This window comes from Dendrobates tinctorius, unplaced genomic scaffold (assembly GCF_039654945.1).
Source record: "Dendrobates tinctorius isolate UK_male_01 unplaced genomic scaffold, ASM3965494v1 ptg000062l, whole genome shotgun sequence".
NCBI classification, from domain to species: domain Eukaryota; kingdom Metazoa; phylum Chordata; class Amphibia; order Anura; family Dendrobatidae; genus Dendrobates; species Dendrobates tinctorius.
In genome coordinates, this window is record NW_027361730.1 from 26,446,408 (window position 1) to 26,590,586 (window position 144,179).

The 144,179-nt window shown below is 45.2% G+C and overlaps 2 protein-coding genes across 7 annotated transcripts; one reads left to right on the top strand and one right to left on the bottom strand.

The window, feature by feature from the left end:
• Window positions 1-20,678: 20,678 nt before the first annotated feature.
• Window positions 20,679-32,826, top strand: SENP8 (SUMO peptidase family member, NEDD8 specific). 4 transcript variants are annotated; one of them, XM_073579434.1, is made up of 3 exons: window positions 29,937-30,039; window positions 30,633-30,770; window positions 31,869-32,826. In XM_073579434.1, the coding sequence occupies exon 3, from the start codon at window positions 31,870-31,872 to the stop codon at window positions 32,512-32,514; it is 645 nt and encodes a 214-aa protein (XP_073435535.1). In that variant the 5' UTR covers window positions 29,937-30,039; window positions 30,633-30,770; window position 31,869; the 3' UTR covers window positions 32,515-32,826. The 4 variants fall into 4 exon arrangements, with proteins under 4 accessions (XP_073435533.1, XP_073435534.1, XP_073435535.1 ...); XM_073579432.1 differs by lacking the exons at window positions 29,937-30,039; window positions 30,633-30,770 and adding an exon at window positions 20,679-20,814; XM_073579433.1 differs by lacking the exon at window positions 30,633-30,770 and having other exon boundaries at window positions 29,918-30,039.
• An 11,822-nt stretch (window positions 32,827-44,648) lies between these two features.
• Window positions 44,649-95,161, bottom strand: PKM (pyruvate kinase M1/2). 3 transcript variants are annotated; one of them, XM_073579436.1, is made up of 11 exons: window positions 95,026-95,161; window positions 84,338-84,500; window positions 84,031-84,122; window positions 83,150-83,281; window positions 76,816-77,002; window positions 73,202-73,472; window positions 72,726-72,876; window positions 72,485-72,637; window positions 62,849-63,015; window positions 47,016-47,197; window positions 44,649-45,150 (listed from the first exon to the last, which is right to left on the bottom strand). In XM_073579436.1, the coding sequence occupies exons 2-11, from the start codon at window positions 84,492-84,494 to the stop codon at window positions 45,044-45,046; spliced, it is 1,599 nt and encodes a 532-aa protein (XP_073435537.1). In that variant the 5' UTR covers window positions 84,495-84,500; window positions 95,026-95,161; the 3' UTR covers window positions 44,649-45,043. The 3 variants fall into 3 exon arrangements, with proteins under 3 accessions (XP_073435537.1, XP_073435539.1, XP_073435538.1); XM_073579438.1 differs by lacking the exon at window positions 62,849-63,015 and adding an exon at window positions 63,283-63,449; XM_073579437.1 differs by lacking the exon at window positions 95,026-95,161 and adding an exon at window positions 90,624-90,729.
• Between the last annotated feature and the right edge of the window lie 49,018 nt (window positions 95,162-144,179).

Consider the following 144,179-nt stretch of genomic DNA (forward strand, 5'->3'; position numbering starts at 1 on the left):
TCAAGCAACACTTCAACTAAAGTGGTTCCATTTTGAGAAGTGAAAGACGAATAGAATCATTTAGTCACATCACATATATAGCTAAGAATATTATTTCCTCTAGTACTTTTAAGGCCTGTTTCACACTTCCGTTTTTGTGTCCGCCAAACGGATCCGTTTCCGTTTTTTTGACGGAAACGGATGCTAACGGATCCGTTTTTTAAAACCCGGATCCGTTTTTTTGACGGATCCGCGGTAACCGCTATGGGACAAAAACGGATCCTGCAAAAAAATTGGCGGATCCGTTTTTTAACGGAAACCAACGGATTTTGACGGATTTGAAAAAACGGAAGTGTGAAACAGGCCTAAGCCAATCACAATTCTCCATCTTCTCCATTGTGATTCTGTGGAAATCGCACTGCACTCAGATGTTATCCCACTGCAGTCGGTGTTTTCCACAAACCCAGAGACTTGAATGGGTGAGTGGCATCCGATTTCATAGTAAAATCACGATTTCCTTCACAGATTCTGGCAGTGAAAAAAATGGGTCATCAGCACTGCCCCATTGAATAACACTGGTCCCAGTGCTATCCGATAAAAAGAATAAAATAAATTGATGTATATGGCGGTGTGATCAAGCGCTTAGCGAGTGTGCAAATTAATTTAGAAAAATATAATATTCTTATTATTACTTTTTGCATTTTGAATCATTTTACTTTCTGCTTTAATTTTTAACACAAAGTTGGAACGGGAACATGTAACATTGTAGATGCGGTCCAGTCAGCATGGTATAAAGCAGGTGCGGCCGAGTAGATCGATATGGAATTTTGTGTGGAGAGATACAGCCTAAGGCTGGGGTCAAACATGCGAGAAACTCGCACGAGTCTCGCATGTCAATACCCGGCACCGCCGCTGGTACAGGAGCGTGCGGCTGCACGTATTTCTATGTAGCCGCACGCTCCAGTATTGAGTGCCAGTGGCAGTGCCGGGTATTGACTTGCGAGACTCGTGCGAGTTTCTCGCATGTCTGACCCTGGCCTGACTTTTCCCTGAGCAGTGGGCATTTCTACTTAGTGACTGATATCTATGCTATGCAAATATTAGTGTGAATAATCTGATAAAAGTAAGAAAGCAAAAATACAGGATTTGTGATTTCTTCTAGGTGGTTATTAGACTCCGTAGACAGCTTCTGTTTTGAAGGAAACTTTAACATCTTCTACACCACTGTCCCTTGTAGGTAGAACTTGGTCATTTTGTCAGATGCTGTAAAAAAAAAAAACTTCTCAAAGCCTGGAACACAGTAACAAAAGCATGCGAGGAATGCACTTTGCTTTAAAATAATACAGATTGTGGTCTATTTTAGGTGAAGAAGTGAAGCAGCATTCAGGGGGAAGCCAGGGTTGAGAAACCATTATTTGTCGGGTTTAATATTACAAATATCTACAAATTGTGGATGATTATTTTAGTAGAATTCAATTTTATTTGGCTTCAACTGAAGCAATTCACAAACAGGAGAAGCAGTAAACTAAAAGCAACTAAAAAAAAAATACTGACCGTTTAAATATAAGACGGGAGTCTGACCCTTCTTGTATGGATGTGCATAGATGTTCAGGAAAGGGACACCATGCAAAGTGTTGTCTTTCTCAAGTGGACCAACCACAATGACAACAATGTAGATAAAGCTCTGTTCACACTGTTGTTTTCCTTATGTTTTTTTTTTGGTCTAACATTTTTCCATACATGTGGTTTAAAGATTTTTTTTCTCATTTGAATACTCAAGTAATTTTTGCATGATACATGATATTTTTTCCACCGATCTCGGCAAAATAAAAAGTAAGGAAAATGTCTGTTTTCCCATTGTTTGTTTTTTTTGAAGAACACAGGACTACTAAACTACATTTAATAATGTTTTCCCAATTATGTAAAAAATCGTAGTTACTTACCGATAACGGTATTTCTCTGATCTCATGACGGCACCACGGAGAGAGAGGGATCCGCCCTCAGGGACAGGAAACCTACAGATGAAAAAGGCGGTACCTCTCTTCCACATCAGTTGGTTTACAGAGCATTACACAGAACTTTCAGCTGCAACTCAAATGGTTATAAAAAATCCAAAATTAATCAAATTAAGCTTAATAGAGGCACCGCGTGGCTAAGTACTAAAGCGAATTAACTCACTCTAATGTGCACACCTGTGTGTGAAAGGGAGGGGATGTACGGGTGCTGTCATGGGATCAGAGAAATACCGTTATCGGTAAGTAACTACGATTTTCTCTTTCCCCCATGACGACACCACGGAGAGAATTACAAAGATTATACATCCAGGGAGGGACCACCGCCTCCAGAACCCTTTTCCCAAAGGTGAGATCTGAAGAGGAGGTCAAGTCTAGACGGTAATGTTTGAAAAATGTAGAGGGGGAGACCAAATGGCAGCTCTACATATCTCATCTATTGAAGCGCCGGCTTTCTCTGCCCAGGATGATGCCACTGCCCTGGTTGAGTGGGCCCTTATGTCCTCCGGGATGGCTGCCCCGCAAGAGAAGTAGGATAGGGTGATGGCCTCTCTTATCCACCTCGCCAGTGTGGCCTTCGATGCTTTTTGTCCTTTCCGTGGACCCTGAAAGCAGACAAACAGAGCCCTGTCCTTCCTAAACTCCCTTGTGGTTGTCAAGTATTGGACCAGGAACCTTTTTACGTCTAACGTGTGTAGTACCTCCTCTGTTTTTTTTTTGGGATTCGGACAGAAGGAGGGTAAGGAGATCTCCTGGGTCCTATGAAACTGTGGCGGAACTTTGGGGAGATAGGCGGGGTCGGTTCTAAGAATTACCCTATCCTCCAGTACTTGCGTGAAGGGTGAGTGGGCAGATAAAGCTTGCATATCACTAATGCGGCGGGCAGAAGTCAAGGCTACGAGCAGGGAGGTCTTAAGGCAGGGGTGGGGAACCTTTTTTCTGCCGAGGGCCATTTGGAATTTTATAATAGCATTTGGGGGCCATATAAAATTATTAATAATGATAAGCGAGTATACTCGCTCAGGTTTTCCCAAGCATGCCCGGGTGTCCTCCGAGTATTTTGGCCTGCTCGAAGATTTAGTTTATGTCGACAGTGCAGCCGTCTCCCCAATGCACCCGCTTCCTATGTGCAGCCATCTCCTCGGTGCACCCGTTTCCCCAGGGCAGCCATCTCCTCAGTGCATCAATCTCCTCAGTGCCCCCGTTTCCCCAGCGCAGCCATCTCCTCAGTGCACCCGTTTCGCCAGCGCAGCCATCTCCTCAGAGCACCCGTATCCCCAGTGCACCCACTTCCCCAGTGTAGCCATCTCCTCAGGGCACCCATCTCCTCAGTGCACCCATCTCCCTAGTGCAGCCATCTCCTCAGTGCACCCATTTGCCCAGTGCAGCCATCTCCTCAGTGCAGCCGTTTCTCCAGTGCAGCCATCTTCTCAGTGCACCCTATTCCCCAATGCAGCCATCTCCTCAGGGCACCCATTTCCCCAGTGCACTCGTCTCCTCAGTGCACCCGCTTCCCCAGTGTAGCCATCTCCCCAGTGCAGCCATTTCCTCAGGGCACCCATCTCTTCAGTGCACCCATCTCCCTAGTACAGCCATCTCCTCAGTGCTCACGTTTGCTCAGTGCAGCCATCTCCTCAGTGCAACCGTTTCTCCAGTGCAGCCATCTCCTCAGTGCACCCATCTCCTCAGTGCACCCGCTTCCCCAGTGTAGCCATTTCCTCAGGGCACCCATCTCCCTAGTGCAGCCATCTCCTCAGTGCACTCATCTCCCTAGTACAGCCATCTCCCTAGTACAGCCATCTCCTCAGTGCACCCGTTTGCCCAGTGCAGCCATCTCCTCAGTGCACCCGTCTCTCCAGTGCAGCCATCTCCTCAGTGCACCCGTTTCTCCAGTGCAGCCATCTCCTCAGTGCACCCGTCTCCTCAGTGCACCCGTTTCCCCAGTGTAGCCATCTCCTCAGTCCACCCGTTTCCCCAGTGCACCCGCTTCCCCAGTGTAGCCATTTCCTCAGGGCACCCATCTCCCCAGTGCACCCATCTCCCTAGTGCAGCCATCTCCTCAGTGCACTCATCTCCCTAGTACAGCCATCTCCTCAGTGCACCCGTTTGCCCAGTGCAGCCATCTCCTCAGTGCACCCGTTTCTCCAGTGCAGCCATTTCAGTGCACCCGTTTCCTCAGTGCACCTGTCTCCTCAGTGCACCCGTTTCCCCAGTGTAGCCATCTCCTCAGTGCACCCGTTTCCCCAGTGCACCCGCTTCCCCAGTGTAGCCATCTCCTCAGGGCACCCGTTTCCCCAGGGCACCCATCTCCTCAGTGCACCCATCTCCCTAGTGCAGCCATCTCCTCAGTGCACCCGTTTGCCCAGTGCAGCCATCTCCTCAGTGCACCCATCGTCCCAGTGCAGGCTCCGCTCATCCCCCCCAGAGGCTCATTCTACACCCCCCCAAGCGCCCATTGCCACCCTGCCGCCACTCATTCTCCCCCCCACCGCCGCCGCTCTTTCTTCTCCCCCTGGCTCACCTGTGGCTTGGTCCGACTCCGGTCCGTTCCCTGCTGTTGCTTCTTCCTGTTTGTGTGGGAGAGCACGGTCACATGGTAACTCTCATTAGGTTCATGAATATGGGCGCCACACCTATGAGAGGGGAGTTGCGTCCATATTCATGATCTTAATGAGCGGTACCACGTGAACGGGCACTAACACAGGAAGAGCAGGACCATCAGAGCTGCAGTGCAGGCACGGCTGAAGGAGGTGAGTATGATGGGGGGGGGGCAAATGGGGCCCTGTTGAGCACAATACAAAATGGGGAAAATGGCTGTGGGCCACACAGGATGATATGGCGGGCCGTATATGGCCTGCGGGCTGGACGTTCCCCACCACTGTCTTAAGGGATAGAATTTTTAATGGAGACTCCTCTATGGGTTCGAAAGGAGGAGATTTGGTTAGTGCATTTAGCACTAGGTTTAGATCCCAGGAGGGGGTGGTGTAGAAGGATCGGCCTGGATCTACTTGAGGCTCTAATGAATCTCGTCATCCAACGATTTTTGGCTAAGTCATGGTTATACAAAACTCCCAAGGCCGCCACCTGTACTTTCAAGGTGCTGGTAGCTAAGGCTGGTTTCACATTTGCGTTTTTTAGCGCTGGAAAAAAACGCTAACCTGCGCATGCGTTTTTTCCCCTATATTTAACATGGGTGCGCATACCTGCGCGCTTGTAAGCGCATGTATGCGATTTTCATGCGCTGCGTTTTTTTGGGGTGTGCGATTGGATTTTCCAGACGCATCATGTTGCATTTTTTGGCCCTGCAAAAAAGCGCATGCGCACATATGCGCACGTTTTGCGCTAAAAATGGCCATTATAGCCTATGGATGCGCATATGTGCGCACTGGCATGCTCATGTAAGCGTTTTTTTGCATATGCGTTTTTTTTTTTAACCATGGAATTTAGGGGTTTGAGTTAGAGTTAGGGTTAGTTAAGGGGGTTTAGGGTTAGGGTTAGGGTCAGGGTTAGGGTTGGGTTTTGGGTCAGGGTTAGGGTTTAGTATGGTTTGGTTAAGGGTTAGGGTCAGGGTTAGGGTCAGGATTAGGGTTAAGTATGGTTTTGTTAAGGGTTAGGGTCAGGGTTAGGGTTAGGGTTAGGGTCAGGGTTAGGGTTAGGGTCAGGGTTAGGGTTAAGTATGGTTTTGTTAAGGATTAGGGTCAGGGTTAGGGTCAGGATTAGGGTTAAGTATGGTTTGGTTAAGGGTTAGGGTCAGGGTTAGGGTTAGGGTTAGGGTTAGGGTTAGGGTTAGGGTCAGGGTTAGGGTTAGGGTCAGGGTTAAGTATGGTTTTGTTAAGGATTAGGGTCAGGGTTAGGGTCAGGATTAGGGTTAAGTATGGTTTTGTTAAGGGTTAGGGTCAGGGTTAGGGTTAGGGTCAGGGTTAGGGTCAGGGTTAGGGTTAAGTATGGTTTTGTTAAGGATTAGGGTCAGGGTTAGGGTCAGGATTAGGGTTAAGTATGGTTTGGTTAAGGGTTAGGGTCAGGGTTAGGGTTAGGGTTAGGGTTAGGGTCAAGGTTAGGGTTAGGGTCAGGGTTAGGGTTAAGTATGGTTTTGTTAAGGATTAGGGTCAGGGTTAGGGTCAGGATTAGGGTTAAGTATGGTTTGGTTAAGGGTTAGGGTCAGGGTTAGGGTTAGGGTCAGGGTTAGGGTCAGGGTTAGGGTTAGGGTTAGGGTCAGGGTTAGGGTTAAGTATGGTTTTGTTAAGGGTTAGGGTCAGGGTTAGGGTTAGGGTCAGGGTTAGGGTTAGGGTTAGGGTTAGGGTCAGGGTTAGGGTCAGGGTTAGGGTTAGGGTTAGGGTCAGGGTTAGGGTTAGGGTTAGGGTTAGTTAGGGTTTAGGGTTTGGGTTAGGGTTAAGTATGATTTGGTTAAGGGTTAGGGTCAGGGTTAGGGTTAGGGTCAGGGTTAGGGTTAGTAAAGTCATGGTTTGGGTAGTGTGAGGGGCCACCTAAAAATGTTGGAAAAAAACGCAAACGCGGTAAAAACGCGCTAAAAACGCATACAAACGCATAAAAACGCTGCGTTTTTTTCATGCATGCTCATAAAAATGCTTGAAAAAAACGCAGCAGTTGTATGCTTATGTATGCGTTTTTTCAATGCGTTTTTTTGCGGGAAAAACGCGCTGCAAAAAAAAGCAAGTGTGAAACTAGCCTTACCCCTGTTCCAACCCCTTCTGTAGGAATTCCAGAATTCTGTCTATTGGGATTTCTCCTGTTGGGACAGAACCTGATACTATCAAATTTTTTCCGTACCTTCCCATATGACTTAGTGGTTACTGGCTTTCTACTTTGTAGTAGAGTGGATACCAAATTTGATGAGAAGTCCCTATTACTTAGGAGTTCCCTCTCAAAAGCCAAGCTGTCATGTGCAAGTTTTTTATGTGGGGGTGATACAATGGTCCCAGGGATAGAAGGTCTGGAGTGTTTGGTAGAACCCAGGGGTCTGTAACAGACATCCTTAGCCAGGAGAACCATATTCTCCGAGGCCAGAAGGGGGCTATCACAATTACCAATGCTTTGTCCCACCGTATTTTCCTCAGTACTAAGGGGATGAGAGATATTGGTGGGAAAGCGTAAGCCAGATGATAATTCCAGGGTATCGTGAAGGCGTCTAGAGCCACTGGGCCCCCTCGGGGATCGATCGAGCAGAAGGTTTCCAACTTCCGATTCTGACTGTTCGCAAATAAGTCTATTTCTGGCCGGCCCCAGCGTTTCACAATCTGGTTGAAGACTAACTGGCTTAGTTCTCACTCCCCTTGTTTTAGGCGTGTTCGGCTTAGAAAGTCCGCTGTTCGGTTTTCCGAACCTTTTATGTGGAGGGCTGTCAGAGATTCTAGATTGTGTTCTGCTAGGTCAAAGATGGATTTTGTTACCTCCATCAGTGCCCGAGACCTGGTGTCCCCCTGGTGGTTTAGGTATGCTACCACTACCTGGTTGTCTGAGAAGACCCTTGTGTGTTGGGAGGGAAGAGAATCCAGAAAATGAACGAGAGCTAGTTTTACCGCCAGCAACTCCTTCATGTTTGAGGAGGCTGATTCACTCCACTGAGTCCAGGGACCTTGCGCCTCCTGATTGCCTAGATGTGCACCCCACCCCCAGGGACTTGAGTATGTGGTTAAGATTTTTGCCGTTGGTAACACCCAAGGAACCCCCTTGGTTAAATTGACTGGGTCTGCCCACCATGCTAAGGAATGTATTGTTTCTGGTGAGATGTCTAATTGCATGTCTAAATTCCCGTGTAGGGAAACGCCTGCATCTAATATTTCCCACTGTAGGTCCCGAGTGTGGCTTTGTGCGCACTGTACCACCGGCATGCAGGCTGTCATTGATCCCAATAGAGACATTGCTTTTCTCATGGTGGTGACCGGGGAAGCTGTCATTTGTGACACCATCTGTGCCATTTTTTGGATCTTCGTCTGCGGAAGATAACAATTCTGTTTGGCTGAGTCTAGTGTTATCCCCAAGTACTCCTGACTTGGTACAAGTCTGGATTTGGGTAAATCCATCCTAGGCTCGCTAGAGATCTCATGACCATGTCCAATTGTTGTTTGCAGTGGTGAAAGGAGGCACCTACTACTAAGAGGTCATCCAGGTATGGGACTATCAGGATGTTTTGCTCTCTTATGTGGGCCATTACTTCTGACATTATCTTTGTAAATACCCTTGGAGCAATAGCTAGCCCGAAGGGGAGAGCTCTGAACTGATAATGTTTTATCTCCCCCTGGATTGTCACCTCTACTCTGAGGTACTTCCTGTGAATGGGTACATGGTAATATGCGTCTCTCATGTCTAATACAGTCATGAAGCATGATGGGGAAAGCATTTTTACACAAGATTTTATTGTCTCTATTTTGAACCACTGAATTTCCAGGAACTTATTCAGCCTTTTTAGATTTATGATCGTCCTGTACATTCCGTCTGGCTTACTGCGCAGGAAGAGAGGGTAGTAGAAGCCTTTGCCTCTGTCCTGGTAGGGGACTTCTTGTAATACGTCCTTCTCCCTTAGATTCGCGATTTCTTGTTGAAGAGCCAGCTACTCGTGTGGTGTCTTTTGGGGCATTATCACAAAAGAATTGTTTGGGAGGGTATTGAATTTTAGTCTTAGACCTTCTTTTATTATACTCAATATCCACGAACTCGCGGATATTTTTTCCCAGGCCTGGAGAAAGTAGAACAATCTTCCCCTGGCCCGGGTAGCACCTTCATTGTGGCTTTTTGTTGTCGGGGGGTTTGTTAAACATAAAGCCTTTGTTTTTATTTCTTTTATCCGCCCATCCTTCTTAGTTCCCTTTTGGGGGTCTTCGTCGCATAAATCCTCTGTTCCGAAAAGGCCGTTTGTATGACTGACTAGGGAAACCGGGAAAGGACTTTTTCTTGTCCCCTGCCTTGTCCAAGATGTCGTCTAGCGTTGAGCCAAATAAAAATTCGCCCTCACATGGAATTGAGCACAATTTGGCTTTAGTCTGCAAGTCTCCTGGCCAGCATTTTAGCCATAAGGCGCGTCTCGCGGTATTTGAGAAGGAGGCTGCTCTGGCTGCCAACCTAGTCGAGGAAAGCTGCTGCTCCTTTCATTATAGAAACTGATCTTTGCATTGTTTCTCTTGAGACTTTTTCTTTTATTTGGGAATCTAAATTATCCAACCAGACCATTAGGGCGCGTGCTGTGCACGTGGCTGCTATGGCTGGCTTTAGTCCACCTCCTGCCGCATCCCAAGCATTTTTTTAAAAAATTTCTGCTTTTTTATCCATTGGGTCCTTCAGGGTGCCCATGTCTTCGACAAGGCAGGGCAAATTTTTTAGAAGCTTTTGCAACAGCTACAGTTGTGGCCAAAAGTATTGACACCCCTGCAATTTTGTCAGATAATACTCAGTTTCTTCCTGAAAATGACTGCAATCACAAATTCTTTGGTATTATTATCTTCATTTAATTTGTCTTAAATGAAAAAACACAAAAGAGAATGAAGCAAAACATTGATCATTTCACACAAAACTCCAAAAATGGGCCAGACAAAAGTATTGGCACCCTCAGCCTAATACTTGCTTGCACAACCTTTAGCCAAAATAACTGTGACCAACCGCTTCCGGTAACCATCAATGAGTTTCTTACAATGCTCTGCTGGAATTTTAGACCATTCTTATTTGGCAAACTGCTCCAGGTCCCTGATATTAGAAGGGTGCCTTCTCCAAACTGCCATTTTTAGATCTCTCCACATGTGTTCTATGGGATTCAGGTCTGGACTCATTGCTGGCCACCTTAGAAGTCTCCAGTGCTTTCTCTCAAACCATTTTCTAGTGCTTTTTGAAGTGTGTTTTGGGTCATTGTCGTGCTGGAAGACCCATGACCTCTGAGGGAGACCCAGCTTTCTCACACTGTGCCCTACATTATGCTGCAAAATTTGTTGGTAGTCTTCAGACTTCATAATGCCATGCACACGGTCAAGCAGTCCAGTGCCAGAGGCAGCAAAGCAACCCCAAAACATCAGGGAACCTCCGCCATGTTTGACTGTAGGGACGTGTTCATTTCTTTGAATGCCTCTTTTTTTCTCCTGTAAACTCTATGTTGATGCCTTTGCCCAAAAAGCTCTACTTTTGTCTCATCTGACCAGAAAACATTCTTCCAAAACGTTTTAGGCTTTTTCAGGTAAGTTTTGGCAAACTCCAGCATGGCTTTTTTATGTCTCGGGGTAAGAAGTGGGGTCTTCCTGGGTCTCCTACCATACAGTCCCTTTTCATTCAGACGCCGACGGATAGTACGGGTTGACACTGTTGTACCCTCGGACTGCAGGGCAGCTTGAACTTGTTTGGATGTTAGTCGAGGTTCTTTATCCAACATCCGCACAATCTTGCGTTGAAATCTCTTGTCAATTTTTCTTTTCCGTCCACATCTAGGGAGGTTAGCCACAGTGCCATGGGCTTTAAACTTCTTGATGACACTGCGCAAGGAAGACACAGGAACATTCAGGTCTTTGGAGATGGACTTGTAGCCTTGAGATTGCTCATGCTTCCTCACAATTTGGTTTCTCAAGTCCTCAGACAGTTCTTTGGTCTTCTTTCTTTTCTCCATGCTCAATGTGGTACACACAAGGACACAGGACAGAGGTTGAGTCAACTTTAATCCATGTCAACTGGCTGCAAGTGTGATTTAGTTATTGCCAACACCTGTTAGGTGCCACAGGTAAGTTACAGGTGCTGTTAATTACACAAATTAGAGAAGCATCACATGATTTTTCAACAGTGCCAATGCTTTTGTCCACCCTCTTTTTTATGTTTGGTGTGGAATTATATCCAATTTGGCTTTAGGACAATTCTTTTTGTGTTTTTTCGTTTAAGACAAATTAAATGAAGATAATAATAACAAAGAATTTGTGTTTGCAATAATTTTCAGGAAGAAACTGAGTATTATCTGACAAAATTGCAGGGGTGTCAATACTTTTGGCCACAACTGTACTTCTAGTTTAGGTGCTTTACTCCATAGGGAGCAGGCCGGATCGTCAAAGGGGCATTTTCTCTTGGGTGTTAGGAGGACTTTCTTGTCTGGCATTTTCCATTCTCGTTTAATTAAGGAGTGGATTTTCTCATTTATTGGAAAAGCCCTCCGTTTTTTTTGTTCTAGTCCACTGAACATTAAATCTTGGGCCGTTTTCTTAGGGCGCTTGTCTACCAACCCCATAGTTGTCCTTACGGCTTTTACCAGGGCGTCTGTCTCTTCAATAGGGAAGCAGCTGCGTCCCCCTTCTGAGGATGATGAGGAGGACGGGGAGGATGACGAATTACTTGAGTCAGATAGTTCATTTTCTGACTCGCTAATACTGGACTCTGGAGACCTATGCCTGGATCTACGTTTTTTCTTTGAGGTTCTAACGCCCTTAAGGGCGTCTTCAACCTGGGTCCTTATCAGTGTTTTGAGGTCTGAAGCAAACCTCAGGGATTCCTCCTGGATTGTCTGTTCTATGCACGCCACACAGAGCTTTCTCTCCCACGTAGGGGGTAGCTCCTCCGTGCATATAGCGCAAACCGTGCGTTTGGGTTTGGCTGTGCATTTACTCCCCTGAAAGAAATTAATAACCGCACATTAGCGAGTGGACTTTCACGGAGATCACTCACCCTCCTTGTGGAACGAGAGATACCGTCTCGGGCGTAGGGATTATTTCCACCGCTGGATCCACTTCTGGCTGTGCCACCATGGTGGAGCTTTGGCTGCGCTGCGATCCTGAATGACCGCTGCTGCTGCGCTGTTGGGAAGAGGTGCTCTGGCATTGTGAATGCTGGCGCTGCTCTTGCGTTTGCCGCTACCCCTGCCTTGGGGCCTGCCACCGCGTCTCCTTCTGTGGCTTGTCACCCATGGCGATTCCTCTGCCCCTTTAGTGGGGTTTAAATATGGGCTTTTTTTTTTTTTTTTTTCATGGAACGCAGCGCCGCGTCATTACCTTTACCCAGTGGTGCACTGCGCCGCCGCCGGAAGTGGCCGCCCGCGCATGCGCACTGCGAATTTACCCAGCAGTGCCCTGCGCCTCACCTTTCTCAAGGGAGATGTGATTGCACGCGTGCCGATGCTGGCATCCTGCACCCTCCCCCAGCTCCTGCAGAGGCCCTGTATCCTGCGGTTCCCGGTGGCCGCCGCCACCCTCCACTGACCGCTCCGAGGCCCAGCGCTTGGTGGGAGGCTCCTTTTTAGTGACCGCCGCCACTACACCTGAAGGAGGCCCACATCTTTTTGTTTTGGATAGGCAGACTTGGTCTTCTCCTCGTCTTCACTGCCTCTCCCCACTCACCCTCAAGGTCCGCCGACCCCGGTGGTGGTGCTTCGGGGGAAGCAAGAAAATGACCCCGACCCAGCTGAGGCAGGGAGCCCCACTGCCTGTTACCGCACTGGTTTGGCCCCTGGCATCCCACGTCGATCTGCAGGTACGTGCTGTAGGTTCCCCATCAGGGACAGGAAACCAACTGATGTGGGAAAGAGATACCGCCTTTTTCATCTGTAGGTTATTCCTCCCCCTGAGCTCTGCACTCCACCCCCCAGTGTCTCAGCTGGTAGACGATGAGACCTGCTGCCTTACCGTGGCTTCCAGGCACACATAACTTGGCCATTTTATGCTCTAAACTTTCTCAATTTTTCATACTTCTAATGCAGCAATGCAATTAACTTTTCATTTTTGCATGTTATGGCGCTACAGAGTGCTTACTTTTTTTGTTTGAATGTACATGAGTTGGTGACTCTAGGTTAAGCACCTGTTCACACTATGCTTATGCTTGGATGTGACGGTCAGTTTTTGAAATTTGTATTCATTTACCTTCTGACTGAGCACTCCGCCTGTTAGCCGCAGGCGTTTTTAATCAAAGCAGAGATATAAACTTCAGTCTAAACAGAGGATTTTTCATAGGTTCCCATTCAGATGGAGACTTTAGTCGTAGTGAGGATTGGCATAGCTAGGATCCTGGAAAACGAGAAATGCCTTACCGTGGCTTCCAGGCACACATAACTTGGCCATTTTATGCGCTAAACTTTCTCAATTTTTCATACTTCTAATGCAGCAATGCAATTAGTTTTTCATATTTGCATGTTATCGCGCTACAGTGTGCTTCCTTTTTTGTTTGTATGCTGGAGGAGGGGGCGCAGGATGTGATCGAAGCCCAGGTCCCACATGAAGCCGGTTGCTTCTTTGCTGGACTGGGTGGGCCCCTAAGCACTCTGGGGCCTCATTGCAGCTGCGACCCCTGCTACCTCGGTAGATATGCCCCTGACTGCAAACCAGCAGCTCTCAGGAGGAATAAAGTTCATCTTTGCCCGGGTACTGGACTTTCAGTATGGTGCCTGGACACCTTTCCAACACCATTAACATACAGATTAGCTCTATATATCTTCAGGCAACCCATAGTGTTATTCAACATGACAGGTTCCCTATTATCAACATAATCTATTATGGTAAGGTGCCATAGAGATAAGAAGTGAAGAGAGACAAAAAAGTGTAATTAAAAGGATATCTTTATTAAATAACAAGGTTAAAAAGCATTAAAAAGACAGGGCAGTGCCTCCAGCCTCTGGACAATACGCTGACAGACACAGCAAACCTTCTTGCCACAGCTCGCATTGATGTGCCATCCTGGATGAACTGAACTACCTGAGCCACTTGTGTGGGTTGAAGAGTCCGTCTCATGCTACCACGAGTGTGAAAGCACAACCAACATTCAAAAGTAACCAAAACATCAGCCAGAAAGCATTAGTATTGAGATGTGGTCTGTGGTCCCCACCTGCAGAACCACTCCTTTATTGAGGATGTCTTGATAATTGCCAATAATTTCCATCTGTTGTCTATTCCATTTGCACAACAGCATAATGAAATTGATTGTCAATCAGTGTTGCTTCCTAAGTGGCACAGTTTGATTTCACAGAAGTTTGATTTACTTGGAGTTATATTCTGTTGTTTAAGTGTTCCCTTTATTTTTTTTGAGCAGTGTATATCAATTACAAGCACCCCACTTTCTTCTAGTTTCATCTCTTTGGGCTTTGTCTCTCCCCTCCCCCCTTTTTTTTAGGCTGCATTAAATATTGCTTTTGTAAAACTCAGCAATAATAAGCCACAATTTGACATTGGCTGAGCTCCTATATTGCTAGTCTTTTTTTTAAGGAAATAGGAGTTTCTATATAGTCAAGGTTCATTCACCTTTTTTGGGGCCTGTAATATACTTCACGTTGCAGTTTACTTATTTATTAATTGCTGTTGGTCAATTTCCTCTTTTATTGGAGGCACCTTTTGCCCTGTCTTTTTAGTGCTTTTTAACCTTGTTATTTAAAGGGATCCTGTCAACCCCCAGGGCCTTTTTAAGTAAAAGAGCCATCTTCAGCAGCACTAAAGGCCCCGTCACACTAAGTGATATCGCTAGCAATATCGCTATGTGTGATACTTACCTCCGACCGGCTCCCCCACTGATTATCGCTGATCGCGCGAAAACGTCCTGGGCCGTTTCTCACCATCAGCTTCCTGTGGCGCCGACGAGCGACGCGTGGACGCGGGCGGGAGGACGTCTTCATCGCCTGGTCTGACAGGTAAGTAGCGACCGCCGACATGTCGCTGGTGAGATCTGCCTGTTTGGCAGCTCACTAGCGACCACTTAGCGATGCACCAGCGATCCTGACCGGGTCATATCATTTGTCGGGATCGCTGGTGCATCGCTAAGTGTGACGGGGCCTTTAGGCTGCATTCTGTGAAGGTGGCTCATATGTTTCTTATCCATAGGAACGCTAAAATAAAGACTTTTATAAATTCCCCACCATACTGTTGTGAATTCCCTTGCTCAGACTTTTACTAGTGAGATCTGTTTATTTGGGTTTATTGTCTGACTTGTTTGGGACATTTGGGGGTGTGCCTTGTTTTTTTTAAATGTTTTTATTGTGTGTTTTTGTCTTCTAATAAAATTGATATGTATTGATCACATACCTCATTGTCTTGGGTATGCGCTCTATATGCTGGGGTCTTTTTTCTCCTTTTGATCATTTGTCTCTGCCTATGCAGTGTGCAGCACCCCTTGCTTATTTTCTAATTTATATATTTTTTTGCCCTTTGGTGGTGCTCCCTACCCCTTCTTCTTCACATTCCCTACCAGTGATATAGAAGAGTTAATGGTTTGCTTTTATATCCCTTTTAAATTGCCTTTAACACTTCAAATGCCTTTTGCCTATTACTGCTATGCGTTATTCTTATGTAGACTATTAGTCTCTGTCTTCAAGGAAACGATACTTGTTATCATATTTGTTCTCAACAACATGTTTTGGGTACATTGTAAGCAAGGTACGACCCTGAGGTGATGGTGGGGGCCAAATGAGCTCCATAGAGTCACATATTGTTGTAAATGGTATAAAAACATTCCTTGTATTTCATTATGTCAGATAAAGTGATTTGACCACGGCTTGTGTGTTGAAGTCTCTTTCTCTCCAAGCGCTTGCAACAGAAGGTCGAAACCCGGTAATTCAGACTCACTGGTGATCTGGCACAGCTGACGCTTGGTCAGAACAAAAGCAGCTACGACACAAGTGTGCTGCTCTAGCGGGGGTGAGGTCGTGTGGCCTCAGGTTTTTTGTATATCAGATGTGTTGGATTTTTTTAGGGTTTTGTGCGTGATTGCAGACAGTATCTTTTCTGTCCTGTGTAGACAGCTTGGGCCCCACAGTTTGCTCTGTCTGTTCTCTGCCTGTGTCTCATCTTGTCTCACTGACAATATATGTTAGGGGGCTCTCTATTTCTTTGGGGATCTGCTCCGGGGCAGTTTAGATTTCAGCTCTCTGGCTTTAGACTTACTTAGTTCTCCGGCTGTGACGAAGCGTCTAGGGCATTGTAGGAACGCTCCACGGCTACTGCTAGTTGTGTTGATAGGATCAGGGGACTGCAATCCGCTTAGTTACCAACCGCTCTGGTTTTCTGGTGGCTTAGCCTGTTCCTGCCCTCCTCCTCGGTGACCTATTCATAACATCATACCTTCTTTGTGCCAGGGAGGTATGTTTTCTCCGTGTCAACTGTCTCGCAGCCGTCCATCATCTCCCTCTTGCCTCTGTGCACCGCCTCTTCTGCTCCTCGCTACATGCCCGGCGCCTGCGCTCTGCAAGCATTTCTCGGGCATGTGCCGTGTGCGCTGCCCAGGAACTTACATCATGTCATGATATCGTGCCTGCGTGGAGCGGAGGCCACAGATCCCGCCCTGCAGTGTTATGATATATTCACACTGCAGGGCTGGGAATCTGGCGCATGCGCAGTGAGGATCTCTATGCCTGTCCCCAAAATGAACAAAAACTCAAAATGAACTGTTCCAAATTATTAGGCACAGTAGAAGTTCTAAACATTTGATATGTTTTAAAGTGAAAATGCTCATTTGTGGAATTTGCAGCATTAGGAGGTCACATTCACAGAACAAAAAAGCTATTTAACACCAAAACATCCTAACAGGCCATATTACATGTTATCTAAGAAAGGTTCCTATGTTATCACCTTCACAATTCTTGCATCCATTGAACTTGGGAGTTTTTGGAGAGTTCTGCTTGTATTTCTTTGCATGAAGTCAGAATAGCCTCCCAGAGTTGCTGTTTTGATGTGAACTGCCTCCCACCCTCATCGATCTTTTGCTTGATAATACTCCAAAGGTTCTCTATAGGGTTGGGGGTCAGGGGAAGATGGTGGCCACACCATGAGTTTATCTCCTTTTATGCCCATAGCAGCCAATGACTCAGAGGTATTCCTTGCAGCATGAGATGGTTCATTGTCATGCATGAGGATGATTTTGCTCCTGAAGACAAGTTTCTGCTTTTTATACCATGGAAGAAAGTTGTCAGTCAGAAACTCTATATACTTTGCAGAGGTCATTTTCACACCTTCAGGAACCTTAATGGGCCCTACCAGCTGTTTCCCCATGATTCCGGCCCAAAACATGACTCCTCCACCTCCTTGCTGACGTCGCAGCCTTCTTGGGACATGGTGGCCATCCACTACTCCATCCACCTAAACCACCCAGGGTTGCTCGACACTTATCAGTAGACAAGACTGTTTGAAAATTAGCCTTCAGGCATGTCTGGGCCCACGGCAACCGTTTTTACTTGTCAGTACTGTTTAGGGTTGACCGAATCGTAGGTTTATGCTTAACAGCAAGCCTTTGAAGGATCCTACATCTTGAGGTTTGAGGGACTCCAGAGGCACCAGCAGCATCAAATATGTTTGCTGGTTTGTAATGGCTTTTTAGCAGCTGCTCTCTTAATCCGATGAACTTGCCTAACAGAAACCTTCCTCATTCTGCCTTTATCAGTACGAACACGTCTGTGCTCAGAATCAGCCACAAATCTATTAACAGTAGGATGATCACGCTTAAGTTTTCGGGAAACATCAAATGTTTTCATCCCTTGATCAAAGCATTGCACTATTTGATGCTTTTCGGCAGCAGAGAGATCCTTTTTCTTTCCCATGTTACTTGAAAACTCTGGCCTGCTTAATAGTGTGGAACATCCAGTTTTCCTTTTATTGGGCTCACATGGCAAACTAATTATCACAGGTATCTGAGATTGATGTCAGTGATCCAAAAGAACCTTGAGACACAATACCATCAATGGGTTTCATTGAAAAAAAACAAAACAAAAAAACCGCTGTGACACTTAAAACCAATTTGCATAATAATTTGGAACATGGTGCATACAAGAAGAAGGGATTTACTGTGAATACATAACTGGAATGTGAGAAGGCATCGGAATAAGTAACAGAAAAATCAATAAAGTTTGTATTTGTCCCATTGTTTAATCCACTGTTCTTTCTTTAATGTATGACCTCCCTCTGCAGGAAAGAAATGGTAAAGGCACAAGCTACAATTCACACAGCACATCATGCTTTGCCACTGCTAGACTGCAACATAATGTATCCAAATAGTTGAGCCTAATTAAATGGCACTTCTATGCAAAACAACATCCAACAAGACAGAGGAAGTTTAGCCATAAAATAAATAGCCTTTATTACTGCATAATAGCACAAATATAAAAAACACTTTAAAAAGAGATGCATATCCAATACTGACTTACAAGGTAAATATGTAAATCTACTGCCATAAGGCAGATAACCACCATAGAGGAGCATACAATGTGAAAATACAAACTATTATAACAGTAAAGTGACTGTAAAGAAATAAATTCCTCAATGGAGTTATCTATGACTACTCTGCATATATAGCCTGCATGGCTGTAGGATTACAATATAATGTAGCAACAAATCGCAAAAAAAAAATCTAAATTAGTTTTTTTGCAACATTCCCATTGTTGTAACTTGTGGGTTGAAACCCAACTCCATTCACTTACACTATGCCATGTAAGAACGGCATAACGTGAGCGGACACTCTGCAACCATAGTCACCATTTTAGATGAATTTTTTCTTGTTGTGTGCTAGGTTTCTATGCAGCTGTATTGGCAGAGCTAAGGGTACGTTCCCACGGTCAGTAAACGTTGCTGGTTTGACGCTGTGTACATCCGCAGCGTCCAGCTGTTACAGCATAGTAGATGGTATTTCAAGACATCCCATGCCCACTATGCGTGCACCGAGGCTCACCTGTGGAGAAGGACATGGTGAGTCTTTCCAGACCGCAGCATATCAATTTACCGTGCAGAGACACGAGCCTCCACAAGATAAATATCACCCGTACAATGTATTGGAGGCGGTGATTCCACACGGCTCAATGAACACATGCAGAATCACCTGCGTTCAATAGCCGGTAGGATGCAGCGGACATGTGCTGCGTCCAAAGAGCTGCCAATTATTGACTGTGTGCACCCGGCCTACAAGAAAACTGGCACCTGGTTTTTGCTACCTAATCTGAGGACAGCATCATTTACAGACAGAGACCCCAATTCCAGCAATGTGTCACTTACTGGGCTGCTTGCTTTAGTTTTGATAAATCAGCAAAAGATCATCATTACAGGACAAGTAAACCTGCAGCCGAGTAGTCTGCCATATGTATGGATTCTGTATGACCCCACCATTGATAGGCAGAAAGCTGTCAATGTACCGTGTACACAGAAAGTGGCCAATCGGTGGTATGAGTGAGGTTATACTGAGCTCAACATTCAGATAACAGTGACTGTACAAAAATGACAGCAAGAAGCCCAGATAGTGACATCACTGGAATTAGGATTTCTTCCCCCACATCGATACAGGAAAGATGTATATCTTTGTACCGTGTTAGCCAGTGGATAGAAAAATATTCAGGATTGAGAGTCCTCAGTAGTTGATACCTTTTAATGGCTAACTGAAAAGATGGTAATACATTGCAAGCTTTCGAGACTACTCAGGTCTCTTCATCAGGCTAGACTAATACAAAATCTGAAGTCACATATTTATGCACAATACAGCCTAGAAAAAATGCAATAGATAAGACAAGTGACGTGAAGCAGAACTATCAATATGGGAGAGGGAGAAACATAAATATAAACATTGGACCAGTTCATAGATAAGGAGTCTGGATGTTTTATGGTCCTCTGATTGGGGTCTAGTTCTGTGTTGCCCCGCAAGGTTTTAAAAGGAAATTCCTTAATTGATGTAAAAAGACATAAATCCATGCGACACATTCATTCCAGCACTGAGAGTGTCAAAGTTCGTCATAAATTTGTACTCCCTGTGACCTGAGTAGTCACGAAAGCTTGCAATGTATTACCATCTTTTCCGTTAGCCATTAAAAGGTATCAACTACTGAGGACTCTCAATCCTGAATATTTTTCCCCCACATCATGTTGCTTTCAGATTGTCAACAAGTTTCTGCTTCCCTGATTCCCTTTAAGGTCTGCTATACAAGTCAGCTAGTTTTCTCCTTCACGGCTCGAAGGTCAATTTATAGTTTATAAAGCTGGTTCTGCCTGCTGTTCTGGTGGCCTCTGCCTCAAGTCGCCTAGTTCCTGGTCCTTGTAATTCTTCACCTAGCCCCATTCCTACTTAGACACTTGGATGCTACACATGGTACAAACACTGGTTTTGATCTGCTGCGCAAGTCAGATATATCCCTGCTTATTTATAGAGCATCTGTCACCAGGTTTTTGGTACCCCACTCAAAGTAGGGGCAGAGACCATGATTCTAGTGCTGCAAAACCCACTGGAGCTGCTTGTTGGTAGTTTTAATAAAATACTGATTAATCTGCTGCTACAGATCTGCTCTGTCCTCTCAGTGAGGAGCTCCTGCTATACAGCCCTCACTAGTCACCAAATAGCCGCACGTCTCATCCACTCTGCCCCTGCTGCAACCACGTACAGGCGATCGCAGCAGGGACAGCCATCCATAGCCACCCTCTATTTCCTCCTTCTCTGGCTCTATGATGAAGTCAGGGCTGTCAAAGAAGCGGTGGGACAGGGGGGGGGGAAGGGGGATAGAAACACACAAATAATACTGAAACACGACCCACATAATAACCTGTCTGGTCTGACAATAATCCGTCCAGGTGAGGGGACTGTAGTGTTAATTATATAATATCCCACAGAATTACTAATCCAGGCCAGTATACTGCCGTGCTGCGTCTCTGGACAGTATATACACGCTGGCACACATGGATTTCTGACACGTCATCTGTTCGTCTCACATTACAAAGAAAGCAGATTGGACTTCTCAAACATGGCTGCCACAAGACAGTCTCTAGTGTCCTCAGCGCTAGCTCATGACGTCATCGCTAAGCGCCCTCTGTCCGAGGGGAAGTGAGTTGCGTGTCTTCCTTATATCATTAACTCTTTCACTGCTGGAAAGAATCTCTGTAGTGGAGCATGCTTCTGACGTCTTCCGTGCAATGCAGTGAGTAAAGCTGGGCCGGGGACCGTGGTGTAAAACGGAGAGTTTGTGTATGTTACACACTCAGGTCACACAGCGCCCGTGCCCCACACACCACATACACAGGTCACACAGCGCCCGTGCCCCACACACCACATACACAGGTCACACAGCGCCCGTGCCCCACACACTCAGGTCACACAGGTCGCGCAGCGCCCGTGCCCCACACACACAGGTCACACAGCACCCGTGCCCCACACACCACATACACAGGTCACACAGCGCCCGTGCCCCACACACCACATACACAGGTCACACAGCGCCCGTGCCCCACACACCACATACACAGGTCACACAGCGCCCGTGCCCCACACACACAGGTCGCGCAGCGCCCGTGCCCCACACACCACATACACAGGTCACACAGCGCCCGTGCCCCACACACCACATACACAGGTCACAAAGCGCCCGTGCCCCACACACCACATACACAGGTCACACAGCGCCCGTGCCCCACACACTCAGGTCACACAGGTCGCGCAGCGCCCGTGCCCCACACACTCAGGTCACACAGCACCCGTGCCCCACACACCACACACTCAGGTCACACAGCGCCCGTGCCCCACACACCACATACACAGGTCACACAGCGCCCGTGCCCCACACACCACATACACAGGTCACACAGCGCCCGTGCCCCACACACCACATACACAGGTCACACAGCGCCCGTGCCCCACACACCACACACACAGGTCGCGCAGCGCCCGTGCCCCACACACCACACACACAGGTCGCGCAGCGCCCGTGCCCCACACACCACACACACAGGTCGCGCAGCGCCCGTGCCCCACACACCACATACACAGGTCACACGGCGCCCGTGCCCCACACACCACACACTCAGGTCACACAGCGCCCATGCCCCACACACCACATACACAGGTCACACAGCGCCCGTGCCCCACACACCACATACACAGGTCACACAGCGCCCGTGCCCCACACACCACATACACAGGTCACACACACCACATACACAGGTCACACAGCGCCCGTGCCCCACACACCACATACACAGGTCACACACACCACATACACAGGTCACACAGCGCCCGTGCCCCACACACACAGGTCACACAGCACCCGTGCCCCACACACCACATACACAGGTCACACAGCGCCCGTGCCCCACACACCACATACACAGGTCACACAGCGCCCGTGCCCCACACACCACATACACAGGTCACACAGCGCCCGTGCCCCACACACACAGGTCGCGCAGCGCCCGTGCCCCACACACCACATACACAGGTCACACAGCGCCCGTGCCCCACACACCACATACACAGGTCACAAAGCGCCCGTGCCCCACACACCACATACACAGGTCACACAGCGCCCGTGCCCCACACACTCAGGTCACACAGGTCGCGCAGCGCCCGTGCCCCACACACACAGGTCACACAGCACCCGTGCCCCACACACCACACACTCAGGTCACACAGCGCCCGTGCCCCACACACCACATACACAGGTCACACAGCGCCCGTGCCCCACACACCACATACACAGGTCACACAGCGCCCGTGCCCCACACACCACATACACAGGTCACACAGCGCCCGTGCCCCACACACCACACACACAGGTCGCGCAGCGCCCGTGCCCCACACACCACACACACAGGTCGCGCAGCGCCCGTGCCCCACACACCACATACACAGGTCGCGCAGCGCCCGTGCCCCACACACCACATACACAGGTCACACGGCGCCCGTGCCCCACACACCACACACTCAGGTCACACAGCGCCCATGCCCCACACACCACATACACAGGTCACACAGCGCCCGTGCCCCACACACCACATACACAGGTCACACAGCGCCCGTGCCCCACACACCACATACACAGGTCACACACACCACATACACAGGTCACACAGCGCCCGTGCCCCACACACCACATACACAGGTCACACACACCACATACACAGGTCACACAGCGCCCGTGCCCCACACACACAGGTCGCGCAGCGCCCGTGCCCCACACACACAGGTCACGCGGCGCCCGTGCCCCACACACAGGTCGCGCAGCGCCCGTGCCCCACACACCACACACTCAGGTCACACAGCGCCCGTGCCCCACACACCACATACACAGGTCACACAGCGCCTGTGCCCCACACACAGGTCGCGCAGCGCCCGTGCCCCACACACCACATACACAGGTCACACAGCGCCCGTGCCCCACACACCACATACACAGGTCACACAGCGCCCGTGCCCCACACACCACATACACAGGCCACACAGCGCCCGTGCCCCACACACCACATACACAGGTCACACAGCGCCCGTGCCCCACACACTCAGGTCACACAGGTCACGCGGCGCCCGTGCCTCACACACACAGGTCGCGCAGCGCCCGTGCCCCACACACCACACACTCAGGTCACACAGCGCCCGTGCCCCACACACCACATACACAGGTCACACGGCGCCCGTGCCCCACACACCACATACACAGGTCACACGGCGCCCGTGCCCCACACAGGTCGCGCAGCGCCCGTGCCCCACACACACAGGTCACACAGCACCCGTGCCCCACACACCACACACTCAGGTCACACAGCGCCCGTGCCCCACCTACCACATACACAGGTCACACAGCGCCCGTGCCCCACACACACAGGTCGCGCAGCGCCCGTGCCCCACACACCACATACACAGGTCACACGGCGCCCGTGCCCCACACACCACACACTCAGGTCACACAGCGCCCGTGCCCCACACACCACATACACAGGTCACACAGCGCCCGTGCCCCACACACACAGGTCGCGCAGCGCCCGTGCCCCACACACCACATACACAGGTCACACGGCGCCCGTGCCCCACACACCACACACTCAGGTCACACGGCGCCCGTGCCCCACACACCACATACACAGGTCACACAGCGCCCGTGCCCCACACACTCAGGTCACACAGGTCACGCGGCGCCCGTGCCCCACACACACCATACACAGGTCACACGGCGCCCGTGCCCCACACACACCACACACTCAGGTCACACAGGTCACGCGGCGCCCGTGCCCCACACACCACATACACAGGTCACACAGCGCCCGTGCCCCACACACTCAGGTCACACAGGTCACACAGCGCCCGTGCCCCACACACCACATACACAGGTCACACGGCGCCCGTGCCCCACACACACCACACACTCAGGTCACACAGGTCACGCGGCGCCCGTGCCCCACACACACAGGTCACGCAGCGCCCGTGCCCCACACACCACATACACAGGTCACACGGCGCCCGTGCCCCACACACCACATACACAGGTCACACTGCGCCCGTGCCCCACACACCACATACACAGGTCACACGGCGCCCGTGCCCCACATACCACACACTCAGGTCACACAGCGCCCGTGCCCCACACACCACACACTCAGGTCACACAGGTCACGCGGCGCCCGTGCCCCACACACACAGGTCGCGCAGCGCCCGTGCCCCACACACCACATACAGCAGTCACACAGCACCCGTGCCCCACACACACAGGTCACACAGCGCCCGTGCCCCACACACACAGGTCACACAGCGCCCGTGCCCCACACACCACACACACAGGTCACACGGCGCCCGTGCCCCACACACACAGGTCACACAGCGCCCGTGCCCCACACACTCAGGTCACACAGCGCCCGTGCCCCACACACCACATACACAGGTCACACGGCGCCCGTGCCCCACACACACCACACACTCAGGTCACACAGGTCACGCGGCGCCCGTGCCCCACACACACAGGTCACGCAGCGCCCGTGCCCCACACACCACATACACAGGTCACACGGCGCCCGTGCCCCACACACCACATACACAGGTCACACTGCGCCCGTGCCCCACACACCACATACACAGGTCACACGGCGCCCGTGCCCCACATACACAGGTCACACGGCGCCCGTGCCCCACACACCACACACTCAGGTCACACAGCGCCCGTGCCCCACACACCACACACTCAGGTCACACAGCGCCCGTGCCCCACACACCACACACTCAGGTCACACAGGTCACGCGGCGCCCGTGCCCCACACACACAGGTCGCGCAGCGCCCGTGCCCCACACACCACATACAGCAGTCACACAGCACCCGTGCCCCCATACACAGGTCACGGTATGTGTCCCATACGCTGGATGGAATCTTGAGTGAGAAGCCATTTTCAGCAAGTCTGCTTTGTAGCTAAGAAAAAAAAAAAAAAAAGAAATAATGAGGCTCCTGAATGCTGGACGCCTTCTGTTTCTGATTTACAGTATAATGAAATCCAATATGTCTCTTCTCATCCAGATCTCCTGACCCTGTGTTAGCCCCATTAATAAGCCACAGCTATTTTGGGCTGTAAAGGGATTAGGTCACCCGCATAATCACTTATACTTGGTATGTAGAGGCCCAAGTCCTTTTATATATACCTGTAGTATTAATAGTTTAGCTGCCTTAACAATCTTTAATTTATTGGGGTAGATTCAGTGCACCCTCGACGAGGCAAAGCACCCCATGCACCGTTACACTTGCTGAGCACTGTCATACTTTGATTGGCAGTGCTGAAGCGAATGCTGCCTAAACTCGATGGCTCTGCACCATCACACGGACACTACAACGGCGCTCACAGTGTCAGTTCCAGCCGCTCCGCACTGTACCGCCGACAGGAGCCAGCATTGTGAGCCAACAGCAGCAATGAGCGCAGCTGCAGTGTACGTGCAGAGCTGCTGATGGTGTGTTGTTAATCAAGATATGACAGAACTTAATATACAAATTGAGGGGGTGTAACAGCGAACTAGACCCTTGGCCACAGAAATATATATAATATATATGTGATTTTTATAGACACCAAGTCCCCTACATACCTGCATAAGTGGTGTAGTTAAAGGGGTTGGCTGCTACCTTTTTGTTGATGGTTTATCCCCAGTATAGCCCATCAATATTTGATTGGTAGGGGTGTGGCATCGGCCAGAAGTTCTGGGATGTTTCCGGAACTCAGCAGCTCTGTTATTTCTGTAGTGGCAGTGGGCCGTGTACTATAGGTTCACCCCCATTCTCAAATGGATAGGAGATGGCTCACATCGAGGTCTGGAAAAACCGCTCCAGTGCCATGAGATTAACAAATTAAACCTCCTGTTGTACCCATTAGGCCAGGGTCACACTAACTGACGCAAAATACGGTCCGTAGTTTACATGCGTAATACGGATGAATGACCCTTAAATAGTTATCCGTATGTCATCCGTAAGCAAGGTGTGGTTGCGTATTTTGCGCATGTCTGCATCCGTATGTAATCCGTATGGCGAGATTTTCTCGCCGCCTTGCAAAATGGACATATAATGGAGCCCTATGACAGGGTTTATAACAGAAACGAAATAGATATAGACACATAGAATACAGTGTATATATATATATACACACACACGTCATTGAGACACATATATATATATATTTCACAGAGTTCTTCATAGCAGAATAGCCGCTAATTCAATTGCCGGCTTCTATCAAATCAATCTCCAACCCAACATGAAATGACACATGGTTTACATTCAGTCAAGCATTTCATTTCATGTTTTTTTATATGTCCCTGACTAATAATTAGATGAGGGTTTGTGTGCAAAATTTGGGAGTTGTAGTTGTTATTTTAAGGGGTTAATTCGTTGTTAAAAAATGTGTGGGCTTCCCATTGCCCTGTAGCGGTGGCGAATGGGTTTATCTAACAAAGGGTTAATGTCACCTTACAATCGAATGTACAATCGAAAGGCTTGTTATTTTGGATATATTTTGAATATCAATAAATGTAATTTTTTGTAATTACTTTTGGTATATTGTGCTTTTTTGGTTACCTTCTCTTGAAGTAGAAAACATAGGAGACCAATTTGATTTCTAAAAAATGCAACAAGGTGCGTTTGGCACACGTCGGCGCAGCGCAAAAAGGGCGCATGTGCCAGCAAAAGCATAGCAGCGCACGGCCAGCATACCCAACGCTAAATATAGGGTACGCTGATCGCATGCAGCGTCATGCGACCATAGGAGGAGGGGGCATGGCCAGGAGCAGAGCTTAGCAGCGGCCGAACGCTGCACCTGGTAACGCAAGTCTGAAAGTAGCCTTAAAAGTGCAGCACTGTGCGCCAACCACTGCTGCTGCGACAGCGCCCACGCTGCAAGGCTGAGTCCCCATTACTCCAGGCCACGACAGCGCACCAGGTGGACCAAGCTAGAAAACTCACCTTCCCCAAGCTCTCAGAACATGAACTGAAAGCAGAATTAGAGAGAACCCTTCTTGCAGTCTCCTGCTAATTATCATCGCCTGTGCCAAATGAGAGGAGTGCTGGGCCAAGCTCCTTTCATTTGGTGTTGTGTGCCGGCCATTGTTTCGGTGTGGCCTGGTGTCGTGGGGACTCAACATTTCAGCATGGGTGCTGTGAGACACCAGGTCACCCGTCCTATTAGTGCAGTAGTGGAAGTTGGTACATGGCACCACACCTTTAACCCCTTAATGACCAGGACTAATTTTTCAATTCTGACCACTTTATGTGGCAATAACATTGGAATATCTCAGCAAAGTGCAGTGAATCTGAGATTATTTTTTTTCGTGACACATTAAAATTTCTAGTAAAGGTAAATTTAGGTCGATATGTTTTGCGTTTATTTATGCAAAAATCAGAAATTTGCCAAATTTCTACAAAATTTCAACTTTCAGACATTGAGTGATTATCCCTTTAGTTTAAATAGTCATACCACACACAAACATTAATAAATAACATTTGCCTCATGGCTGCCTTACATCAGCACCATTTGTAAAAATGTTATATTGTTTGGATGTTTGAAGCTTTAAAAATGTAGCAGTAATTTTTCCTTTTTTTTTTTTCAAGGAAACTTACAAAACTTGTTTTTTTTGAGGGACCTGTTCAGTTTTGAAGCGACTTTGGGGGTCCTATGTATAGAAAGCATATTCCATGTTAATGCATGACACGAAATAAGGCTGGTTTCACATTCGCGCTTTTTAAGCGCACGCACGGCCGGGGGTAGCTCCGCCCCCGAGCCGGCTCTCTGCCCGGCGTGCCCGCCCCTTCCTTGTAGCGCCGCCTCCTAGCGCACAGCGGCGCCTGCGATCGGCGCACCCTATCTTTAGCATAGGGTGCGCAGATTGTGCGCTAGTTGCGCTTTGACCTGCGCTGCGCACTTTTAACGGTGCGCCGTGCGCGCCAAAATCAAACTTTTCGGATTTTGGTGCGCACGGCGCACCGTCAAAAGTGCGCAGCGCAGGTCAAAGCGCAACTAGCGCACGGCCTGCGCACGATCTGCGCACCCTATGCTAAAGATAGGGTGCGCCGATCGCAGGCGCCGTTGTGCGCTAGGAGGCGGCGCTACAAGGAAGGGGCGGGCACGCCGGGCAGAGAGCCGGATCGGGGGCGGAGCTACCCCCGGCCGTGCGTGCGCTGAAAAAGCGCGAATGTGAAACCAGCCTAAAATGTTATTTTTACCACCTCAATGTTGATAGCTTCTGAACAAGTCTCAGTATCCAGTAGACTAAGGCTATGTTCACACGTTGTGTTTTTGCAGCGGGTTTTTTTTAAATGCAAATTTTAAACCGCGTTTCATAGTCCCAGCAAAGTCTGAGATTTCAGAAATCTCATGCACACAGCTTTCTTTTTTTCCCTGTTTTGTGAAAGACGCGTTTTTGCACAATGCAGCATGTCACTTCTTTCAGCATTTTTTGAAGCGTTTTCCACCCATTGAAAGCAATGGAAAGTGCAAAAAATGCTGAAAAAAAAACGTAGGTAACATGTTTTGCTGCGTTTTTAGTGCCAAAACTTGAATCAGATTTTTTGTATGCCCTATACGTTATCAACATGACAAGAGACAAATGTACCCTGAAAAAAACGCAGCAAAACTTGCATTTTGTGAGCAGCTTAAACGCAGCTTAAACTTGGCTTAAAGGGAATCTGTCACCCCTTTGTTGAGATATTATATAATGATATCATTCAATTGTGTGTCACATAAGGATTCTCTTAGTACTTTTGCTTCCCCCTGACCCCGCACCTTTCATGCATAAATACCTTTTTTATATCGGTTCAGATGTATGTAAACTGCCGCTGTCCGGTCCGCTGGGCGGGGCTTATTCACCTGCTCCTCCCTCTCCCTGTCTTGCTCTATGCATTCACAACTAGTGAACATAGGCTAAGGCCGTTATTTGGCCATGAATTGCCATGGCAACCATTGGGACCACACAATCATGATCTCAGGGTGCCGATGGGGTTAAAGAGGGAGCCCCCATATTCTGTTAACCATCGAGCTGCTATGGTCACTGTTGATAGCAGCATCTAAGCAGTTAAATGGCCGTGGTTGGTGCAAACACTGATCGTGACTGATGCTGCATTTTCAACTGTTTGGGGGGGGGGGGGGGGGAACGCTATTCTCTTTTATATCAGGTCAGTATTAAGCCGTATTGGTACTAAGGGGTTAAGGCTATAAATATATAGGGACCCACTGAGAGGTCCTCTGTGAGGAGGTAGTGGGCTGCCTGATCACAATGATACACTAAGGCTGTGTGCCCACGATGCGTTTAAGGGTTTCCGCGGCGTTTTTTAACGCGCGATTCTGCCGCGGAAACGCTTAAAAAATGCATCCAATGGATTTCTAATACAAAACGCACATGTTGTGCCAATGGTGCGTTTTTTACCGCTGCGGAAACGCTTAGCGGTAAAAAACGCAGCATGTTCATTAATTTTGCGGAATCGCCCGCGATTCCGCATAGCATCCATTATATTGGCACAAACGCATGGAAAAACGCATGCGAAAACGCTTGACAATCGCGTCAAAAACGCGTGTCAAAAATCGCATGCGTTTTTCATTTCAAGGGCATGCGTTTCTGCTCAGGAAAAAATCGCGTCAAAAACGCGACGTGGGCACATAGCTATAGAATCTGATGTTCAGTTTTGTAAATTGTCTCCCTGCATTAGATCAATGTATGATTTTTGGATGTGCGGTCCATGGCTTTTTCTACAGCTTTGGCATATGTTGTAGAAAAAGACATGGACTGCATATCCAAAATTCTGTCCCCTTTTTTAAACTTGGACCAGCACTTGTTACATTTGGCCCAGGCGTATAATTAGCAGGAGACTCCACGAGGGGTTCCGCCTAGTTTTGCTCTCAGTTCACAACCTGAGAGCTTGTGGAAGGTGAGTTCTCTAGTTCCTTTCACTTGGTGTTACTGTGGCCTGGGGTCATGGGGACTGTGAGACACCAGGTCATCTTCTTTCCTGGTGCACCTCGAAGCCTATACAATACAAAGTTAGAGACCCACTGAGAGGTTTGCTGTGAAGTCAGTGGGCTTCATACAATCTGATCAGCATACTGTACTGGAATACTGTTCGTTTTCTGTTTGTTTTTGTTTAAATCCCCAATCCAGTCTGCAGATCCAAAATACGCTGTGGTCAAGTCCTATGGGCATCGCTGGTCTTGATCCGGGGCCTCCTTTTTGTGATTGTCATACTCCTTTTCTGCTTTCTGTAGATGATCTTTCTCCTATGTCAACCACACAGTGTCCTCCATCTCTCTCCGATATCCAAGAAGTAATAGGTGGCACTAGGGTTCTAGTCCTCTTCTTCTCTGAAGAGACCATTTCCATCTCTCTCCTGCGCAGTCATACTTCTGTCTGCTGAGGGCAGAGCAAAGTATTGTAGTGCGCTTGCTTTTCTTCTGGGTCATCTGTGCTCTTTGCCTCTTCCTGGCACATGCACACTATAGTACTTTGTTCTGCTCTCCTGTGCAGGAGCGCGATGGATTACGCTGTGTGGATGACGTAGGATGTGTTATCCACACAAAACAGGGAAGGAGGATGGTGATTGCAAGAAGAGCAGAGGTGCCGAATCAAGACCAATGACGCCTATCGGACTGGAGCATGCCGTAGGTGAGTGTAATAAAAGGTCTTTTTAGGGATCTGTAGACTGGATTAGGAAAATTTTTTTCAGCATTCCAGAATGCTATTTAAAAAACAAACAAAAAAAAAAAACCCCTAATAGTGGTGGCCATTCTTTTTATTGGAAAAACCTGGCGACAGGTTCCCTTTAAACCAGGGCTGTGGAGTCGGTAAGCCAAACCTGCGACTCCGACTCCTCAATTTCCCTTACACCGACTCCACGACTCCGACTCCCACACATATTGCTTATATTTAAGTGAAAAATTTATTGTAGTACAATGTGAACCTCAGACATTTAATCATTTTTATGATCCAATAATCAAGATATTTAGATAGAACAGAATATATATTGGTGTACTACCCGGTTTTCATTCTTTTTGGTACAGATACGAGATGGATAAATGGATAGAGCAGATTTCTAATCTGCTTTTGCTATTGAAAACATTCTCTATGAGCTCAAAAACCTTTCAGGTGATGCAGTTTTTTAAAAAGATGATCAGCTTTTGCAGCTGAAAAACGTATCCTCAAAAAATACAGGAAAAACACTGTGTGTGAATGTAGCCTTAGATCAGGAATATAACAGCCATTTATAGGACATTTCATAACTTTCCCAAACTCCTATGAAAAAAATATTCAGCACATTCTGCACTGAGCTACTGTACCCAATTTATTATATATTTTAGGAGTCTGAGTCGGTCCATTTTATACCGACTCCAACTCCGACTCCACCAAAATGAGCACCGACTCCACAGCCCTGCTTTAAACTAAGAGCCTCATATTCAAATCTGTAAATTTTTGCCTTGCAGCATTAGATCAATGTATGATTTTTGGATGTGCAGTCCATGTGTTTTTGTTTTTTTTATTCAGCATGGCATAAGTGTTAAAATATTTGATAAACTCTTTTCTTTCTGCCTCCCTATTGCACGTGGCTTTGCTGTGTTCTTCTACATGTTGATTTTAAAACCTTTTTATATATAACCTTTTGTATTTAATGTGACGTACTTACAGTTGTCCATTCCTACAGTACTGGTTATTCTTTGATCAGTGTCCAAAATGTTTAATATATATGTTCTTATCATGTTTCTTCAGAATGGACCGGGTGGTGCTGAGTTTTGGAGATTCTCTTCTGCGTTCTTCAGATGTCACGCTTCTGGACGCCCCTAACTGGTTGAATGACAACCTCATTGGTTTTACTTTTGAATTCCTCGCATCAACTTTAGCCCCATCAACCGCTGAGAAAATCGCCCTCCTCAGTCCCGAGGTGAGCCAGTTTATAAAATGTTGTGGCAAGGATGCCCCGGACTTTTTACACCCTCTAGCGCTACCAGAAAAAGACCTAATTTTGCTGCCTGTTAATGATAATGCTGGAACCCAAGCTGGGGGAACACACTGGAGCCTTCTTGCCTATTTCGGTGGGGTCCGTGAATTCCTTCATTATGACTCTGCACCAGGGACCAATACCTCACACGCCCAACTAATGGCTAGGAACCTAACCAGCATGCTTGGTGGTAATCCACGATACCAGGAAGAGGAGGCCCCATCCCAGCACAACAGCTATGATTGTGGCATGTATGTGGTATGTGTGGCACAAGCTCTGTGTGAGCAGTATTTCCGGGGGTGCAACAATCTGGATCTGCAAAACATAACGCCTCAGTATGTCACACAGATGCGCTCGGAGTGGAAAGAAATCATCAGGGGACTGAGTAGTCAGTCCAAAGCTACTTCTGGACATTGAGAAGGTTGATGTGGGACATGTGCAATGTCCATTGCTCGGGTTGTAAGCGGTATTGGTGACACACTGCTCTTTGTTATCAGATCACTACTCATTTCAGCGTTTTATTGACAAGTTGGTCTAGATTACCTGTTTGCTTTAGGTATAATATACAGTAAGTGATGCCTTCCTGGTATCTTAATGTGAAAAAAGTTGGTTAAATGCAAGAATACATATGCTAATGGCTGAGTTCACCGTTTGTGGTCTTGCCTTTCCTGCTATTTATGAATGATACGTGTATTATAAACAAATCATTATTAAATATTTACATGGAAACTGTTGCAGCATGACCTTTATTTATCATTAATATACAAATATCAGGCATGTTCACACTGCAGATATGCTGCCAGTTATTCACATAGAAAATCTACAGAATATTACAATGTATCGTATATAAATGAACTTTTAAAATTTCATTTGCACATTTCTAAAATCCACACGACTTTTTTTTTTTTTTTTTTTATAGCTTGTAGTGAATAAATGTCTTCACAAATGAGTCGGAAGTGGAGAAAGAAGTATATTTCCCTGATAGGATAAGACACTTTATAATATCTTGCACACTTAATTTATGAAGAGAAAAATAGTTTTGTTACTATTTAAGAGGGTTTGAGCCATACTTACAAAGTTGGTATTATTTCAGCTGGCGACAGAACACATGCAGGCACAGTGACTTGAACATATTTTTTTCGAGCACGCCACACCCGAGCATGTTCGTATAGCGCCTTAGGCTGGTTTCACATTAGCGTTTTTTAGCACAGCACATCGTGCGCGTCCATGTGCCCCTATGTTTAACATGGCGGGCGCATGGTCTGCGTTTGCACGCGTTCATATGCGTTTCCGTGCACGTTTTTTGTAGTGTGCGCCTAGGCGCACCCAATGCAACCTGTTGCATTTTTGGGTCCGTCGGCGTAAAAAAAACCCGCATGCGCATGCAATGCGCCAAAATAACACATTACAGTCTGTGGGAACGCAGGCGTGCGCATGGACATGCACACGCCTGCGTTTGAAATCGCATGCGTTTTAAGAGTTAACATGGCTAGAAACTGGTTAAAACACAAACGCATGCAAAACACATGATGCATTTTTTGCATGCGTTTCTATTGTGCACGAACGCAGCGCTAAAAAACGCTAATGTGAAAGTAGCCTAAGGCTGTGTGCCCACGTAGCGATTTTTAAGCGTTTTTGCCGTGATTTTCGGCGCGAAAACGTTTAAAAATCGTGTACAGAACACCCCCCATGCATTCCTATGGCATTCCGCACATGCTGTGCTAATGCTGCGCTTTTTTCTGCGGCGGAATCGCATCGCGGAAAAAATCGCAGCATGCTCATTCTTTTGTGTGGAATCGCAAAGAATTGCCGCGATTCCGCACCCATAGGAATGCATGAGAACCACTTACTTCCCGCATGTGGCTATGCCCACCATGCGGGAAGTTAAGCGTCTCATGTGCGGTTGGTACCCACAGTGTGGAGGAGAGGAGACTGTCCTGCAGCCCCTGGGTACCATACCCCTGTAAAAAAAAGAATAGAAAATAAAAAATCGGGGTATATTTACCTTCCGGTGTCCCGCGCTGCATTCCCGGGCCTCAGCGTTCCCAGTAATGCCTTGCGGCACGGTCCAGTGATGACGTGGTCTCGCGAGATCGCTATAGCAACGCGAGACTACGTCATCACAGGTCTCGCAAGGCATTACTGGGAACGCTGAGGCCCGGGAATGCAGCGCGGGACGCCGGAAGGTAAATATACACCGATTTTTTTTTTTTTTTTTTTTTTTTTTTTATTTATTTTTTTTAAGCATTCTATCTTTTACTATTGATGCCACATAGGCGGCCTCAATAGTAAAAACCTGGTCACACACTGTTTGACGAGTGTGACCAACCTGTCAATCACTTTCCAAGCGATGCTTCAAATCGCTTGGAAAGTGCTTGAATATCGCCCACGAAAATCGGGGAAAAATCGCGATCATAATCGCGCGGAAAAAAATCGCGCGATTTCTGGGAAGGAGTCCGGTTTTTGGTGTGCGTTTTAACACGCAACGTGGACACATAGCCTTAAGGTACTGTCACACTTAGCGATGTACCAGTGATCCCGACCAGCGATATGACGCGGTCAGGATCGCTGGTACATCGCTAAGTGGTCGCTAGTGAGCTGCCACACAGGCACATCTCACCAGCGACATCGCTGGGGACGGGGGTCGTTACTTACCTGTCACACTAGGCGATCCTGCGTCCTCCCACCCGACTCGTCTCTCCACAGGAAGCTGACGACGAGAAACAGTCCTGAACGTTCTCGCGCGATCAGCGATAAGCAGCGGGGGAGCGGGTTGTAGGTAAGTATCAGACACAGCGATATCGCTAGCAATATCGCTATAACGTCACAAATTATAGCAATATTGCTAGCGATATCACTTAGTGTGACAGTACCTTTACGCTCATCACTGATTATCATCAGTAAAGTTCCCACAAGGTGGCAGTGTTACACAAGGAGACATATCTCTCCAAGTAATATGTTGGTCAAAAGAAACTACAAGGAGCTATTAAAGGAATCTGTCTGCAGGTTTTGCTATGTAATATGACGGCAGCATTAGGCAGGGAAAGAGACGATGATTGCTGAAATTTATTACTAAACTAGTATTTCCATCTCCAAGAGCCGATCCCAAAATGTAGTAGGTGTAGTAGTAATATTTGCAAATACGGCCACTGATATAGTGGCTGTTGGTGGTCGTAACTATGGCTACCTGCAGGTTTCTTGGGTGGAATCTTCTGTGAAGGTGAGCTGACTTATGCCCTTTTTTGCATGGATACCTAGCTCCTGCAATTGGAGGTATTTGTTATTATTATTCCTACTCCATATTGGGATAGGATCTTGGAGATGGGAATACCCCTTTTAAGTTTACTGGGTGCAGTAGTTTCCTCTGCTGCAGAGCTCAGTTGTTGAGCTGTGTATAACCCGCCAACACCACAGCTCTCTGTGGACATTGTTTAGTAACAGAGCTGCTAATCAGTGGTGGGATGTGGTTGGATTAGAAGGCATGATGCCAGTTATATTGTAAAGATGATCTCCTGTTAATAAAACACTGGTTGTGTTAAAATGACCCAGTAAGTGACACATCACTGTAATCTGGATCTTTTCCATTACTACATCGTTGTGATCTCAGATTACATGGCGTAAATCTGCTGATGGTTGCCCTTTATATGTCTGCAATTTGTTCTATGTAACGTATAAATAAATGGCTTGGATTAGATTTTGTAGAAATAAGTCAGATTGTGTTGGCGAGCAGAATATGAATGAGAATATACGTCTCAAATCCAGCAACATTTCTGAGCTGACAAACACCAGGTACGCCAGTTTCTTCCCATTATCAAAACAGAACAATGATGTGACATCTTAACAGCTGCAATAAACAAAAAAGTTACACTCTGTAGGGCTAAAGCATGTCAATATGAAATATGACTAGCAATACTGCTTCTGGATAATAGAAAAAAACAGACGTAATTCTGAGGCCACCTTACCGTTGGCTGCTGGGCATGCATGAATTGGCCAAATTATGTGCTAAGCGTCTCAGTTGTTTCCTATTATCCAGAAGCAATATTGTTATTCATATTGACATGCTTTAGCACTACAGAGTGCAACTTTTTTTTGTTTGTTAGAGATGGCTGCTCCTAGTATGCACCTGTTCACACTAGGTGCCAGTCAGTGTTCTGTCATTCGTCTTAACTGCTGCAATTGACTGGGCGTCTTAGGCTGAGTTCACACGTGGCGTTTTTTTTTGCGTTTCCGCGGCAGTTTTAACCGCGCGATTTTGCCGCGAAAACGCGAAAAATAAGCATCCCATGCATTCCTATGGGATTCCGCAATGCTGCGGTTTTTACCACAGCGGAATCGCTTTGCGGTAAACGCAGCATGCTCATTATTTTGCGGAATCGCGGCGATCCCGCACCCATAGGAATGCATTGTTCCGCTTATTTCCCGCATGTGGCTGTGCACACCATGCGGAAAGTAAGCAGAACAATTGCGGATGATACCCACGGTCCGGAGGAGAGGAGACTGACCTCCGAGCTCTGGGCACCATATCCCTGTAAAAAATAGAATTTAAAATAAAAAATATTGTTATTCTTTACCCTCCGACGTCCCGCGCAGCCTTCCCGCCTCTCTCCACGCTCCCGTTCCCAGTAGTCATTTGCCAAAATGCCCGCGATGGCGTCCGATCTCGCGGGATCGCGAAGTCTCGCGGTAATTCGCGCGACATCATCGCAAATTACCGCGAGACGTCGCGTTCCCGCGAGAACTGACGTCATCGCGGGCATTTTCGCAAAGGACTACTGGGAACGGATGCGCGGGACGTCGGAGGGTAAGAATAACACTATTTTTTTTTATTTTTTTTTACATTCTATCTTTTACTACTGATGCCGCATAAGCAGCCTCAGTAGTAAAAAGTTGGTCACACTCGTCAAACACTGTGTTTGACGAGTGTGACCAACCTGTCAATCAGTTCTCCAAGCGATGCTACAGATCGCTTGGAGAACGCTAGCATTTTGCAAGCTAATTACGCTTGCAAAATGCTAGTTTATCCGCGGGAAAATCGCGGGAATTTAAAATGCGATTTTCCCGCGGACTGGAATTCTCGCGGTAATTGCCGCGAGAGTTCCGGTACGTGTGCACTTAGCCTTAAAGTTGTGGGGTTTTTTTTTTTTTTTAAATGTTAGCAGCCACTAGCTGCTCAGGCAACTATTTTTACTTGCTGGTGTTTGAGCAGAACACTTACACATCACAAATATGGCAGCCATAGGGTCAGCCGCTGACCACAGTCTCCTATACGGAGTCTGCCTCAGTTGAGCTATCGAGTTCACCGCTGTACTTGGATCCCGGCACCCCCCCTGTGCTACGCTCGACACTACAATTTCCCCATCCCTGCAGTTTTCAGCAGCGAGAGGTAACAGGAGGTCTAGGCAGCAGTGATGAGAAGAGTACCTGGGTAGCTTGACAGTACTACTGATACCAAGCCACAGACCTGTTTGCACCTCTGGAAGAAGTTAACACTGTAACCTTGGTCTGAGTGGTGAATTCTTAAAGCAGAGAGAACAGCTTAGTAGCCTGGTATTACTAATACAATGTCTGACTGCCCAATGTTTGCTCAATGCCGCCGTTCTTGCAGTAGTCGAATCATCATGCTGCTCTGCGATATTTAAGGGGTTAATGAGCTGATTGGTACCAGAACTGCTCGAGGACGATGCCGCAGGGTGTTGACTGTTATGTACAGCTGTCAACTGCTGGAATTGCACCAGCTAGATTCGTAGATACCAATGCATAGGTTCTTTCAGTGGTGGGAAAAAAAAATGGGATTTTGGGATCTGCGGTTGGATAAGCGCTTATGTTTTTAGTGCTGAGCTGTCATTTTTATCGATACCATTTTGAGGTAGATGCTATGTTTTGATCTCCTGTTATGGCATTTTATTACAATGTTGTGGCGACCAAGAAAAAGTACGGTAACCTAATCCTGGCATTTTTAACTTAAAATATTTTGACCTTTTTACTTGATTCAATAGTCTTCATCGGAGTCTTGAAGCTGCGACCTTCTGATCAGTTGTGCTACACAGCACTACTATGTGTAGCAGAAAAGCTCATCTATGACTACTGGACATTCCTCGCACGGTATAACTGATTACGGTAGATGAATGTATTCTTTGGGTCGGTGCAACTACAGCGATACCAGATTTATATCCGGTTTTTATGTTTGGCAGCTGTCACACACTAAAAGACTTCTTATTGTGAAAACTAGTTTTTGCATCTCCACATTTTAAGAGCTATAATTTTTCCATATCTTGGCCCACAGTCATGTGAGTGCATTTTTTTTTTTGCGGTACAAGTTGATGGTTTTTATTGGTACCATTTTCAGGTGCATGACATTTTTTGATTGTTTTCGATTTTGATTTTTGGGAGATAGAATTAACAAAAAACAGCAATTAGGGAATTTTTTTTGTGTTATTTAAGCCATTCCATGTGTGATAAAATTGATAAGGCAGTTTTATTCCTCGGGTCAGTACGATTACAGTGATGCCACATTTGCATTTGTTTTGCTGCTTTTGCAGAAACTTTTTTTATAGAATACATTTTTGCATCGCTTTGGTCAGAGCTATAACTTTATTTTTCTGCTGATAAGCCGCCATACAGCTTTTTTTTTTTTTTTTTTCAGGACGAGATGTTTTCAACGATAACTTAATTACATTAGTCTTTTTTATTGCGTTTTATTCTACTCTTTGTTCGGCGGTATGATGAGAAAGCTTAGCTTTGTTTTTTTTTATGGTGTGCACTGAAGGGGTTAACTAGTGGGACAGTTTAGCAGGATCTTTCCGGACACAGCAATGCAAAACCTGAACCAACTGGTGGTGATCACACGGGCACAGCTACTGTGCGTGCAAAATAGTCCCAACCTGGATGTATGGATACGTCTGTAGTGAAGGGGTTAAACGATTGGGCCTTACCATGATACACAAAGCGGCAGAACTTGGATTGAACAGTCATTTTGTGCTTACAGAGCCCCTCTAAAGGTCCAGTGAACACCTTCCCACCTGCTTCGTTTCCCTCCATCTCCGCTCTCCTCTTTGAATGACAGCTCTGGCTTCATAGAGCCAGAAAAGGTGGGCTATATAGAAACCAGGCAGGTGTTTTAATGCTTGGTCCCGAAATGATGCACCAAGCACCTGTATTATGTGATGACAGTCGTGTTAATCCCCATTATTTATTCTTCTGGGAAATAAGTTAGCACCCTCAACATAGGTGTCAGGCTGTGAATTGCTTCTCTCACCATGGAAACGGAATGCTTGGCAACTAAACATTCGTGTGTATGGAGGAAGATTGGATAAGAAAATAGATATGAGCTGTGCACCTAAACAGTGAGATGCTATGTGAACATGGATTACATAAGTAATGTGCACCACATTCATCAGGGCGCTAGCATTGCTGGGTATAGTGCAGGCCTGTTCTAGAACTGCAGCTTTCATTGAAACAATAATCTGGCTCTTTCTTCAGACAGTATCAGGGTTGGCTCCTTGCTGCAGGTCACAATTGTAATAGCTTGGTATTCTGGTTAGATAAGTTTAAAAATGTTGTTGACCGTATCGGCTATAAAAAAAAAAAAAAAAAGTGCACTTGAGCTAAGAGGAGAGGATGAGTACATGAGGGCTCTAGTTTTGTGATAAACATGGTGTGAAAAAAAACATACAAGGGTTTTGGTTGGAGTATAGTAATGTAAAGTCAGCAAGAGCCATTAAGTGCATTCATGTTCTAAAGTACAGAAACAACACTCTGTAAAACAGGATCAGAGGGAACATGCATTAATTGTGCAGCAGTTTTGCTCCATAGTCCAGTTTTGAAGCGCACAAGGCTATTTTTGCTTTCAGCATTGGACAGCAATGGTCTTCTTCCTGCAGTAGCTCTTTTTAGGGGACTTACGGTAGTTTCCTTGGACTACTTCTGGTAATACTAACTAAACCATACCAGGATATCCCTAGTCCACATCATTAGAGATGCAAAGACAAACTGATAAAACATAATTGTTCACACTTCATGATTTTACCAAGTCAACTTCCTGCTTCGCTGCCAGAAGCTATTTGTCCTCAGATACTGAGAGTGGCTATCTGCTGATAATTTGAGGCTAGGTGCAGAGTTTTTTTTTTTTGGTGTTCCTTTAGAATCTGCTTTAAAGGATGGACATACATTCCCTCTTTTTCCACCAGGCATTTTTCAAAAACCTCTTCCAAGAGGATTGTAGGCACACAGATGAGACTACTCATCTGAAAATCAAAGTAGATTTCGCCTAGAAATTAGCAGGGAGAGTTTTCCCTGATATTTGAGGATATTAGAAAAGTTCTGCTTAAAATAAAAACAAACACCCTGACAAAACTTCCATATGAAGTGATAAAAATGGTCTTTTACTGATTTTCAGGCAGTAAATTACAATTCACCATCTGAACGCTCTCCTTCACACATATAAACGTGCACTTCCATTCTAGTGGCTGTCTATATGCCTTTAGAATATTTGGTAGGTGGTCCCTGGCAGCAGTATTATTCTTTGTGAGACTGAAGCATCAGGCTGTTAGATACAAGTATCGATCCTTTTTGCTAATGATAGACTTTGAAAGTAAATTTCTGTAGGATCAACCCTTCTAAGCAGTCTATATGGGATGCAGATCATAGAATGTTATCAAAATATTTTATTTATCTGCAGTCTGATGTCTTATTCCAGAGAGATCCATGTTTTTTTCTTATGTAAATGACCTGTTATAGGCTAGGGCTGGACATTGCATCGACATGAGAATCTGCCACCAGAGATTTTTTTAAATAAAAGGTGGAATTACCAGTGTGAGATGTGTGACTGACACTAATCACACACCGCTCTGCAGTCTTAAACATTTGCAGCAGCTCTAGTCCTCTCAGAGGTACCAATAGTGTACCTGATAACTAAGGCTGGTTTCACATTAGCATAGCGGGACTCTGCAGAGGGCTGCTTACTTCCTCCCTGAAGCTCCACCCACTTTCACACTTCCATTTAGGTACGCCTACTTCTGCATGCGTCCTGCGTACCTATCTTTAACATTGGGTACGCAGGACATGCGGATGCCTCTATTTGACGTGCCTGCCGTCTGCGCAAAACGCAACTTTTTGCGTTCCCGTTCGGCTAGGAAACACATACTGTGGGACAACCACAGACATCTATTTTTTAACCCTGCTCTTTTGGCGGAGCCCAAGATCTTTGCTGGTTTTTCAGGTGTGTACACCACTACAGCTCATGCTTTGAATTCAGATGCCTTGTCATGCAGGTGGAGGTTCAGAATATTTAGGCCTCCATTCAGGCACACTATGTAAACTTCCCAACATTGCCTGAAGAACTGCCATGCCAGGTACAGTTGTGGCCAAAAGTATTGACACTCCTGCAATTTTGTCAGCTAATACTCAGTTTCTTCCTGAAAATGATTGCAATCACATTCTTTGGTATTTTCATTTAATTTGTCTTAAATGAAAACACACAAAAGAGAATGAAGCAAAACATTGATCAGTTCACACAAAACTTCAAAAATGGGCCAGACAAAAGTATTGGCACCCTCAGCCTAATACTTGGTTGCACAACCTTTAGCCAAAATAACTGCGACCAACTGCTTCTGGTAACCATCAATGAGTTTCTTACAATGCTCTGCTGGAATTTTAGACCATTCTTCTTTGACAAACTGCTCCAGGTCCCTGATATTAGAAGGGTGCCTTCTCCAAACTGCCATTTTTAGATCTCTCCACAGGTGTTCTATGGGATTCAGGTCTGGACTCATTGCTGGCCACCTTAGAAGTCTCCAGTGCTTTTTGAAGTGTGTTTTGGGTCATTGTCCTGCTGGAAGACCCATGACCTCTGAGGGAGACCCAGCTTTCTCACACTGGGCCCTGCATTATGCTGCAAAATTTGTTGGTAGTCTTCAGACTTCATAATGCCATGCACACGGTCAAGCAGTCCAGTGCCAGAGGCAGCAAAGCAACCCCAAAACATCAGGGAACCTCCGCCATGTTTGACTGTAGGGACAGTGTTTTTTTCTTTGAATGCCTCTTTTTTTCTCCTGTAAACTCTATGTTGATGCCTTTGCCCAAAAATCTCTACTTCTGTCTCATCTGACCAGAGAACATTCTTCCAAAACGTTTTAGGCTTTTTCAGGTAAGTTTTGGCAAACTCCAGCCTGGCTTTTTTATGTCTCGGGGTAAGAAGTGGGGTCTTCCTGGGTCTCCTACCATACAGTCCCTTTCCATTCAGACGCCGACGGATAGTACGGGTTGACACTGTTGTACCCTCGGACTGCAGGGCAGCTTGAACTTGTTTGGATGTTAGTCGAGGTTCTTAATCCAACATCCGCACAATCTTGCGTTGAAATTTCTTGTCAATTTTTCTTTTCTGTCCACATCTAGGGAGCTGGGCCACAGTGCCATGGGCTTTAAACTTCTTGATGACACTGCGCACGGTAGACACAGGAACATTCAGGTCTTTGGAGATGGACTTGTAGCCTTGAGATTGCTCATGCTTCCTCACAATTTGGTTTCTCAAGTCCTCAGACAGTTCTTTGGTCTTCTTTCTTTTCTCCATGCTCAATGTGGTACACACAAGGACACAGGACAGAGGTTGAGTCAGCTTTAATCCATGTCAACTGGCTGCAAGTGTGATTTAGTTATTGCCAACACCTGTTAGGTGCCACAGGTAAGTTACAGGTGCTGTTAATTACACAAATTAGAGAAGCATCACATGATTTTTCGAACAGTGCCAATACTTTTGTCCACCCTCTTTTTTATGTTTGGTGTGGAAATATATCCAATTTGGCTTTAGGACAATTCTTTTTGTGTCTTTTCATTTAAGACAAATTAAATGAAGATAAAGAATGTGTTTGCAATAATTTTCAGGAAGAAACTGAGTATTATCTGACAGAATTGCAGGGGTGTCAATACTTTTGGCCACAACTGTAGCTCCGTAGAGCTGGCTTTGTGCTCATTTAGTTGGTGTGGTGAACAGTAGCAGATGCTGTATTAGCTAGGGGCTGGCTGCTTTGCCTTTACAACCTGTTCCCTCTTTTGCTGTGCAGCGTGACCACGTCTTCCTCTGAACTGCACACTTCACTCAGATGGTCTTCACTGCATGTTTGGTCGAGGACCTAGTCATCTTCCACCCAGTACTCAACCCTGCCCTACTTGCCAGTCTACACACTGCAGAAACATGCAGTAGTTGGTACCGGTGTTTCGTCAGAGATGTGCTGCAGTGGTCTGCTGGCCGTGTGCACTAATCCTCCAACTGAACAAGTGGTTGGGCTTTAACACGCTCAATATTTTCCACTTGTAGGGCAGGGCCAGGTGGATGGCTCACAGAACCACAGCATCTTTAAAAATCAGAAGTGACTGATGCATGACTTTGGGTATGTGCACACGTGGATGGTCTGCGGATTTTTCCGGGCAGAATCCGCAGGTTAAATTGCCTGCGTTTTAGCTGCGGATTTCGTCTTTTTACAACTGCAGATTCCTATAATTGAATAGGTGTAAAACCGCTGCAGAATCTGCACAAAGAATTGACGTGCTGCGGAAAATAAACCGCTGCGTTTCCGTGCGGAATTTTCCGCAGCATGTGCACAGCGGTTTGTTTTCCATAGGATAACCTGGTACTGTACATCCCATGGAAAACTGCTGCGGATCCGCAGACCAATCTGCAACATGTGCACGTACCCTTAGGGTTCAGACTGTTTTGCTGATCTGTAAGGGGGCGAGGTGGAAGCCAGATGACCATGGTCTGCAGATACCAAATGTGCACTTTCAACATGAGACCAGATGGAAGATAATGCAAAGGAACTTGAGGCACCTTCAGCCATGCAATCTAAAACCACCTCAACATATTCTAGTCACACCAATCGTGCAGTAGTACTTGGGAACAAGAAATTACCTAGAATGTCCTGTCGTCTGCGTGCACCAGAGGAAGGAGTTTCATTTGGGCACGAAGCAGGCATAGAACGACCACATCTTCCTGCAACAGCTACACCACCACTGCTACATCTCATATTTGATGCTCGCCTTTAGACACAGTACATAGCCACAGACATGGGTGCAAAGCACACACACAGAACCTAATATTGACACTCACTCGAGCTGCGTCCTGTTGCTACGCGACACCCATGATCCGGCATTTATACAGGCCAGGTCACATGGTGTGCTGGTCAATTATGGCCATGCCAATACTTGGTATGGCTGTGATTGGCTCTGGAAGTGCCCAGAGCCTAAAAGCTTGTTGATTGGCTGCGCTGTAGCCTTTCAACAAACTTTACTTGGCAACAAACCAGAATAGTGAAGAGTCAGTATTTGGAGGTCGCTTTACAGTTCGAGTTCACTGATCCCTACCCATGATAAAAAAAAGAAAAAAAACAAAACCCACACTGATCCTGATGATGAAAAAAAAACTGACAAGGATCAAACACTTTAAAATAAAAATCTTAATCACATATGCAGACCCCACAACCCCAAAAAAACAAACACAGACGTGTGAAAACGACCAGACGCTAATCCATACTAAATCACGCAAAAAAACAAACAAGAGATACTTATTAGCATGTTTTATTTAACACTAATCTCAGCACACTGCTGGTAAGTTGTTGACAGGATGGGACATGGACATTTCCAGCACCACAAGCTACACAGCGGCCCAGGGACAACACGAAAACTCTTACAGCACACTATGGTATGGGACACTAGGAGAGGGGTGTGAGAACAAGTAGCACTATGTTTTTCCATGGAGTGCAGCACTTTTAATAATTGACTATTACTAGAGGGAGTGTAGCGAGCAGCAGAACAGTGCTATGTACACACATTGTAATGACTGTCCCATACATGGAAATGGGCTAATTGCAGCTGCCAGTGTGTACGTCCGTCATGGGCAAAACCGTTCTAAATGAAGAAAAAGAAGGTGAGCAAAGCGGCTGGAATATGGCAATGTTTAAGGAACTGGGACCACTCTCATGGTGTTGGTGAAGCCAGAACCTGGCTGCCAGCCAGTTAGCACAATGATAGAGTCACCAGTCTTGAAGAAACCACGGGCTTTGCCTATGGGAAAAAAATAAATAAAATTTAAAAATCAGAAGAACAAAGTGTAATCTAAATATTGCTAACAGTTCATATTATACAAATATTTTACCCAATCTGCTACAAAATCCAGATTAATCTTTTAGTGCTATGCATATGCCCACAATTTTGTATTCGTACACAGATAAACACAATATTATCAGCCTCATGCGGCTATAACAGCCCACGAATTCTCTGAATGGGTCTGGGAGTATCTGGCAGCAAGAAATTAGTAGCAGATCTTTTAATTCCTGTAAGTTGTGGGCTGAGGCCTCCATGGATTTCACTTACCTGCAAATCTCACAGATACTCAATTGGATTGAGATATGGGTAATTTAGAGGGCAATTTAATGTCATGATGCAAACATGAACTTTCTTCTAAAAGAATAAGTGTGCACACTTTCATGGAACCAGTATTATAATGGTATGCCATCAAAAAGGTATATCAACATGAATGTCAGGAGCCAATGTTTTTCCAGAGCACCACAGTGTCTTAGCCAGCTTGCCTTATAGTCAATACTGGTGCCATCTCTTCCCTTGACAATCAATGCACATGGACCCTGCTGTCCAAATTATGTGAAAGAAAACCTCATTAGCCACCTTCTTCCATTGAACCATGGTCCCAGTTATGAATCATGTTTTTTTTTTTTTTAGATGCTTTTGATAATTGACAGGGCTTAACATGGGCATGCTCAATGCTACCCACCCAAATAGATTGTTGCCTATGATGCATGGTTATTTTCAGGAGATCATAGCAATATATTTTTTCAGCAATTTTTGATACAGTAGCTCTTCTGTGGGATTGGAGCAGGCAACCACCACTGGCCAACCACTCATCTTTACTTGAGTCACTTTGCTAGGTACTAACCACTGAATATTGGGAATGTCCTACAATACCTGGAGTCTGGAGGTTCTCGGACCCAGTCTAAACGTCAGCATTTCCAGAACGGTTGTTCACTTACTGCCCAATACACTAGTCAAATTATGGGAATACCTAAAATCACATCCAAATTCTTCAACCAATTGTGAGATGAATCCTAAAATCCCTTCCCCCTCGACAACGACCAAAAAAAAAAAAACCCTGTTACTGGCAGATCCAGTTATTGCCAATTTCATGGCAGTAAATCATAATGACTTGTGTATACCGCTGCCCCACCACAAACCTATGGGCATGTCTGGGCATGCTCCTCCAGGGCACCATCTGTTGTATCTCTGTCCAGACCTAGGTCAGTGCACAGTGGGCCAGAAAGCTTTTGGACAGTCTGTGGTGCTACATGAGAACATTGGATGCATGGATTTAAAATTGTCCTAATTGGATTCAAGTCAACTCAAATCAAAAACTATCTACACCCTCTGGCCACAAGAAGTCAAGGATAAAATGCTGAGAAGCACTGTTGGCCATAACGTGTAGGTTTGAGCAACCCCGGCATCAATTAACCACAGTCATCCTTGTCATGCTGGATGATGTTGCAAGCACTAAACGATTTAGCATAAAGTCTCCAGACTTTCATGTCCATCAAATGCACTGCATGCACCTTCTCTTGTTTCCGAGAACGGGATGCCAATTCTAGCGTTCTCTCTAAATTTTACCCCGGTGCTCATTGGACTCTAGTTACACCACTGGTTACAGCATTGACTTTCTGAAGGTGATATTGCAGGGCTCTGGCAGTGCCGATACTACTTCCTCTTGAACAAAAGGAGCAGATACCAGTCCTGCTACTGGGTTGACGCCTTTGTATGGTCTTTGCCAGAGGAGCTGGACTACCTGTGCAACCTGCATGGGATGACATTTATATAGACATGCATTATACTGCAAGACCTTGCCCTTTCTGCACAAACAGTCTTACCAATTTCCATAGCAAAGTTGACTCTATGATCAACATCTTCTGCCCAGGCCTGATCTACTGGCTCTTTATACAGTACTGGGAAGATACCACGGTAGAGATGTGCTTGCCGGGCTGTTTGTCCATTACGGGTCACAGCTATAATTGGAGCACGTGGGCGATACCGAGATACAAGGTGGGCAGACCTGAAAATAGATAGTGTACAGCGTTTCCAGAGAAAAAGATATGCATTTTTAATTCAACCACCTACAGCACTTTTTTTTTTTTTACACCACTATATATTTTATAGAAATCTGGCAGTCAGCAACAGAATTGTAAGCAACGTTCAGCACTCCAGCTCTTGCAAAACTACAACTCCAAGCAATCCACCAGATTTCAGGTTCATGTAAAGAGTTTTAGTTTCAGTAGCCAAATGCTGCAGGTTGCTGCTGATCCTAGCATTACATTATACTACCACAGGGGTTTACAAGACAAAGGGGGGCACGCTGGGGAAATAAAAATGTATTCACAAAGACCACTTCAGAATTGATAAAGGCTCATATCCATTGTACGGTTTTCAGTGGTCACTTTGTGTGCATTTTACAACTATTCTAAAAAGTGATGCAGCTCCCAAGTGCCCTCACCCCTTCTTCTGGAACACCAAGTCACATTTCAACGAGTGTTGATTGTTTCAAGGCTCCTAAGGCTATGTGCACACGTTGCGGATTCTGCTGCGGATCCGCAGCGGATTTGGCCCTGCGGACCTGCAGCGGTTTCCGCAGCGGAGTACAGTACCATTATAGCCTTTGCAAAACAAAAACGCTGTGCAGATGCTGCGGATTTTTCCACGGATTACAATCCGCAGCATGTCAATTGTTTGTGCGGATTCCGCAGCGGTTTCACACCTTATTATGAGGTGTGAAACCGCAGGGCAAAGCCGCAGGCTAATCCGCAGATAAACCGCAGGACTTTTGTCCTGCGGATTTCACTAAATCTGCGTGGAAAAATCCGCAGTGCAATCTGCAACGTGTGCACATAGCCTAATGCAAGTCAGCCTCCTGATCGAGCCCAACGTTGTTTGTAACTGATTTTAATATGCTTGGTTTCAGCTCTGGCTGCCCAACATCTATGCTTCCTTCTTAGCTCCTTGACGTAGCTCAGGGAGCTGGGCTTGCATTAGGAACCAGAAGCAAACCATTCCCCAAGATCTATAACGTACCAGAAGGACATGGGGACACTCCAAAGTACACAAAGTTACAATGGAAAACAGTACAATGGGTATGAGACTACTGCTAAAGTTGTAAATGAAAATACATTCTTATTTCTCCAGAGTAGTCCTTTAATCCCTCACATAGTCCCTGCAGCTCTGTCAGACAAATTCCACAATATGGCACCAGGCATTCAAGAATTATTTTTCTATTGGGTCCTTGCTTATATGGGTACCTGTATTTTCAAGAAACTTTTCTGAATAGATTGCAGAGTGTGTCTATGAGGAAACTATTTCAGGCCTCCTGCAGTTCCACATGTTTTCTCTTCTGCAAGCTTTACTTTGCAATTCCCTCTGAGCTGGATGAGGGAGGGGACTGGGGGGAGCAGTGAAGATACCGGAAGCCATGAACTCTTCCATACACCGCACACAAAGGAGGTATTCTTGCTCTTAGTTCTTTTTTTGTCATATAGACAAGCAGTATGGGAAAAAAATTGCACAGCAGTGTATATATGAATCCAGCACTGGGGTGAGGTAAAAGACTTGTTAGGAAACTCAGCAGGATGTGTGTGTTTGCTTACTGATTCTGATTCTCACTCCTCCTCCCCTTTTCACAGACTATAATGGGCTGTATCACATGACACCACAGTAAGGAGGCAGTCCAGTTCTTTGAAGAACATAAATTTGAGATTTTTTTTAGGGGATGACAAATTCAGAAGACACATTTGTTGCAGGCATTTCCCATTGTATACACATACACCTTTTAAATTAAGATCTTCAACCCTTCCAATTTGAAATATTAATAAATCAAAACAGTGGAAAAAACAAAACAAAAATGCTTTCCCTAAGTTTTAATGTGCAGTAGATTCTTTTAAAGGAGTTCTCCGGGAATAGTTCAAGTAGTTAAATAACTTACTAAATACCTTTAATTTGCAAATTACCTGCATGGGCAAAATGATCACTATATAAAGCAGTGTACCCCAACTCCAGTCTTCAAGCGGCACCAACGGGTCATGTTTTCAGGATTTCCTTAACGCCTTAATGACCACAGCTTTTTTCGGTTCTGCATTTTCGTTTTTCACTCCTTCCCAGAGCCATAACTTTTTTATTTTTCTGTCAATATGGCCATGTGAGGGCTTATTTTTTGCAGGATGAGTTGTACTTTTGAAAGACATCATTGGTTTTAGCATATCGTGTACTCGAAAATGGGACAAAAATTCCAAGTACGGTGAAATTGCAAAAAAAAAAGTGCAATCTCACATGTTTTTTCTTTGGTTCACAAAATGCTAAAACTGACCTGCCATTATGATTCTCCAGGTCATTACATGTTCATAGACAGCAAACATGTCTAGGTTCTTTTTTATCCAAGTGGTGAAAAAAAAAAATTTCAAGGTTTGCTAGAGAAAAAAAATAATTGCGCTATTTTCCTATACCCGCCCGTAGCGTCTCCATTTTTCGTGATCTGGGGTTGGTGAGGGCTTATTTTTTGCGTGCCAACCTGATGTTTTTAAGAATACCATTTATATGCAGATACGATCTTTTGATCGCCCGTTATTGCATGTTAACCCCTTCACGACCAATGACGCCACATAGGCATCATGAAAACCTGTGCCATTATGACCAGTGACGCCTATGTGGCGTCATGACTTTAAAGCCCCCCTGCGGGTCTGGTGACCGGGGTCACTGAAAGGTCACCCGACTCGCAGATACAGGGGGCTTTGTACTTCACCACAGGGGGCGTGGCTTAGCCAATCAGAACGATCGTAGCCACGTGGGGGAGTTCACTTTTAACAGCCAGAGCGATAGTAATATTTCATCAATGAAAATTGATGAAACATTACAATCCAGCCATGGCCGATGCTGCAGTAGCATCGGACATGGCTGGTGACACCGATCCGACCCCCCCACGGTTAACGGGGGGCGATCTGCCCCCCCCGCCACTGAACGACAGCGGCGATGTGTCGCTGCTGTCATCATCTGCTCCCCCCGCCTTCCGATTACCTCCCCTCCCACCCCTGGTACCTACCAAGTGCTGTGGTCCCGGACCATGGGCGCCGCCATATTGGAAAATGGCGGGCGCATGCGCAGTGCGCCCGCCGGCTGCAGATTCCATTCATTCATTTTGATCACTGTGAAACTCTCACAGTGATCAAAATAGAATGAAAAGTAAATAACCCCCCCCCTTTATCACCCCCATAGGCAGGAACAAATAATAAAATAAAGAAATTATTTTTATTTTTCCATTAGGGTTGGAGTTAGAATTGAGGGGTTTCCACTGTTTAGGCACATCAGGGGGTCTCCAAACGCGACATGGTGCAACCATTGATTCCAGCCAATTTTTCCAAGCCCCGACATGTGCCAAAACAGTGGTTTACCCCAACATATGGGGTATCAGTGTAGTCAGGAAAAATTACACAACAACTTTGGGGGTCTAATTTCTCCTGTTACCCTTGGGAAAATAGAAAATTGGGGGCTAAAAAATTATTTTTGTAGAAAAAAAAAAATTGACCGTAGACCATTCCATCAAAGTCTGCATTTCAAAACGTCACTATTTCCATTCCGAGCCCTTACGTGTGCCCAAACAATGGTTCCCCCCCATATATGGGATACCAGCGTACTCAGGACAAACTGGACAACAACTTTTGGGGTCCAATTTCTCCTGTTACCCTTGTGAAAAGAAAAATTTGGGAGCTAAAAAATCATTTGAGGAAAAAAATGATTTTTTTATTTTCACAGCTTTGCGTTATAAACTTCTGTGAAGCATTTGGGGGTTCAAAGTGCTCACCACACATCTAGATAAGCTCCTTAGGTGGTCTAGTTTCCAAAATGGGGTCACTTATGGGGGGTGGGGGTTCCACAGTTCTGCAAATGTAACATGACGCCCGCAGACCATTCCCATCAAAGTCAGCATTTCATAATATCACTACTTCCCTTCCGAGCCCCGACGTGTGCCCAAACAGTGGTCCCCCCCCCCACATATGGGGTACCAACGTACTCAGGACAAACTGGACATCGACTTTTGGGGTCCAATTTCTCCTGGTACCCTTGTGAAAATAAAAAATTGCGCACTAAAAAATAATTTTGAGGGAAAAATAATATTTTTATTTTCACGGCTCTGCGTTATAAACTTTTGTGAAGCACTTGGGGGTTCAAAGTGCTCACCACACATCTAGATGAGCTTCTTAGGGGGTCGTTTCCAAAATGGGGTCATTTGTGAAGGAGCGCCAATGTTTAGGCACACAGGGGCTCTCCAAACACAACATGGTGTCCGCTAACGATTAGAGGTAATTTTCATTTCAAAAAGTCAAATGGCGCTCCTTCCCTTCTGAGCCCTGCCGTGCACCCAAACAGTGGTTTATGACCACATATGAGGTATTGGTGTGCTCAGGAGAAATTGCCCAACAAATTTTAGGATCCATTTTATCCTGTTGCCCATGTGAAAATGAAAAAATTGATGCTAAGAACATTTTTGTTGGAAAAATTAAAATGTCCATTTTTTCTTTCCACGTTGCTTTAGTTCCTGTGAAACACCTAAAGAGTTAATAATCTTCTTGAATGTAGTTTTGAGTAGCTTGAGGGGTGCAGTTTTTAGAATGGTGACACTTTTGGGTATTTTCTGCCATATAGACCCCTCAAAGTGACTTCAAATGTGGTGGTCCCTAAAAAAATGGTTTTGTAAATTTTGTTGTAAAAATGAGAAATCACTGGTCAACTTTAAACCCTTATAACTCCCTAACAAAAAAAAAATTTTGTTTCCAAAATTGTGCTGATGTAAAGTAGACATGTGGGAAATGTTATTTAGTAACTATTTTCTGTCACATAACTCTGGTTTAACAGAATAAAAATTCAAAATTTGAAAATTGCGACGTTTTCTAAATTTTCACCAAATTTCTGATTTTTTTTCACAAATAAACGCAAAAATTATCGACCTAAATTTACCACTAACATGAAGCCCAATATGTCACCAAAAAAAATATCAGAACCGCTAGGATCCGTTGAAGCGCTCCTGAGTTATTACCTCATAAAGGGACACTGGTCAGAATTACAAAAAATGGCCTGGTCATTAAGGTCAAAATAGGCTTGGTCATGAAGGGGTTAATGCAATGTCGTGGCGATAAAAAAAACGTAATTCTGGCGTTTTGAATTTTTTTCCCGCTATGCCGTTTAGTGATCGGGTTAATCCTTTTTTTATTGATAGATCGGGCGAATCTTAACGCAACGATATCTAATGTGTAATTTTTTTTTATTGTTTTATTTTGAATGGGGCGAAAGGGGGGCAGATTTAAACTTTTATATTTTTCATACTTTTAAACTTTTTTTTTTGGCATGCTTCAAATAGACTCCATGGGAGGCTAGAAGCTGCCATAGCTTGATCGGCTCTGATATATAGAGGAGATGCTCAGATCGTCTCTATGTAGCAGAATGACAGCATTGCTATGAACGCCGACCACAGGGTGGCTCTCATAGCAATCCGGCATCAACAACTAGAGAGATCTCAATGAGACCTCTGGCTGCTATGCCAATGCATCGCTGACCCCCCCGATCACATGACTGGGGTCAGCGATGTGTGTATTTCCGGATCGGCGGCCGGAAGTGCTTGTTAAATGCTACTGTCAGAATTTGACAGAGGCATTTAACTAGTTAATAGGCTCAGGTTATCGCGATTCCACCTGCGCCTATTGCCGGCACATGTCAGCTGTTCAAAACAGATGACATGTCTGGGCTTTGATGCGGGCTCACCACCGGAGCCCTCATCAAAGCGGGGATCTGACCTTGGACGTACTATTGCGTCCGAATTCAGAAAGGGGGTAATTGCATCACCTGGACAGGCAATAATTATATCACCTGTGCAATAAGGAAATCCTGAAAAACCATGACCTGTTGGAGGCTCTCGAGGACTGGACTGTGGGGGGGGGGGGGGGGGGGACACTGATATTCAGCATTAGAGGGTTATTCTCAACTTGCATATTCCGCAGCACACAGCTTTCCAAGTCGCTCACTTCCTTGTTGCTGGGGAGGCAGGTATTCCTCTGAGTGACAGTTCTTGTCAGCAGCACAACTTGTTCTGAGCTTTTTATCATTCTATGGTAACACATTCAGCTACCAGTGTGCAATGTCTTAAATAGCAAGGCCTTTAAACATGCACATGGCTGTAAAAGCGAGCGCGGCAATTAACAGAGCACCTTTGGAAGCACTTACAGATGGGGGTTGGGAGATTGTGATTTTGCAGGACTGATAAAAGGTCAGGAGCTGAGAGTGATGGAGCTGAGCAGCTAACGGTTCCATAGAAATCAATGGGCTGGAGAAAGGGCAATGGGTGTTATTGGCTGTGTGAAGATCTATGGTCGTGATGAATCAGGGCCCTAAATGCTTGCTGATTGGACATAATATTAGCTGCTGTGGTCATGTGACAACCAATCCCTTTCCCCTCCATCCTTGCTTCCAGGTGAATGTTGACTGGTGGGGAACACTGTAGTGAGTGAATGTGTTAGAGTGGTGTCAGCCTAGCAAGAGAGTATGGTAATATTTGTTTCTTTAAATTACCCTATCCTAGACCTAATGAAAACAACTTATTTCAAAGAGACCCCCTAATTTGTGTACCCAGCATGCCATATTGTGGGAACTGCCATGTGTTAACAGGATTACTTATGAGCAGAAAATTACTTCCATTATTATGAAAAATATGCTGGGTCAATTACATTTTACAGTCAGCTGAGCTGGGGAATACATGTACAAGTTATTGCAGCACCAGTCACAGCTGAACAGTTTGACATTCTGAATTCCAGGAATCAAATGTCAGTATTTTGGAATAGAACTACTCTTAAAACAACTTTTTTTTTTTTTTTTTTTTTAGACAAGGCCAGCTAGACCTGATTCGCATATAGTCGTTTTATAATCATTTGTATGTAAAATCAGCAACAAAATTGGTTAAATACCTGTTATTTAAGTGTTTTTTAAACTTATATGGATATTGTGCAATGCCTGCATACAAGGAAACGACCGTTTCTATGACCTCACTATAGAAAGTCAAGTGCTATAAATAAATAGCAAAGAAAGGTCAGAGTGAAGGAACCACATGGGAAAATGTCACCTGAAATAGGAGTAGCAACTTCAGCTGTCTGGACTCTAAAATAAAATAAAAGGCTCCTTACCCATTTAATGGCCATATAACTTCACATGCTCATCACTGAGAAGTTGACTGATCTAATATGATAATATAGGACTATTTGTGATGTACAAAATCCCACAAATAAAAATGTAAGTTTTGAACACTACTTAAGTCATTCCTGTATGGGCTAGGACTAAATCAGCATGTCTGGCTTTTCACAACATTGAGCAGAAGCCTCAGCTATGGGTACCTAATTTTCCATACCATTTTTTAGCTATTGCTTAAAGTAGATCTGTCATGAAAATATATCCAATGAGCTATTATAACAAAGTAACAAATATGATGAACAAAATAAGAAAAATGACAGCTCTGATGTAGAAAACACTTTTTAGACGACTCTTGGACTATGTTCACACGTTGCTTTTTTTGCTGCTTTTTTTCCTCCTTGCCAAAAGATGAAAACCTGGTCTCTTGGCCCCAAAAAGCTGCAGACAAAGGTTTTTCTAGATTTTGTTCTGCATTTTTCAGGATCCCAAAGTTTAGCTTCGCTTCCACAGTACAAGTATGAACAACGCAAGACGTTAGGCCACCAAAGACATGTGTGAAAACAAATTATTTTTGGGAAAGGGCAAATTGATCAAATTTAGTGGAAAAAGATTTTTATTTAGGTCTGAAAAAAATAGTGACTAATCTGAATAAAAAGTTCATGAAAAAAATACACAATTACAAATATAACAGCGTGGGGAGTTGAATTGGTGGGGAATAGTTTACATAAGACAATGACAAAGCACTGAGTTTGTAGGACACAGTTTACTTTCACAAATTGGTTGGCCCTCCAGTTGATCAGGTATTGTTCAGGCAATGTTTATTTTTACACATGCTTAGCCATTGAATTGCTCAGGCATTTGTTTACTTTAACGCATCATTAATTTATTAAACTGTTCTAATCCTAAAGCCGAGGTCACACAAGCATATAACATGGCCGAGTGCTATGCGATAAAACATGGCATGTCACTCGGGCCCAGTGTTATTCTTTGGAGCAGCTCAGTTTTCTCAAGCAGATTCGGCATGAGAGAACAATCACAGAATGCTGCAATTGTCAGCAAGACTCAGCTCATTTGCACAGATATTGGTGCATATGAAAACATCAGACTGCACTCGGATGTCATCCCAGTTCAGTCCGATCTACACAGTCAGGCCATGGAGGAGATGAAGAAATTACTTTTGCTGTGTCCTTCGCACTTGTGCTGTAATTAATCTCATGGGACAGGATCGGAGCACACAGCACTAACACTCGACTCATGCTTGCAGCAGAGCTGGAGCCGAGGGTCATAAGCATATGGCATCCCATTCTCAGGTCACCAGGACCGCAAGACATTTTGGTTTAAAACTTAGGAGTAGGGATGATGGTGAGGGAACCACAAAAATAAATTTGTTTCACATCCTGCTGTACCTGCTTTTTCTCACTAGAAATGCAGCAAAAACTGATGCCAACGTTTTTGCTGCTTTTTGCACTAATTGCTTTTAATGGGCGATAAAACACTGCCAAAATGTTGAAAAATGACATGCTGCAGTTTGCAAAAAAGCAACAGTTCTCTAATTCAGTCAGAAAAAAACAAAAACTGCATAAGATTTCTGAAATATAGCTGTGGCTGCTAATGAAAACAACTTTTAATTTGCATTAAAAAAAAAAAAAAAAAAAAAAAAGCATAAAAGCAAAGTGTGAACATAGCCTTAAAGGAAACCTGTCAAAAACCACTATTAACCAGTAGAAGTTGGGTTAACCCCTTAACCCCCCCCAGCCTGTTTTTGCCGTCATGACCAGGCTAAATTTTACTACTCTGACAATTGTCAAATTATGTAGTAACTCTGGAACACTTCAACGAATCCCAGTAACTCAGATTGTTTTTGGTGACACACTGTACTATGCTAGTGATGAATTTAGGTTAATATTTTTTGCCTTTATTTGTGAAACTATTGGAATGCTGGCGAGAATCTCAAATTTTTAAACTTTATTTTTATGCCTTTGGTCCAGGTCGTTATAGCATACAAAATAGATTAACATTTATCACATGTCTACTTTACATCAGCATCATTTTTTAAACAATGTTTGTGTTAGGAAGTTAAATTAAAAGTATCAGCAATTTCTCATTTTTCAACAAAATTTACAGAACTAATATATATATATATATATATATATATATATATATATATATATATATATATTTTTTTTTTTTTTTTTTTTTTTTTTTTTTTTAAGGGATCACATTTGAATTGGTTTTTTGAGTTTATTTGGCAGAAAATACAGAAAAGTAACAATTTTAAAAACTGAACCCCTCTAAGTGCACAAAACCACAATCAAGAAATTTATTAATCCTTCAGGTGTTTCACAAGAATTAAAGTAATATGGATGGGAAAAAGTACAATTTTAGTTTTTCCGACAAAAATGCTGATTAGCCCCAAATTTAGCATTTCCATAAGGTTAACAGGAGAAAGTGGACATTACAATTTGTTCTACAATTCTTTGGAGTACAAAGATACCCCATATGTTGTGGAAAACTACTGTTTTGGCGCACGGCAGGGCTCGGAAAAGAAAGTGACATTTGACTTTTGGAACACAAAATTGTCTGGAATAGATAGCTGATGCCATGTTGTGTTTGCAGAACCCCTGATGTGTCTAGAAAGTGGAAACCCCCCACACGTGACCCCATTTTGGAAACAAAACCCCTCAAAGAATTTATCTAGCTATGTGGTGAGCACCTTAAACCTGCAGGTGCTCCACAGAATTTTATATAACATCCTGAGATCATTTGCATATTCCCAGTGCTTTCTGGGATAAGTGACGATTCTCCGCGAGCTCAACGATCACTGGGTTTTGGCCGTTGCAGCTGAAAAGAGGAAATCGGAAAACCGCGCGCCTATCGGCGCGTGAATTTTGGCTCATCTTTCATTGTTTTTAAGAAATCTCAATATGGAAGAGGCCAGGAGCCATTTGGTGAGCTGCATTTCTTGCTACATGTTCACAGACTTACCAGTGGAAAAGCCAAACTTCACATGCCACAAATGCAAGCTTGTGTCCCTGTTGGAGGAAAAGTTGCAAAATCTCGAAGAGATGTTAGCTACGTTGAAGATCATTAAGGAAGGTGAAGAGTTCTTGGACAGAGCAGAATTAAGAAATTCGAAGTGCACCTGAAGAAACAGAGGAATGGAAACATGTGACCCAGAGAAGCAGGAGGATCAGGAGGCAGTCAGCACCCATACTTCTCAAGAACCAGTACCAGGCTCTCACGCAGGAAAACAATGAAGAAATACATCAGGATAAGACACTGCCAACAAACAGCAACCTTGTACGCCTTCAGAGTCCTCCTGGATGGAGAAAGAAAAATGTTGTGAAGAAACGGAGAGTGGTGGTCATGGGGGATTCCCTGTTGAGAGGAACAGAGGCCGCTATCTACAGACCGGATATAACTTCAAGAGAAATGTGCTGTCTTCCAGGTGCAAAAATTAAAGATGTGTCTGACAGGATATCAGGACTCTTCAGACCTACAGATGACTACCCATTCCTGCTACTACATGTGGGGGACAAATGACACCGCAAGAAACGACCTGGAAACCATCTGCAGAGACTTTGAAGACTTAGGCAAGAAAGTGAAAGAACTGGGAGCGCAGGTGGTCTTCTCTTCCATCCTCCCAGTGGATGGCCATGGAACAAGGTGGTGGAATAAGATTCTGCAGGTGAACAACTGGCTACGTCGATGGTGCCGTCAGCAACGATTTGGATTTCTGGATCACGGAGTGAAATACCTATACGATGGACTACTTGCTAGAGATGGGGTGCACCTTACGAAGACTGGAAACCATGTATTTGGAAGTCGCCTTGCTACACTTGTAAGGAGAGCTTTAAATTAGAACAACGTGGGAAGGGAAGCAAAAGACCAGAAAAAGCCATACACCTGACAAATGCTATTGAGAACTCTGCTATTAGAAGTGGAAAGGAAGAACAAAGACAAAAGAATCTAATTAATAAAAATATTGGAGAAAGAAACCAATCACAAACTAAAATGTTTCTATACTAATGCACAAAGCATGGGCAACAAACAAGGAGAATTGGAACTACTAACGCAGGAAAAGAAATATGATGTCATTGGAATCACTGAACCTTGGTGGGACAATACACATGATTGGAATACAAGACTAGAAGGATACAACTTATTTGCAAGAAACAGACTTGATAAACGAGGAGGAGGAGTCGCATTGTATGTTAGAAACGCGTATATCTGCACAGAGATTGAAGCTTCAGAGACTGGGAGTTCTGTGGAAACTGTTTGGGTAAGAATACAAGGACAGAACAATGGAAAGGACACCATTGTAGGCATTTACTACAGGCCGCCCCGTGCAAGCTGAAGATATGGATGAACTCTTTATGCATCAAATGGCCAAGTTCTCCAAAAAATATGACATAGTTGTCATGGGAGTTTTCAACTATCCAGACATTTGTTGGGAATCTCTCTCAGGCAAAACTAACAGGTCAAGGAAATTCTTATCCTCTCTTGCTTGACAACTTTATCTTCCAAAAGGTAGGGGAGAAAACAAGGGGAACTGCGCTACCTTGGATCTAATCCTTATAAACAGGGAGGAAATGGTTGAGGAGGTAAAAGTGTCTGGGACCCTAGGAGGTAGCGACCATGCTATTTTAGAATTTTGGATAACTAGAGGAGGAAGACCTGTGAAGACTCAGACGTCAAGGTTAGATTTCAGAAAGGCAGATTTCAATGAATTCAGAAAGAGAATTAGAGGGATCCAATGGCTGGATATCCTTAAAGACAAAAATGTCCAGGAAGCATGGGAAATCTTGAAAAATGAAATTCTCAAAACACAATTGTTAACAATTCCGAAAAGAGAGAAGAATAGGAAGCATTTAAGGAAACCAGGATGGATGAACACAGAACTTAAGCACATCCTAAAAAGGAAGAAAAAAAATGTTTATAAAATGGAAAGAGGGAGGCATATCTAAAGAAGAATATATTACTGTCTGCAGAACCTGCAGGGCACAAATCAGATTAGCTAAAGCTGACAATGAATTGAGGCTTGCAAGAGATGTCAAAAGCAATAATAAAGGATTTTGGGGATATGTCAAAAGTTAAAGTCAAAGATGCTATAGGATTTTTACAGGATGAAAATGATGAAATGGTAAGACAGGATGTTGAGAAGGACGAACTTTTAAATTCCTATTTTGCATCCGTTTTCTCTCAGAAAGGAAATGTAACCTCAACTGCTCTTCACTGTCCTATTAAGGGAATAGAAGAATCCAGGATATCTATAAACAGAAAGATAGTGAGGAAACACTTAGCTAACCTAAATGAATTCAAGTCTCCAGGTCCAGATGAATTACACCCCAGAGTACTGAAGGAGATAGCAGAAGAAATTTTTGAACCCCTCTCCATAATCTTTGAAAATTCTTGGAGAACAGGAGAAGTGCCATAAGACTGGAGAAGAGCAAATGTTGTTCCTATCTTCAAAAAGGGGAAGAAGGTGGACCCAGGCAACTATAGGCCGGTGAGTCTGACTTCTATACCAGGAAAGATCTTTGAACAAATTATTAAACAACATGTATGTCAGTATCTGGATAAGAATGAAGTGATTAAACAGAGTCAGCAGGGGTTTGTAACTAAAGTCATGTCAGACTAACTTAATTTCCTTCTATGACGGAATCACTGATTGGTTGGATCAAGGAAATGCTGTAGATATAGTATATCTTGACTTCAGCAAAGCATTTGACAAAGTATCTCATACAATCCTTATTGAAAAAATGACTAAGTATGGAATGGACAAGGCAACTGTTAGGTGGATTCATAACTGGCTTAGTGATCGGACCCAAAGAGTGGTCATAAATGGCTGCACATCCAGTTGGAAGAATGTCTCAAGTGGGGTACCACAGGGCTCTGTCCTGGGCCCTGTATTGTTCAACATTTTTATCAACGATTTAGATGAAGGAATTGAGGGTAAACTGATTAAATTTGCTGATGACACAAAGCTAGGAGGGATAGCTAATACTGGAGAAGAGAGAGAGAGGATTCAAAAAGATATAAATAAACTGGGATGATTTAGCGAATCCTGCTTTGAGCAGTGGGTTGGACCAGATGGCCCAGGAGGTCCCTTCCAACGCTACGATTCTATGATTCTATGCACCGAGAAAATTAATCACTTTTTTTAACCATAAAATATTTTTTCATTTTTCCAAGGGTAACAGGAGAAAAATGGACCATACAGTTTGTCCAATTTCTCCAGAGTACACAGATACCCCATATGTGGTAGAAAACTACTGCTTAGGCGCACAACTGGGCTCTGAAGGGAATGAGCACCATTTTGGCTGGAATAGATTGTCGATACCATGTCACATTTGAGGAGCCCCCGACGTGCTAAACCCTAGAAGCCCCATTTTGGAAACTCAAAAAATTCATCTAGCTATGTAAAGAGCATTTTTAAACCTCAGGCGAGTCTCACAATTGTATAACATTGGACTAAGTGAATAGAAAATTACCATTTTTTTCCACAAAAAACGTTGCTTTGGCCCCAAGTTTTTAGTTTTCAGAAGGGCTAGTAGGAGAAATTGTGTAACAAGTTGTAATGTTCATTTTCACCTGAGTATGCCATTACCCCATGTGTGGTTGAAACTACTTTTGGGGCACATTGGAAAGTTTAGAAGGAAAAGAGTACTATATTGGAGTGGAGATTTTGCTGAAATGGTTTGCGGGTGCCATGTCACATTGGCAGAGCCCCTGAGGTGCCAGAATCCCCCATAAGTGAACCCATTTTACAAGCTACACTTCTCAATTAATCAATCTAGGAGTGAAGTGAGCCAATTGACACATGTGCCTTGCAGAATTTTATACCACAGTGTGATGAAAAATGAATAATTAAATTTTTACTACTTAAATGTTGTTTTAGCCTCATGTTTTTAATTTTTATATATAAGGACTAATAAAATAAAAAAAAAAAAAAAAAAAAAAAAAGAACAAAGGATGGACCTTACAGTTTGTTGTGCAATTTCTGCTGAGTGAGCCAAAACTTATACGTAATCAGGAACTACTTTTCCAGGCACGATTGAAAGTGCAGAAGGGAAGAAGTGCCATATTATAGTACAAATTTTGTTCTGGTTTGTGGGTGCTATGCCACATTGGCAGAGCACCTGATGTGCCTGAACCCCTCCCCCCATAAGTGACCCACTTTTACATACTACACTTCTCAATGAATTAATTTAAGGGTGTAGTAATCATTTTGGCGCCAAGGGTGTGTCACAGAATTTTATACCATTTGGCAATAAAGAAAAAATAATTACAACAAAAATTACAAATATTTTGTTTTAACCCCATTGCAATGTATTATACCCATCACCGAAGCCTCTTAGACCATGCTTCTCCTTAGCAAGCCGATGTTGCAGGGGCGCCGACCGGAAGGGAGAGGGAGCCTGTGAGCGATATCAATAGGCAGCATTTAGGGGTTTAATAGTCCACGGTGGGTATTGGCACCGCTCTGGCCGTGGACTCAGCTATTACTTATGTCAAGCTCTCAGTGGCAATGGCACGGGCACTGCACTGGGGTTGTGGAGTTGGAGCCGTGGAGTTGATGTCCATTTTGGTGGAGTTGGAGTCAGTATAAATTGGACCGACTCCTAAAATATAAAATAAATTGGGTACAGTAGTACAATGCAGTATATACTGTAAATGTTTTCATAAGAATTTTGGAAAGTTATAAAATGTCCTATAAATGTCTGTTCTGTTCCTGATCTAAGGATCTGGGCCTTTAGTCGAGATGAATCTGTGCTGCACTTTATGTACGTGCTCAATAGTGAGGCCATACTGTGGAGATGGGAATCAGAGGATTGGCTTCCGACTCCACAGTCCTGGCGCACACAATCGCCATGACTCCAGCTCTTGCTATAGGACATGAACGCCTTACGGACCATGACAAACTTATGTCAAAGGTCCTGAAGGGGTTACTCTGCAGATTAACAGAGTTCTAAAGCTTTGCGGCTGCCAGGAGGAAATTATTCCTTCTGGCAGACTCTGACTTTCAGTCAGAGACACGGCTTGATCACCATTCAGTATATAGAGTGTGTGCTGCCTGTAACCACTCCACGTCACTGCCTCTGTACGGATGCCCTGTTGAGTGTCAGGGCTGGTTACGGTTACAGCAACGCATGTACTGAGCAGCCAAACCAAGACTGAAAGCAGGAGGCTGCCGGAAAGACAAGTTATTTTCCTCCAAGAAGCCAGGCTTTCAGTATGGCAGCCGCATAGCTTTAGAACTCTTAAGGTGCGGATTAACCCAAGCAGTCACAGGGCTTTACGTTAGTTGCTTGCAGATTAAACCAATATTTGCAGGTTAATAGCGGGTTCTTTTACATGACAGACTCCCTTTAAGTAAAATACTAATACATTATTAATAAATCAATTGTTCATTTCTCTAGCAAACAACTTTACCTGTAGGACCTCAAAAGGTGATAGTACACAACTTTAATAGTCCCCTCCCCACTCCTACCTGCCAGATTTGGTAAGGACGATGATTGCTCCACTACAGCATTTGAATGAGGCTTCCACTGCTCCAACAGCAGTCGCTTCTGTTGGATCCTGGGTCAACGGGGACACACGTCTCAGCTCTTCAAACAGCTGTTTGTGGTAAATGGCTGCCTCCGCCTCACGAGCGATCTAACAGCAATTGGACGGGGGAGCCGCAATTGCCAAATTCAGGCAATGGGGGAATGTGTCGTCAATGAATGAGCAAGAAGGAAGGGGAAACAGGAGGGGAGACATTCACATCAATCAGACTTGATTTTTTCAAAACAGAACCTACTACTTCACCTGACCCCATTCAGACAACATCCATACTATTGACCTGCCTCTTCTGTGGATTGGAATAGCGCAAGAGATCGCAGCAGTATCAGCAAGAAGGATTTTGCTACAGGTGAGCCCTACCTGCCAGACTCTGTTAGAACTATGAGCGCTCTTGCTAAACACTTAAAAGATGCCCCCACTGCGCCTACAGCCATCGCTTCCGCAGGGTGCCTGGAGCTAATGGTGAGACGGGAAAGTTCCTCAAACAGCTGACGGTGGAAAGTAGCAGCCTCGGCCTCCAGAGCAATCTGTGAGCCGGAGGGAAGGAGAAGAGGAAAAGGAGGAGAGAAGGGATACAAACCAAAAGAAAAAATAGAGCAGAGTGATTCTCTGAGTCAAAAGTCACAAGGTTAGAGTGGAAGAGATAGAAACACTAGGGTTAAAGAAAGAAAGAGAAAACTAAGAAAGTATGAATCAGAAGAGTGACAGAACAATGGTAAAGATCAATAATCACACCTTTGAACACAATACAGGATATCACAGACCTCAGAAATATACACTCAACATTGAAAATGCAAAACCAGTAAGGAAAAGTAATGGAATTGTGGAAATCACAGGATTGATAGCCATTAATGATTTGAAAACAGTGTCCATTTTTTTCTTCATTTGCATAACATCTCAATTTGCTCAGGATAGCGTACTTGATGGAGGCCTGATGTTATCGCATCAGGAGGGCGGTAGTGTCACAATGGGGGCAGGCTTTGCAGCATTGAGAATCTCCCCCCCCACCATCTCTTTCCCCATTTGCGGACTTCTCCCATCTGTGCTCTCTTCTTTGACCTGTCTAACCCATGTGCTATCCCCCTTGTCTGCCGTCTCTCTCCTTCCTGTGCTGTCCCATTTGAGCTGTCTCCCCCCCCCCCCCCCGTGCTCTGTCTCTCTCACCCCTGTGCGCTCTATTCCCCCATCTGCTGTCTTCTCATCTCATGTCATCTCTTCTTTGAGCTGTGTACCCCATGCTTTCCTTTCATTGTCACTGGCGTACTTTTTAGGAGAAGCCATGTTGGCGTTGATATTTGCTTTTTAAAAGAGGTTTTCCCACAACGAAAGTTCATTTTAAAAATTGCCTGTGTCTGACCATGGACAGAACATACCACAGCTCCTGGGCAGGGGAGGAAGCAAAAGACAATACTGACATTACAGCAGCAGATTGCAGAGGATATATTTTGTGAGGTAAAATATTGTACCTCACAAAATGAATCCGCTGTGATCCCCTGCTGTAATGTCAGTATTGTCTTTTGCTTCCTCCATGCCCAGGAGATGTGGTATGCTCTGTACACGGTCAGACACAATTTTTTAAATGAACTTTCGTTTGTGAGAAAACCCCTTTAATGTGACAGGCTTCCTCTGCCTGTAGACACGTCACGCATCTGCCGCCAGGATCAGCCAAATGATTCACAGTGCGGAATTCGCGCAGGCAATCAGACCGCCACCATCTTTGTGTATACAGATAGTGGCGGTCACATTAAAACTGTGCATGCGCTCCTCCTGTACAAAGATGGCGGTGAATCATTCGGCTGATCCCGGCGGCGGCGTGTTTGCGATGGTGTTCCGCTGGTGGAACCGCGCAAGAGGCTGCGTACGAAGTATACAGTGTGTGTGTGTGTGTGTGTGTGTGTGTGTGTGTGTGTGTGTGTGTGTGTGTGTGTGAGCATAGTCTATGAAGCAGCATATGGGGGTATATTCTATGGAGCATCTTATGGGGCCATAACCTTTATGGAGCAATATATGGGGCATATTATTCTATGGAGCATCTTATGGGGGCATTATTATCCTTTGTGCAGCATTATATGGGGTGTATTTTGTATGGAGCATCTTATGGGGCCCATCATGAACTTTATGGAGCATATGGGCTCTTGATTCAATATGGATATTCAAAAACATTTAACCTACTGATGTCTCAATTAACTTTACTTTTATTGGTATCTTTTTATTTTTGAAATTTACCAGTAGCTGCTGCATTTTCCACCCTAGGCTTATATGCGAGTCAATAAGTTTTCCCAGTTTTTTGTGGCAACATGGGGGGGGGGGGGGGGGGTCGGCCTATACACGAGAATATACGGTATATATTAGATGAGCGCCACACAACTACTCCCTTTAGCATGCAAGCAATTAGATTCTTAATGGTTGGCAGAACATTCCTCAGACACACTGAATACACTTGGGCAGGTCAATCATCAAGATCTGCTGCTGGAAGCTTTCTTTGCAATTTTCTTCCAATGACATCCAAGATGTGCTCGATGAGAGACAAGTCCTGAGCCACTGCAGGCCATGGCAGCATGTGTAGGCCACACAGGTTTAGGTAAAATTATATGATCCAAACAGGGTTTTGTCATTTTATGGACATGGGTGTTATTTCTTTGTGGGAACAATATAACTTTGAACTCTGTAGCCAGATGGGAAACAAATTATAGAAGGTTTCTTTTTATTAAAGTTTCACTTCTGAGGTACAGTTTGTGCTAATTTGACAGTTTTTTCCAGGTGTTTCTCTATCAGTAAAGCGGGAAGAAATATACCTTATCGGGGATATGGTGTGTCTGTACACTATTGCCCTTTATAGAATCTGTTTGCCAGTTTGTTCAATTTATAAATTTATATATACCTTGAGTGTATTTTTTTGATGTTCGGAATGACGCAAGTGATTTGAAATATCATTGCGAAATTAGGCTGTATTCAAGTTTAATATAGTCTTATAATCATAATTGTAAAATCAGGCTGTATCTAAGTCTAATATGGTCTTTTGACCTGCTTGATGATGCCTGAGAATATGACTGTGTTGATTTGATTGAAGCCCGGGAAATACCTGTGAGTGGTGGAGATTTTTATTATGGAGGTTCTGGGCATGCGCGATGTGGTGCGGGAAAGCGCACCCCAAGGGTTAATACAGACGTATGAAGGATCCTTTGGCCTTCAGCCTACGCAAGTGCAGAACTACCATGAAGGGTCCGGGCCTGCGCGACATGTAGTGGAGATGCGCACCCGTGTGTTTAATGCAGACATAGAGAGTATGACTCGGTCTTTAACCCACGAGGGCGCGATGTGTCCGGGAAGTTCCCGGGCATGCGCGGTACAGTCGTGGGACTGGGACATATTGCTTTATTCTGGACATGCGCACTGCAGGTGCACGAGAATAGACAACGCAGGCGCAGTAAAGATGGCTTCCTCAGCCAGAGGTAAGCGGTAACAGGAAGCGGAAATGACGGTATGGTGTACCTCTTGTGTCTGTAACATCGCGCAGGCGCAGCTGTGATTATGGAGACATACACTGAACGTTAATATGATTTTATGCCCTGCTATTTGAGTTATGTAGCGGGGAAACTATAAATGACCACTAACTACCACACTCTGATGGACACCTGCAACCAGGAGCCGTATCTGATGCTCGGAGAGAGCATATAATTATATCATGGGCCTCCTGAGGAACTCCTTCTGGGGGAGGGAAACACGTCGAGGCGTGATGGCATCTAATGAGCATTAAGCTAAGTTTTCGTTACTTGTTATATGCTGGCTGATCATTTATCTCTGGGCACAGTGCAATATGTGGGGAGCTTTTGGTATGATTTATGGTGATATTGAATCATACACTGGGGAGCGGGTGTGACTATATTCAAGTTGAGACCTCACAAGCTAATAAGGTTTATATTATGATATTATGAGGTGGTCACTTTTTGACTGATAGATAATTTGGTAAACACCCGGCTCTTGTAGTAGCCCCCATTTACTCAAAAGTTTGACATGTGATGAGATTTGGTCAACACCGAGTTAAGTTCTCATTAATCCATTATATACTGGCCACAAAATGTATGTACATTTATATTTCTCTGTGGGATATGGTGCAATTTGTTAGGGATGTTTTTGTATTGTCAGCGGCTCCCTATTCCAGTGAAAGCCCCTTTTTGTCCATCTCCCTCAATTTGTTTAGGGTGTAATTATAAAGGTCAGTAAGGGATAGCCGACGCAGAGCGGGGGCACCAGTACAACTTAGGGTGAAAAAGCTCCGTTGCCAGGTAGGGAGGAATTTAATTAGGGACTGCTAGGATCCCTCTATCCTTGTTATACGCCACAAAGTAATTTGTTTTTTCAGTTACTGGTTGTATCCCTGTTATTTTGGTTTGCATTTTGGTGAATTGCTGTGTAATTTTTTTAGGATTGCCGGATTGATTTAATAGGCAACCAGGTTATTGCATTATTCTTTTCTATCTTTGTCATCTGGTTGTTAGGATCTGAATAGGGCGAGCCGCCGTGGAGCGGGAGCGCAATTTGCGTTTCAAGAGGGTGCCAACCTCCGCTGTCAGGTAGGGGTCAGTTACAGGGCCCCACAGGGACAACTAGATTATTACCCATCTTTGAGTGGTGTGAATAATATTTTTTTTTATAGGCTGGGTTATAATGGCGTATGCATAGCATCTAATGTGCCTTGGTTCTAAGACTTTTTTTGAGGAATTTTTAATGAATTAAAAAAGGAATTTTTTAAAAATTAGTTTCTTTATGAGCTGTTATATAACTAATTTACACACATAATTCAATATATTTTTTTCTATTGGGGCCACACAGGTTGCTCAAAATGGCATGAGTAGTGGTGGAACAAGGGAAAAAAAAAATTACACGAGTCATAATATCAGGGTTATGGTATGGAATAGCATAGGGTACAGTAGCCAGACCCTTTTACTCTTCATTCCAAGTATAAACTTGGAATGAAGAATAAAAGGGTCTGGTGTTACATGAGGAACGACCATTTCTCCATTGTGTACAAGGAGCCATTTTTCAACACTGTACAATTTGCTAGTGTTGCTTATGTTACTGTGAGCATCATGCTTGCTACCATGGCCTGCAGCATCTCTACTCATTTGTCTTCAATCACACACATCTGGGACATCATTGCTCAGTAATTGCAAAGGGAGATGCCAGCAGCGGATCTTGATTTTGGTGCCCAAGTGCATTCAGAGTGGCTGAATATTTCCCAGACAACTATTAAAACGGTCAATGATCGCATGCCACAGTGTGCAACGCGTGTATTTTTATGTATGGTGCTCATATTCCATAGTGAAAAATTGGAGAGGTTTTGAAAATGTTGTTTACATTTTTTCATCATTTGCATATCATTAACATGCATATCAATCCTGTGATTTCCATAATTCGACCACTTTTCCTACTTAGTCTCGCAATTTCAAATGTTGAGGAATGTATAAAAGGTTGACCTTTTAAAAATGTTGCACACCTCTCAGTGAACGATAACTGCAAACGCTAGAGACAACATACCACAATAGCCAGTCTGCACATACCACCCTATGATCGTGTATATTGGACCTGATGTTCACCTTGAAGTCCTGTTTCATTGGTTTTGAAATTAACCTTCATAAATAATAAAGTGGTCTGCACTGTCGTTCTACATTGTGCATTAGATTACAATAGGTACATACTCCTGTACATTAGGCCCTGGATTAACTATAATTCTTTATATTTACATTAGATTTATATATATATATATATATATATATATATATATATATATATATATATATATATATATATATATACACACACATATACACACATCCAACATTTTGTGCCAATAAATGACACTTATAGATTCTTTTCTTTCTGACAGTATAATATCCCTTACTTCCTTTCACACAGCGAAAGAGGTAAAAGGACATAATTCTGGCTGTCTCTTGCTCGAAAAATCTAAAAATAATACATTTAGATTGCCAAAACAGCAACTTTGATGATTGCTGAAAACTGGCTTAAAACAGGGGGTGAAGAAAAATAATGCACATCCACTGCTTGTTTTCGGATAATTGTTTAAAAAAAAGTTTGTGATCCTAAGCATGTACTAAAATTTGAAATACCTTAAACGGGTTTTCCCACGAACAAAAGTATACTTTAATCAATAGATCATGGAATGAAAATAAGTTCCACAATTGAATGTGTAAAAGGAAAAAAACAAAGAAAAAAAGTGTTGAGAATCTTATACATGTGCTCTGCTGTCTGTGTCTGACCATAAAGGGACATGGTCTGATCATACCACATCTCCTGTGTCAGGGAGGAAGCAAAAGAGAATATACAGACATTACAGCATGTGATCACAGCTAATTCTGTGAGGTAAAGTGTGTCTAAACAGGCAGGGAAGTGTTTTAAGACACAGAAATATGTCCCAGATCCAGTTGTGGACCTTGCTTTTATTCCAAGATCTATTGATGAAAATGTACTTTGTGCATTGGACAACCACTAACTATAGTCAGTTACTGCAATGAACAAGGAGTAAAAACTATGGTACTATTGCACCAATTCAATTTACAGATGGATAAAACACATCTATAATGGTAGTTTCTTCAACATTAGCAAGCTAGCAAGAAGATGAGGTCCTGTCCACCTCAAAACACTTTTGGATTTTTGGCCCCAACAGGACACCGTACTTGGCAGCCAATGACGCCACCTGCTTTCTCATCGCCAACACGTGGCTGCCACTATAGACACCATTGGCCAAAGCACCCCGGTTCCAATATCCACAATTTACTGAGGACACCAAAGGGATTCACTCGACGGTGCCTGATCTGAACATAGGTTATTGTTGACTCATCACCCACTGGATCCTTTTCCAAAGTCAGGACCATCTCCCTAATACAGGACTGCTCTCGGATTAAGTGGACCTCCACATATCCTGACCAGGATGCTTTTTATGCTTGGTTGTGTCCACTTATTGGCAGGTTAGAGTTTTCTTTAGGGAATGGTAAACATTGACTATCACTTTGTTCATTTTTGTAGTCTAATGTGATATTTCCTAATCTATTGCACCTCATTTGTTACACTAACTGCATTGTAGGTACCTATTCAGATTTCAAACAGTTTTTACTCCGTGTTTATTACAGTTTCTCACAGGTCAGCACAAAGGGCCCATTGGTCTGCCAGCAGGCATCAGCACACATTTATGTTTTCCCCCCTTTGGTGGGCGCTAGTTTTATGTGTGTAGGCATTTAGAATACTTAAAGCCAAGGCCCAGAAGGAATTTCCTAAAAATCGGTTTTAAAACAGACTGGCAAAGGTTTTACCTCACAGAAAGAATCAGCAGTGATCCCATGCTGTCCTGTCTGTATACAGACCATATTTCCCCACACAGTCAGACAGCCCTTACAGAGCACAGTTTATAAGATTCTCTCAGCACAGGAACATTTTGTTTAATTTAAATACATCTAATTGTGGAACTTATAATTATTCCAAGATCAATTGATTAAAATGCACTTTGTTGGTGGAAAAACCCTTTTAAGTTTTCGTCCAAGACTACAATATTGATTATCTTATTATCTTTAGGATAGGTCATCAACATCAGATCGGTGGGGGTTCAGAAGCTGGCACCCCTGCTAGAAGTACATGGACATATGAAATGGGTTGGAACTTGAAGCAGGCTAGTGTAAGACATACACAGATTAGGTACACCATGCAGCACATTTCTCCATCACAGCGAAAAAAAAAATTAAAAAAAAAAAATCAGGAGAGGCATGGAGGATGACTGCACACAACCGTACCTGGTCTAAGCAAAATACTGTGCATGTGCAACGCATTTAATCCAAATCTGCATGCTACGCATTTGATGGGGGTCAGTGAAAAAATAAGAAAATGCAAAAAACATTTAATATTTGAAAAAGTGCACCTACAAATGCCATCAGCTGAAAAGCTGCAACTAAAAACTGCAAGCAATCTACTTTAATTTGAACAATTCTCAATTTAGATCGCACTGCTAGGCACACATTACAATTTGATAGCGCAACTGTAAAATTACGCAAAAAATGTTGCGTAGGAGACATAATATTTTTTACTTGTTGCACTGTGGCATAAAGAAAATTATCTGACTGGTAAAATATTCAGTACATGCAGACCAGTCACATGTACGTTGTGTGTAATGAAATAGCCTTTTTGTATATTTAGGAAATCTAGAATATTAAAGGGAATCTGTCACCAATTTTTTGGGCTATGAGATGCAGCCACAGCCATTAGGGGCTTATCTACAACATTCTGTAATGCTGTAGATAAGCCCCCGAAGTAACCTGAGAGAGAAGAAAAACGAGTTATATTGTACTCACCCAGGGGCGGTCCTGGTCCGGAAGGTGTCGCGGTCCGGCGCCTCATATCTTGTAGCGATGACGTCCCCTTCTTTGCTTCCCGGCGCAGGCGCACTGCTCTGCCCTGTTGAGGGCAGAGCAGTGCGCCTGCGCCAGGAAGCAAAGAGGATGTCATTGCTACAAGATGTGAGGCGCCCGACCGGACCACAACACCCTCCGGGCCCGAATTAGACCACGACCGCTCCTGGGTGAGTATATTATAGAATGCTGTAGTTAAGCCTCGATGGCGGTGGCCACAGCTCATAGTGCGAAATGGGGTAACAGATCCCCTTTAAAATGTTTCTTTTAGGATATAGCTATTCAACATAACGTTATAATCCAGCTATAAAGACTACATGGACATGAATATATGCATATAAGTGGAGGAGACATGTTAAAAAACCATTGATGCCCCTTGCAGTGCAAAGTTTCACAACCTTGATAAAACCCAACTCCACCAAGTTCTTTCTGCCAGCAATCATATCTGGAATAGAAGGTACAGTAGAGTTTATGCCAATGTGAGAGAAAGGGAGTGAGTGCAAACCTTTGTAAATAGTGATGCATGAGTAATCTGGCTGGTTGCCTGTCAGCACACTCCAACGGTCCCTACAAAAACGTGCCCCAAGAGCCACCTCCGTACCAGGCACAACCAGGACAGTGCTACTCAGCAACAAAAGTGCAGGGGGAAGAATGTGGTGGGAATATCCTTTCTGGTGCAAACCAATACAAGTCAGTACTCAGAGTTTCAAGCATCTGGTGCATCAGCATGAAGTTATAGGTCAGAGGAGAAATGTGAGAAAAATAAAGAGGAGATTAAAGGGGAAAACAAAAAAAAAGTGGTAGCGCTCGCTATAAGCTATCTAAATACTAACTACGCAAAAGGCATTAAGCAAGCCATGTAGCGCAGCGCATGCCAAACCAACCACATCTAAAAGATTATACAGCATTCACTGCACACTTTTTTGGCACAAGTCAATACACACATACATACTAAATCTAAAAACATACAAAACATTACTGTTGGACTGTAAATACATAAACAAAGTTGGTTCTGGTTATACATAAACAGTAACATTAGATACATTTGTGTACAAAAAAATATCTGAAATATTGTGTGAGACTACTTTCATCTGGCTAAGTAAGGTGTACCATTTAAATTTTTGCATTTGATCCAAAAGAATACTCACAGCGTGCTGCATGCGCACTGCCTCCAGTGGGTAGTCTCCCTTGGCAGTTTCCCCAGAAAGCATGATACAGTCTGCCCCATCCAATACTGCGTTCGCCACATCACTGCCTTCAGCACGAGTTGGGCGAGGCTTTTTGATCATGCTCTCCAGCATCTGCAAAGTGTAAGGTTGACAAACTTTGTCAAGGTTTTGATACCAAGGATGTGACCTTCAGTCATATGACTGTAAATAACAGCATTACCTGTGTGGCACAGATCACGGGTTTGCCAGCACGATTGCACCGACCAATCATCATCTTTTGAGCAAGGAACACTTTTTCTGCTGGGATCTCAATACCAAGGTCCCCACGAGCCACCATGATGCCATCACTAGCGTCTAAGATTTCATCAAATCTAGAAGTTAAAAAAAAAACACAAGCATTTGTTAATTTTCTTTATTTCAAAACACGAGTTTTAATGACAGGGGTTCCCCCCCAATCTTAAGATATTGGCATATTGCTAGAATAGGCCATCGCTCTGGGGTCCAACCTCTGGAACCCCTAATGATCCAGAGAATAGAGGGTGTCAAAGCACTGGCATAGCACTCTTTCACTTCACCATTTACCCAAAAAAAATAAACAAAGGGTGAGATGGTACTGCAGTGTTCTACTGCTCCTTTATCCTCAGGATCAGTAGGCATCCCAAATTATGTTCTACTTAATCTACCAGTGAAACCTACCTTCGTACTCCTTCATGGTTCTCTATCTTGCTTATAATTTTGATGTTTTTCCCCTTCTCCCCCAAAACGTCTCGAACAGCCTGCACATCTGATGCCTTGCGGATAAATGATGCGAAGACCATGTCTACTCCTTGTGCAACTCCAAACTGAAGATCCTGGATGTCTTTGGCGGACACAGCTGGTAAATCTACAGCAGCACCAGGTAGGTTGACTCCTTTTTTGCTACCGAGAGATCCTCCATTCTCTACCTCAGTCAAACAATAGTCAGGGCCTAAAAAAGGAGAAATCTTTTTAAGACTTTTGTTAAGATTTTGAACAAGTATCCACAAGAGCTCCCCTTGCTTTTCACAGTTATGTGAAAATGAAGACGATCAGATTTGCTTTTGGATTTTTCCTTCTTTAAACCTTTACACACCACTACAGGTCAAGAAAAAGGGGGGGGGGGGGGGGAAAGCCCTAAGTAAAACTTTAAAAAGAGCTTCAATGGTAAAGCGGATCATACATACTAGAGAGCCGTTCTTACCCCCTCTCCCCTCAACTTGCCCAAACATGAATGGTAATTTTATACGGTAAAAGGTGGCAGGGGGAAGAGCTGGACTAATCTAGTGTCCGGATAATGTCCCTGGCCAGATCTTCCAAGTATATCTTCTTTGAAATACCAAAGCGTTTCAGAGAATATACCTGACAGCAATCATTTATAATTTGATATCAACATCATCCACAGATAGATCAGGGAACATTATTGCTTCTATAGGTTCAAGAGTAAGGAATGTGAGATCAACCCAAATGTTAGATAGGTCGCTTTTGGCGCAAGTCTGCTTGGAAAAGTGGTGGTCATATTATTCTACTATGAGGTTCCTGTTGGAAAATGTGAATTTTATAATTATGTCTTTGCATACAATTGGTCATACTCCTCTCACTTGACCAGGAGTAGATGTGAGGGGTACGGGTGAGACCCTTTATAATATAGCTCATCCAGAAAACTTCCTTTTCTAAATTTACCCTCAACCTTGAAAAGGCCTGCCTGTCAGGTGCTTGGGAAAGCAGGATGTGTGTGTGTACTAGCGAGATAACCAGGGCAGGCATCTTGCTAACCTATTAAAACAGAGGGGAAGTGTGGTGTGGATGTGCGAACATGCTGTGGTGGGCATTTAGTTGAATGTCAGCATATTGAGATAGGCGAGTGGACGGGGGAGTGTGATATAGTTTAGTCTTCTTAACAAAATAAATTAAAGAAAAATCTAAAATCCAGATTTGGGGTGGTTATCTTATAAAAAAACAAACAAACACATTTTTCTAGGTACACTTGCAGTTTTTGAAGAAATTCTGAAGGGAGATTTTTCAAAGCATCTTTGAGAACTAACCACAAATCCTTCTGTTTCTTCACGTAATCCCAAACAGACTGTTACGCTGGGCTCATACGATCCTATATTCTCTCAAGAGAACTGGATCGCTTACATGTTAATACCACTCTGCTCAAGCTTTGAGCTGAGTGTCATCTTACTGTGATCCAATTTTCTTGCATGAGAAAATCAGAGCACAAGTGTGGATAAGATGGAGAACTTAACCCCTTCATGACCAGAGGTATTTTTTGCTACCCTTCTCAGAGTCATAACTTTTTTTTAATTTTTCCGTCAATATGGCAATGTGAGGGCTTGGTTTTTGCGGGACAAGTTGTACTTTTGAATGACACTATTGGTTTTAACTAGGGATGAGTGAATAGCTTCAGATATCTCCTTATCCAAATAGCTATAGCACTTTCCAAATAGCTTGGTCGGGAACCCGGATATCTGGAGTTCTCCCGATAATCAGCTATTCGGCTGTGTGACAGTCACAACACAAACATGGAGAGCCCGACTGTCACACAGACGGGACACATGCAGCTGCGGAGCCGAACAGCTGATTATTGGGAGCACTCCAGGTATTCGCTCATCCCTAGTTTTAACATAACGTGTCCTGGAAAAAAATTCAAATTGCGGTGAAGTTTCAGAAAAGTGCAATCCCACAGTTGTTTTATTGTTTTGCTATTTTACTAGGTTCACTAAATGCTAAAACTGACCTGCCATTATTATTCTCCAGGTCATTACAAGTTCATAGACACCAAACATGTCTAAGTTCTTTTTTTATCCAAGAGGTGAAAAAAATTCCAAACCTTGTTTAAAAAAAAAAAAAAAAAAAAAAAAAAAAAGAAAAAAAAGAAAAATTGCGCAATTTTCTGATAGAGTAGCATCTCCATTTTTCGTGATCTGGGGTCGGGTGAGGGCTTATTTTTTTGCGCGCCGAGCTAACGTTTTTAATGATACCACGTTGGTGCAGATATGATCTTTTGATCACTCGTTATTACATTGTAATGCAATGTCACGGAGACCAAAAAAAACCCTTAATTCTAGTGTTTTTACTTGTTTCTTGCTACGCCGTTTAGCGATCAGGTTAATTTTTTTTATTGATTGGGTGATTCTGAACGCGGCGATACCAAATGTGTGTATGTTTGTTATTTTATTGTTTTATTTTGAATGGGGCGAAAAGGGAGACTAGAAGCTGCCATTACCTGATCGGCTCTGCTACGATGATCAGATCGCCTCTATGTAGCAGAATTGCTCACTTGCTATGAGCTCCGACCACTATGTGGCGCTCACAGCAAGCCGGCACTGACAACCATAGAGGTCTCCAAGAGACCACTGGTTGTCATGCCAACGAACCGGTAAACCGCAATCACGTGATGCGGGTCAACAGTGGGCGGGTTTCCGGCCCAATGGCCGTAAGCTTGAGTTAAATGCTGCTGTCAGAGTTTGACAGCGGCATTTAACTAGTTAATAGCCACAGGTGGATCACGATTTCACCTGCGGCTAATGCGGGCACATGTCAGCTGTTCAAAACATGTCCCAGGAAAGATGTGGGCTCAGCGCCGGAGCCCACATCAAAGGGAGGGAGACCGACATCAGTGTACTATTATGCCCGATGTCGGAAAGGGGTTAAATAGTCGTCAATACACAGCTGCCATCATTTATAGTAATTCTGATTAACTGTAGGATGTTCCTGACATTTTCTTAGTTACATTTTACAGCAAAACCTATAAACCACAAAGCTTTGGGGCTGTTTTTCCAACAGCTGTGAATGGGGCTTCAGTCAGTCTTGCATCATAACCTTCAAGCATCTGCTAAAAAGCTGAGACTGAAGAGGAATTTCCCAGCCAGAGCCCAGACCTGAATACAATTGAAATTCTGTGGCTTGACCTAAATAGGGCAGTACACAAGAGATTCCCTCATAATCGGACAGATCTGGAAGGCTATTATAAGGAAAAGTGGCCAAAGATCACCAATTCTAGATGTGTCATGAGGAGTCAGATTGCAGTCATTAATCAAAAGCATACTTCAAGTATTAGATTAAGGCTGTCCATATTTATGCAAACTCATTCTTTTTTTTTTTTTTTTTTCTTCAAAATGAATAAATTTTGTTTTACAATTGAATTGTGTAGATTATGGTTTATAAGGTGGAAAAATGATTCTCCTCAGTATGGATTTTTTTATATGACAAAAACTCATCTTAAAGCGAAGCGAATAATAGCATTTCCAAGTTAAACGGATGTTAGTTTTTTGTTCTTACTATATACTGACCAAGCTCTTTAACAAGCAGGGAAATCAGTCCATCATCCACATAAATCTTGCTGCCAGGTTGCACTACTTTGATAAGATTCTTGTAATCAACCCATAAAACATTTTCATCACATTTTTCCTGGTAGGCATCATCAAGGGTCACTTTTAGGGTTGCCCCCTTCTTCAATTCAACCTCTGCAGTACCACTCTACAAAAAGAGAATTAGACAATTACCTACCATTCAATTACAAGCCACATGTCACATATTAAAAGATTGATTGATCGCTAGACTCATACAGCACGGAAACAAGGAAAGCATGAGTGATATGGGCTCAGCTGGGGCAGGGAGAGGGGCAGTAAGCCAATATCAAGTAGGGGAGGTCCACGCCAAACTAGTCGGAGTTTAAAAAAAAAAAAAAAAAAAGGAATTAAAATGACACTCAGAAACAAACAATATTGAAGTAAACCCATCTAAACTTCATATGGGTATACAGGCTGAAAAAAGTCCTCCCTGTATGTCTTATAGATGAGAAATCATCTTTTATCACTTTATACAAGTTACCTCTTCCATGCTGCCAGCCCATTTCTCTCATAGAATGGTAGAGTTTGAAGGGACCTCCTGGGTCATCTGGTCCAACCCCCTGCTCAAAGCAGGATTCACTAAATCATCCCATGACAGATGTCTGTCCAGCCTCTGTTTGAAGACTTCCATTGAAGGAGAACTCACCACCTCTCGTGGAAGCCTGTTCCACTCATTGATCACCCTCACTGTCAAAAAGCTTTTTCTAATATCTAATCTGTGTCTCCTCCCATTGCTTCTAGTCTTTCCTCGTGCAAATGAGAATAAAGATGATCATTCTACAATGTGACAGCCCTTGAGATATTTGTAGACAGCTATTTTTCCAGGCTAAACATTCCCAAATCCTGTAACTGTTCCTCACAGGACATGGTTTGCAGACCGGTCACCATTCTGGTCGCTCTTCTCTGAACTTGCTCCAGTTTGTTGAGGTCTTTTTTAAAATGTGGTGCCCAAAACTGGACACAGTATTCTAGATGAGGTCTGATTAAAGAGGAGTAGAGGGCAATAATGACTTCACATAATCTAGACTGTATGCTTCTGTTAATACATCCTATGTGCCTTTTTTCTTGCTGCACCACTGTTGACTCATGTTTAGTTTATGATCTATTAGTATCTCTTCTTTCTCTGTGAGCATTCACACGCAGTGTTCACTACTAAACTCTGAGACACGTGCTATGAAAGATTACGTCCTGACACTAGTGCCAGGATGTACTGTTGCTGGTTCAAACAGTTGTCCTGGCTTGAACCAATTTTGTTAGCTCCTAACTACTGCATACACGTTCCCAAGTTCTTACATTTTGAAGATGCTCTCTGTCTCAGTTCCTTAGCCATCATAATTTGGCCCTTGTTAAAGTCGTTTTAACCCCTTCACGACCTTGGACGTATAGGTACATCCAAGGTAGTGTCCTTGTCTTTGCTGCGAGCTCTGGACATGAAAGCTGATCTAATCAATGTCATGTGGCTCTACCAGCCGCGGGTTGATCCGAGATCTGCCCGCGGATGTTAACCAGTGCTGGAAAAGGTCAATGAGCCCGCCACCTGCGCACGACAGTACTTTGCTCTGCCCTGAACAGGGCAGAGAAGTACGCTTACGCAGGTGTCAGGGAGCATGTGTGTACGATGCAGGGTCGCATCATCCACAAGAAGCAAGCAGGAGGGCGGCGATCATAAGATGGTAGGCGCCAGACCAAGACCAGCGAAAAACATTGGACCAGACAGCCTCACAGGGGAGTATAATAAAACGTATTTTTCAGTTCTTACAGGTCGGGTTGGGGGCTTACCTACAGCATTATAGAATGCAGTATATTAGCCCTGAAAGGTGATGGCCACATCTTGTGTCGGCCAAAATTGCCGACAGGTTCCCTTTAAATAAAAATGCCAGAGTAGAGGTTTAAACATAAGGATTAAAAAAAACACACTATTGTGCAAAAGTTTTAGGCATGTGTGGAAAAATGCTGCAGAGTAAGAATGCTTTCAAAGTGTTAATATTCCTTTTATAAATTAAGAAAATGCAAAAGGAAAAGATAAATCTAAATAAAAAATAAAATTAAAATCAATATTTGGTGTGATCACCTTTTGCCTTCAAAAACACCACCAATTATTTTATGTACACATGCACAAAGTCACAAGGTAGATACACTGCAACAGCAAGATCTCTCCCAGGCAAAGATTTCAGAGAAGACACTGCTGTTCAAGCTCTTCTGAAGAAGCACCAAGTAATAGGCAATAATGAGGACTATAGATGTCGAGGGTTGGCCAAGATAGAAAGAAACGATGATTACGCCCCTTTGAAATTGGCTAATGTTCAACAGTGCCATCAGCTCAGAACTGGCAGCAATCAGTAGTACCCAACTACACTCATCTACCATTTAGATAAGTCAGTCTAGAAGTAGTCTTTAGGGAAGAATTGCAGCCAAAGACCTTCCAACATGGAAACAAGGACATATCAGCAAATGAGTTGGAAATTTTGTCAGAATTAATGTTTTGCTCAATGCTGAGAAACACTGGCAGATACTTATCCATTATACAATATCATCATGGAAGCGTCAGATTGGCTTGACATTTTATTCTTTAGCAGAACAACAACTCCACATACACAGTCAGTCATTAAGAACAATCTTGAAAGTAAAGAAGAATAAAGAGTGCTGTAATTAAAGATATGGTTGCCGCAGCTGTCTGGGATTACTTTAAAGGCCCTTTTACATTTAGCGATGCACCAGCGATCCGACCAGCGATCCCACCCGGTCAGAATCGCTGGTGCATCGCTAAATGATCGCTAGTGAGCTTTCATACAGAAAGATCTCACAGCGATGCAGCAGCGACGCAGCGCACGATACTTACCATTCACACACAGCGATCCTGCGTCCTCCCGCCCGCGTCCAGCGTCGCTCGTCGTCACAGCAGGAAGTCTCAGCAGGAAGCGCCCGACGAGAAATGGAGCCGGACATTCTCGCGCGATCAGCGATGGACAGCGGGGGGAGCCGGCCGTTGGTAAGTATCACACATAGCGATATCGCTAGCAATATCGCTATAACGTCACAAAACCAGTGACGTTTTAGCGATATTGCTAGCGATATCGCTTAGTGTAAAACCCCCTTTAGAGGGAGACGGATTACAGCAAACCTATATCTACAGAAGATCTGTGATTATTTCTCCATGTTTGGAATACCGTAAATACTCGTGTATAAGCAGAGATTTTCAGCACTTTTTTTGTGCTGAAAACGCCCCTCTCGGCTTATACACAAGTCATACGCCAGGAAGCCGTCGGGGAGGGGGAGCAGGAGACATCATACTCACCCTCCTGGCATCTGCATATCAGGCTCTGCTACATCTCAGTCGCGGCGTCTGCATCTCTCTTCCTGTCTTCTTCCTGTGCGGTCACGCGACACCGCTCATTAAAGTAATAATTATGGACGCGTCTCCACTCCCATAGGGGTGGAGCACATATTCATTACTTTACTGAGTCTTATCACATGACCGCACAGGAAGAATACAGGAAGAGAGATGCAGACGCCGCGACTGAGATGTAGCACAGCCTGATATACAGACGCCAGGAGGGTGAGTAGGACTGGGGGAGGGTGAGCCATGCCATATTCACCTGTCCCCGTTCCACCGCCGTGCTCCGTCTTCCGGGTCCTCTGGCTGTGACGTTCAGGTCAGAGGGCGCGATGACGTGATTAGTACGCTCCCTCTGCCTGATCAGTCACTGCAGAGAATCGGCAACACTATAAGGGTTAAAAGTTGACCAGCAATTTCTCATTTTTACAACAAAATTTACAAAACTTTTTTTTTTTTTTGTTTTAGGGACCACCTCACATTTGAAGTCACTTTGAGGGGTCTATATGGCAGAAAATACCCAAAAGTGACACCATTCTAAAAACTGCACCCCGCAAGCTACTCAAAACTACATTCAAGAATATTATTAACCCTTCAGGTGCTTCACAGGAACTAAAGCAATGTGGAAGGAAAAAAATGGACATTTTAATTTTTCCAACAAAAATTTTCTTTTAGCATCAATTTTTTCATTTTCACATGGGTAACAGGATAAAATGGATCCTAAAATTTGTTGGGCAATTTCTCCTGAGTACACAGATACCTTTTATGTGGTCATAAACCACTGTTTGGGCGCACGGCAGGGCTCAGAAGGGAAGGAGCGCCATTTGACTTTTTGAATGGAAAATTAGCTCCAATTGTTAGCGGACACCATGTCGCGTTTGGAGAGCCCCTGTATGCCTAAACATTGGAGTACCCCCACAAGTGACCCCATTTTGGAAACTAGACACCCCCAAGGAACTTATATAGATGTTTGGTGAGCACTTTGAACCCCCAAGTGCTTCACAGAAGTTTATAACGCAGAGCCGTGAAAATAAAAAAATCTTTTTTTTTTTTCCACAAAAATAATTTTTTTAGCCCCGAATTTTTTATTTTCCCAAGGGTAACAGGAGAAATTAGTCCCCCAAAGTTGTTGTGCAATTTTTCATGAGTATGCTGATACCCCATATGTGGGAGTAAACCACTGTTTGGGCACACGTCAGGCTCAGAATGGAGGGAGCACTGTGACTTTTTGAACGCAAAATTGGCTGGAATAGATGGTGGCACCATGTCGCATTTGGAGACCCCTTGATGTGCCTAAACAGTGAAAACCCCTCAATTCTAACTCCAACCCTAACTTCAACACACCCCTAACCCTAATTCCAACCCTAATCATAACCCTAACGACAACAAACCCCAAACCCTAATCCCAACCCCAACCCTTAACCCTAATGAATGAATCTGCAGCCGGCAAATTCTATGGGGGCACTGCGCATGCGCCCGCCATTTTCCAAGATGGCGGCGCCCATGAAGGATCCAGGAGGGACAACGGGACGGCTAGAGGAGCATAGGTGGTACCGGGGGGGGGGAGTGCAGATGTTAACGGCGTCAGTCGTGGGGGGGGGGGGGGCGGGGCACGGATCTCGATCTCCAGCAACGGCCGATGCTATTGCAGCATCGGCTATGGCTGCATTGTAATATTTCACCAAATTTAATTGGTGAAATATTACAGATCGCCCTGATTGGCTGTTGAAAGTGAAACACCCAATCAGAGCTATTGTAGCCACAGGGGGGGTGAAGTACAAAGGGTCCTGTGTGTTCGGGTTGGGTGACCTTTCAGTGATCCCGGTCACCCGACCAGCAGGGGGGGGGCTATGAATTCATATGGAGCACGTTATGGGGCCACCATTAACCTTTGTGCAGCATTATATGGGGCATGTATTAATATGAAGCATCTTATGGGGCCACCATTAACCTTTCTGCAGCATTTTATGGGGCCTATCATGAACTGTATGGAGCATTATATGAGGCTCCTGATTCAATATGGATATTCAAAAACATTTAACCTATTGATGTCTCAATTAATTTTACCTTTATTGGCATCTATTTTTATTTTTTAAATTTACCAGTAGCTGCTGCATTTCCCACCCTCGGCTTATACTAGATTCAATAAGTTTTCCCAGTTTTTTGTGGCAAAATTAGGGGCCTCGGCTTATACTGGGGTCAACTTATACTCTAGTATATACGGCAATTTACCTGCTGTTCTTTAAAAAAAACAAACAAAAAAAAACCAAAAAAAACTGTACATGCGTACCTAGGAGAACTGATACAGTTTTGAAGACAAAGGGTGGCCATTCCAAATATTGATTTGATTTACATTTCACTTTCGTTCACTTTCCATTATGTTAATAAAAATAAACTTAACATTAATTTTTAAAGCATTTTAGCTGTGAATCACTTTCCCCACTTCTGCTCAAAACAATTTTATATTTTTTTCAAAGAGAAAACAAAAGTTAAAAATCACCCCCTTCTCTTATCTATTAATTGAAAAAAAAAAGTGGCAAATAACTAAAATTTTGGTCAAAATGGTAAACTACAGCTCTTCCTTCGAAATACAAGTGCTCACACAAATCCATTAATGAAGCACACAACTTGCCATGCAATGAATCAATCCATCCCTCACAGAACAAGGATGACCTAACAATAGTTATTGCTTCTGGAAAATTGGGATAAAAAAAAAAAAAAAAAAAAAAAAGGAAAACTGTTTGCAGATGGAAGAGGCTAATATTATGGCTGATTGGTGCAGTTCTTGGGTTTTCAGAATTGGTGGGATGAAATTATAGACCATCAATGTTCCCTTCTTAACAATCTATCATGTAGCCAATCATTTTGAGTGACGCATTGCAGAGATTTCACGACTGACCACAAACCAAAATTGGTAAAAGTGAAAATGAGAATACTTACTCCTTTGATAAGTCCAGTGCGAATTTCTGGTCCCTTGGTGTCTAATGCAACAGCCACTGGCCTGTACAGAATGGGGTTAGAAGCAAAGCTTTCTGTGGCCGCGCGAACGTTTGTGATGGTGTCTGCGTGGTACTAGGAAAAAACAAAAATTGTAAGTTTAATATTTATTTGTTAAGTAAAGGCATTTAGTAGACATGCATATTATGCTTGGATAGTTGAGAGCAGAAAGCTTTTGTGGACACTAACACTGAATTAGATAAAAACACCAGCTGCCTCAGTGCACGTGGCATATCAGAACACATGACCCTTACACTTCTGCCAAGAGTTCTACTATAAAAAAATAATATAGCGTGTGAAACATTTAAAGGGGTTGTCTCGTTAACAAAAAAAAAAAAAAAAAAAAAAAAAATCGATAAGTCATCAGTCACTGTGACTGCAGACTTCTGAACCCCCCCCAGCGCACGCACTGTACGCTACAGGGATTCACCTGTGGCCTTTTCCATACCCTTGTAATGAGCCAAGATCTCGCCCCGAACAGTGATGCGACTGGCCAGTGGGCATGTCTGACTAGAGGATAGAGCCTCGCTCTAAACTAGTGTATGGAGAGCGAGGCCGTGCCCACTGGCCACAGGTATTGATAATTCATACATGCCCTTCTGTCCTGGGTCTGTACGTGCACTGGGGGAATTCATAAGTCTGCAGTCACACAGAGTGACTGCAGACTTATCGGTTTTCACCAGACAACCACTTTAATTTTAAGAAATTGTAAGTTACCCTTAGCCCCTCCCCGAATATTCTATTTTCACAGCAAAAAGCTGCAAAGACCAGATTGAATTACGCCTGTGACCTTCTACTGTACTGGTGACATACACAAGTCTAACCTCATGTGTTCCATGGGAAAAGTTCAGACGAGCGACGTTCATTCCAGATTTTATCATCTCTTTAAGTATGTCCACTGAGCGAGAAGCTGGGCCTAAAAGGAACGGAAAAAAAGCCAAGCACAGAAAAAAAAAAAAATTGAGCTACAATTCTCAGTCTTTTCATATTGTAATTTTAAGACTCTTATATAAACACAGCCATCTTCTGAACATGGTGCACATTCTAGAAAATAAACCACATCTTGATCACTTAAGAAAAGCAAGTTAGAAAAAACAAGCAATGCCATCTGAAGCGATACCAGTAACTTACCAATGGTGCAGATAATGCCAGTATTGCGTGCTACTATGGGCTCAGAGTCAATGTCCAGTCGGCACATGTGCTCCAAGAAGGTGTCTGCCATTGCGGCATGCAGCTGTTGTGTCTGGATGAAGGCACTGCCGGCCTCGGATACGTGGGATTTTGACATGGTGACCTGCACAAAGAAAATAGCTAAGGATTGTCACCCGCATAACAGATCCGCAATCTATGGAGTGCGGCAACAGAAAGATGAAAATGGGTAGATGACATTACATTTCCCCATGTATTGAAATCACAAAGATGGGTCATGTTCATGTCAATATCATGTTCCACTGGGTGCCAAATGGTTTCACATTTTTCTATCAGACCCAAGCTGTTCCTGAGAACCTGCACATTAGGTATCCCTACAACAGTAATAACCTGTCGATTGAGTTCTCCAGGTGTTTTGGTGAGAAATATATTTTTTTTTTTTTCCGTGAACTTGTCCGGCATAAAACAAAGCCTCATACATCCACATCAGTTCTTAGGGTTCTTAGGGTCACAGAGACCAAATTCCTTGGTGTTATCTCTCATGATCTTAAATGGGGGAAAAACGTGGATGCTGTTATAAGAAAAGCACGACAGAGGATGTTCTTCCTGCATCAGCTGAAAAGATATGGTTTGTCTAAGAATCTGCTGATCTTATTCTTTAATGCTGTCATCAGATCTGTGATTTGTTCCTCTCTGATAGTCTGGTATGGGGGAGCCACTGCGCATGGCAAACTCCGCTTACAAATGACTTTCAGAGCAGCAGAGAGAATTATAGGTTCCCCCCTGCCTAAAATCCAGGGTCTTTATGATATGAGTATTCGATCCCACGCATTGAAAATTTCATCCGATCCCTCTCACCCGGGACACTCCTCATTCCAACTACTCCCTTCAGGACGTCGCTTCAGAGTCCCCAAATGCAGCACCAACCTCCATATGAACAGCTTCTATCCACTCTCTGTTCAACAATTAAATCGTCATGTCTAGACTATATACTGCATCTGTCTTGTTAGATGTTACTTGTTGTATCTGTTGTTATATATTATGTTGCCTCTTTGCTACAAAGAATTCCTTGTATATATGTAATATGTACTTGGCTATAATAAATTTGATTGATTGATCAAATGAGAAAGATATGGCTATTGCAAAGAGACAAAAAAAAAAAAAAAAAATACAGAAAAAAAAATTGGCAGATCATAGCAGAATACTGCAGTGCGCAGGCGCCGGGAAAGGTCAGAGGTCTGGCGCCTGCGCACTGCAGTACTCTGCTCTGCCCTCAACAGGGAAGAGCAGTGCACCTACGCCGGAGCGGGAAGCAAAGAAGAGGACGTCATCGTTAGATGATTGGAGGCGCCAGACCGGACCGCGACACCCATCGGACCCAGTCCGCCCCTGGCGAGTGTAATATAACTCGTTTTTCTTCTCTTTCAGGTTACATCCGGGGCTTATATACAGCATTACAGAATGCTGTAGATAAGACCCTGATGGCGGTGGGCGCATCTTATATACAAAAAAAATAGGTGACAGATTCACTTTAAAGGGAATCTGTAAGCAAGATTGTGCAGAGTAACCTACAGGCAGTGTCAGGTTGGCGCCGTTATACTGATTAAAATGGGATGGGGGGGGTTGCGTCTTCATGTGGTGCTCGGCTTATGTATTCATACTAATGGCTTCTGACAGGTCCCTGATCCCTCAGAGACCTGCCCCTTATTTTACATAATATATATCCCCTCCCCGATAGATATATATATCGCTTGTGCCATTTTCAGACTGATTTTTTATTTTTTTTTCCCATGAATTAATGTATACCATAAAAAAGTTAACTGCACATTACACGTGCGATCAGGCTCCAGCACAGGTGATTTTTTTTCACTGGTGAATACCTAAGCAGAGCAGAATACTGGTGAATACCTAAGCAGAGCACCACATGAAGACACCCTGCCCCCCCACAGGCCGCCCCGAAGCACGAGAACATTAAGGCTGTGTTCACACGTGACGTTTTTTTTTGCGTTTCCGCGGCGGTTTTAACCGCGCAATTTTGCCGCGAAAACTAAGCATCCCATGCATTACTATGGGATTCCGCAATGCTGTGCTAATGCTGCGGTTCTTACCGCGGCGGAATCGCTTTGCGGTAAAAAACGCAGCATGCTCATTAATTTCGCGGAATCGCGGCGATCCCGCACCCATAGGAATGCATTGTTCCGCTTACTTTCCGCATGTGGCTGTGCACACCATGCGAAAAGTAAGCAGAACATTTGCGGATGGTACCCACGGTCCGGAGGAGAGGAGACTGTCCTCCGTGCACCATATCCCTGTAAAAAATAGAATTTAAAATAAAAAATATTGTTATTCTCACCTTCCGACGTCCCGCGCAGACTTCCCGCCTCTCTCCACGCTCCCAGTAAGCCTTTGCGAGCGATGACGTCCGTTCTCGTGGGATTGCGAAGTGTCGCGATCCCACGAGAACAGACGTCATCACGGTAATTGTCGCAAAGGATTACTGGGACCGGGAGCGTGGAGAGAGGCGGGAAGGCTGCGCGGGATGTCGGAAGGTGAGAACAACAATATTTTTTATTATTATTATTTTTTACATTCTTTTACTATTGAGGCCGCATAGGCGGCCTCAATAGTAAAAAGTTGGTCAAACACTATGTTTGACGAGTGTGACCAACCTGTCAATCAGTTCTCCAAGTGATGCTCCAGATCGCTTGGAAAACGCTAGCAATTCTGCAAGCTAATTACGCTTGCAAAATGCTAGTTTTTCCGTGGGAAAATCGCGGGAATTTAAAACGCGATTTTCCCGCGCGGAATGGAATTCCGGAATTCTCGCGGTAATTTCCGCGAGAGTTCCGCTACGTGTGAACCCAGCCTAACTCAAAACTACAACATTAAGCACAACAACCACAAAATGGATTTCATCAACCAAGGTATCATTTAAATCAGTATAACAGCACCAGCCTGACTGTCTGTAGGTTACTGAGCACAATCCTGCTGATAAGTTCCCTTTAAAAAAACAAACCCTATTTAAGCCTGGTAACTAAGGGGTTAACGTTTAACCGTGTTTACTTGCTATAATACATTCTTTTAGGTTAATTGGGATTTTAGGCACACTTATCTAACCCAATATATATGAGGATCTATCTAATAGAAAGTTGTAGTCTGAACCGCACCATCAATATTCATCTGACATTACATTTATTATCACCTTTGTTTTTTATTTTGTTACTATAGGCGTGTTCTGTTTAAATGAATTTAAAGGGAACCGGTCATTAGATTTATGCAGCATGAATTAGAGCCTGGATGCACAATTGCAGCCTGCATATTTTATTCTGAAACACTGTGTAATTGCAGTGAAAATGGTATGAAATGCCGGCCAAGGACTATAGTAAGAGACCTGACAAGTCTGATGCAGTTCTTGCCTATGTACATAGGGTTATATAGACTTATCAAACAACTGAGCAGGAAGAAATCGGCTGGAAACCACATCAGACTTGTCATAGTTCAGACACCATCAATCTAATCAGGTCACCTTTAATAAAATTAGGCAAGATTTTCTTTAGCACCCTGACTCCACTTCTTGTGCGAGATCAAATATCTGTTGAAGTTAATATTACTGTATAATTAATCACTGAGAGGCATTTGATAACTGAGCCCAGCACCTTACACACATCTGCCAAAAGAGTTATACTGGTATAATAATTTTCTTGTTGTTCAAGCGAGTCCAACCAACAGAACCTACATCGTTAACAAGAAGGAAGATGCCAAAGCAGTCAGAGGAATTACAATGCCCACCAGACAGTGCCACTCTTAACTATTGGCTATATCTGGTATTGCAGATCAGTCCTGCTCAAGAAACTGTGGCTTAAAGAAAATCTGTCACCATGTTATTGCCATCTAATTTGAGATCAGCATCATGTAGAGACAGATCCAGATTGCTTAGGTGGATTACTTACCAGGCTACTTGCTGTAGTTTTGATAATCTCTTGATAAAACAGTGATTTTATCAGTAGAGGACTAGTAAATCTGCTGCCATGTATTCATAACTATAACATATATAGCACCAACTATGGCTTCTTCAATGTCCCTACAAGTATAAAAAGGAAGATGTCCAATTGCTTCTGTTTAATGTATAGTTTTCTAGTTTCTTGATGGCAAAGAGTGGGGAGAAAAAACAAAACAAAAAAATTTCCCCCAAATTTGACACCTACTTATGCCACAGAAGATGGCACCCCAAGATATTGATTGTGGCGCCCCACTCCCTGTTAGCTGTCCCTGCTAAACCCTGACATATATAAAGCCAGATTACACACACTACATATATATATATATTTATTGAGGTGTTTTACCAAAGCACATATTTAAATGCTAGGGCCATGCAAGTGTGCAATCAATGGTGTCACTGTAGGACTTCAGATATAAATAAATGCAGTTACCGGTGTAGTATACGTCAATCTGTCTAAAACCAATGTATGCATAGCCAATTTAGACCAACTGTATGGGATTAATACCAAGGGCTTTTGTGTTATTAGGGTGCCAGCTTCCGCAGCTAGGTAGGTGTTAAGCTTAGGGAAAAGTGTGACAGATTGCATCCCATTATGATTTGGTGTTTTTTGTAAATTTGGGCAAAGTTTGAAATACTGAACTGTAGAATGATATCCTTTAAGATTTCCTCTTATTTTTCTGTACCCTTAGCTATTGTATATCATCTTTAATGCCCTATTGTAGATAGGCTAAGGCATACTAGGGACAGCTGATGAGGAGCAGGGGGGCCACAATCGCCATCTTAGGGTGAGTGCACACGCTGCGGGTTTTTTCCCACGGAAACGCAGGTAAAACCGCAGGTAAAGTGACCTGTGGTTTGGCCTGCGGTTTTGCCCTGCGGTTTCACACCTCTACTATGTTAAAGGTGTGAAACCGCAGCAGAATCCGCAGAAACAATTGACATGCTGCAGAAAAAAAAAAAACGCAGCTTTTCCGCAGGTAAAAAACCGCAGCGTGAGCACTGCGGTTTTGAAAACCCATAGGCTAACATGGTAAAGTACCATGTCTGCGGAACTGCTGAGGTTCTGCAGGGCCAAAACTGCAGCGTGTGCACATACCCTAAGCGTGCCGACCTCTGCAGCACAGGTAGGTGTTCCTTCCCCCCCCCACCCTCCCTTTGCCCTCAAGAAACAAATAAAAACTATACACTGAACGGAACCAATTGGATCACTCTTCACTGGACATCTTCCTTCCTTTTTTCATAATTGTAGGGACACTGAAGGGAAGTGTCTTATATTATATCCTATGTTATATGTGGTCTGTGTAATTTGTGGCGTGTTGGTACTATATAGGTGATTTTAATTATACTAATAAAGAGTGAATTTAGGGGAATATATGTTAATCGCTTTGATACCCTCACAGAAAGCTGCAGATCAGTTGTGTGGGCTTGTATAAAATTCTAAGATGTACAGCAGAAAAACAGAGCAATCCTAAAAACAAAAAACAAAAACAAACCTGTAAGCAGCCCAGTAAGTGACACATTGCTGGAATCGGGTTCTCTCTCGTTATATTATGTGGCTCTCAGAAAGCATAGCAGAAGCCTTGCCACAAATTCCCTTTAGCACTGCGCTTTCACTAGAACGTTTCTACTGAATCAGTCGTCTGATTAAATGTTTGAAAGCCTTCGGACACTTATGACATGCAGGAAGAAACCTTAAATGCCGTACATTTTTATTACACTGAACATCCTATAAGTTTTCTGTGCTAGTCATATACACATAGCTATCTGATGTTGAATAGGAAAAATAATCATATCTTGGCCAATCCTCGCCTGTCAGACAGGGCTTCAGAAAATGCACAGGTCAGTGTTACATTTACAGGTAAATTGCCCCCACTGATACTTACCGTATCTATTGCCCTTTTTCTTCAAGCCCATCTAGTAAAAATAAATAAATAATAAAGAACACCACACGTATAAAATTCTGCCTTCACATAAGGCACATTCCTCCCAAGTGAAGTGGCAGAAAAAAAAAATCCACCCACAAGCAGAGTGCCGGAAATGAAGCCAGGCAGAACCGACATCATAAAATGAATCACTTCATCTAACAGGATTACTCATGCCTTGTGGAAAATGAAGCCCTGCCATGCCAGCCTTAGTGGCTCCATTAGAAAAGCACATGCCTTCATTCATTTACCAACACAATATATTAAATTCTCAGATTCCTCCGATAAGGTAGGCAGCAATGGCCTCCTGCACCAGCAGATTGCATGGATGCTGTGAAGGGCGTACCTGATGCAATGCTCGCTGCTTCCTCTTCTCAGGGACTGACACTAGCCTGGCAGCATCCTCTATGCGGCTTTATCACTCCCCTCTTGTAGGACATGACACCATGAACGCCCTCCCTCCGCCTGGAAACCCCAGACTACGTGCAGCTGCACACGACCACGTCACATGCAGAGAATCACGCAGAACCCCACAGTTCTAGAGTTACCTCTGTATTCAGGACTCATGTGGAGGTAAACCCACGGTACGTACTCGTACACAAAGCATTACTATAGTGACCCCTATGTAATAAGTCCAAATCAGATCATGTGGATTTACTGAGAATAGCAGATACAACACATAGGTGTGAAGCTGACAGTGTACAGTCCTATAACGGTAGAATGGAATATATTACTAATTACTGCAGATTCCAGGAATGACAGCCCCAGTTACGTCACCAACCTACACCGACGGAACTGAAACCAAAGGATGTACTAATGCCAGTCATTCCAGCCCAAGTGCCACACTGTAGTGGAGGTCCCTTCAGAACCACAAGCGAAGGATATTACTCAGCTATTCCGTTATATTGCAGCATACAGGAAGTCTGAGCAATGCACAGTATATGAAGAAACAGCAAAGGAATCCTAGATAAGGGAGCCATTCCTGACCTACTCATCAATCAGCCCTACAGGAACAGAACCATTACAGCAGGGGATAAAATAGGCATATTCCTTCCTCGGCGGGATTTCACCACACAAGGGGCTTGTGTGAGCAAACCCTAGATCAGAAGCAAGAACGCACCGGCCTTCAGCTGCACGCTCTCATAACTCAATTATGGGGACAGCGCCTACACCCTAGTGCAGCAGAAATACAGGCAACACATTGAAAATCTATTGCAAATTAAATTCACAAAAGACTAATGGAGAAGAAAAGCCACATGGAAATATGAACAGCTTGTGGAATTGCAACATGGGGTTAAAAAAAATTGCAACAAAGAGGTTGCTTCAAGTTATTAAACAAGTAAAAATGCTTAGCAAAAGAACAAATAGCAATTTACAGCTAGTTAAAAATCCTCCATGTTCTCAAGAACAGAAGGATTTTTGATTTTATAGTGTAGTTTGTTGCCCATGTTGCAGGCAGCCTTACCGTTACTTAGTATGCTTTAGAGCAGGGGTGGGGGAACGCCCAGCCCGCAGCCATTTTGCCCGTTTTTTTGGCCCTGGGCCCTTTAATTCTTCAGAGGTGCAGGAGGTATTGTGTCAGACATGCTCTAGTGCCAGGGCCTGAGCGTTCTGTGTGTCATAGAAGAATGAATGACACCGCAAAGACTACTATTCCCGGCATGCCACGCTCCAGAAAGGTTTTGCAGTAATGAAAAAAGCCAATCTGGAGGTTTTACCAATTGCGGGCAGAAGTCAAGCAGTTCATGGAGATGAAGAGGAATCCATCAGTCAACTCAGTGATAGCAAGTGGCAGTGTGATCTAGCGTTCATGGTAGACAATACCAAGTTCCAGCCATCACATTAGGTGGGAGTTAAGTGTTTGAATAAATATAGTTGGGTAATGTTTAAGTGAATTATTTTATACAGCAGCCGAATGCTATTATAAAATTCCAAATGGCCCTTGGCAGGAAAAAGGTTCCCCTCCCCTGCTTTAGAGTCTGCTCATAGCTCTCTGAATATGGTTGGACCCGGCCATCTTCAGGGTCCCGCGCTTCTCCCATGCTGCAGAAGAAAGCTGTCTCTGCTAGCGGCCTTTGGCAGGTACTCAATTCAAGCCAATAGCGCAACCATGGCTGCTGGCCGGTACTGTCCATCCTTGGAGTTACTACTCATGATGAAGCTGAAAGGCAGAAGAGCAGCGTCCACCTGAAGAACATCTTTTACATTGCTCTTTAGACAGTGTAAGATTATAACCCTAAACTATGGCCAGGATTTACTGTGCAGAGTGCACAATAATATAAAAGACCATGATATGAAGTAATTTTTTTTTTTTTTTTTTTAATTTTACCATTGCTGTGGTCTTCAATCCAAAACCAAAGGCATCATCTGCATAGGTATTCTGAGCTCCTATGTTAGCATAAGTCTCCATTTTCCTTTGCGTACTCAGTCTCCTCTGATATCACACCCACACTTGTTCCCACTGAGAAAATACTGCATATTTTTCCACTGCAGTTTTCTTTTTTCATGCGAGAAGAAAATCAGCTGCACTTAACAGTTCAAAAAACATGATTCAATTAAATGTCAATGCACTGTGCATTTAAAGAGACTGTTGAACTGAGTTTGTTGGGGCTTTTTTCTCTAGTCTTCTATGGGGAGTCTCTGTACAGCAAAAATGCAATTATCAGAAAGGACTTCTATGTGTTTAAATTTAAAGCAGGCACCTGCAAAGACAAAAATGGGAAAAAAAAGGGGAGGTACCAGCATTTTCTCACATGGTCTAAAAGGGTTGAGGACTTTAAAATGAGCAAAGTGCACAACTGTAGTGTGCAGTGACCGGCCTGTGGTACTGCAGCTCAGCTCCCACTGGTGTGAACAGGAACCAACTGCAGCAGCCATGACCGACCACTACAAGACATACAGAACTCTTCGGTTTCATCTCCGTACACTCTGCCATTGTGGGAGCTACACACAGCTGATCATTGGGGTTATGAGTATCAGATCCCACTATTATGGTATTGATCTATTTTAAGGCTAGGCCACCAACATCAAAGTCCTGAATAAACCTTTTAGTTTGGAAATGATTCTTTGCGCTCCAATGAGGACAGGGACTGATGGAAGTGATCACTATCTACTGTACAGTGCAGCTATCTTCACCAACTCAGTCACAGGACACTATTGCTAAGGGTCCATTTACACTAGGTGACTGGTGCTGCAGTGACTGCAGACTTATCAAAAGACCAGACAACCCCTTTAACTTGATCGTTCTTTGCTCATATAACAATGTTATTGGCAGCACGTGTCCTGCTTACACATGCTTAAAAATCATTTCCCCAGAACATGCATTTCACTAGCTGGTTTCCAATTATTGGCCTATCTAGATGGACTCAAACGCCCACACCGATTTCGTTTATTAGAACATTGTTTCTGTCTTTTGGAAGAGGATTAGATGGTATATAGGTTGCTTTGGGCTACCGATCTAGTCAGTCCCTGCCCAGTACAGGGAAGTCATTAGCCGTTCACCGCACAAATGACCTTGACAAGTTCACAGTGCATCTCCCTGGAGGATGCTTTATTTAGACACGCCATATATACCACGTCCCAAAATACCGCAGCAGCTTCTTCAGAGCTGGGTCCTGGAGTATTAAATGGCCAGAAAAATACCTTGTACTATTACATAATGTGAGTTCAGATAAACAAGAACAGAAGAACACGCCTTTATCAGTATTAACCCGTACAGAGAGTTTATTGAATTACATATCGTGTTACTTTGAGATCTGAAATATAAATAAAGAAGTGGAAGAAGAAAAAAAAAAAAAAGCAACATAGCGTTGTGTGCCTATTGCATCAGGTCAGTCATCTCCTCCAGATTGCAAGCTCTTATGTTCAGGGTCCGATCCCCTATTTGTCTCTACACTTCTCTTGACGATTACATAGGAACTAAATTACTAAAAAGGGTTTACCCAACCAGAAAGATGAGAGACATATGAGCACGTAACATGCCCCTCTGTTTTGTATTCCATCTGCAAGTTCCAATCTGGCCCTAGTCAATCTGATTAGATCACAGACGTTATTAAACGGGGAGTGCCTGCCACAATGCATCATAGACGCAATAAAATGACTGAAGATCTAAAACCGCTCATAAAGGCTAAGCTGCAGACGCATCATAGGCAAGCGCCTACATGTTTCATCCATCAGCTGTTACAGAATACGTGCAGAAGGAAGAAACGGACATGAAATGCATAGCACGGATTTATATGCAATAATTACCCTGCACAATGCACCAAAGCGGAGCACATCGCCCAATCACAATCTACTTTCCAGCTTTTTAGCGCAGTAAGAAAAATAGAAGCTGATCACCGATTGGTCGGGACGGACACTGGACCGCTTTATAACGCAGGCCACTGCATTAGTTATTATGTAGCCACTAATTTGGCAATCTACAGAAACCCCCAAGGCCTGACACCAGGGTAGCCACACCTCCCTGCATCTCCATGGTGACAGCTGATGCAGCACTGTATAGAGGGGGAGCAGCCATCTTTATAAGCGCCCACTGATCGGTGTCATGCTCATATGACTGTAGAGTAACATGAAGGGCACTAAGGGTTAACAATACTGGCATAGGCCCTTGTGTACTGTGCAAGTATTGCGCTCACTGATGCCCTGCGCGTAATGTGAGAATTCCCAGCACTGGCGCATTAATAAGTGACGAGACGCCTCCTGCCATAGGCCTGTGTCACGGAGAACAGATAGCGGTGCGCAGCTCTCACCTATGTGTGGCAGGATAACAGCAGCTCGCTCCGCTCTCTTCTCCGTCCGTCCTCCGTCTGGCAGACTCAGTAGCCGGCAGCTTCCCAAGAAGCAAGGTGATCCCTGCAGGGCCGAAGCACGGTCCACACCTGCCGCACAGATCCTTGCGCCCCCCTTTGCATAGGCTATACCCCCCCCCGTTTAGCCTACCCATAAATCTCAGTCGCCATTACTTATTTTCTTTCTTTTTCTAATAAACGATTCTGCGTTCATGGCCAAAATAGCAAATAATAAGTTAAAGTAGAACTATTTTTTGAGGCGGAATGATCATTAAAGAGGCTGGGGTAAAGTGACGCATTTTCTTTACAAACCAATGGGAGTACAGTAAGGTAGCATCTGCCGAGTACGTGCTCGAGGGAGCGAACTGCGCATGCCTGAAACACCACCGCATCATCCTGTTCTCCTCAGACTAGGATAGAGTGCCGCTGTGTGATTAGTGGGGCGCGGAGGGCGCGCAGCACACAGGAGGAACAGCCCCGTGTAGAAAGCTGCGATAAAGCGGCCGCCGTAAAGCAATTACCACCACAGTAATTGGCGCTGATAAGTGCTGCTATTTATAACGGCAGTGCATGTGAGGGTGAAGAGCAGGCTGGTGGCACTGCTGTGCAGCGATATGGCAGCTTACCACTTAGGAGGACGTAATTGTGACAGGAAAAAAAAAAAATCACCCGTGTATTTTTACTGTAAACTCTAATGTTTGCATGTTTTGAGGCACAATGGCTGTTTTTTATTAGCAAAGCCGCTCTTATTTTTGGCTGTGTCCACGTTTTTCAGTAGTACCACTTATCCGGAATTGCCCTAGAGAATAGAGATGCCCTATTTGCGCTGGTGTCATTGTCCCCGCATACAAACGGATTGAAAATGAAGAGGAAGCGAGGAAACACCATGCTCAGAATCAGCGGGATCCGCTGAAGCGTTCTAGAGTAATTACTAGAGTTGAGCGACTTTTGTCGGATCGGGTTTCGTGAAACCCGAATGAAACAAAATAAGTTTCAGATGAAACTCGTCCGACTAGAGCAAAACAAAGTCGGAGTTTCGTCCGAAACCCGACCCCAATGCAAGTCAATGGGAAATAAAAGTCGGACGAAACTCCGACTTTGTTTTGCTCTAGTCGGACGAGTTTCATCTGAAACTTATTTTGTTTCATTCGGGTTTCACGAAACCCGATCCGACCAAAGTCGCTCAACTCTAGTAATTACCACATACAGGGGTCAGATTAAATGAGGTTCGGTCATTAACGTACAAAGTGGCTCAGTCCTTAAGGGGTTAAAGTAGTGTAATGTGACTAACCGGCTCACTCTATGCTCTATATAAGTCTATATAATGAAAGCCAATGGAGCCTTCTTATGACACTCCATATACTTAGGGTATGTTCCCATGGTAAGTAAATGCTGCAGGTTGGACGCTGCGTACCTTAGCAGCGTCCAACCCGCAGAGCCAGATGTTACAGCATAGTGGATGGGATTTCGAGACATCCCATGTCCAGTATTTGTGCACAGATGTTTGCAAATCACCCATGAAGACGTGTGGCGTGCCTTTCCAGACCGCAGCATGTCTATATCTTGCAGAGTTGCAAGCCTCCACAAGATAAATTTCACCCGTCCAATGTATTGGACACCGTGATTCTGCACAGTTCAATGAACACATGCAGAATTACCTGCGTTCAAAAGCCGGCAGGACGTAGAGGACATGTGCTACATCCAAAACGCTGCCGATTACTGACCGTGAGGACATAGCCTTACATTATAAAAGTTACAACTGGGTAACACAGAGCTCAGTGTGATCCAGAGAATCTGAAGTGCTTTGATGTCACTGAGAAGCAGAGGAGAACGGCCCTTGATCTTGGCGAGAACAGCGGTGAGTGAGTACACACATTGCACATATACACATATTTAATGAAAAAAATATTAATGCAAATACTTCTACGTAAGAGACAAAGAGAGTCAGCTCACCCACTGGAGGACCCGGAGGCACTGCACAATTGGTGCTGCAACAGGTGCCAAAGATTTAAAGGGAATCTGTCACCCCATTTTTCGACTATGAGCTGCCGTCACCGACATCAGGGGCTTATCTACAGCATTCTGTAATTCTGTAATGCTGTAGATAAGCCCCCGATGTAACCTGAAAGAGAAGAAAAAAAGAGTTAGATTATACTCACCGGGGGGGGGGGCGGTTCGGTCTTGGTCCGATGGGTGTTGCGGTCCGGCGCCTCCCATCTTCTAACGGTGACGTCCTCTGCTGCCTGTCGTGGATCTGGCGCAGGCGCACTGCTCTGCCCTGTTGATGGCAGAGCAGAATACTGCAGTGCGCAGGCGCCGGACCGCAACAGGCAGCAAAGAAGATGACGTCACCGTTAAAAAGAAGGGAGGCGCCGGACCGGACGGCGACACCCAACGGACCAGACCGAATGCCAGGGTGAGTATAATCTAAAGCCCCTTTCTCACATAGCGAGATCGCTGAAGCATCACCGATTTTGTGACGCAACAGTGATCTCACTTTGTGTGACACGCAGCAGCGACCGGTCCCCCGCTGGATGGCGCTGATCATGCGCGAAAGGCCTGGGCCATTTTTTCATCGTCGGCGTCCCGCTGGCCAGCGCGCATCGCTGTGTTTGACACTGACGAGCGATCTCTTCAGCGACGCAGAACTCAGGACCAGGCTGGAATAGTTTAGAAACGCTGCTGTGTGACAAGGCACCAACGACCGCCGAGGATCACTGGACGGTTGCTGCGTCGCTGAAGAGATCTGCCTGTTTGGCAGCTTACTAGCGATCATTTAGCGACGCACCAGCGATCCTTACAGGTCGTATCGTTGTTGGGATGGCTGGTGCGTCACTAAGTGTAACGGGACCCTAACTCTTTGTTCTTATCTTTCAGGTTACATCGGGGGCTTAACTACAGCATTACAGAGTGCTGTTGATAAGCCCCTGATGTCGGTGTTGGCAGCTCATAATCGAAAAATGGGGTGACAGATTCCCTTTAAGGAGGGTAAACCCAGCTCTGAGGAACTTTCATTTTAAAATCCAAAATAATTTTATTTAGAAAAAACATAAAAATATTACAGCTACATATATCTTAATATAAAAGCAGACATGTTTCAGTCGAAACTGTCTTTAGCTATTGCAAACAAATTGTTAGGCGTCGGATTCCTGGCACTGCACAGCGGGAATCCAGAGCCAGACATTCTGCGGTCTCTCATTCTCCGACCGCTCAGACTCCTGCTCAGCAATCACGGCGAGCCAGGCATTCCCCTCAGACTCGTTCTGTGAGCCTGGATATTGCTGCCACCTCTGGTGCAGCAATGGTAGCGCAACCTGCTTTGCAGGGAACTGCTCCAGAGGCTAAGTCCTCGTGCTGTGCTACTGGGCATGCCCGCAACTTGTCCTCTCAGTGGAGAGCAGGGGTCACATGTGCAGGTCCTATGTCGGATCTGATTGGTCCTTCCCAAAGTACTGGAAGGTCCCGGAAGCGCATGGCTATAAAAAGTCCACATGGCGGCTCGGCCATGCGCTAGTGTAGCATATTATTCTGTGTGTGATGGATGCATGGACTGGTGTCTGACTCATTATAAAACCCCTACCCTCTGATATTACGAGTGGTGACTGAGTGTGTATAGTCAGCTCCAGGGTTGTGGCAAGCTACACGCCACTTGCTCCACGCCTACACTAGCGTCCGTCGGCGCCGACGCTTGCGGCCTTAGCTGCCGCTGCGCTGCAATACCAGCAGCTATTGGTGTTCGCGGCTGCGACGCCACACGCCGGCTCCTGTGACGTTAACAGGGCCAGCGCCTTTGAATATATTTTGCCAAGCGACTCTGTGTCTGAACAGAGCCGCTCCTAGCGTTCGGGTGACGTTAACCCGTTCGCACTACGGCACCTTCTGGTGCATCTGCCATTGTCCAGCAGCGGTCTAGTCACCTACCGCACGGTGGACCCCGGGCGGCGAACGCACCTCCTATTATTTATATTTGGTGCGTTCCGCCGTCCCTAACATTACACTAGCGCCAGGGTCTGGCTGGCAATGGCAGACGTGCAGCAGCTGCAGCGCTACATTCGGCATCTGGAGAGCAGGTTGGCGGCTATTGAGAGCACCAACTCAGCTGCGAATGCTGCGCTAGCTGCTGCTCAGACAGTCGCTGAGGCTGTCTCACGTGTGCCCACACTTTTGCCCTTGCCGACAATGTCTCGCCTCCCGCTCTCCGATAAGTTTTCGGGTGATAGTGCCTCCTGTAGAGGATTCGTTAGTCAGTGCTCCATTCAGCCGGAGTTGCTGGCTGCATGGTTTCCTACAGAGCGGGCTAAGGTGGGATTTATTGTCTCCCTGTTGTCTGGCCGGGCAATACAGTGAGCCACGCCATTGTGGGAACGTGATGATCCCGTGGTACAGGGAGCTGCTCAGTTCCTCGCGGCTCTGAAGCAAGTCTTGGGACCACGGGTCACACACGATACGGCCCTCCAACTGTTATCCTTAACACAAGGGTCACTTTCGGTTAGCCATCATGCTGTCCGGTTTCGGACACTGGATTCCGAGTTAGAGTGGCCGGACAAAGTGTTGGTCCTGGTGTTTTGGAGAGGCCTGGCTGAGCACGTAAAAGATTCTCTAGCTACTAGGGAAATTCCCACAAGTCTGGAGGAGTTGATCGCCGTTTCCACCCGCATTGATCTCCGCTTCACGGAGCGTGGGTTGGAACGAGCGCAATCCAGACGTAGGGTTAATTTGGCTCCCACCTTTACCGAGCCGATGATATATCCCGCACAGGAGCTCCCTTCCTCTGAGCCTATGGAGGTGTCTCGCACCGGCACTAAGTCGCGTCCGATGCGAAGCTCTGTGCGCTGTTATCAGTGCCAACAGTTTGGCCACTCGGCTGGCACATGCCCTCAGCGGCCGAAAAGACGACCACGTTCAGTGGCCGTAGGTGGTGGTCAATCCAAGGTGGGACCCTTTTCACCCAAACCGGTGTTCCGGGGTACTTTAGATAGTGGGTCCTCCACCTGGGAGGCAGAGGTCACCCTGGATTCTGAGGCCGAGGGGAACTTTATGTCCTCGACTTTTGCCCAGAGACACGCTATCCCTCTGGTGTTACTCTCCCAACCTCTGACCATTAGGGTGGTAAATGGGGCACCGTTACCGTCTCAGGTCACCCATCAGACAGCCCCACTCGGACTCTCTATTTCACCCTCACATCAGGAGACTGTCCCTGCTTATTATGCCCAATGGCATCGATCAGGTGCTCCTCGGAGTTCCCTGGCTTCGTTGCCACTCACTTCATATTGACTGGGCTTCGGGGAGGATACTGGGCTGGGGCAAGGACTGTGAGGGAAGGTGTCTGAGGGGCAGCGTTCAGGTTGCTTCCACTGAAGTGCCTGCAGATCTCTCCGCGCTCCCCAAACCCTACCACCAGTACGCGGACGTCTTCTCTAAGAAGTCTGCGGAGACGCTCCCGCCGCACCGTTCCTGATTGCCCGATTGATCTCCTGCCAGGCACAGAGCCTCCCCGAGGCTGTGTTTACCCATTATTACTCCCTGAGACGGAGGCTATGTCCCAATATATCCGGGAGAACCTGGCTAGGGGTTTCATCTGTGTCACCGGCTGGTGCAGGGTTCTTCTTCGTACAGAAGAAGAACGGAGAGTTACGCCCCTGCATTGACTACCGAGGTCTCAATGCTATCACGGTTAAAAACAAATACCCCCTACCGTTGATCTCGGAGTTATTTGACAGGTTGCGGGGGGCCCGGATCTTTACTAAATTAGATCTGCGGGGTGCATACAACCTGATCCGCATTCGCGAAGGAGACGAATGGAAGACAGCTTTTAATATCAGGGATGGCCATTATAAATACCTGGTTATGCCCTTTGGCCTTTGTAATGCGCCAGCTTTCTTCCAAGATTTTGTCACCGATGTCTTCCGCGACATGCTCTCTACCTCGGTGGTGGTCTATCTGGATGACATACTCATCTTTTCGCCAGATTTGACCACCCACCGGAGAGACGTCTGCAGGGTCTTCGACCGTCTGCGGGCGAACTCACTATTTGCCAAGCTGGAGAAGTGCCAGTTTGAGCAGGAGTCCTTGCCGTTCCTGGGCTATATCATCTCGGCCCAGGGACTGGCCATGGATCCTGCCAAACTACAAGCGGCAATGGACTGGCAGGAACCCCATTCCCTCAAAGCGGTGCAGCGCTTTTTGGGGTTCGTGAATTACTACCGCAAGTTCATACCACACTTTTATCGGTCGTCCATGACAGCACCACCTGAGAGAGGGGATCCGCCCTTCAGGAACAGGAAACCTACAGATACAAAAGGGCGGCACCTCTCCCACGCATCAGTTGGTTTCCTGTTCCTATAGGACGGGACTTCCTACAGATGGTCCATCATGGAGTCGTCGAGGGATTCCCAGGCCGGCTGACCGACCCAGGTAGCGGGGGGGTCTCCTACCTCGGTCAAGCTCGGGTCCCTGGATGCGCCACGGTGGGGCCGGGTAGGTCACCACGACAGTGGTTGGAGCAGGTGGAGCAGAGGGTCCGGTGGACAGCCGTCTCCATAGGGCCGGCACAAGGTAAGTATGACCCCTGGAACCCCTCCTGTTGCATTCACCCGGTCTCCGCTTGCTCCTCTCTCTCTCTCTCTCTCTCCCTCTCTTGCCGGGGGCTGGTGGTCGCGCCTGTTCGGCGGGCGCAGGTCGGCGCATGTGGGGGCGGCGGGCATTCCGGAGCCGGGGGCGCCGTGCCGGCTCCTTTCCGCGCGCTCCCGCGGCCTTGATCGCGCGGCGGAAGTGACGCAGCGGAAGGGGCGGGGCCGGGAACGCCGAAACCGGAAGTCGGGTGCCGGCCGGCTTTCCGGGATGCGCCGCCGGTGCTCGGCGGTCTGGGGCGGCCCGCGGCCGCGGGGGGGAGACAGAGCATGTGGGGGGAGGGAGTCGCGGGGGGGGGGGGAGGACCCGGGGGGGAGGTGCCGCGCCAGAGCCCTGCTAACCCGGACACTGTGGGAGGCTTTAAAAGCAGGAGGTGACGCTGCTGGGGTGCTTCTGAAGGCCCAGCAATGGATTCGACAGAAGCCCCCACAGAGCAGCAGGACGAGGCGCAGGAGCGCCCAGAGAAACAGGCCACAGCGAATTTACATGCGAGTGGCCAGCAGAAGAAGAAACGGACGGGCGAACAAAGCCACAGAAGTTCCTCCAGGCTAAAGGACCCTCCTGCCTCCCTCCGTGACCCGGTACCTGCCTCGTCTGCATGGGTAAGAGATCTCCGTGAATGTACCCTGATGCAGTGTTTTATTTCGTTCTTTCGCAGGCAAGGAAAGCTACGGGGAAGCAGAAGCACAGGGAATGTGCCCTCTGTAATTGTCCTTTGCCAGACGGCCACCCTAAAAAGTTGTGTCAGCCTTGCGTGCGACAAACGGTAGGGGTTGGATGGGGACGGTACCCTAGGGGTAGATTGACAGGCCCTTACACTCTTCCCCGTCCATACAGGTGGCGGAAGAAACACCAGACTTCACCACAAGCCTGAGGGAGATAATCAGGACATAAATGAAGGCCCTATCTAAAAAAGACTCCTCTAAGGGGGGCAAGGTCTGCCCTAGAACGGTTAGGATGGCTGCTTAACATTAAAAAATCTCGGTTACAGCCGATGAGAATCCAACAATTCTTGGGCCTCATCCTAGATTCCGTAAAACAGGAATGCCGTCTGCCCCCAGAGAAGCTGGTTCGCCTACACTATCAGGTCCTGAACGCTTCCAATAACCCGACCATGTCCCTCAGGAAAGCCATGTCCCTTCTAGGTTCACTTTCCTCCTGTATCCCGGCGGTCCAGTGGGCCCAGTTTCATTCAAGAACTCTACAGGGCGAGGTCTTAAGGCATCAAAAAATGCTTGGGGGTTACTTAGAGGGCCAGCTAACCTTGTCCCGAAACACAAGGGAGTCCCTAGAATGGTGGTTAGATGAGAATAATTTATCCAGAGGGGTTCCCTGGGAATATGACATATCCCGCATAATCACCACGGATGCTAGCCCTTCCGGTTGGGGGGCTCATATGGGGGAAATTCTGGTCCAGGGCCTATGGGAGCATCATCAGATAGAGATGTCATCCAACTTGAAAGAATTTGCATGCAGTAGAGCTGGCGTCTAAAGAACTGCTTGTGTATCTACAGGGCCATCATGTGCGAGTGTTCTCCGACAATCTGGTCACCGTAGCGTATATCAACCACCAAGGCGGGACCCGTTCCAAATCCCTGATGAATGTAGCAGAACGGCTGTTCCAGCTAGCAGAGCAGCATTTCCTATCATTAACAGCTCTACATATAAAGGGGAAAGAAAACACCACGGCAGATTTCCTGAGCCGCAATCTCTTAAGGCAAGGAGAATGGTCCCTTAAAAAACTATCTTCGACCTGATTGTACAGAAGTGGGGACTGCCAGAGATAGATCTCTTCGCCACCAAAGAAAACAGGAAAGTAAGACAGTTTTGCTCACTAAATCCCAGAGAAGACCCCCTGGCGGTAGACTCCTTGCTGATAAAGTGGGATTTCGGGCTATCCTATGCCTTCCCTCCCCTATCGCTATTACCTCTAGTGGTGAGGAAAATCAGGAGAGACAGAGCGAAAGTTATAGTGATCGCTCCGTTTTGGCCCAGGAGGGCTTGGTTCTCATGCCTCAGGACCATGTCAGTGTCCGATCCTTGGGTCCTGCCGGAGATCCCGGATCTCCTATCCCAGGGCCCAGTCTTTCATCCTCAGGTGGCTGGCCTACATCTGACGGCGTGGAGTTTGAACGGGCACTGCTGAAAGATAAAGGCTTCTCCCCAGACCTGGTTGACACTCTACTTAAAAGTAGAAAGATCACTACTACCAAGATCTATGTCAGAATTTGGAAGAGATTCCTAAAGAACTCTAGAGTAGTCGCTGGGGGTTCGGCTCCTATAAATCAAATCTTAGAATTTCTTCAGAAAGGTCTAGAAATGGGGCTCTCCACTAGTACCCTCAAAGTACAAGTTTCAGCCTTGGGGGCCCTCTTTAGCTGCAACATCGCGGGTAATTACTGGATCAGTAGATTCATCAAGGCAGCAGGTAGATCCAGGCCAGTGGTGAAGGATAGATTCATGCCATGGGACCTGAACCTAGTCCTTACAGCCATGACAGAAGCTCCATTCGAACCCATCTCATCAGCCTCTATAAAAAACCTGTCCCTCAAGGTAGCCTTCCTGGTAGCTCTAACCTCAGCTCGTAGAGTAAGCGACATCCAGGCATTATCTAGGCGTCCTCCTTATTTACAGTTTAAGGACGATAGGGTAATACTCAGACCTGACCCGGCGTACTTACCGAAGGTAGTTTCTAGCTTTCATAGAACACAGGAAATAGTCCTTCCATCCTTCCTCCCTAATCCAGCTAATGAGAAGGAAGAGAAATTACACACCTTAGATGTTAGAGAATGCCTTAAAGAATATCTAGCGGTTACTGACCCCTGGAAAAAAGAGAATGCCCTATTTATCTCCCATCAAGGTCCCAGGAAAGGCTGTAGAGTGTCAAAAAATACACTAGCTAGGTGGATTAGAGAGGCTATTTCAATTGCATACACCTCAAAGGGCAGACCGGCACCTGCAAAAGTGAGGGCGCATTCCACCAGAGCCATGGCGTCCTCGTGGGCCGAGAGATCAGAAGTCTCCATTGACCAGATATGTAAGGCGGCTACTTGGTCCTCTCCGAGCACCTTTTATAATCATTATAGGCTAGACTTGGGTGCTTCCACAGACTTCTCTTTTGGTATAAGGGTACTGCAGGCTGTAGTCCCTCCCTAAATAGTTTTACTCTCTGTAATTCTCTCAGGTGGTGCTGTCATGGACGACCGATAAAGTCTTAGTTACTCACCGGTTAACGGTGTTTTTCGGAGTCCATGACAGCACCCGTATATTCCCTCCCTTTAGTTTAAATTTGGGTGTGCACTTCTTCCTCTTGTATGTACACTGGTAAGGAATAGTTGTGTAAAAGTACTGTATATAAATTTTGCCATTAACCATTGTGGTCCTCTTGTGCTCTGTAATCCAACTGATGCGTGGGAGAGGTGCCGCCCTTTTGTATCTGTAGGTTTCCTGTTCCTGAAGGGCGGATCCCCTCTCTCAGGTGGTGCTGTCATGGACTCCGAAAAACACCGTTAACCGGTGAGTAACTAAGACTTTCCACACTTGTGACTCCTTTGGTTGCTCTCACCAAGAAAGGAGCTAACCCCAATGCTTGGTCAGAACAGGTCTCCAAGGCCTTCTCGGCTATAAAATCACATTTTGCTGGCGCTCCCATATTACATCGTCCCGATGTGGATAAGCCGTTTATCCTTGAGGTAGATGCTTCTTCCGTTGGTGCAGGAGCAGTCCTTTATCAAAAGGATGCTCAAGGTCGGAAGCATCCCTGCTTCTTCTATTCCAAGACCTTCTCACCGGCGGAGAAAAATTACTCCATCGGCGACAGGGAGCTGCTAGCCATGTAGTTGGCTTTTTCTGAGTGGAGACATCTCCTGGAGGGAGCCCGGTTTCCCTTTCAGGTATATACGGACCATAAAAACCTGCTCTATCTACAGACAGCCCAACGCCTGAATTTCCGTCAGGCCAGGTGGTCGCTCTTCTTTTCCCGATTCCGCTTCACCCTCCACTTCCTCTCTGGAGAGAACGTCCGTGCGGATGCTCTCTCACGTTCAGTGGTCTCAGCGGAGGAAGGAGAAGCTGAGCCTCGGTTAATTCTCCCGCCGGAGAGTTTTACGACCGTGGCTCCAGTTGCTCTCGAGTCGGTACCACCGGGCAAGACCTTGGTGCCTCCTCAGCTACGGCAGGAGGTCCTCGCCTGGGCACATGCCTCCAGGGTGGGTGGCCATTTTGGTATTAAATGGACCACCGAACTCCTGGCAAGGTCATATTGGTGGCCACATATGGCTCGAGATGTCAAGGAATACGTGCAAGCATGTGTTTCGTGTGCTCGGAACAGACCCGCTAGACAGAGGTCGGCGGGGCTGTTGTTTCCCCTGCCAGTGGTGGATAGACCTTGGGAGATGGTTGGCATGGATTTCATAGTTGGCCTGCCCAAGTCTGGTGGCAGTACGGTCATCTGGGTGGTCACCGACCATTTTTCCAAAATGGTGCATCTGGTGCCACTTGCACGCCTGCCTTCCGCTCGAGGTCTGGCCACCTTGTTCATTAAGCACGTATTCCGTCTACATGGCATGCCGGACAAAATCGTGAGTGACCACGGTCCCCAGTTTGCGTCTCGGTTTTGGAGGGAGCTCTGCAGTTTACTCAGCATCGAGCTAAATCTATCCTCCGCTTACCACCCCGAGATGAATGGCTTGGTCGAGAGAGCCAATCAGACCTTGGTCACCTATTTACGGCATTTTGTCTCTGCCAGGCAGGATGACTGGGCATCCTTGCTGCCTTGGGCTGAATTTGCCCTAAACAATGCGGTGGCTGATTCCACTGGTCAGACGCCCTTTCTCCTAAACTATGGTCAACATCCACGCGTCCCTGTCCCGATGCCAGTGTCCTCCACCGACTCCAGGGTGGCAGACTGGGCAGTGGAGGCCCGGGACATTTGGGATCGCACTCAGGATGCTATCCGAGCATCTAAAGAAAGGATGAGGGCGTCCACCGACACGCATCGGCGGCCCGCGCCAAGCTTCTCCCCTGGCGACATGGTATGGCTCTCCACCCGAAACATTAAACTGCGGGTCGAGTCTCCCAAGTTCGCACCACGATACATTGGACCATTCAAGGTCCTCAAGCGACTTAGCTCGGTGGTCTACCGCCTGGCTCTTCCTCCATATTTGACCATTTCGGACGTGTTCCATGTGTCCCTCCTCAAACCAGTTCACATGGTCCGGTTTTCTGAGTCATCTGCCGGGTCATCAGACTTATCGTCTGAGGAGTTTGAGGTTAACGCCATCGTGGGGAGCCGGTGGAAAACATTCATGCACCGCTCCTGATCGCAGTGAGTCTCAGAGGGGGGGGCCCTAGGAGGGGGGGGTAATGTTAGGCGTCAGATTCTTGGCACTGCACAGCAGGAATCCAGAGCCAGACATCCTGCGGTCTCTCATTCTCCTCCGACCGCTCAGACTCCTGCTCAGCAATCACGGCGAGCCAGGCATTCCCCTCAGACTCGTTCTGTGAGCCTGGATGTTGATGCCACCTCTGGTGCAGCAATGGTAGCGCAACCTGCTTTGCAGGGAACTGCTCCGTGCTACTGGGCATACCCGCAACTTGTCCTCTCAGTGGAGAGCAGGGGTCACATGTGCAGGTCCTATGTCGGATCTGATTGGTCCTTCCCAAAGTACTGGAAGGTCCCGGAAGCGCATGGCTATAAAAAGCCTGCATGGCGGCTTGGCCATGCGCTAGTGTAGCATATTATTCTGTGTTTGTATGGTGATGGATGCATGGACTGGTGTCTGACTCATTATGAAACCCCTACCCTCTGATATTACGAGTGGTGACTGAGTGTGTATAGTCAGCTCCAGGGTTGTGACAAGCTACACGCCACTTGCTCCACGCCTACACAAGCGTCCGTCGGCGCCCGGTTCTCGGCGCCGACGCTTGCGGCCTTAGCTGCCGCTGCGCTGCAATACCAGCAGCTATTGGTGTTCGCGGCTGCGACGCCACACGCCGGCTCCTGTGACGTTAACAGGGCCAGCGCCTTTGAATGTATTTTGCCAAGCGACTCTGTGTCTGAACAGAGCCGCTCCTAGCGTTCGGGTGACGTTAACCCGTGCGCACTACGGCACCTTCTGGTGTATCTGCCATTGTCCAGCAGCGGTCTAGTCACCTACCGCACGGTGGACCCCGGGCGGCGAACTCACCTCCTATTATTTATATTTAGTGCGTTCCGCCGTCCCTAACACAAATGAATGGATCAGCTTTATCCTGTTTCCAACAGTTACATGACTATAATGAACCTATAAGCATCATACAAGGCAGTGCTCACAGGTGAGTAGTTATATGAATTAATAAAAAATCTCATTCTAGTATTAAAGGGTTGTCCGGGCTTTTCACATAATCTTAGTACATATCTGGGCTGTATGAATTATCTGGGCTATTGTGAATTATGACAATAAGTAATTTACTTTCTGTCACTAGTTTGCACGGTTTTCTAGATATTCTGAACAGAACATCCAAGGGGGGGTGTTATGGCATTGAAATGAGAACTAGTCGTAACCTCCTACTCTACTCCAAACATGCCCTCTATAGCAACAACCCCACCCTCCATAGCTACAGGCCCTCCCCATCCACCTGAAGCAGCCCTCATCACACAGTAACAAATCCTCCCCCTCTAGCAGCCTCACTGCAGAGAGCAGCTGCTCCTCCCCCAGACACATGCTGAACAGTGATCTATGGAAAGTGAAACTAGTGAGGAGGGAAAATCGTCCTGTATTCTGAGACACTACATGATTACAATACATAACTCATTATCAGTAATTCCTTCCCTCACTGTCCCAGGCTGCTGGCAGCAGTGAGAACAGACTGTGTGATGGCCAGAGATGGGGGTCTGCAGCTTCTAATCTGCACAGGGGATGGGAGTCACTGATGTAATCTGTTGTGTGACAAAGCCTCTGCTGTGTGAATGAGACAGCTCTGTGTCACTGATGTCTTCACACAGCAGATTTGGTGCAGTGTATGTGTGAGCACTGTGTCTCGACACAAATACTGATGGGAGCAAGCAGCCTGTCCAATCAGCAGCTGTAACAGTGTGAAATGTTGGGGGGTGTATGTATGTATTGTGCTGCTTTCACAAATACAGGATCACTGCTGAATTCTTTACGTTATTTAATTATATATGTTTCAAAAAGCACGTGGTCTATATATATATGGAGTTGACCTTTATCATGAGTTAAACTTTCAAAAATAACACATGCAGTGTCAGCGGAAGGCACTGTTCAGTACAGAATTGTAATAAGAAACATATCCAAATTATTAATATTTAACAGGCATCCATTTCATAGTAAGCCTGAGGATGTACAAGAAGTCCTTCCCCTTTACCAATGATTTACATATAAAAAAAGCAATATTCTGTGATTCCTTAGCCTTTGTCTGAGCTGATACTGCCTGACCGTGGAACTTGGCAACCTAATGCGGGCGAAATGGCGCCCCCATTCGTCGTTGGCTGTCCCTAACTCTCCGTGTTATGCCGTGATATAATGCACTAGATATGAGAATAGGTAACCGAGAGTAGATGTAAGTACTAACATTGTTAGGGCATAAAGTGATAAACAAAGAACTTTAGTTGTAAAAACTGCCCCAATGTGTTTCCCCGTCCATTCAGTTTTTCAGGAGGCTTGATGTGTAGATGTATAACTGCAGGCTCATGATGGGCAGTCACAGGCTAAGGAAGTGTCTGGCAATTCAGAATATGGGCTTTAAATATGCCCCAATTGACTTATTTGTCAATTCCATATGCCTATTTAATAGACAGCCTGTTCATGTCAACTGGACTCCCCTGTCTCTATAAGTCTAATGCACATTATCCAGTTTCAGAATGCTTAACAGCCTAGAAGCATAGAGGTTGCGTTGCCCCCATATAGCAATGCGCATGTGCAGTGATGTCAGTACGCCTGGCGCACGCACAATTACGCTATCGGAGGTGATACCTGCATTCCAAACTGGAGCGCAAACCAGTGTTCAAGGCGTGCATGCGCGATTACATAACTGGAAATGGCGAAAGCGCTCCTCGCTGGAACTCATAACAGCTGCCAGTAGCATAACGTTTTTATTATATACTGCTTTGGTGAATGTCTGTACAGTGAATTGTATACTCCCCAAGAATGGGTGAGGTATCCACTCTGAAAATAACCAGGGAAATAGCAATCAGTCTGTTTGTCGTCATTAGTAATCTTCTCAAAATTCAATATTCCCAGGTTATATAGAAGAGATATACAGGTCCTTCTGAAGACCAACCAAGCTGGAGACAGGATCTTTCTGATGCAGTGGTGCTTCAGCTGAATGCTGTTATCTGGTGCCTTACTCTGCTGTGCAGTGCATTGCAGCAGAGAAAGCTATGTGTTGTATTTTTGCTCCCCATTCCCTTTTGGTTTCTGTCTTACCTTACCTTGTGTTGTCTTAGTGCAGCGGTGGGACCAGTGTTCTCACTAGTCAATTCCCTACTTAGGGATAGGAGCAGGGCAAGTGAGGGTTTAGGTATCCTGCTCGGCGACGGGGTGAAAGAACCGATATAGGGAGATCAGGGCACATCCTTAGGTGAGTGCAGGAGGTGTCCATTCCCTATCGACAAGACCTACCTCTGTTATTGTGTCCCTGGTGTTTCCTGGTGTGTTTTACTGTTTTGTGACACACTAGGACAGTCACTTCGTGACAGCATCACTTAGATGTAACTGTTCAAAAGATTGAAACCACTCCAAAAGAACATGAAGAAAAGTAGAAAATGGAGTGTATATATTTCCAGTAATTTAGAAAATTTTATTGTTTCTCAAACATTTTTAAAAGTATTAAAAAAGAGGTACATGCAGACAGACGAATAGTTACACCCATCCTTCTCAATAGACAAGGTCATATACTGTAGATATCAGCATTCTGTGAAAGAGAGTCAATGTCAGCAACTATCGGACATCCCCTAAGGGGATTTAAATGGAGAGGAGGAGGCACGCAGGGATGTTGGTATTACACCCTAGACTCCATGGATAATTATTTTAGGTGTAGTATAGCATTGTTACTTTGGGTAATTTACTTTCTACGAGCTTATATCTCAGCAACAACCACAATAATAATTGACCTGGTTGAATACTAAGGGATTCCTGTTCCAATCATGTAAATCAAACCAAAACCTTTACATCTTTTGTCTCACACTAAACTTTTAATATCAATTCTTATACTCGTATATTAATTACAAAACAACCTTCGTAGTCTAATTACTTGCACTATGTGCAATCTACAATATATAGGCTGCACAACATGACCATTAAAAGTACGATTTTGGCAACACTTCAGATGCAGCAAAAGTTAATTTTAATAAAACGTTCTGTGGTATCCAAACACTTTTCAAAACAACATGGAGGTGATTAGAGATGAGGGAATTTGTTTGGAAAATGTTCACCAATCTCAAATTTGGCACAAACGTAGCACATTCGGATTCGTGTTCGGTTTCTATTTAACTACTTACGCTATGTCCAACCTACAATATATGGGCTGCACAACGGGACCATTAACCCCTTCCCGACATGCGTCATACATATATTGGTCCACAGGAGGAGCGTTCCTGCAAAGAGCAGTATATCTACGGCGGCACAATCGCGCAACCTCACGCTGAGCACCTCAGCGACCGCATGCTGGTGTCAGCTGTATGTGACAGCTAACACCCCGCAGCAATGCATATGATCGTTGCTAGCACCGATTTCAGGCATTTATCCCCTCTGATGGCGCTGTCAGTAGTGACAGCGGCATAGAGAAGCATCGCGCAGGGAGGGGGCACCAAGATGGCCGTGGGATCCTTGCGAGTCCTGGAGGGAAGGTGGTTTGTGAGCGGCATGCCTACTTCACTGCCTGTCAGATCCTGATCTGATACTCTGCAGTGCAGATTGTCAGATCAACGATCTGACATTATATAGTTATGTCCCACACTGGGAAAATGTAAAAAAAAAAAGTTTAAAAAAAAAAAATACAAAGTGTAAAAATATTTTTTTTAAATCCCTAAAGAAAAAAAAAAATGTTTTTCCAATAAATATATTTATATAAATAAAAAAAACAATAAAAGTACACATATTTGGTATCACCGCTTCTGTAACGACCCGCTCTATAAAACTGTCCAACTAGTTAAAACCCTTAAGTTCACACCGTATGAAAATAAAAAACAAGGCAAAAAACAATGCTTTATCATCATACCGCCGAACAAAAAATGCTATAAAACACGATCAAAAAGACAGATGTAAATAAAAATGGTACTGCTGAAAACATCTTGTCCTGCAAAAAACAAGCTGCGATACAGCGCCATCAGCAGAAAAATAAAAAAGTTATAGCTCTCAGAATAAAGCTATGCAAAAATTATTATTTTTTCTATAATATAGTTTTTATTGTGTGAAAGCGCCAAAGCATAAAAAAAATATAAATGAGGTATCGCTGTAATCATACTGACCTGAAGAATAAAGCTGTCTTACCAATTTTACTACAAGCGGAACGGTATTAAAAAAAAGCAATTCGTGAATTGCTGGTGTTTGTTCATTCTGTCTCCCAAAAATCAGACTAGAATGCGATCAAAAAAATGTTATATGCCCGAAAATGATACTAATATAAACGTCAGCTCGTTCCGCAAAAAATAAGCCTTCACATGAATTTGTTGGCTGAAACATAAAAATATTATAGCTCTCAAAATATGGTGATGCAAAAACTAGATTTCGCAATGAAAAGTGTCTTTCAGTGTGTGACAGCAGCCAAACATAAAAACCCAATATAAATCTGGTATCGTAATCGCACCGACCCGAAGAATAAAGCCACCTAATCGCTTATACCGCACAAGAAACGGTGTACAAAAAAAATAAAACCAATTCTTCACCTACTGTTTTTTTTTTTCATTCTGCCTCCCAAAGATCGCAGTAAGGCTCAGTGCACATTTATCCTGCGCTGAGCGCTTACACCGGGGTTTCTATGTACCTCTGAAATACATGATTCAGACAGAACCCCCTACAAATTCCCTATGAGGCAGATGGAGTCATTGTGGACGCCATAGGACCTGTGATCTGGCGGTGTCCTTTTTTTTTTTTAGGATTACACAGTTTTGTGCACTTCTGAAAAGGACACCTCTGAACAGAGACTAGACAGAGTCCAAAGTAAATCTGCTGCCTCATTATAGTGAATGGATCCTTCTGGGGTTTAATCTGTCACGTCCGTCACTCGGAGATTTAGATGTAAACCCCAAAGTAAGTAGTCAGCGTAGAGCGCCAGATAAATGTGATCCCAAATGTTATGTAAAATGTTCCCAATAAAAGCTTCAACTTAATTCACAAAAAAAGCAAGTCCCCACTCAGGTCTATAAACTGTTAACAGACATATAGGGGCTTCACGTTACTGGTAGCATAAAGGCTCTGAAAAAACGAAATGGCTCCTCGCTTGCCAAAAGAAATTTAGCAAATTCCACGCTCCCAAATCCAGATGCCCCCCTCCCTTCTGAGCCCCGGTGTGACTAAATAACATTTAGAGCCCATATGTTTGGCATTTCTGCAGTGATGAGAGCCCACCTAAGGCTAGGTTCATATTGTGTTCGGGTGCTGCGTTTAACACATCCGTTACATGGCGGCATTAACGCCATGTAACGGATGTGTTAGCGCACCCATAGACTGCTATAGACGAGCGCATTGCTAACGCATGTCATAATCGGCATGCGTTAGCGATGTGCCGTCATTCTGTGACGGACCCTCGGACGTGGTCTACAGTGTCCGAGGGTCCGTCACTGCTAGCGCAGATGCTTCATCTGCGCGATCGCATAATTCAATCCAAAAAAGGCAGTTGCGCAGCGCAGTCTGTTTAACGCATACGTTGAATGGACTGCCCTAACGCAATTTTATTCCTGGCCTTACTTACGGGTGCATGTCTCCAGAAGCATGAGCTGGGCATAATGTACTGGTCACTATAACGTACTGGTCACTACAGTGTACTGGTCACTACAATGGCAGTTCACAATTTTCACTCAGCAAAATCCACTGCTGTCTGTTTCTGGAAAACACCCATGGAGTCAAAATCGTCACTACATCTGTAGATAAATTCCCAAAGGGTTATAATTTCCAAAATGGGTTCACTTGAGGGGGGATTCTGCTTTTCTAGCACTTAGGGGCTCTTTATATGGATTCCGCGATCCAGGACGCAAATACCGCTTCGTCCCTCCCGAGTCACTCCCTATGGCTAAGTAGTACTGTACAGCCACATATGGCGTATTTCTACATTCAGCAGAAATTGTGGGACAAATTATAGTGCCATTTTCACCCATTTCCCAGTGTGAAAATGTAAAATTTGGGGCTAACACACAATCTTGGTGCTAAAATTGTAAATTATTTTTTCTTCACTGCCTAATGGTATAAAAGTTTCTGACACACCTGTGGTGTCAATGTAATCACTGCACCCCTCTATGAATTCATTGAGAGGTTTAATTGGTAAAATGTGGTCACTTATGGGGGATTCTGCTGTTCTAGCACCTCAAGGGCTCTGCCAATGTAACGTGGCACCCTCAAACAAGTGCAGCAAAATCTGCACTGTAATATGGCGCTACTTCCTTTCTGAGTTTTGCACTGTGCCTCAAAAGTAGTTTTCGGCCACATATGGGGTATAGTGAACTTAGGAATAGTTGCACAACAAACTTTGGGACCATTTTCTCCTTTTGCCCTTGTGAAAATACAAAATTTGTAGCTGAAAAAGATTTTTGTGGGAAAAATGTGATATTTTTATTTCCACAGCGTTATAAATTTCTGTGAAGCATCTGGGGGTTCAAGGTGCTCAGTACACATCTAGGTAAGGTCCCAAAGGGGTTTAGTTTCCAAAATGGTGTCATTTGTGGGAGGGTTCCACTGTTTAGGCACATCAGGAGCTCTTCATCAAATTTTGCAAATGGTGCTCATTCCCTTCCAAGCCCTGTTGTGCGCCCAAACAGTAGTATTCCCCCAAATTTGGGGTATCAGTGTAATCATTAGAAATTGCATAACAAATTGTATGGAGCAATTTCTCCTGTTAGCCTCATGAAAATGCAAAATATGGAACTAAAAAAGATTTGTGAAAAATGTGATTTTTTTTATTTCCACAGCTCTATGTTCTAAACTTCGGTGAAGCACCTGTAGGTTCAAGGTGCTCAATACACATCTAGATAAGTTCCATCAGGGGTCTAGTTTCCAAAATGGTGTCACTTGTGGGGGATTTCCACTGTTTAGGCACATCAGGGGCTCTCCAAACGCGACATGGCAACCGCTAAATATTTCAGCATATTTTACACTAAAAAGGTCAAATGGCGCTCCTTTCCTTCCAAACCCTACCATGCACCCAAACAGTTGATGGTTCTACGGCTACGGATGTTTCATGCCTTTCTGTTGCATCTATGGGTCCATAGAAGCAACAGAAAGGCATGAAACAGCCGTAGTCTGTCAGAGCTCCTATTCTTAAGAATCACTCCCCTGACACCTGCATCACCGCATGTAACCATGTTTTCTATGTAATGGAATAAACCACAAGTCTACACAGAATTGGGTGAGTGCTGCATTTCTTTCTACTTTTTTTATGTAAATTTTTATTGAAGATTTTCATGTTAACAGTGGTAACAAAGAGATATTGTCAATCATGACCTGACATTGGTACAGTATTTCACTTCCACAATTAAAGAATTACAAACATTATGACTATTAGATCCCAGACATATATAAATAGATTAAGAGCTCTAGATCGCCCATCTTATGGAAGTGAGAATTTATTCCTGTGATGTTACTTTTTTAAAATTGTACAACAAAAACTTAAATAGAGGAAGAACAGAAAAAAGAGGGGATATGGTTTAGGGGGGGGGGGAATCTTTCCACCATTCCTCAATTACTCAACCCTTCCGCGTAGCCTCCATCCTCCCATCCACTGAAAGTTTCACACCCATCAACAGGGAGTTTTAATATTCTATCCAGAGACAACCTAAAATTGTTTTTGAGACTTTCCATTAAATACCATTTTGTTGAGGTGAACGGTCTAATTATTTTCTGTTTGTCATCAATGTTGCAAAATTTACCAATAAATTTTTCCACTTTGTTAAGAATTTCCCGGCATGTGTTTCTTTATTTGTTAATACATCTCCCTGTTCTGTCAATAAATGATGTAATTGGGCTATCAAATCTGAAAGTGGTTGGATGGAGGCGCCAAGCCACTCTTTGAGGATCAACTTCTTAGCTAAAAACAGGATAGAATGTAGGAGTTTCGGGGGGGCACTTCTCTCTACTATCCTCCGTCCCCAACTCATTCTAAGAGTGCAGAATCGCTGTCAGAGTTAACGGCCTTATAGAGTTCCATAACTTGCATGTGAACCCTGTTACTGAATCCCAAAAAGGACTGATAAATGGGCATGACCATAATCCATGTGATAGATCTAATTTGGGAAGTTGACATCTGGGGCACGCAGTAAGCCTGTCAGATTTGGGTTCTGGTTTATGAATATTAAACGCGTGTATAGCTCCAAGTATAATTTTAAATTGAGTCTCCCTCCAAGATTCATTTATTATATGCTCTCTGAAAAAGGACCACCCCCTTCTAATTCTGGAGGGAATCTCAACGTCACCTAGTTGTAGTCTTCGGTACTTATAGAAGGTGTCTGGGTGGGGGTCAATCAAATTTAATTTCATTGTGGAGTAGATAATAGATATCTAACTAGTTTCCATTAGATATTGGATTAAGTCATCTAACTCATTGTGTTTGGATTCAAATGTGATATCTTGTAAGTTTGCCATGATCGAGCATTTAGTCTGGTCCGTATTGGAAGGAGTGTGATGGTGGAGTTGAAATTTTTCAAGTATTTCTGTGCATGTCAACCATCTAGATTCCGTCGGGTGTAGGAGGTGTGAGACAGTAGATACACCCCTCTGTTTCCAAGCCATAACTAATTTGTTTTCTATACCCTGGGGAAATTGGCCCATAATGTTAGATATTTAGAAATGCTAAACGAGAGGCTATATTTTTTCTCTCACTGCCTTCCATGCCGAAATCGTATCTTTGAATATAACCGAATGTTTTAAAGCCAAAGGCAAGGATGAGAGACAGGAATGTAATATTTCTGTCAGGTCTAAAGCATACGTGAAGTCTGCTTCTAATGTAGAGTCAGCATAAGAGTGTCTATTATGTATCCAGTCAATGACGTATCGCATGAGGCAGGCCAAGATGCAGTTCCTTACGCTAGGGAAATTTAAGCCTCCTTCATCTTTGGAAGCCATTAGTTTTGATAAGCCGATTCTGGGGCGTTTCTTCCTCCAGATAAATTGGCTAAATTGTTTATTAAGAAAGTTGATTTCAGAATATTTGAGCAGGAGAGGTATTGTTTGGAGTGGGTATAGCAACTTGGCCATATTGATCATTTTAATAAGATGAGCTCTCCCCATGCGTATAAGAGGGAGGTCCTGCCACGCCTTCAGTTGGTTTGATATTTTGTTTAGCAAAGGGGGGTAATTTAAAGTATAAATAGACAATGGCACCTGACCAACTTTGATTCCTAAATAAGTAATATAGGATGAACTAATTATTATGGCCCCCAAAAGAGACGGTCGCAAAATGGACTCCCCCTCGTCGTTAATGGTAAGAGTTCGCATTTATCTGTATTGATTTTGAACCCTGAATATTTCCCATAATCTTTAAGAAGAGTTAAGATACTTGGTAAGTGAACTTTAGGGTTAGCCATAAATAAAATGATATCATCTGCGAAAAAAAGCTGCCTGTAGTACCCTTTTGTTGATCTGAATACCTCAAAGGTTGACGGTTTTGACAGGGTGCGCACCAACGGTTCAATGGCAAGTTGAAGAGGAGCGGGGAAAGCAGAGAGCCTTGCCTCATGCCCTTCCGTAACAAGAAGGGACCATAAAGGAATCCCGGAATATAGATCTGAGCGCTAGGAGAGCGATATAAAGCGTGTAAATAATCAAGAAAGGGGCCCGACAGGGATATTCCTGCCAGGACTTTGAAAAGTCACTCCCATTTCACATTATTGAACGCCTTCTCTGTGTCGCTAGTAACTAGCGCCCAAACATCATCATTCCCAGGCCGAGCAACCCTGAGTAGACTTTATCAAGGGCCAAAAGGATCTTTCTCATATTTAAGGTTGCCGATCTGCCTTTAAAGGGAATCTGTCACCTCAGTTTCGCGCTGTATGTAAATTAGTTGTGTCCGGTCCGATGGGCGGTGTTTTTGCTCCTTCCCTCCACCCCTCCTTAGCCGCTGTACACAATATTTCAGGTAATTTCCGTAGTGCTTGTCCATATTTCACGTGTGCGCATTGCAATCTCCAATCGCGCGTGCGCAGTATGCTTTTGCCCACCTGTGAGTAGGATATAATATTAGGGAGGATTGAAGCCAGCCAGCCATAATTTTTTAAATTAAGTTAATATCTGTATTAACCCCTTCTTGACCAGTGACACAGCGTATGCGTCATGAAAGTCGGTGCCATTCTGACCAATGACGCATACCCTGTGTCATGACCCTGCAGGTCGGGTGACCGGGGTCAATGAAAGTTCACCCGACCCGCAGATACAGGGGGCTTTGTACTTCCCCACGTGGCCATGATCGCTCTGATTGGCTGTTAAAAGTGAAACAGCCAATCAGAGCGATAGTAATATTTCATCAATGAAAATTGATGAAATATTACAAACCAGCCATGGCCGATGCTGCAGTAGCATCGGACATGGCTGGAGACCCAGATCCAACCCTCCCCATGACTCACGGGGCCGATTGGCCCCCGTTACGACTGACGGCGGCAATGTGCCGCTGCCGTCATTATCTGCTCCCCTCCCCCTTCTTTCCGCTCCCCCCACCTTCCGACCCCCCCGGTATCTCCGATGTTCCGCTCCGGCTCCCGGTGTCCCGCCGTCCTACTTCATGGGCGCCGCCATCTTGGAAAATGGTGGGCGCGTGAGTAGTGCGCCCGCCGGCTGCAGATTCATTGATTTATTTTGATCACTCTCACAGTGATCAAAATAAAATAAAAAGTAAATAAACCTCCCGTTTATCACCCTCATAGGTAGGCACAACTAATAAAATAAACAAAATATTTTTTTTTAATTTTTCCATTAGGGTTAGGGTGGAATCAGGGTTAGAGTTGGAATTAGGGTTAGGGTTAGAGAGGAATTAGGGTTAGGGTTGATATTAGGGCTAGGGTTGGAATTAGGGTTAAGACTAGGGTTAGGGATGTGTTGGGGTTAGGGTTAGGTATGTGTTGGGGTTAGGGTTATGGTTAGGGGTGGGATTAGGGTTAGGTATGTGTTGGGGTTAGGGTTGTGGTTAGGGGTGTGTTGGGGTTAGGGTTGGAGTTAGAATTGAGGGGTTTCCACTGTTTAGGCACATCAGGGGGTCTCCAAACGTGACATGGTGGCACCATTGATTCCAGCCAATTTTGCGTTCAAAAAGTCAAATGGTGCTCCCTCCCTTCCAAGCCCCGTCGTGTGCCCAAACAGTGGTTTACCCCAACATACGAGGTATCAGCGTACTCAGGAAAAATTGCACAACAACTTTGGGTGTCTATTTTCACCTGTTACACTTGGGATTATAAAAAATTGGGGGCTAAAAAATTATTTTTGTCGAAAAAATGATTTTTTTATTTTCACATCTCTGCGTTATAAACTTCTGTGAATCACTTGGGGGTTCAAAGTGCTCACCACACATCTAGATAAGTTCCTTGGAAGGTCTAGTTTCCAAAATGGGGTCACTTGTGGGGAGTTTCTACTGTTTAGGCACATCAGAGGCTCTGCAACCGAACGACGACCGCAGAGCATTCCATCAAAGTCTGCATTTCAAAACGTCACTACTTCCCTTCTGAGCCCCGACATGTGCCCAAACAGTGGTCCCCCCCACATATGGGGTACCAGTGAACTCAGGACAAACTGGACAACAACTTTTGGGGTCCAATTTCTCCTGTTACCCTTGTGAAAATAAAGAATTGCGCACTAAAAAATAATTTTTGGAGGAAAAAAATATTTTTTATTTTCACGGCTCTGTGTCACGGGGGGCTTAGTTCAACTAAGGCTGTAACTCCCGGGGCCCCTGTGATGTCCCTCTAACTAGGGGAAACCCTGTCTGACCCTCAACCCAGGGTTTTTGCTGAAGGTGCAAATGCCTGAGCCTCCACCCTTTTCTTATCTCCTGCTCAGCCCTGCACTTAACCCTCCACCCTCCACCCAGTGAGGAGTCACAACACCAAAGCCCCCACACAAATATGACAGACAGGGGGAACTTAAACTGCACTGCGCCGCACACACACAGGAATAAACAGTAATGTGAACAGGGCACAACTAAACACAAATATGGGAAGGAGAAAGGATAACAACGGATCATACGACACCAGATACGAATCTCTCTCTCTGCAACACCTCCACTCCAGACCAGAACCACTTGGTATGAAACACAAGCTATAATCGGCGACGCCCATAGGCCAGCATGACTATTTAAAGACCGTGGGCGTGACTAACCATCCAACCTGGTCTCCAGCAGGATTAACCCCCGAGAGCCTGAAGATCAAGCCGGCGCCACTGAGGCTATTGTGGCTGGAGGTGGAACTACCTCTGCCTGCCGGACGCAGTGGTGTGAACAGCGTCCGACATGACACTCTGTGCTATAGACTTCTGTGAAGCACTTGGGGGTTCAAGGTGCTCACCACCATCTAGATAAGTTTCTTGGGGGGTCTAGTTTCCAAAATGGGGTCACTTGTGGGGGGTTTACACAGTTTAGGTACATCAGGGGCTTTGCAAATGTAACATGACGTCCGCAGACCATTCCATCAAAGTCTGCATTTCAAAATGTCACTACTTCCCTTCCGAGCCCCGACATGTGCCGAAACAGTGGTCCCCTCCCACATATGGGGTACCAGCATACTAAGGACAAACTGGACAACAACTTTTGGGGCCCAATTTCTCCTCTTACCCTTGTGAAAATAAAAAATTGCGCACTAAAAAATAATTTTTTGAGGAAAAAAAATATTTTTTATTTTCACGGCTCTGCGTTATAAACTTCTGTGAAGCACCTGGGGGTTCAAAGTGCTCACTATGCATCTAGATAAGTTCCTTAGGGAGTCTAGTTTCCAAAATGGGGTCATTTGTGGGGGAGCTCCAAAGTTTAGGCACACAGGGTCTCTCCAAACACGACATGGTGTTCGCTAACGACTAGAGCTAATTTTCATTTCAAAAAGTCAAATGGCGCTCCTTCCCTTCTGAGCCCTGCCGTGCGCCCAAACAGTGGTTCCCCCCCACATATGGGGTACCAGCGTACTCAGGACAAACTGGACAACAACTTTTGTGGTCCAATTTCTCCTGTTAGCCATGTGAAAATAAAAAATAGCGTGCTAAAAAATCATTTTTGAGGAAAAAAAATGATTTTTTATTTTCACTGCTCTGCGTTATATACTTTTGTGAAGCACTTGAGGGTTCAAAGTGCTCACTACACATCTAGATAAGTTCCATAAGGGAAAGAAACAAGAGAATGCTGGAGTCCAGAGCAGTACAAAATTTTATTGACAAAAAACAGGCACATATAGAGTAACAGAACAATCATGATAGTATAATAAAAAGGCAATAAATGAATGCCCGGAGCCCACTGAAACAGACAAATCAGCAACAAATAAATTTATCATGTGAAAAGCACTCAGGCCCTTTGTAAGGGAAATGAATTAGTGCAAGTAAAAAGTGCTGGGGAATCTGCACTGAAAAGAGTTAATCCACAGAAGTATATTGCACTAGACTCTGGCAGTATGAATCTATAGTGCTGTGGCAATGAGTATGACCCCCACTGATATCTAATTCGCTGTGAACAATATAATCTGAAAATGCAGCATATCATAAGGGGGGCAATAAAACATCACCACCGAACCAGCGTCCCCGCAGTAGCGAGTGCAGTACAATACAGGCAGAGAGAGAAAAAAAAGGGTTCAGCACTATGTGTTATATCTATTGCACAGATGCCCAAACGAAGGGGAAGAGAAATATCATTGTGTGTACATACCCATCATGTCCTGGTGCAAAGAGAGCACTGATTTGTGCACCCCAACACATGTTTCACAGTGAAAATACTGCTTCCTCAGGGGGCGTGGCTAGAATGCAAATAGGCCCTAGTTAAATATCCGGCCAGAAACGGTCATGTGATGACGAGGAAGCAGTATTTTCACTGCGAAACACGTGTTAGGGTGCACAAATCAGCGTTCTCTTTGCACCAGGACATGATGGCTTGTTAAGTTTTTAATGGCTGAGAGTATTTCTTCATTTGTGATTGCTTTGTTTGGAAGTGCTTTTTGTTCCTCTGAGAATACTGGCATTGTCACTTTATCTAGTGGCATTGTCACTTTATCTAGTAGGGTATGTGGGGGTGTAAATATAATGTTGGTTTCGTTATGTAAATCCTCATAATAAGAGCCTAACATATTATTGATTTTCTGAGGTTCTGAATGAAATTGCCCATAAAGATCTCTAAGCTGGTAAATTCCCTGCTGTGGTCTAATCCCTTTGGCCGGGTTGGCCAGCATTCTACCGACTTTATTACCATATCAATAAAAATAGATTTCTCTTTGGGATAGGAATAACTTTTCTCTCCTATCTTCCTGAATATTGAACTCTGTTTTTGCTGCCAAAGTTTTTTATTTGCCGGAGATGGATCTGAAAGTTTGTGTATGCCAATCTGAGCTCCTCATCAGCTCCCCATAACGCTTCATAGCATTTTTTTTAAAGAGAATACAAATGTCATAACCTTTCCCCTGAGTATTGCTTTTGCCGCCTCCCACAACAGCGATGGATCATTCTGGTATATCTCTTTGTCAGTTAGGAATTCTTGCCACCACAGCCTGAGGGAGAAGGTAAATGATTCATCCTTATTTAACAAATTGGGGAATCTCCAAAGAAATTCTGAGCCCTTCAGATACATCTCCCTCAGGTCCCTGGGGAGTGGTCTGAGATGACTAAATCTCCGATGTTAGCAATTAACAGTTTGGGGGATTAGAGCGTGTGATATTAGGCAAAAGTAAATGCGGGACCAGGAATTTCTTGCAAGAGAGAAGTGAGTGTATCCCTTACCATCAGAATGTAAAAACCTCCAGGCGTCTTTTAAAGAGTAATTTGTTAATAAAGGAGCTATAACCTTATTGGGACGCCCTCACACCCAGGGCTGTGGGGTACTCGGTACCGGGCCCGGTGGACCTCAATGGAAGTTGTCACGGTAGCTGTGACCCGGCCCGTGGCCCTGGGCGCCCATTGCAAATGTTCAGTGTGAATGAATAAGTCGTGATGCCACCTGTGGTGTTCGGCAATGTAGATGTTAGGCCGACGCTGCAGACAGATCCTCTGGGACAGATGGTGTGGTGCAGCAGTGATGGTATAGCCCTCCACAGGCAGGGCTGTTGTCCCAGGGCAGAGTAGATATGGTGACACTTAGGTGGTGTAGTGTCAGGTGCAGGGGATGTAGCAGTGCCGGGCAGGTTGACGCTGGAATAAGTGGAGGACACCAGGGCATGTAGTTCCAAAGCTTTTCTCACAGTCTGTTGTACAAACAGGTGCCCGCTTCTGTGCCGTGTCCTCCAGGTCTGGGACTCAGTCAACCCCCAGGCCAGATGGAATACTCCTTTCCAACACTCCGCCAACTTGTGCCTTTCTGAACGTCTCCTCTTATAGCGCCTTTAGATGAAGTACTCCTAGTACTGAGTTACACTGGAGTTCCTCCTGTCTGATGTTCCTATGAACTCTACTTGTACGGCAGACAGCTGTAGCCTGCTTTGGGGACTCCTTGCTACTAAGTCCCGGCTCACTATCCAGTTGCTGTTGTGCCCCCAAGTCTTGTGTGGGAATAAAGTGGTCACTACTTCTATTCCTCTGGTGTCTGTTGCAGGACCATTAGTATCCGTACAACCTTGGGGACCAGGCCCCGGCCTTGCGCTTGGAACTTCTAGGAAGGGTCTCTTCTCACCCACGTCCTCTGTTCTCTTTTACTCCTCACGTTCCGTACTAATCCTTTCTTTCTATGGAGAGTCAAGCTTTCAGTCTATGTTGCTCTCTCTCTCTCCCTTTCCAGTGCCAGCAGACCCAGATCACTGGGATCTGCTGCAGCACTTCCATCCATCTATTCCTCTCTCTAGGGATCTTCTTCTCTCTCCAACCAACTACTGACTAACTGACTTAAACTCTACCCGCTCCTTGAAATATAATCTAACTCCACCCACCTCCCAGCACGTTTCGTGTTCCAAGCAGGGAGCCACCAATGGGTGCTTTGCTATACTCCAAGAAGGGAGCCGCCGAAGGTGCTTTGCTACACTACTTTGTGGTGTGGGGTGCAGGTGTTGGAGCGAGGTCAGGAGTCTGCACCTTACCTGGATGGTGGGGTACCACACCTCAGGAGGAGGTGCAGTACCTCTGTGGCGACTGAACCTTCAGGGGCGCCACACTATCCCTTGGTGACACAGTCTGAACGGGGAAAGAGTCTTGCCTTCTGTCCTCCAATGCATATACAACTGAGTTATGGATTATGGTCTGAGTTAATTCTATCTTCCAGATATCTAAAAAAGGATTTACTATTGTCATTTGGGCAATAGATATTAAAAATCGAGACATCTCCCCATTGTGTGGTTAATATCAGATGTGATAATCTACCCTCTCCATCTGTCTTGTGGTTGACCAATTGGTGCACAAAATGTTTGCTAATTAGATTACCCCCCGCCTTTCTCTGTACAGAAGAGGAGCATACACACTTCCCATCCAAAGCTTTCGCATCAGACGAAATCAGCCTCTGGCAAGTGCGTTTCCTAGAGGAGAGTTATGTCTGGTTTAAAACGTCTCAGGTGTCTGAGGACCATCATTAGTTTTTGGGGGGAACGTAGTCCCTTAACATTCCAGCATTTTACTCTCATATATAAGTGTGTAAATTGTAGATCTAGACGTTAAGTTGCAAGCAAACCAAAATTTCCAAGAGTATCGAATACCAATTCTCCTATATCTTGTATGGTGTGAGGCAGATGAAGGGGGAGGGGGAAAGAGGGGGAGGACAGCAGGGGGAAAAAAACTTATATTCAATCAAAATTAACCCCTTCATGACCCAGTCTATTTTGACCTTAATGACCTGGCCATTTTTTGCAATTCTGACCAGTGTCCCTTTATGAGGTAATAACTCAGGAACGCTTCAACGGATCCTAGCGATTCTGAGACTGTTTTTTCATGACATATTGGGCTTCATGTTAGTGGTAATTTTAGGTTGATAATTTTTGCGTTTATTTGTGAAAAAAATGGAAATTTGGCGAAAATTTTGAAAATTTTGCAATTTTCAAAATTTGAATTTTTATTCTGTTAAACCAGAGAGTTATGTGACACAACATAGTTAATAAATAACATTCAGCACAATTTTGAAAACAAATTTTTTTTTTTGCTAGGAAGTTATAAGGGTTAAAAGTTGACCAGCAATTTCTCATTTTTACAACAAAATTTACAAAACCATTATTTTTTTTTAGGGACCACCTCACATTTGAAGTCACTTTGAGGGGTCTATATGGCAGAAAATACCCAAAAGTGACACCATTCTAAAAACTGCACCCCTCAAGCTACTGAAAACCACATTCAAGAAGTTTATTAACCCTTCAGGTGCTTCGCAGGAACTAAAGCAACGTGGAAGGAAAAAATGGACATTTTAATTTTTCCAACAAAAATGTTCATTTAGCATCAATTTTTTCATTTTCACATGGGTAACAGGATAAAATGGATCCTAAAATTTGTTGGGCAACTTCTCCTGAGTACACCAATACCTCATATGTGGTCATAAATTACTGTTTGGGCGCACGGCAGGGCTCAGAAGGGAAGGAGCGCCATTTCACTTTTTGAATGGAAAATATGCTGGAATATTTAGCGATTGCCATGTCATGTTTGGAGATCCCCTGTGTGCCTAAACATTGGAGCTCCCCCACAAGTGACCCCATTTTGGAAACTAGACCCACCAAGGAACTTATCTAGATACATAGTGAGCACTTTGAACGCCCAGGTGCTTCACAAATTGATCTGTAAAAAAAAAGTACTTTTTTTGTCACAAAAATTCTTTTAGCCTCAGTTTTTTCATTTCCACATGGGCAACAGGATAAAATGGATCCTAAAATTTGTTGGGCAATTTCTGCTGAGTACACTGAAAAATGGATCCTAAAATTTGTTGGGCAATTTCTCCTGAGTACACTGATACCTCATATGTGGTCATAAACCACTGTTTGGGTGCACGGCAGGGCCCGGAAGGGAAGGAGCGCCATTTGACTTTTTGAATGGAAAATTAGCTCCAATCGTTAGCGGACACCATGTCGTGTTTGGAGAGCCCCTGTGTGCCTAAACAGTGAAAACCCCCCACAAGTGACACCATTTTGAAAACTAGATCCTTTAAGGAACATATCTATATGTGTGGTGAGCACTTTGAACCCCCAAGTGCTTCACAGAAGTTTATAACGCAGAGCTGTGAAAATTAAAAAAAATTTTTTTCTCAAAAATGATTTTTTAGCCGGCTATTTTTTATTTTCACAAGGCTAACAGGAGAAATTGGACCTCAAAAGTTGTTGTGCAATTTGTCTTGAGTACACCGATACCCCATATGTGGGGGGGAACCACTGTTTGGGCACAGGGGAGAGCTCGGAAGGGAAGGAGCACCATTTTGGAATGTTCTGCGGGCATCATGTTGCGTTTGCAGAGCCCCTGATGTGCCTAAACAGGAAAAAAAAACAAGTGACTCCATTTTGGAAGCTAGGCTCCCCCCCAAGGAGCTTATCTAGATGTGTGGTGAGCACTTTGAACCCCCCTAAGTGCTTCACATAAGTTTATAAATGCAGAGCCGTGAAAATAAAAAATCATTTTTTTCCCTCAAAAATTATTTTTTAGCCTGCTATTTTTTATTTTCACAAGGGTAACAGGAGAAATTGGACCCCAAAAGTTGTTGTAAAGATTGTCCTGAGTACGCTGGTACCACATATGTGGGGGGAACCACTGTTCGGGCACATGTCGAGGCTCGGAAGGGAAGTAGTGACGTTTTGAAATTCCAACTTTGATGGAATGGTCTGCTGGCGTCATGTTACATCTGCAGAGCCCTTGATGTGCCTAAACTGTGGAAATTCCCCACAAGTGACCCCATTTTGGAAACTAGACCCCCCAAGGAACTAATCTAGATGTGTGGTGAGCACTTTGAATCCCCAAGGGCTTCACAGAAGTTTATAACGCAGAACCATGAAACTAAAAAATCATTATTTTCCTCAAAAAATGATTTTTTAGCCCACATTTTTTTATTTTCACAAGGGTAACAAGAGAAATTGGACCCAAAAAGTTGTTGTCCAGTTTGTCCTGAATATGCTGGTACTCTATATGTCGGGGGAACTAATGTTTGGGCACACATCAGGGCTCAGAAGGGAAGTAGTGACGTTTTGAAATGCCGACTTGATGGAATTGTCTGCGGGCGTCATGTTACGTTTGCAGAGCCCTTGATGTGCCTAAACAGTAGAATCCCCACACAAGGGACCCCGTTTTGGAAACTAGACCCCCATGGAACTTATCTAGATGTGTGGTGAGCACTTTGAACCCCCAATTGCTTCACAGAAGTTTATAACACAGAGCCGTGAAAATAAAAAAATCATTTTTTTCCTCAAAGAATGATTTTTTAGCCTGCAATTTTTTATTTTCACAAGGGTAACAGAAGAAATTGGACCACAAAAGTTGTTGTCCAGATTGTCCTGAGTATGCTGGTACCCCATATGTGGGGGGGGGGACCACTGTTTGGGCACACGCCGGGGCTCGGAAGGGATGGAGCACAGTTTGACTTTTTGAACACAAAATTGGCTGGAATCAATGGTGGCGCCATGTCGCGTTTGGAGACCCCCTGATGTGCCTAAATAGTGGAAACCCCTCAATTCTAACTTAACCCTAACCCCAACACACCCTTAACCCAATTACAACCCTAATTACAACCCTAACACTAACCACAAGCCTAACCATAGTCCCAACCCCAACACACCCCTAACCCTAATCTTAACCCTAGTTCCAACCCTAATTCCAACCCTAACCCTAATTCTAACCCTAATTCCAACCCTAACCCTAATTCAAACCCTAACCCTAATTCCAACCCTAACTCTAATTTCAACCCTAACCCTAATTTTACAACACTAACCCTAATTCTAACCCTAACCCTGGCCCTAATGGGGAAAAAAAAAATCTTTATTTTATTATTTGCCACTACCTATGGGGGTGATAAACGGGGGGTTAATTTACTTTTTTTTATTTTGATCACTATGATAGGGTCTATCATAGTGATCAAAATGTACCTGCAATAAATGAATGAATCTGCAGCCGTCAGATTAGGACGGGCGCACTGCGCATGCGCCCGCCATTTTTGTAGATGGCGGCGCCCATGCAGGAGGGAGGAGGGACACTGGGAGCGACACGGGGACTCAGGAGGTACCGGGAGGGAGGGACAGTGATTGGAATGCGACGGGAGCGGAGGGCAGGGTAGGGGGAGCAGATGCTGATGGTGGTGACCGATCGCTGCCATCAGTCGGTGGCGGGGGCCGATCGCCCACCGTCAGCTGGTGGGGGGGGTCGGATCTTGGTCACCAGCCATGCCCGATAGCAGCATCGGCCATGGCTGGATTGTAATATTTCACCAAATTTCATTGGTGAAATATTACAATTGCTCTGATTGGCTGTTAAAAGTGAAACAGCCAATCAGAGCGATCGTAGCAGCGGGGGTCAAAGCCACCCCCCCGAGGTGAAGTACAAAGGATCCTGTGCCTGTGAGTCGGGTGACCTTTCAATGACCCCAGTCACCCGGCCCGCAGGAACCAGATCCTCCCATGACACAGCATATGCGTCACATGTCAGATTGGCACCGACTTTCATGTCGCATAAGCTGTGTAACAGGTTGGGAAGGGGTTAACTTTGGTATTATCAACATTGTCATGCCCGCCATGTATGATTTGCCGCATGACCCTTGGAGCCGTGTGCACGCGCACCTCATGTCTGTTATGCTGCAAGATCCCTGGAGCAGTGTGCACGCGCACCTCATGTCTGCTATGCTGCAAAATCCTTGGTCCAGTGTGCCTGCGCACCTCATGACTGCTGTGCTGCATGACTCTTGGAGCAGTGTGTAGGTGCACGCGTACCTCATGGCTGCACGCCGTTGATGTGTGCGCGCCCGTCTCTGCTCTGCCTGCTGTGGTTGTCTATGTGATCCTGCCCCTGATCATGTGACCTTTCATATGTTCCAGCACTGTCTGACCCAGCTAACCTCTCAGTGTTTCTGGAGCCCCTGATCATGTGACCTTCTCTATGGTCCAGCCCAGTCTGATCTAGCAATGCTCTATTTGATCCTTGAGGATCTGAACCGGAAGTCCTTCTATGGTTCTGAACCGGAAGTGCAGGTGCTATGGTGCTATATCAGACCGCCCCTTCCTATGGTCGGGACCTGAGTATCGTGTTGCTTCCCTGCATGGCTGCTTGGTCTGCTCGGTCGCTCTCTGTATTCTGTGACCCTGCACTCTGCCCTGTATTGCGTCTCTGCACACGCTCGGTGCTTGTACTCTGCCTCTTGTCCCGTGCCTTGTCTTGTGTTTGTCCTTTGTGCCTAGTTTTGTCCTTGTTATGCTTTGCCTTGTAGTCCTTCCTGTGTTCTCTGCCTTGCCTGCTTTGCCATGTCTTGCCTTTGCTATGCTTTATGGTCCTTCCTATATGCTCTGTCTTCGCTTGTTCTTCCCTGCTCTGACCGATGGTGCTCTGTTGTGCCTCCTGGCACACGCACCATTCCTCCTCTCTTACCTATGGTGCTCTGTGGTGCCTCCTAGCACATGCACCATTCCTCCTTTCTTACCTATGGTGCTCTGTTGTGCCTCCTGGCACACGCACCATCCCTCCTCTCTTGCCTGTGGTGCTCTGTGGTGCCTCCTGGCACACGCACCATTCCTCCTCTCTTACCTATGGTGCTCTGTTGTGCCTCCTGGCACACGCACCATTCCTCCTCTCTAACCTATGGTGCTCTGTGGTGCCTCCTGGCACACACACCATTCCTCCTCTGTTACCTATGGTGCTCTGTTGTGCCTCCTGGCACATGCACCATTCCTGTTCTCTGACCTTTTGTGCTCTCTTGCACATTTCGGGGCTAGTCTCAAGGTTCCCCCTTTGCTAGGCTCTGGGCTTCGGCCTATGCTCCGCTGCTAGCTCTGTTCTCGCTCTGACCTGACTCCATGTTTCTGCCTACGTTCTGCTCCTTGCCCTGTACCTTGTCTTACCTTGTTTCTTGCCTTGCCTTGTCTTGTTTCTTCGTGGGCCCTTTGCATGCGCCTGGCCTTCCTAGCCTCCTGTCTGTGCCTCAGCCGTGCCCACCCTAGCCATGCCCGCCTGCTTGTGCCTCAGCCGTGCTCGTCGGCCAGTGACAGCTGTATCGCCTGTTATGCCTCAGCCGGGTCCGCCTCAGTCTTGCCCGTCTGTCTGTGCCTCAGCCCGACCAGCTAGCCAGTGCCCCAGCCATGCTCTCTGTGCTCCCTTGCACCCACGCTGTCTCTGCACTGTGCATTGCGTGCTCTCTAAAGCACACGCAGGCCCTAGCCTGCTCCTTGGCATACCTCCCCATGCTTCTGTAAAAGTACGTGCAGGTTTTGCCATGTACCCTGTTGTGCCCTCTAGCACGCACAGAGCCTAGCCTATACCCTGTCGTGCCCTCTTGCACGCACAGGCCCTAGCTTGTATCCTGTCGTGCCTTCTTGCACGCACAGGCCTTAGCCTGAACCCTGGCGTGCCTCCTAGCACGCGCAGACCCTTGCCTTAGCCTGAACCTCTTAGCACGCACCCTGACTTGAACCTGACCCTGGCGTGTCCCTCTGCACACGCAGGACTATGCCTTGTACCCTGACCCTGGCGTGTCCCTCGGCATGCGAAGGACCTTGCCTTGGACCTTGAACCCTGGCGTGTTCCTACACACGCACCATGTCTTGTACTTTGAACTTTGAACCCTGGCGTGTCCCCTACACACGCACCTTGCCTTTCACCTTGCCTTGGACCTTAGTGTGTCCCTAGCACGCACCCTGCCCGGAACCTTGCCTTGGACCTTGGCGTGTTCCCTAACACGCACCATGTCTGGGGATCTGTCGTGCCTCCTTGCCTGTACCCTGGTTTACCTGCTGGATTCCCGGAACCTGCCATCACTGCCAGAGATCGTAAGCATGAAGACTACGGCCTGATGTCCGGAGCTGGTGTCCGCAGCCTGATGACCTGATCCTTGCCAGCTGTCTGGAGTCATAGAATCATAGAATCATATAATCGTAGAGTTGGAAGGGACCTCCTGGGCCATCTGGTCCAACCCCCTGCTCAAAGCAGGATTCGCTAAATCATCCCAGTCAGATGTCTGTCCAGCCTCTCTTTGAAGACTTCCATTGAAGGAGAACTCACCACTTCTCGTGGCAGCCTGTTCCACTCATTGATCACTCTAACTGTCAAAAAGTTTTTTCTAATATCTAATCTGTGTCTCCTCCCATTCAGTTTCATCCCATTGCTTCTAGTCTTTCCTTGTGCAAATGAGAATAAAGTTGATCCTTCTACAATGTAACAGCCCTTTAGATATTTGTAGACAGCTATTAAGTCTCCTCTCAGTCTTCTCTTTTGCAAACTAAACATTCCCAAATCCTGCAACCTTTCCTCATAAGACAGGGTTTGCAGACCGGTCACCATTCTGGTCGCTCTTTTCTGAACTTGCTCCAGTTTGTTGATGTCTTTTTTAAAATGTGGTGCCCAAAACTGGACACAATATTCCAGATGAGGTCTGACCAAAGAGGAGTAGAGGGAAATAATGACTTCACGTGATCTAGACTGTATGCTTCTGTTAATACATCCTAGAATTGCATTTGCCTTTTTTGCTGCTGCATCACACTGTTGACTCATATTCAGTCTGTGATCTATTAGTATACCCAAGTCTTTTTCACATGTGCTGTCACTTAGCCCTATTCCTCCCATTCTATATATGCTTTTTTCATTTTTATTGCCCAGATGTAGTACTTTGCATTTCTCCCTGTTAAAAACCATTCTGTTAGTTGCTGCCCACTTCTCCAGTTTATTTAAATCTTTTTGAATCCTCTCTCTCTCTTCTCTAGTATTAGCTATCCCTCCTAGCTTTGTGTCATCAGCAAATTTAATCAGTTTACCCTCAATTCCTTCATCTAAATCATTGATAAAGATGTTGAACAATACAGGGCCCAGGACAGAGCCCTGTGGTACCCCACCTGAGACATTCTTCCAACTGGATGTGCAGCCATTTACGACCACTCTTTGGGTCCGATCACAAAGCCAGTTATGAATCCACCTAACAGTTGCCTTGTCCATTCCATACTTAGTCATTTTTTCAATAAGGATTGTATGAGAGACTTTGTGAAATGCTTTGCTGAAGTCAAGATATACTATATCTACAGCATTTCCTTGATCCACCCAATCAGTGATACTGTCATAGAAGGAAATTAAGTTAGTCTGACATGACTTATTAGTTACAAACCCATGCTGACTCTGTTTAATCACTTCATTCTTATCCAGGTATTGACATACATGTTGTTTAATAATTTGTTCAAAGATCTTTCCTGGTATAGAAGTCAGACTCACCGGCCTATAGTTGCCTGGGTCCACCTTCTTCCCCTTTTTGAAGATAGGAACAACATTTGCTCTTCTCCAGTCTTCTGGGACTTCTCCTGTTCTCCAAGAATTTTCAAAGATTATGGAGAGGGGTTCAAAAATTTCTTCTGCTATCTCCTTCAGTACTCTGGGGTGTAATTCATCTGGACCTGGAGACTTGAATTCATTTAGGTTAGCTAAGTGTTTCCTCACTATCTTTCTGTTTATAGATATCCTGGATTCTTCTATTCCCTTAATAGTACAGTGAATAACAGTTGATGTTACATTTCCTTTCTGAGAGAAAACAGATGCAAAATAGGAATTTAAAAGTTCAGCCTTCTCAACATCCTGTCTTACCATTTCATCATTTTCATCCTGTAAAAATCCTATAGCATCTTTGACTTTTCTTTTACTTTTGACATATCCCCAAAATCCTTTATTATTGCTTTTGACATCTCTTGCAAGCCTCAATTCATTTTCAGCTTTAGATAATCTGATTTGTGCCCTGCAGGTTCTGCAGACAGCATTATATTCTTCTTTAGATATGCCTCCCTCTTTCCATTTTATAAACATTTTTTTCTTCCTTTTTAGCATGTGCTTAAGTTCTGTGTTCATCCATCCTGGTTTCCTTAAATGCTTCCTATTCTTCCCTCTTTTCGGAATTGTTAACAACTGTGCATTGAGAATTTCATTTTTCAAGATTTCCCATCCTTCCTGGACATTTTTGTCTTTAAGGATATCCAGCCATTGGATCTCTCCAATTCTCTTTCTGAATCCCTTAAAATCTGCCTTTCTGAAATCTAACCTTGCCATTGTGTCCGATGCCATTGTGTCCTTGCCGGCAACCGGGCTTACCTTCTGGCATGTACCATGCCATGGACCTTGGCGTGCCACGCACGCACCTTGCTGTGTTTGCCTGTTATCACGTTTTGCACTTAATGTTATCCTGAATTTGCCTTAATGAAGATATCTTGTATTCATGTATTGTCTTGTCTTGTTTCCTGCACGTCCTTTGTCGTCAGACACTCGTACCTAGTGTCTACTTGAGCCGGCCGTCTGGTTCCAGCAGTCGTGGTGGCTCACCCCCTTGGTCTTGCCCCTGACACTCCCTGTATAGGGGGTGGTTCCTCACAAGGTCAGCTCACCCTAGGTGGGTGGGTGCCACGACCCAGAGGGTCCACTCTAAAGAAATCGACTCAGCGTAAGCTGACTCCGTCACAGAATACTCAGGCCGCTGGTACTTCGGCCACTGTTCTGATGAAGAATCAGACCCGGCCCATGTCCTCTGAACTCGCTTGGAAAATGGCGGTACCTCGGCCACTGTTCTGATGAAGAATCAGACCCGGCCCATGTCCTCTGAACTCGCTTGGAAAATTGTGGCAGCCAGAGAAAGAAGACTTCCTTGTCTACTCGCAGTCCTCCCTACTGGATCCCCGTGTCTTCGTCTGCGGCTCCTGTATCTTGACCGGTGCAGGTGTCCGTTTCAAGATGGCGGATCAACGTCGTTAGGAGTTGCATGTATTAAAACTCTGGATTCTGCTAAAGATTTTTTTTCCAGCCCCTGTAAGAGGGGGCTTAAGGAGGGGGGTACTGTCATGCCCGCCATGTCTGCTATGCTGCAAGATCCCTGGAGCAGTGTGCACGCGCATTGAACTGTCATGTCCGCCATGTCTGGTATGCCGCATGACTCCTGGAGCAATGTGCAGGCGCACTGAACTGTCATGACCGCCATGTCTGGTATGCCGCATGACTCCTGGAGCAGTGTGCACGCGCACCGAACTATCATGCCCATTATGTCATGCTGCAAGATCCCTAGAGCAGTGTGCACACTCACCTCATGACTGTTGTGCTGCAAGATTCCTGGAGCAGTGTGCATGCGCGCCTCATCTCATGGCTGCACGCCATTGCTAGGTAACCATCCGTCTCTTCTCTGCCTCCAGCGATCATCTCTGTGTTCCTGGAGCCCTGATCATGTGACCTGTCTCCTGTGTTCCAGCTCTGTCCTGTCATCTACACTTCAGTCCCTCCACGTTCCAGTCTACAGTCTTACTCCACTCCTGTCTCCTGTGTTCCAGCTCTGTTCTGTCATCTACACTTCAGTCCCTCAGTCCTACTCCAGTCCATCCTGAGCTGCCCCTCTCGGTATCGGCTACTGTGGTACTCGAACCTCTGGGCCTGCTCCTAACAGTCCCTGTATAGGGGTCGGTTCCACCTGGCAGCTCGCCCGGGGCCCCTTGGTGCCACGGCCCAGAGGGTCCACTCCTGGAGATTCCGGCTCCAGACCAGCCACGCTAACAAACATTAGCTTAAAAATAGCCCTGGGAGACAGGCTAGCTGCCCTGCCAGGACCATTTCACCCAGAGAGTGCCCCATAAATCAGTGCTCACCCCCTGGAGAATGAACAGTAAATGGGCTTCTCTTTTACTCGACCTCTTAGAACAAGGGTCTCTAACTCTCCGCCCTGTTTAAAGAAAGAGAGATATCATAGCCTTACCAATATTGATAACTTTGAGAACGTTAGTGTCCCAATGTTCAGGTATGTTTGTCATGTCTCCTCGGGGGCATATCAGCGCCATCATCTGGTGACCTCATCGGTAATTGCCGACTTTCCGTTCCCCGTGGAGAGTGGCTGTTCGTTGGTTGGGATTTCAATATCAGTAGTCCTTTGATGAAAGTTTCTGCCTTGTCCGGGGAAACAAAAGTATGGAAAATGCCAGAGCCTTCTCTAAACAGGAGGACAGCCGGGTATTTAGTTGGAAATGGAATCCTTCCTGGTATAGCCTCGTATAGATAGGGCTAAAAGCCTTGCGTCGTCTTGTGACCTCAGATGAGAAGTCGTCAAAGATGAGGACTTTATGACCTCAAATCACCACCGCCTGGGTACACCTCCAATAAGCTTGTAAGATGTCCATTTCGTTGTTGTAACCCAAAAAGCGCATGATGGTCTGGTGTGAGCGCTTTAACTTTCTTCCTTCAGCTGTAGTCAGGGATGACAGCGGCCCACTCTGTGTGCCCTTTCCACTTTACGATCCCCAGGGAGTTGTAGGGCTTTAGGGAGATCTGTATCACAAATTGTCTTTAGATCCTTTGGCAGAATAGATTCTGGCAGGCCTATCAGACGTAAAATGTTGTGATGTGAGCGATTTTCCAGATCATCAATTCTATCCTATAATAAGGCGTTTTCTTTTGTGAGTGCCAGGATCTTATTATGATTGCTGTAAGTATCATCTTCAATGCTTGACACTTTTTTTCTAGTTCAGAAATACTTTCGGCCTCTTTATCTTGTTGATCCTGTAACCCCTTTAGGGCTGTATTTAGAGAGTCTTCAATGGTGGATTTAATTTCCGGCATATTGCTGTTTATTGAAGGTCTAGGTTACCAGATGACGATGGCGCAGATTGACTGAACTCAGCAGGTCCATTGTCATAAGCCATTGCTGTAGGCATCGTCGTGGCAGGCTCCCCGGTTGGTTGACATTGCCTCTGGCCACCACGTAATAGGTACCGGTCCATATATAAGTATAGTGTGAGAACAAGATAGTGCCCGGCCTCTATCAATCGTGATCCACCAGGTCGTTTGTCAGTTGTATCAGATCATAGACCATTATTTGACTATGGTGGAGGGCAGAGGACAGATATCATTAACGTTCACATGGTCGGCGCCCGACCCGGAAGCCACATAACTTTGGTAATAGCGTGCATCTCTTATAACTAGTTAGAGATAGATTAGACAGCAACGTTCAATGTGTCCAGCAATGGTGAGTTGGGTTTTATAAACCGTTTAAGTGCAAAGTTACTATATAGAAGCACTGCAGTTCAGCATAGATTAACAATGTAGATTGGCCCTGAGAGACTATATAGATGAATAATCCTGGACTGTTATATTAAAGGTAGGGCATACTTCAGGTACTATCAGCACCCTCGGGTGCATCCTCCCTGGTTTATCGTGGGGGAGGAGACAGATCGCCCTGATATTAGCTGGTTCTCTGTTGCTGTGCAAAATTTCAAGTTTCAATTGCACTCCTCGCTTTCCTTTAGCTGCTGATATTGAGGTTGCATCACCCTGCTCACCTTGCCCTGGTTTGAGCTATTCCAGGCAGCCGCCACCTCCACCCAGGGTCCCGCTGCCATCTCGGCCCACAAGCCATCCATCTGCCTTAGAGACCTGCGGTAATCGCTCCTGTGTTTTCCTGCCTTGACTCCGCAGAAGGGGGGGCGAGCTGCTGACATCACCGCTAGAAGGACTAACCAGCTATATGGCGCCGGCGCCCGGCACCGCCTAGTTTCGCCGCCACCTCCTCTATTTCCCATCCTCAGGTATCTGCGTTCTCCCAAGGGGTACACCCACCCGTCGTCAGCCGCATTCCGGGGTATCAGATGTGGTCAGCTGGGGGCCCCGCACTGGGGGCCCCGCAATGGCGTGGCAGGCGCTGTACCTTCTTTGGCTGCTTCAGCTGTTCAGCCCAGGGGGGAGGACCACATCTGTTCGGCCTCAAAGCACCACTGCCTGATCTTGGACCATAAGCGGCCCGCAGAGATGCGGTTCATACAGGGGGTGACAGGAGCAGTGAAACGGCAGCGTGAGGGGCCCGATTTTGGTAGGATTGGTATGTCATACCAGTACGGAGCCTCCTCACATGTGTCCGTCACCGCCGGCAGCCATCTTGGATCCCTTCTTTCTACTTCTTATGATTCATTATATGCACTGCAAGCATTTTGCACCACCCAGAAGACTTCTTGCAAGGCAAAATAAGAGGACATAGGTAGTGTGAACACACTAATGCTGGATCTTGGTACCTGAAATAACCCTTCTTTTTTATTTCAAAATTGTATGGAGCAATTTCAATGGTTACCCTTATGAAAATATAAAATTTGGAGCTAAAAAAGATTTATCTGGGAGAAATGTGATCTTTTTTTATTTTCATGGCTTAACGTTATAAACGTCTGTGAAGCACCCAGGGGTTCAAGGTGCTCAATACACATCTAGATAAGTTCCCTAAGGAGTCTAGTTTCCAAAATGGTGTCACTTGTTAGGGGTTTCCACTGTTTAGACACATCAGGAGCTCTCCAAACATGACATGGCGTCCGCTAATTACGCCAGCAAATTTTACATTCAAAAAGTGAAATGGCACTCCTTCACTTCCGAGCCCTGCCGTGCACCCAAACAGTAGATTTTCTCCACAGATGGGGTATCGGCATGCTCAGGAGAAATTGCTTAACAAAATATATGGTCCATTTTCTCCTGTTACCCTTGTGAAAGGAAAAAAAAAATAGGTCTTAAGGAAAATTATTGTGAAAGAAAAGTAAAATTTTTTTTCCACATTCCAAAAATTCCTGTGAAGCACCTGAAGGGTTAATAAACTTCTTGAATGTGCTTTAGAGTACCTTGAGCGGTGCAGGTTTTAGAATGGTGTCATTTGTGGGTATTTTCTGTCATGTAGGCCCCTCAAAGTCACTTCAAATGTGAGGTGGTCCCTAAAAAAAATGGTTTTGCAAATTTTGTTGTAAAAATGAGAAATCGCTGGTCAACTTTTAACCCTTATAACTTCCTAACAAAAAATTTCCAAAATTGTGCTGATGTAAAGTAGACACGTGGAAAATGTTATTTATCAACTATTTTGTGCGATATGACTCTCTGAATTAAGGGCATAGAAATTAAAAGTTTGAAAATTTCAAAATTTTCACCAAATTTATGTTTTGTTTTTTTGCAAATAAAAGCAAGTCAGGGCAAAGAAATTTTACCCCTATCATAAAGTACAATATGTTACAAGAAAACATTCTTGTCATGATCCAGTCCAGAGTTTGTTTTCTGCTGTCTTCTCTGTGGACTGGTCATGTGGGGGTAAATCCCCTCTGCCTCTTTCTGGAGCTGGCTGGGCTATTTCAGTCTTCTGCAGCCTGCGGGCCAGCGTCAGCTATACTGCAAACTTCTAAGCTAGTGCCTCTGACCTGTATTCCTTTAGTGTTCCTCCTGTCCCCTGATTACTTGGACTTGTGTATGACCCAGCTTGCTCTCTGGACTCTGCTTCTGTTTTTTCCGTTTCTGATACCACGCTTTCCGACTGGCTTTGACCCTTTGGCTTGTACCCTGACAACGGCTTACATCTTACGTTTATGATACCACGTTACTGGTAGGTCCTGACTTCTCGCTCGTCCCTGACTACGCACTTGCTGTCTCCCTTGGTACTTCTGCTCCTGACAGTTGCTGACGTCGGCTAGTCTGACCACTCTTTCATTACCTGTGACACCTGTGCTGTTGCTCTGTGTTACTACACTGTGTGGGTTTGTGCAACCTCTCTTCCCTCACCATCACCCCCTGGTGGAGGTTGCGCTGTACTACACTGCAGCAGCACGTTACATTATAGCTGACAACACATTTAAAGGGGATTTTGCTTTTTTTTTCTCTCTGGTCATGGATCTGCTAGGTAACTTAGCGGATCAAATTTCCAGGTTGACACAGGAGATGTGGGGTATTTCAGTGGAACATCAGGCCCTTGTCACGTCTCATACTCTCTTACAGAAAAAACTGACTGAGACTGTGCAGGAAACTACCCATCCTGCTGTTAGTCGACCTGAGGATGCAGTTGATGTTGTTGTGCATTCTGACGAACCTGATACCTTTTCTGGCATAAGAGATAAGTTTCATACGTTCAGGGAGAGTTGTATATTATTTATTTCTTTGAGACCTCGATCGTCTGGGGATGAGACTCAGCAGGTAGGGATTATTATCTCCTTAGGGAGGGTCCCGAATCTTGGGCTTTCTCGCTGAGCCCTGAACGGATGTCGATAGATAGGTTCTTTGAGGCCCTAGGACTTAGCTATGACGAACCGGACCGTTTCAGGGTGGCAGAGGACACTATTATGGGTCTGGTTCAGGGAAAGCACTCAGTTGAGTGGTACAGCTCCGAGTTCCGACGATGGTCCACTGAAGTGTCCTGGGGTGACTCCGCACTGAGAAGTCTGTTCAGGTGTGGACTGGCGGATAATCTGAAGGACGCTCTGGATCTCCATCCACCTCCCAGCTCACTGGAGGAAGCGATGACTCAGGCTATTGAAGACAAGAAATAGAGCAGCACAAAAATACAAAAGAGAGTCCAGGTGACTGCTTGAAAAAGGTTCGCCACTTGAACCGAAACGTTGCACTAATGGGCTAAATAAACAGCTGTCATTTAACCCTGAAAAACCGGTGTGCTGTTCCTGCTTTTTGGATTTTATGACTCAGGCTATCCGCATGGATCGGTGGCTGCGTGCGAGAGGTATTGCACAGCGAGAGGTTCCATTGCTCCCTGCTGGTCTTTTTGCCGCTGTCTAAACCTATGGAAGTGGGGGTCGCCAACCTCGAGGAGAAGGAGAGGAGACGGCGGCGTGAAGGAAAATTGTGTTTTTTTTTGTGGAGATCCTGGACATTGGAAAATGGACTGCTCCTCCTGTCCCCCGACCAACAAGCGGCTGAGTTTGGGTGATTGTCGTGGAGGTCACCCAGGCTCTCAGGTACCTTTTTCTCCATTTTCAAAAATTTTGCTGCAAGTGGAACTTTGTTGTGGGAGTGGCTCCACGTCCACTTCTGCCTTCATGGATTGCGGGTCCTCCTTGAACTTTATTAACTCTGACTTGCTGTCCAGGTGTCCAGGTGTAAGTTAGGGACAGTCAGGCTGGAGACTGCAATCCATGTTGTTGCCATTAACCAAACACCACTGGCTAAGAATGGCATCAAATTTGTTTCAGAGGAGTTTCTCCTTAAAGTGAGTTCCTTGCACCAGGAACGTATTTCATGCTTTGTTATGGACAATCTGCCTGCGGGACTGGTGTTGGAGTTCCCCTGGTTGCAATTTCATAATCCTGTGATTAATTGGAAATCTCGGGACATTGTTAAATGGGGTCCCAATTGTTCTAAGAAATGTCTTGTTTCTGTATAGGTGTCATCCGCCAGTCTGGAGGGTATTCCGGAGTACCTGAAGGACTTTGAGGATGTGTTCTCTGAAAAAGAGGCTGAGGTTCTAACACCGCACCGTCCATTCGATATTGCTGTCGATCTTACTCCCAGTGACAAATTGCCCAAAGCCTGTCTGTACAATCTCTCCGCTCCTGAGCGGCCACTATGAAGGAGTAAATCTCTGATAGCCTCTGTAAGGGCCACGCTCAGCCATCTGTCTCTCCTGTGGCGGTGGGGTTCTTTTTCGTGAAGAAAAAGGATGGTAGTTTATGCCCATGTCTCAATTTTTGAGAACTTAATAAAATCACTATAAGAAACACTTATCCCCTTCCACTTATACCCAATTTGTACAATCAATTGTCGGGGGCCAAGTGGTTCTCTAAGTTGGACCTCAGGGGGACATACAGTCTCATCCGTATGTGGGAGGGGGATGAGTGGAAAACTGTTTTTCTCACCTCTGAGGGTCTGCTTGAGAATTTGGTTATGCCCTTTAGCCTGACTAACGCACCAGTAGTATTTCAAAATTTCATGAATCATGTTTTCTCAGATTTTACTGGGCGTTTCATGGTTATTTATTTGGATGACATTCTTATATATTCTTCTGACAAACAGAGTCACATGGGCCACCTCCGTGTAGGGTTCTTCAGAGGCTTAGGGAGAACTCACTATTTGCTAAACCAGAGAAATGTTCATTCTTTGCTCAGGAATTGTCCTTCCTAGGGGTCATTTTGCCTGCTGAGGGGTTTCGCATGGACCCTAGGAAGGTACAGGCTATTGTGGATTGGGTGCAACCCAAAGATCCCAAAGGTTTTCTGGATTTCGCCAACTATTATAGAAAATTCATTAAGGGTTTTTCCCAGACTGTCAAACCCCTCACGGATTTAACTCGTAAGGGGGCTGATCTTAAAAACTGGTTATCTCCAGCTGTGGAGGCGTTCTCTTCTTTAAAAAACTCTTTCATGACCACCCCTGTATTGGTTCAACCTGATTTGTCTAAACCATTTATTGTAGAGGTGGACACCTCGGAGGTGGGAGTGGGGGCTGTTGTCCCAGGGGCCCACCACGTTCACTAACTTAAGGCCCTGTGCCTTCTTTTTGAGAAAATTTTCCTCTGCTGAGAGGAAATATGATGTGGGTAACCGTGAGCTATTGGCCATTAAATTGGCGTTTGAAGAATGGAGGCATTTTTTGGAGGGGTCTGTCCATCGTATCACTGTCATTACTGATCACAAGAACCTGTCGTACATAGAGTCTGCCAAACGTCTGACTCCAAGACAGGTAAGGTGGTCACTTTTTTTTCCCGATCTCAGTTTTCTATTACTTTCAGACCAGGGTCCAAGAATCTAAAGGCTGATGCCTTATCTCGTAGCCTGGATCCAGTTTCACCTCCTGAACCTCCTTCCTCCATTCTTCAGTGCGGCGTGGTGGTGGCTGTGGTGTCCTAGCATTGGAACGAGAGATTCGTGAGGCCCAATCTCTTGCTCCTTCGTCCATACCTGATAATAAGCTCTTTGTGCCTGTTCAGTATCGGTTAAGGGTGCTTCGGGAGTTCCATGACTCAGCTCTGAGTGGGCATCCTGGAATCTCGGCCACACGTAAAGCCATTACTAGGTTGCTTTGGTGGCCTTCGTTGAATTCTGATGTCACTGGATTTTTGTCTTCCTGTGAAACATGTGCTCGCGCTAAATCCTCTCATAACCGGACGGCCGGGGAATTGATGCCACTGCCAATTCCAGATAGACTGTAGACTCATCTGTCCGTGGATTTTATCACCGATCTTCCTCCCTCTAATGGCAAAACCGTGATCTGCGTAGTTGTTGATAGGTTCAGCAAACAGGCACATTTTTGTACCTTTGGCAGGCCTCACTAATGTGGAGACTCTATCTAAACTGCTCATTGAGCATGTGATCCGATTGCATGATGTGCCTGTCAGTGTGGTGTCTAATAGAGGAGTGCTGGGTATCAGTCTGACCTTTTCATCAGCCTACCATCCCGAGACCAACGGTCAGACTGAAAGGACTAATCAGTCTTTGGAGCAGATATTGCGATGTCTTGCTACGTCCAGACAGGATGATTGGTGCTCTGAGGTACCCACGGCAGAGTTGCGTTCAATAATCGTGTCAATCAGTCCACTGGTACTTCCCCGTTTTTCTTCAAGTTTGGGTTTCACCATCACTTTGGTGAGTTTTCCCGGCTGGATTTGCGGTGTCCAGGGGCTGATTTAGCCTTTTTGCAGTTGGGGGAGATGTGGGGTGAGGTTCAGAAAAACATTGGGGAGGCTCAGGGCAAGTATAAATTTTTTTGCGGATAAACGACTTTCTGTGGGGCCGGCCTACCAGGTGGGTGATAAGGTATGGTTATCCACCAAGAATATTAGATTGAGGATTCCTTCTGCTAAGCTGGGTCCCAAGTTTATTGGCCCTTATGAAATTTGAGGTGGTTAATCCTGTGGCCTTCTGTCTGTGCTTGCCTCCGTCGCTGCAGATCCCCAATGTATTCCATAAGGCGCTTCTGAAGCCATCAGTGCTTTCGTCTGGTGAGTCTCCCTCGCTCCCGCTGCCTGTTGTTGTAGATGGCCAGACCGGGTATGAGGTGGAACGGGTGGTGGATACTCATATGCTCCTCCGTTCACTTCAGTACTTGGTCCATTGGAAAGGTTACGGTCCTGAAGACTGGTCAACTGGTCATAGGTGCTGGCTCGTTTGGTCCATGCGGATCGGTTGGTCCGGGCCTTTCACGCTCGTTGTCCAGGGAAGCCTGGGGGTCCTGTGGCCCCCCACTGAGAGAGGGGTACTGTCAAGATCCAGTCCAGAGTTTTTCTGCTGTCTTCTCTTTGGACTGGTCATCCTGGGGTTAATCCCCTCTGCCTTGTTCTGGCGTTGACTGGACTATTTCAGTCCTCTGCAGCCTGCGGGTCAGCATCAGCTATACTGCAAGCTTCTAAGCTAGTGCCTCTGACCTGTATTCCTTTACTGTTCCTCCTGCCCCCTGATTACCTGGACTTGTGTATGACCCGGCTTGCTCTCTGGACTCTGCTTCTGTTTTTTCCTTTTCTGATACCACACTTTCCGACAGGCTTTGACCCTTTGGCTTGTACCCTGACAGCGGCTTACGTCTCACAAGCGGATACAAATTCCTTAATATCGTTAAGCATGGATGGCCACCAAAAGAGTCTAGAAACAGCTTTATGTGTAGCAGTGACTCCCGGGTGACCACTTAGGACAGAGTCATGAAATTCCTGCAATAGACGTAATCTAAGATACACAAGAACAAATAATTTCAGTTCAGGAGTAGTGGATGGGGCCAGTGACTGGACCTCACATTTCAGCTTCCAATTCTGAGGATACCATAGAAATCACAATTCCTAGAGGAAGAATGGAGGATGGAGGTTCTGGAGGAGAAACGTAATCAAGACTTCGTGACAAACCATCAGCCCTACCTTGCATCCCGGGTAGCTATGGTGACGCACGTGTCACTTCCGGTACGCGAAGTGGAATGTTCGTATGGATGTTCTTGGAATACGGATCATACAGGAGACATGTATATCTAGAGACCATTTATACTATCCTCTCAACCTATGTGAAGGACTTGCCTTTCGTAATGGTCCCTCTAGTAGGAACCTATGGGGCTGATGGGGTTTGAGTATTTCTATCAGTCTCTCTTATATTATGAGTTATAGTAGCACTCTGTTTTAGCACACATGCCTTATCTGTTTAATTACAGGTGAAATATGAGTGCTGCATAGGGGACATAGTTGTATCTTCAAAACAATGTGTCTTTTTTGTCATCTAACAATGTTTTGATGTTTTGTCTGCTCTATATTTATTATAATATGCTCCTCCTCTCCCCCCCTTTCTTGTAATATGCCATCTAGTGATATTCTGGATATATTTTGTT

What these genes read in the sequence shown, in the direction of transcription:
- PKM (XM_073579436.1), bottom strand. Translation starts at nt 84,494, where the DNA reads ATGTCAAAATCCCACGTATCCGAGGCCGGCAGTGCCTTCATCCAGACA. An exon ending in TGGCATTATCTGCACCATTG is followed by an intron (nt 84,123 to 84,337) that starts GTAAGTTACTGG and finishes CGTTCCTTTTAG; the next exon opens with GCCCAGCTTCTCGCTCAGTG. An exon ending in AACCATGAAGGAGTACGAAG is followed by an intron (nt 72,877 to 73,201) that starts GTAGGTTTCACT and finishes TTTAACTTCTAG; the next exon opens with ATTTGATGAAATCTTAGACG.
- SENP8 (XM_073579432.1), top strand. Translation starts at nt 20,684, where the DNA reads ATGACGTCATCGCTAAGCGCCCTCTGTCCGAGGGGAAGTGAGTTGCGT. An exon ending in GACGTCTTCCGTGCAATGCA is followed by an intron (nt 20,815 to 31,868) that starts GTGAGTAAAGCT and finishes ATGTTTCTTCAG; the next exon opens with AATGGACCGGGTGGTGCTGA.